We start from the raw sequence: 138,933 nt of genomic DNA, 5'->3' as shown, positions 1-138,933 counted from the left end.
AGTGCATATGTCTAACTTCCATTTATTTATTCTACAGTTTCTACAACACACCACGTTCTTATGTCTCTTGGAAAATTAAGAACCTTGTTTAAAATATGGTATGCCCTCCATGCTAAGAAGTCTTTTGCTCTGTGATTGTGGTGGCTCGAATCGCAACTTGCATATGTTTTGATACATGGAGAACTCAAGACAACATATGGTATTTAGTGCCTTTCAAATTAGTGGATTTCATATTAATTTCTCAATTAATATGCAATGTGTTTTTCATGGAACATTGCTAAAAAATTTTGTAACTTTTTTTTTGTTTATAAATCATTACTGAATTTTGATTGCAAATAATTGTCAGGAATCATTAGCAGGAACTTTGTACAACGTAATTACAATGTTACAACATAGAATATGCACCCGACTTAGAAGCTTTAGAGGGCATAATAGGTAACACTTAAAGAATGAAAGTTTTATTGCTCAAAGTAAGCTTTACAAGTGTTTTGGAACTCACTTGTTTTGGCTAGTTAAGTTCTTGGGTGGTGTCTTGGCCAAATGAGGCATTAACCTATTTATAAGCACCTTAGGAAGTCTCTAGAACCTTAAAGGGTCCCTTACAAATCAAGAATAATCTAGAAGCTCCTACACTAGTCTATGTACAAGATGACTTTGGAAGATTCTAAAACACCCCACACTATTCCAATGCTCTCTTAGCCAAGTGTAAAGATGTGTGGACATCTCTAGCCCTCTCTAGAAGATTTCATACTCTTCCACTTTGTAGTTAAGTGTAGATGTCTCCAAGGATCTCTAGAAGCTTCCCAATTCCTATATAAATCCATGAGGAGAGTCATTTGAAGCATTTTGTGACATTAAGGTATGATATATTTACTAACAATAAATTACATAGGAAAAGTAGGTTTCGATGCACTTATATAAAAACAAAATCATAAATGGTTTAATTGGGCCAATACTTTGAGACATTCACGGTTCAAATTTTTTAATCGTAATTCCGGTTCGAATTTAAACCTTAAAATACATGAACATTCCATTTAATCTTCAAGTTGTTAAAGAGGAAAAGTGTTTTTTTCTCCAATATGAGGATGATGACCAGGTGGAGGCACATCACAATTCAAAAGCCAAGAAAGCATACAAAAACATTCATCAAGCCAGATAAACAGAAAATAATGCAAAGCCTATGGAATTTGATACAAAGGAAAACGGGGATTCTAAATTCCAATAAAAAATTGAAGGATAGAGCGAAATGCTTGCACCATTGCAGGTATTCAATGCACATTTATACAAGTGCTTTAATCTAACAAGATTTTCATCTGCATGCAATTTTTTTCGCATCACATTGTCCTACAACATTGGGATGGGTAATAAGGTAGGGGGGCTGGATATTGTTCAAGTAGATTATTGCCATAAAGATAGCTGCATTTTTTTTCTAGTGAGACCAATTGGCCGAGTGATGTTTGATATCCTAGAAGCACGGGCAATGACATATAGTTCAAGAACTTCTCCTACAAGCAACAATAAAATATAAACCCTCTCAAAAATGTTGCAAAGTGGTGATGAATTAATCTCTAAACAAAGCCTCATCTCAACAATTGGGATTAAGCATGCGAATCACTTCCTGAATTTTGCTCTATATATGATTATATAATAATATTATGTCCAGAACAATGCTGTGTGAAATTTTAAGTGAAAAAAGAATGTAAAATTACAGGAGTGTCTCAACTGCAGCCTTGCAAATATACCACCATGACTAGGGGAAAACAACTTAGAAAATTATGTTTGTCTAGTCCCATATTTGGAACCACATCACCTACTCCCGCATTCCAATCATAACTCTCTCTCCTACCTCTTCTTGAAGGTTGTCACTCATTGCACAAAATGTCTACACCTAGTCTAACAGCTCTGTTGAGAGAGAGAAAGAAGAAAGACCTTAATTCTCATTAATGTAATAATCTACTTACAATTGAGAAATATATATATATACAAGGCTAGGAGTCCTAACTACCATACATGTATCCTATATTAACAAGGAAAGGTTATATACTATAAATACATTATATTCAACACTCCCCCTCAAGCTGGAGCATATACGTCATATGCACCAAGCTTGTTACAAATATATTTAATCCTAGGACCTCTGAGAGATTTAGTGAAGATGTCAGCTAGTTGATCATTTGAATTAACAAAACTTGTAGCAACACATCCTGATGCGATCTTCTCTCTAATGAAATGACAGTCAACTTCAATATGTTTGGTCCTTTCATGAAAGACTGGATTGGATGCAATATGTAATGCGGCCTGGTTATCACATATGAGTTTCATCTGTTCATCCTTTCCAAATCTCAACTCTAGAAGAAGATGTCTCAACCATATGAGTTCACATGTTGCCAAAGCCATAGCTCGATACTCGGCTTCAGCGCTAGATCTGGCCACTACATCTTGTTTCTTACTCTTCCAAGATATTAGATTACCTCCAATAAAAACACAGTACCCTGAAGTGGAACGTCTATCTGTGGGTGAACCAGCCCAATCTGCATCTGTGTAACCAACAACCTGAGTATGACCTCTGTTCTCGTACAACACACCTTGGCCTGGTGTACTTTTGATATATCGAAGAATGCGGATTACAGCATCCCAATGGCTATCACATGGTGACTGTAGGAATTGACTAACAACACTCACAGGAAAAGAAATGTCTGGACGAGTAATGGTGAGATAGTTCAATTTACCTACGAGCCGTCGATATCTCCCGGGGTCTCCTAAAGGCTCCCCCTGTCCTGGTACAAGTTTGACATTCGGATCCATAGGTGTGTCTACCGGTTTACAGTCTAACATACCAATTTCTTCCAGGATGTCTAAAGCATACTTCCTTTGGGAAAGGACCACAGCAGAACTGGATTGAGCTATCTCAATTCCCAAGAAATACTTGAGTTTCCCCAAGTCTTTGGTCTGAAAGTGGGTAAAAAGGTGTTGCTTTAGTTTCTGAATACCATCCTGATCACTGCCTGTAATGACGATGTCGTCCACATAAACAACCAGATAAATACACTGCCCCAAAGAGTTATGATGATAGAAAACTGAATGGTCTGCTGTACTGCGAAGCATGCCAAACTCTTGAACAACAGAACTAAAACGGCTAAACCATGCTCGAGGAGATTGTTTCAAGCCATATAGAGAACGGCGTAACCTGTATACTAAACCAGACTCCCCCTGAGCAACAAAACCAGGAGGTTGCTCCATATAAACTTCCTCGGCAAGATCACCATGAAGGAAGGCATTTTTAATATCCAATTGATAAAGAGGCCAAGAACACATGGCAGCCATGGAGAGAAGCAGACGGACAGAAGCAATCTTGGCAACCGGAGAGAATGTGTCACCATAATCAGAACCATAAACCTGAGTATAGCCTTTAGCAACTAAGCGGGCCTTAAGGCGATCAACCTGACCATCAGGACCAACCTTAACTGCGTAAACCCAACGACAGCCAACGGTAGATTTACCCGAGGGTAAAACAACAAGATCCCAAGTGCCATTAGAGTGCAGAGCAGCCATTTCATCCACCATTGCCTGTCGCCAGCCTGGATGGGAAAGAGCTTCATGGGTGCTCTTTGGAAGAGAAACAGAGGATATAGCAGAAACAAAAGCAGAATAGGGTGAAGATAATCGATGATAACTCAAAAAATTGTAAATAGGATGAGGATTACGAGTAGAGCGAGTACCTTTCCGAACAGCAATGGGTAAGTCATTAGGAGAAGGCAGAGCCGGGGTAGGTGAAGCCGAAGGGATAGGAAGTGAGTCAGCAAGTGCCTCAGCAAAAGGGAGAGGAGCAACGACACGAGGGCGACGATGATAAACCTGAAGTGGTCGAGGAGGCATAGCATCAGGTGGGGAGACAATGGGAATAGGCAAGACTTCAGAAACAGGAAGAGACTCAGAAGTGGTGGAAAAGAATGATGAGTCCTCAAAGAAGGTGACATCAGCGGAGATAAAGTATCGATGAGTCTCAAGGGAATAGCAACGATAACCCTTCTGAAGTCTGGAGTATCCCAAGAAGAGACACTTCATGGCTTTGGCGGAAAGCTTGTCCTGTCCAGGAGTGAGAATATGAACAAAGCAAGTACAACCAAAGACACGAGGAGGAAGGAAATAAAGTGGTTGGTCAGGGAAGAGAAGGGAGTGAGGAATCTGATCATGTAAGACAGAGGAGGGCATACGATTAATCAAATAACAAGCGGTAAGAACAGCGTCCCCCAAAAACGAAAAGGAACATTGCTATGGAGGAGGAGAGTACGAGCTGTCTCAACAAGATGTCGATTCTTGCGTTCAGCTACCCCATTTTGTTGAGGAGTATAAGCACAAGAAGACTGATGAAGAATCCCATGATGAGACATAAACGAAGTAAATGGGGCTGAAAAATATTCCATGGCATTGTCACTGCGTAACACACGAATAGAAACATTGAACTGGGTTTGGATTTCAGCATAAAATTTCTGGAAAATAGAGAATAACTCAGCTCGATTTTTCATTAAAAATAACCAAGTACATCGAGAATAATCATCAATGAAAGTGACAAAATACTGAAATCCTAAAGTAGACGCAGTCCGACAAGGACCCCAAACATCAGTGTGGACAAGCTCAAAAGGAGATTTTGCCCGATTATTCAAACGCTTTGGGAACGAGACACGAGTATGTTTCCCAAGCTGACATGACTCACACGGAAGCGACGATAAAGTGGAAAAACGAGGGACCATCTTCTGGAACTTGGAGAGACTAGGGTGGCCCAGACGATTGTGAATGAGGAGAGGAGCATCAGTGGAAATGCAAACTGCAGGAGATGAATCCGAGGTGAGGTGATAGAGGCCTTGAGACTCACGTCCTATGCCAATCGTCTTCCCCGTACTCCGGTCCTGCAAGGTCACAAATTTATCAGAAAAGGTAATAGAGCAATTAAGAGTACGAGTGATTTTGCTGATGGAAATAAGATTAAAAGGACATTCAGGAGTATAAAGGACAGAAGTGAGAGGTAGAGAAGGCAGAGGAAGGGCCAAACCAATACCTTTAGCCACAGTTTGAGAACCATTAGCTAAGGTAACATTAGGTAAAGCAGAGGTAGTAGTAATAGAGGAGAAAAGATCCTTATTACCAGATAAGTGATCAGAAGCTCCAGAGTCTAGAATCCAGGGTCCAAGAGAAGATGTGTGGGTAAGGCAGGCAGAGGCATTACCAGGCTGGGCAACAGAGGCAACAGAAGCCTGAGATGCGGAAGAGCTCGGAGCTTGAGGCAGCGGAGAATCAGAGGACTGGGCCACATGGGCAGTGCGAGGAGGTCGTCCATGTAACTGATAGCAACGATCGCGAGTGTGGCCAAGTTTATTGCAATAGGTGCAATGAGGACGTTGACCTCCACCTCGGGTACCACTACGGCCTCCTCGAGAGTTAGTTTGAGAAACTAACACAGAAGAATCTGAAGTGCTATCAAATGGCAAAGTCTGAGTGGAGGAGATACGGAGGAGGCGAGCAAACACATCATCCAAGGACGGAACTGATGAACTACCAAGAATCTGATCGCGGACAGGCTCAAGATCCGGACGGAGGCCAATAAGAGTAAGAACCATGAAGAACTTGTCAAGCTGTGTTTGTTGAGCCCCAACATCAGGAGTAAGAGGCATCACAGTCAAGAACTCCTCCTTAAGAGAGGCAATCTGGCCAATATAAGTAGATAGATCCAAGTCCTGTTGGCTGAGATGGACAATAGCAGAAGCCACCTTATAAAGACGCTGGATATCATTCGTATATAATCCTTTGGCCTGAGTCCAAAATTTAAAACAAGTTTTGTAGGCCCGAAGATGAAGAAGAATCTTGGGATCAACCGATTGCCATAATACACTACATAACTGTGCATCTATCTTCCTCCACTGTACGCGGTCAACCTCAGGGATATCTGCCTCCTGTGTAATCAAGTGATCCTCATATCCTTGACCCATAAACCAAAGTTCAACAGAGGCAGACCAGGAAAGATAATTGTCACTGCCAACCAATTTCTCCGAAGTAATCATAGGAGATCCAGATATAACAGCGGAAAAAAATGGAATTTTTAGTAGTCATATCTACTTATCTGGAGAATAAAGTATGTTTGGATCGAAGAGAGCCCTAATATGGCTTCAGATTGCGGCGTGGCACCACCGAAAAAGGGAGACGGCCTCAGATCGCGGCGTGGTACCACCAGAAAGGTAGAAGAACACTTCCCAAGGCACGTGCAGGGATTGGAGTGGAGAAAAAGTAGTCGGAGCTTCGCCGGAAAGACTGTTTGGAGGGCCGACGGAGACAAAAATCCCCAAAAGAGGTACGTGCAAGGCTCGAATGGGAGAACCAGGGAGGTAGGGAGGCTGGTCGGCGTCAGGCGAGGCTGCTGGAGGAGGCGCGTCGCCGGAAAATCCCTCACGCGCCCTCACGCGCCGGCGCGTGAGATGCAGCCGCCGGACGGAAACGTGCGCGTGGGCGGCGCGTGGATGCTTTGTTGGTGTCGGTGCCTTCACAAAAGTTGTAGATCTCCTCCAGGCGCTCCTTCTGGTATGGTCGATGTCGTAAAAATACGTCGCCGGAAAAGTTCGCCGGAAAAATTTGCCGGCGGTGAGTTGTTTCTGTCGACGATCCGAATGACCGGAAAGTATTGGGAGATGGGGAAGGTGACCGGAATGAAACACGGTCACCGGAAGGTTTCCCGGAGTTGATGACACGGGAAACAGGAAAGAATTAGGTTTTCTTCCTTGGCTCTGATACCATGTTGAGAGAGAGAAAGAAGAAAGACCTTAATTCTCATTAATGTAATAATCTACTTACAATTGAGAAATATATATATATACAAGGCTAGGAGTCCTAACTACCATACATGTATCCTATATTAACAAGGAAAGGTTATATACTATAAATACATTATATTCAACAAGCTCTAGTCTCAACAGCCTTCAATTCAAAATGGTTGTCAGACTCAGTCAAATTAGGATGTGTGGCAGATAAGGGCATGTATCACCTTCTTCCTATTGGAGATGACTTGGCCAAAGCACAAAAAATGAACATGCATACCGACAAAAAGCATCAGATCATTTTCCTAATAGAAAACTAAATCCATTTAGTCAGAAGAGTAACTATGATCACTGTTATCAAATATAAAATAGAAAATAAAATAAATCTTTATCAAGAATTAAATCTACATGCCTGCATTTCCAACTCCACACTAGAAAACAGTATCAAGATTATGTTGAACTTATAAGGGAAATATTCACTGCAAAACAAAGAATGGTGGGAAAAAGGGACAGTCGCTGAAATATTTTACAGCTTTTAGCTCATGTGTACCAAAATTCAAGTAGTTATTTGGTATACTCTCAGTAATTATAGCATCGCTATCAGAACACTAGCATCGTGTATGATCGGGATGTGAAAGGCTCAGGAAAGGAGCAGAGAAGGGGTTGTGTGCCCTCCGCCTGTTATGTTTATTTTAATCATTTTTATTTTATCAAGGTACCATATTGAAAGTTATTTTTAAATTACCAACATTGGTATCAGAGCCTACGATTTCTCCCTCTTTTTTTTCCCTTCATGCTGAGTGCTCGGGTTTTGAACCTGTATCAATCACTTCTCAAAGCAAGCATACCCGGCAATAACTCATAACAAATGAATGAAGTTTAAAAGGTGGCAACATAGAAGAGCAAAATAGGCAATAAATGTAACACAAGGTACAAGTATGTCAGACAGAATTCCAAGCAAATAACAAAAGATGGGGGAAAACTTCCCTCAACATATTCACCAAAAGGGGGAGAAGATTTCCTTGATATATTCATTAAAAGAATATCTTACCCTGACTAGAGAGGAAGTGAACTTTACCTCGGACAAAGAGAGAGTCTGTTGATGATCCATTATTTCAACCATTCATTTTGTGCTTATTTATCAAAAAAAAAAAAAAATTTCAACCATTCAGTATCAACAACACAAATCCTACTTTATTCCCTTATTTCAGCAATTCAAATCCATATTTTGCAAAAAAATAAAAATAAAATAAAAGACTGTCACATGAACTTTTCATATGGTTGAACCAGCTGTGAGAACATCAATGGCACTGGAACCTTCCAATGGATTAAAAAGAAATTCTTTTTATTTGCTCTAGTTAGTGATTTCTTAAGAGTCAGAACTAAGAAATTACAGTACATTGTAACTTAAAACTTTCTGCGACAGAAAAACTCTCAAAAACAAATAAAATTTACATTTTTTTTTCTTTTGGTATTAACTGATAAATATTATGCCTCGCATGTAGAAGCACATCCATATTGTGGTAATCATGATAAACCTTCACTTTTATTCAGTATACTCCTAAAACCACAACTCCAACTTAGCGGGTTTTGTTCACCCAAAATTGTCAATATTTAACACTAGTGATGCAGAGCATGTTTAAGAAGAACAAGGCAAATTAGGCTTCTGGAACATTTGGTAAGTTCCAGTATTTTCTTCTACATCAGATATATATGAGCAAAAGACCAGGGTTTGTTAAGCTACCAAGAAGTTGAAATTAAAATAGTTTCAGCATCAGACAATTAAGTCTTAATTAATTTTTTTTAATTTATCACTTCAAGCTCGAAACTGATGGAAAGATCACTCTAAACCAAATTCTTATTAAGGAAATGAGAAAGAAGATATTTCAACAGAAAACCTTGAAGATAAAGGAAGATAACCTTACCTGTTTCATCATTGCACTCACTAGATCTTCCAAGGAACCAACATTATTAGAAGCATAGCTGCTTTGTGGTTTTCTTTGCCCCAAGGTGCAACCTTGCTTCAACTGCAATGCCGTATCTGAAGCTGATTCCTCAACTGCATTCTGCTGCATGGGCAAGGGATTGACAAAATTTGACTCCCCCATCAAATTGAAATCCATATTTCTGTCAGATATTGTGTTTTTCAGGTCCAAACCCTGGTCAAATGTACCCATTACTCCAGGAGCAGGGATCAAAGAGTTTGCTGAGCTGCATCCGAGACTTGAATGGTGAGAGAGCTTGTGTTTATGGTCATCCCACACTTTTGGGGAATAATTCATCATTTTTACAGAATTACTACTGATAGTCATTGCTTGACATTCTAAATCTGTTCTTGAATCTGGCAGTGGAGGAGGCATTGAAGTGACACAAGAAACATCACGTAGATTAGTCCCACTTTGCAGGGTCACTGAAGAGATATTGTCTCTCAAGTTACTAGGATGCAAAGTAGCCTGTTTAAAGCAGTCACTTAATGGAAAAGAACTTGATTGGATCGCAGATGGCTGAACAGCAGTTGACCAGTTGTCATTACATCTACCATGATCTGGAAATGAAGAAGGAAGCTCTGCGTTTAACAATGTAGCAGAATTTTGATTTCTCAACCCTCCTCTTCTTTGGTTCTCTTGGGAGTGTCCTTGTAACATTAAGGGACTGTTTGCAGCAACAAGAAGAGAGCTGGATGACCTACTGGAAGTCATTTTTGTATCTGGGAAGCCACTTGAAGCAGGGAAAACAGTTGAATCCCCAATAGTAGTAGAGAGCTCTCCAACACGGATGATGCCTTTATTATGTTGCAATTGCTCAAGTTCTAAGGACATTGGCATCCCTTGAAGTATAATACCATTTTGGTTTCCAGGTAGTAACACCGGCTGGAATTTACCCCCACTGTTAATAGGATTGCTTGAGTTTTGCAAATGTCCCAGTTGAACCATCTCTGAAGAAGAAAGGCAATGCATACCCATACCAGAAGGAGTGTTCAATCTACCGAGCATTCCACTAGGTGGGAAGGATCTGAAAGTAGAGTTTGGCAACTGCCCAGATCCAGACAAATTGTAGAAATTTCCAAGGCCATTAAGTGAATGCAAATAGGTAGAATCCGTACTGCCCAAGGCTGCAACCATATTAGCTTGCTGATTTGCCACACAGCTGATCCTTTTTAGGTAAAGCCTATATTTCTGCAACCATGAGATACGACAGTAAGCTACCAGGAAACAAAAGATTTAGATTACACTGAGCTGATGCAGGAAAGAAAAGGATTTCACCTGGAGATGGCTTGCTACATTTTCTCTTGTAAGCTTCTCAACATTCATCAAATCTAATATCTTTTTAGGTACAGCCCCTGCATTCAAAACAAGGGAGAGAGTGATGAAGTGAAACATTGAGAACTGATGCATGCATGGTGAGTGGTGAAAATTCTGAAACAGGAAATTATTATTCATCACTAGATATACTTCATGGTTCAGGAATATGGTTAGGAAAAATTCAATAACACAAAAGAAAGTGGAAATTATCTTCAATGACTGGGATATTTGAACATAAACTTGCTAGATAAAAAATATACATGATAAAATAGGATGACATATGTCAAACTTTTTAAAAAAGAAAGGTTCGGGAATTGAAAAATGTGTGTTATATAGATATATTCTCCAACTGATCAGTAGCTGCAACAAATTTGGAAAGGTAAAAGAAATGGAACTAAAAGGCTCCCGGCATTATTAGTTTCACATATATGAAATAAAAAGCTGACTCATGAAGACCTGGTAACAATTCAAAGATATTTGGAATTTATTAGTAAACATTAGAATTACAGTATGATTCAGAAATTTTTCAGGAAAGTTCAATCACAAATCTGAGTGAGTGAATTGAATAATTCAAGATTTCCACAAACTGGAAATCATCCTCGATGGTCAGGAAATGTGGACGAATTTGCAGCATTAGAATAAATATGCACATTATACAATTGGATAACACCAGGAAAACTTGAAAAAAAGAAATAAGGGGTATTTAAAAAATAAAAAATAAAAACATACTGTCAATGCCCAACTGATTAACAGCTGCAACAAATTTGCGATGCAGCTCTACAGACCAAACAACACGAGGCTTCTTCTGACTTGACGGGTCCTCATTATCATGTCCATTCTCATCATTTTCCTCATCGTCATCTTCATTCTGGTCCTTCCGCTTTTTATTAAGCTTCCCATGATCAGGATTCCCTGGTTCACTGGACCCTTGTCCTCCTTCACCAGGTCCTTGACGCTTGTCTCGACTGTCAGAATTATTCTGGTCCCTAGGATCAAACCTCCTTCTCCTGATTACATGTTGCCATATGTTCTTTAGCTGCTCAATTCGAACAGGTTTCAGCAAATAATCATAAGCCCCATGGGTAATTCCCTTCATCACAAGCTTCGGGTCATCATTTGCCGATAGCACTAGAACCATTTTAACAGAAAATGATTATAATAAAAATTGGGTTAAACCGCTAAAGAACAACTTGCTGCATAGTTTAGAGATGATTCTCCTTGAGTACTGAAAATAAATATAGACTACATGTCAACCCAATTGAATATTTCCAAGGGTGTAGATTAAGTTTCTGAATACAGCTCTGCAATCATTTCCTTGAACTTGGTCCAAAACAGTCTCCAAAATTTTCAATGGAAAGGATGAAATCAATCAAAAAATCAAAATTTCTCAAATGGCTAATACAAAATTTTTTAAATTTTTGTGGAGATTTAAGACCTTGGAAAATAAAAAACATGATGCATTTCTATTTCGATGAAAAAAAAAATTGAAAAAGGAAAACAATGTTAAAATAATAACAATGAATATCATCTAAAGTGTTGCTTGCTTACTTATTACAGGTAGGTCCATCTCAAGCCCCACAAGCTCAAGCAGCTTGAAACCGTCCATGTCAGGCATATGCACATCACTGATAACCAAATCAAACTGGTTTTTGTTTTCTCTCAGCATCTTCAATGCTGTGATTGCCTGACTAGTTGTCGTAACTGCAAATCCATACCACAGTGAAAACAGATATTCACAAAAAAAAATAAATAAATAAAAAATAAAAAGTCATATGTACAATGAACAAAAGCTAATTATACCACAAACCAAACAAAAACTCAATCTGGGGAAACATCAAAAAAGATCCCAGAATATGTCGATTGAATCATGAGACAAATATTAAGATTTGAATAACACTAAAAAAACCCGTGTACAGAATACATCTATCTAATTTTCTAAATCAACCCACTAATCATAGGTCAACAAGAAAAAGTTCTAAAGTTCTAAAATTCTACAGTCCTGCAATCAAGTCAACAAATCATATATACCCCATATTTTAATCGTAGACAACTAGAGAGACGGAGAGTTTGTGGGTCACATTTGTATATTCTCTGGCAACCACAAAATGAAGAACAGAAAGCAAATCCCAGAACCCATCCGCAAAATTAAGAACAAAATGAAAAAACTGGCAAAATAAATCAAAATAAAAAGCGCTAGAGAGGAGAAGATTTCGCATATGTATGAATTCTATGCTACTTACCAAGGAAGCAAGAAAATCTAAACAAAAATACACAAATCCAAGAGCCCATATCCAAAAACCATTAACAAATTCAAAGAAATGGGAAACAAAGCCAAAGAATCAGACCATGGTACTGGCATCGACGAAGCAGAGTGTCCAAGAGCCTAAGACAGGTAGGGTCATCATCAACGGCGAGAACCCGCATACCAATCGGAAATTGATCATTTGGGTCTTCAACCCTCGGTTCAACTGTCATCGTATCAAATAAAACCGCAGAATTACAGACTTCCTTTTGGGTTTTGAAGATCACAAGTTTACAACCACCGTATCTATGGCCTTTTTGGAACAAAGACCCAACAAAACCCAGCAAGTATAAGGGGAGAAAAAATGGAGATTAATGGGTCAATGCAGAGAGAGAAAGTGATGAAGGAAGGTGATTGGCAGAGATGGAATATTGGATAAAATGTAGAGAGAGAAAATCCCGAAACAGAACAGTGAAACCAGCTCTTCTTTCTCTCCAAACAGTGAAAAAGAGACAAAAACTGGCTCTTTCTCTCTCTCCGAACTGTGGAAAGAAAGAGAGAGAAAATGGAATCTAGACTTCTATATGGATTGTCAGAGCTGTATTCTGAAAATATAAGACTTTCTTCCTCTGTAACACTTTTAATTTCTTATTTGTCTGTATTAATCATTTTTATTTTTTTTCAAAATTTTAAAATTCTAAATTATAATCATATTTAAAAAATAATAATTAATTAATTTAAAAGGCCTAATATTCAAAAAAAAATTGTTTTATTAATCTAATTTATCCAAAAAAATATGCCTTTTTTTTCTTCTTTTAGTTTTTAATTTTTACAAATTAAGGAAATAAATTTTGACTTATTATTTAAATTTGGATAAAATTATAAAAGGCAATTAGTAGTTAAAACATGATATTAAAAGCTAATTATGAGAAATTAAGGGTGAAATATTGATATTTTAATATTAATTTCCATAAAAATTCATAAATAGAAAAACATGTGCTGAAAATCCTCAAAATAATTATCATTTCTTTAATGAGTTTCTATCCAAAAATATTTTTCTTTTTTCATTGAATTATAACTTCCTATCACATGACTCTCATTCCTATTCATATGTTGTTTAAATTCAACTCTTACCATAAATAATAATAATAATAATAATAATTTTAATAATAAAGCCTTGTAAGAAAATTTTTAGAATTAAAAAATTGAATATTTATTATTAAAATGAATGCTATTTAATACAAAAAAAAATACAAGTCTAAAATTATATTAAAAATAATTGAGTTGAAATTGATTAAAATAATTATATAAAAAAATTAGACATAATATTATATCAGTAGTCAAGATGAGTTTCACCATAAATAAGACTCGATTATAATATGAATCATTGAATGTATTACAATCAAATAACTTCATTTAGAAAATGAAGAATGACTTTGACAATGTATTTTTTTTCGAGAAGTGTTATTAGAAACACGACAAGACAAATAGATTCTAAGATACTCTCATGGTATCTAAAAAAACATACTTTAATATTAAAGGTATTTTTGAAAAAAAAATTATCCCTACAATCAAAATTCAAATAAACATTAGATAAGTAATTTTTGTAAAAATATTTTCAAAAAAAATATTTTCATCGAATAAACTTCGAGTAGAAATACCGATAAACGTGTTCTTATTTTAATTAATTTATGTAAAATCAATAATTAATTCATTGTGCAAAATTGATTGTTTCACATCTATTCCAAATGTGCATGGTAAAAGCATTTGAAAGAATTCCAAAATCCTTGAATTATTTGGAGCTTACTGTGACACATGTGATTAGACTTACTGAATTTTCAAATATATATTTGAAAATTTTTATTTAAATAAAAAGTTTTGAAAAATAAAATTATTGTTATTAAATGTTTGAAAAAGACAATATCATTATTGTGTAGTATAGGCACACAGCTCTTGAGTCTTGGTCACAGAGAATCTTAAAAAATATTTATTATTTAAAAAAAAAAAAAAAGGGAGGGGTTGGTTTTGGGGGATGGTGAGAGTGAGAAAGACACGCGTGAGCCCTGACCCAAAAGGGTCAGTTTTGCTCTAGCCCTTTTCAGTTTTAGCCTTTAGGTCGGTTCTATAGTATCCTTTTTAACTTCACCCCTCACCTAGGGACACCCCCCACTACATATGTATAGTATTTATATACCATGAATATAATGATTTAATTCCCAAAAAAAAACATGGTATTTATTTTGGAATTCAACAAATTGGTTCTAGTAGGAAAAAACACAAGTAGCCTAAAAGCCCATATCAATAGTGTTTGGATAGAAAGAATATATGTGGGAAAAGAAAATGGACAAGTTGTAAACAGAGAAAGGACAAATTCCATTCTTTTCATGCCCTTTCTAATCTAAAACCCTAATGTGGTTGATAATTCTTACAACAAGGATAAAGGATAAATAGCACTTTGGTTTCTTGAAAGAACATTTTTTTTTCTTAAATATATTTATCACGGGCCAATTTCAACCCCTTGATAACACAATTTACGATTCCTATGTAAACATGTTATATTTGATACGATTTGATTCCTATGTAAACATGTTATATTCTATGAAACTTGAGATACAAGGTACTAATGTTAGTTGCTTCCGTGGCAGTTCTCTTACTGGTATTAGGGCAAGGCCTTTTGAAAACCCTCAATCTACAAATTACCAAGGACATGAGATCATGTTGTAATCTCATCTTCAATCTCTAGCTACAAACAAATTATTTCTTTCAAATAACAATCTTTAATGTATTCACTTCTACCATATGATAAGCAATTTCGAAAAACAAGTAAGCTTTATAATATTAGGAATATGCAAGAAATTGATAAAGGTCATGAATCCACTTTCAAAAAATAAACTATAAAAACAAAGATTTTTTCACCCATGAATATTGTAACCAGCTTCCAAAAAACATTAGGTATTGCAATAACCAAATGTTCCTCAGGTTACCAAGAGTGCTTTTTTTACCCATGCATAAAATAAAAAGAAAATAAGAAAGCATACCATACAACTCACAATTGTGTCAAGTATGAGTTCAATTCATGGCCATGCACAATTGCATTAAGTATTTGAAAGCCAAATAAGGCTATGTGCAATTCAAAGAATACCATACAACTCACAATAGAATCCTCATAGCTCACCATAGAATGAGAACTCAATTGTCCTTCCTCTAGTCATAAGAGTTTGTGCTCTTCGAGCCTTTGACTTGCACAACTCAAGACAGCAGGACATGCCAAAAAGTCTCCTTCACCTCAAACATTATTCAAATCCATAGTATAAATCTAGATAAGATAATTTTCCACAAATATAACATGTTGCAACAATGGTAAAATATACGATGGCTAACATGTAAGAGGTAAACTAGTGAATCTCCATGGACGGAGATCACTTGCCTTACCAAGTGTTGGCTCAAGTGAATTGAAGGTGTTTTAAGTTAACTAAAAACATAGAAATCATTAAAGGATCACATTTTCTCTTCTTTAATGGCTGAAACCACAAAGCTATAAATTCTTGCACTTGGAACCTTTCTCGGCAACCTTAGCTCCAAGGAACTAAGAGTCTAGCCACTCATTCTCTGAGGAAACTTCCTCAGAGCTTGTTTGGCTAGTAAGAAAAAGAATGAGAAAACAAAAATATATAGGAAAAACAGAGCAAGTGCTCTATAAAATATATTTCTTGCAAAATTGTACAAAGGATGTGTCCCAGAACAAGCTCCCCCCTCCTACATAATATATATCCTGTAAAGGAAATTACAAACTATATATAAGAGGTTATTCACCCTTTGTTCTTACTTAAAGACTAAGGAATCCTATGATAGGTGGGTTACAAGGAGAGTTTGGGGATTTAGACACCAAATATCTAAAATAAAATATCTCAAAAAGTCGGTCGGAAATATCGTGAAGCTTTAGGAGAACACCGCGGCACTGTGCAAAATGGTTGCGCAACTCTCCGGGTAAGCGCTATCAAAGGATCCGGACATGTCTGACCGGGGAAGTTGAAACGCCCTTCTCTCCCATCCGGGAGTGAGATATCCGCGCGCCGCAAGGGGGATTGTCTGCATGTACAAGGTGTAGGGACCCTTCCTCCTGATGACACGGAGCGCGCATTGCTATCCAAATCAACTCCATCCGGATTCCCCAAGAAGACACGCAGCGCGCTCCCCTATCTGGACTCCCTCAGGGAGAAGCACACGACACTAAAAAAGACCTATCCGGATATGTTGTCCGGATCATTGACTAAAGTGAGCAAGCCTCGCTACGTCATTCCGACAGCCTGCCACAGCCCACATTCCGCCGCCCTCCGTTGGTGTGTCCGGACGCCCTGTCCGGACATCTTTTGCATGGATTCCAAAGAACTCTCCTCAATCTCTGATTGCTTTGGTGATAAAAAAGCTATCAAACCACCAAAACTTAACACAATTTGATTAGAATTGATTGCAAGGGTCCTTAATATGTTAATTGGGTTAAAAGGTGATAACTACTACTCAAAAGTGTTTAAAAGAGTTAATTACAAGCTATCAAATAACACTTTTTGAGTAGTAATCACCATGCAAAATTGCTTCATGATGGATTTCTTTCTCTGATCCTCTTCCTTGCATCTCTTGATTGGCTTGGAAACTCATTCCCAAGGGTTGCACAAAGTTCTTTCTCATTCTTGGCTTGCTTCAATGATAAAAAAGCTACCAAAAACACCAAAACTAGCCAAAATTTGATTAAAAACATTTGCAAGGGTCCTTAACGTGCCAATTGAGTTAAGAGGTATTAATTACTACTCAAAAGTGTTTAAAAGAGTTTATAACAAGCTATAAAAGGGAACTTTTTGAGTGGTAATCAGGTAGCCTCGATCGGTCGAGTTGGGGGTTAACCAGATCACTAGCCGTTGGAGCATTTAATGCTTTGGTAGGTTATCGTTGCCTTGACCATAGTGTTTTTGGCACCCCTCGATCGGACCTCGATTGGACAAGGGAAACCGGTTGATGGGTTCCCCAACCGATTGAGCTGATTGGCCAGAGCCTTGATCGGTTTAGCCTTTTGGCCCTGAAAACCTTTCTTTTTCAATTCCTTTCTTTTCTAACACTTAGGCAAGGTCTTTAGGTGAATTAATATGCCAATTTTAAAACATTTTTCCTAAGGTATATTTGATAAAACTTGAGTTTTAATGAAATTGGAATTTTAAAGGATAAATTGAGTTTTCAAAGATGCATGAAATGGTATGAAAAACCTAAGTGCACCCATGCATTCATCTTATATTCGTTTCCTATGATCAAAATTCTTCCAAAAGTCTTGATCTTGTATCCATTTGGTCCTTTGATGAATTTCCGAATTTATACTTAAGATTCTTTACCATTCAACCCAATTAGTCACTTAACCATGGTTTGTTATTATCAAAACCCGATTAGGAGAACCCTTGGGCTAACATATAGCATGTATAGCCCTAAGATCATGACCCTGAGTCTTTCATGTGATCGACAGCCTAAAACTATGTATAGCATTTAGAGCCCTAAAGTCACAACTTGAAGTCATTCATTTCAACCACATCTCTTATCTATTCATAGAATCTAGAGGCCTAAGCTCATGACCCAAAGTTGTTAATAACATCTATAGCCCTGAGCTCACGACCCGGAGTTGTTCATGTCATCCATAACCCTGAATTTTTCATAGCATCTTGAGTCCTAAGCGCACGACCCATAGTAATTCATGTCAATCACAACCATTAGTTGTTCGTTGTATGTAGAGCATTGCACTCACATCCCAGAGTCTTTCATGTAAAAAAAAAAACCTTGAGTTGTTCATAGAATTTAGAGACCTGAGCTCATAACCTAAAGTTGTTCATGTATCTATAACATTCAGCTGTTAATAGCATTGAGAAGCCTTAGCTCATGACCCAAATTCATTCATGTCAATTATTACCATAAGTTGTTCATAGCATCTAGTGCCTTGAGCTCAAGAGTCGGAGTCTTTCATTTCATCGAAAACCTTAAGTTGTGCATCACATCTAGAGCCTTGAGCTCACAAATTGGAGTCTTTCATGTTAACCACAACCCTTAGTTGTTCATAGAATCTAAAAGCATGAGCTTATTACTCAGAGTCGTTTATGTCATCCATAAGCCTAAGTTGTTAATAACATCTAGAGCCTTAAACTCACGACCCAGATTTGTTCATGTCATCCACAATTCTAAGATGTTCATAGCAACTAAAGGCTTAAGCTCATGACATAACATCATTCATATCAGTCACAACCCTTAGTGGTTTATAGCATCTAGAGGCTTAAGCTCACGAGATCTCGAGTCATTCATATTATCTCCAACTTTGAGTTGTTCATAGCATCTAGAGCCCTGTGTTCATGACCCATAGTAGCTCATGTAATCCACAACCTAAAGCTGCTCATAGAATTTAGAGCCTTGAGCTCACGACCTTGAGTCGTTCAAGTCAACCACGGACTTAAGCTTTTCACAACATCTTGAGCCCTTAGCATAGGCCTAGAGTCGTTCATGTCATCCACAACCCTGAGTTGTTCATAGAATCTAGAGGCCTGAGCACACAAGATCACAACTCATTCATTTCATCCACAAATTGGAGTTATTCATAACATCTGGAGCCCTGAGCTCAAGACTTGGAGTCATTCATGTAAACAAAAGGCCTTAGTAGTTCATAGCTTCTAGAAGACTTTGGTCATAGGATCCCAAGTCCTTCATATCATTTATAACTTTAGATTATTTGTAGCATCTAGAGTCCTGAGCTTATGAACCTGAGTAGCTCATCTAATCCATAGCCCTAAGTTGTTCATATCATATAGAGGCCTGAGCTCATGACTCAGAGAAGCTCATCTCATCCACACCTCTGAGTTATTCATAGACTTTAGAGCCTTGATTTTATAACCCAAAGTCATCCATGTCATCTACAACCCTGTGTTGTTCATAACATCTAAAGCCTTGAGTTCACCACCTAGAGTTGTTCATGTCATCCACATCTCTGAGATGTTAATAAAATCTAAAGGCTTAAGCTCATGACTCGGAGTCATTCATGTAAACTACAACCCAAAATTGTTGATAACATCTAAAGCTCTGAGCTCACGACCCAAAGTGGCTCATGCCATTGACAACCCTAAGCTCTTCACAGCATTTAAAGCCCTAAGCTCATGACTTAGAGTCACTCATGTCAACCAAAACCCTAATATGTTCATAGTATCTATAGCCTTGAGCTCATGACCTCGAGTCATTCATGTCAACTACAACCTTGAGATGTTCATAGTATCACTAGCCCTTAACTCATAACCCCAAGTCATTCATGTCATGCATAATCTTAAAGTGTTCATAGCATTTAGAGCCTTAAGCTCACGACTTGGAGTATTTTGTGTCATCAACAACCCTAAGTTGTTCATAGCATTTAAAGCCTGAAGCTCATGACCCAGAGTCATTCAAGTCAACCACAACCTAGAGTTGTTCATAGAATCTAGAGCCTTGAGCTCACAACCCATAGTAGATCCTGTAATCCATAGTCCTGAGTTGTTCATAACATCAAGAACCCTGAGCTCATGACCTATAGTATTTCATGTCATTGATAGCCCAGAGTTGTTTATAGCATCAAAAGGCTTGAGCTCACGATCAAGAGTAGTTCATGTCAACCGAAGTTGATAGCTGTTCATAACATTTAGAGCCCTGAGCTCATGACCTATAGTATTTCATGTCATTGATAGCCCAGAGTTGTTTATAGCATCAAAAGGCTTGAGCTCACGATCAAGAGTAGTTCATGTCAACCGAAGTTGATAGCTGTTCATAACATTTAGAGCCCTGAGCTCATGACCCAAAGTAGCTCATGTCATCCACAACTATAAGCTATTAATAGCATCTAGAGCCTTGAGCTCATGAGTTGAAGTTGTTCATGTCAACCACAACCCAGAGCTATTCATAACATCAAGATCCCTTAGCTCATGACCCAGAGTAGCCCATGTTATCCACAACCCTTAGTAATTCATAGCATCTAGTGCTCTAAGCTCATGACCTAGAGTTATTCATGTGCACCATAGCTTAGATCTGGTCATAGCATCTAAAGCCCTGATATCATGACCCAGTGTAGTTGATGTCATCCACAGCCCGAAACTATTCATATTGCATCTAGAGCCTTGAGCTCACGACTTAGAGTAGCTAATGTCATCCACGGTCTTGAGCTATTCATAGCATCAAGAGCCTTGAGCTGACGACCCATAGTCTTTTATGTCATCAACAACCCTGAGTTGTTAATAACATCTAAAGCTCTAATTTTTTATTTAATGGTATTAAATAAAAATACTAAGTCTCCAATGAAACATTCCTTGGAAGCCATTTTATTTTCATACCAAGTAAGCGCCATCATACAGTGCAAGTCTCCAATGAAGTACAAAGATCCGGGTTGCCGTACCATCTCAGTGATGATTGGAGGAACTGTAGTAGAGAAAGCTTTGTTAGACTTGGGGGCAAGTGTGAATTTGCTACCATACTCTATTTACAAGCAATTGGGACTTGGTGAATTGAAGCCAACATCAATCACTCTATCTCTAGTAGATAGATCAATGAAAATTCCAAGAGGGATAATTGAAGATGTCTTAGTTCAAGTTGACAATTTCTACTATCCAGTGGATTTTGTTGTTCTTAATAAAAACCCAATTGTCAAGGAAACTAATTATGTTCCTATCATACTTGGAAGATCATTCCTAGCTACATCAAATGCAATCATAAATTGTAGGAATGGACTCATGCAACTCACGTTTGGCAACATGACATTGGAGCTCAATATATTCTATATGTCCAAAAAGCCAATCAATCCGAAAAAAGAGGAATGTCCAGAAGAGGTGTGCATTATTGACACTTTAGTGGAGGAGCATTGTAATCAGAAAATGCAATAGAAGTTGAATGAAAGTCTTGGGGATTTTGATGAAGGGTTGCCTGAACCCTCAGATTTGCTTGCTACTCTACCAGGTTGGAGGAGGATAGAAGGAATTCTACCTTTATTCAATAAAGAGAAGGCACAAGAAGCTGTTAAAGAGGAGCCCCCAAAGCTTAATCTGAAGCCCCTGCCCACAGAGTTGAAGTATACATACCTAGAAGAGAATACGAAGTGCCTTGTTGTTATATCTTCATCTCTTACTACTCTTCAGGAGGTGTGTTTACTTGAAGTTCTCAAGAGATATAAGAAAGCAATAGGATGGCAAATATCTAACTTGAAAGGCATCAGTCCTTTAGTCTGTACATATCATATATACCTAGAAGAAGAAGTTAAGCCAATTCGTTAACCTCAAAGAAGATTGAATCCCCATATGCGAGAGGTGGTGCAAGCTAAGGTTCTCAACCTACTTCAAGCCAGTATCATCTACCCCATATCAAATAGCCCATGGGTGAGTCCTACTCAAGTAGTACCAAAGAAATCAGGGATCACAGTGGTGCAATATGAAAAGAGAGAAGAAGTTGCTACACGCCTCACTTCAAGTTGGAGGGTGTGTATTGATTATAGAAAATTGAATGCTGTGACAAAGAAGGATCATTTTCCATTGCCATTTATTGATCAAGTGTTGGAGAGAGTCTCAGGCCATCCTTTCTATTGTTTATTGGATGACTACTCTGGGTATTTTCAAATAAAAATCGATGTTGAAGACCAGAAGAAGACCACTTTCACATGTCCATTTGGAACATATGCCTACAGAAGAATGTCTTTTGGTTTATGCAATACACCTGCAACATTCCAACGATGTATTTTAAGCATTTTCAGTGATATGGTGGAGCGTATTATGGAGGTTTTTATGGATGATATCACCATATATGGAAGTACATTCGAGGACTACTTAGTCAACTTGGAAGCGGTTCTGAACCGATGCATTGAAAAAGACTTAGTGCTTAACTAGGAGAAATTCCATTTTATGGTACAGCAGGGAATTGTCCTTGGCCACATCATCTCCAAGAAAGGCATTGAAGTTGATAAAGCAAAGGTGGAACTTAATATCAAATTGCCAAGTGATTACTACTCAAAAAGTGTTATTTGATAGCTTGTAATTAACTCTTTTAAACACTTTTGAGTAGTAGTTATCACCTTTTAACCCAATTAACATGTTAAGGACCCTTGCAATCAATTCTAATCAAATTGTGTTAAGTTTTGGTGTTTTGATAGCTTTTTGATCACCAAAGCAATCCGAGATTGAGGAGAGTTCTTTGGAATCCATGGCAAAGCAATGGAAAACTCAGAAACATGAAGAACCGAAGTTTTGAAGTCCTTTGCCATAATATAATATGGCTTGGGTATTATTTAAATAGGTTCGTTACACTTAGGAAGTGGTGAAATGATTTCCGGAAAAATCCAAATCCAAAAATACTAAAAAATTCACAAGAGTACGAAGAATGTGAGGAATCCTCACATTCTTCGTACCCTCCCAATTCTCCACTTCTTTGGAGTTTTTAAAATTTTTTAGGGCATCATATGGTTTGGATGTTGTTTAAATAGGTTCGTTACACTTGGGAGGTGGTCAAATGATATCCAGAAAAATCTAAATCCAAAAATACTCAAAAATTCACAAGGGTACGAAGAATGTGAGGAATCCTTACATTCTTCGTACCCTCCCAATTCTCCACTTCTTTTGACTTTCTAAAATTTTTTGGAACATCATATGACTTGGGTATTGTTTAAATAGGTTCATTACACTTAGGAAGTGGTGAAATGATTTCCGGAAAAATCCAAATCCAAAAATTCTAAAAAACTCACAAGAGTACGAAGAATGTGAGGAATCCTCACATTCTTCGTACCCTCCCAATTCTCCACTTCTTTAGAGTTTTAAAAATTTTTAGGGACATCAAATGGTTTGGATGTTATTTAAATAGGTTCATTACACTTAGAAGGTGGTCAAATGATATCCGGAAAAATCAGAATTCTTATGCGAGTACCGGGAATAGGTAGAATCCGTTATTAACAACTCCATTAAATAAAATGGATTTTAGGTAATAATATATCAAACTATTACCATAACCGTTACCGTCACTGATAAACTAGTTATTCTAGCATTTTAATGGAGGCACTTTAGATTAAGATTAATTCAGATCTCCATATGTCTTAACCATTTATCCAAGAAACGACACTCAATTTTCACCTTGTGGGTAAGTTTTTGATTGGCAAATATTTGAGTGAAATTTGAAAATACTTTTTCATATTATATTTTATTTTGTAATTAATTCTACCACAGATTTTATGAGGGGCACATGCAGAACATGGTAGGAACAGATTGCAAGTGTAACTAAGAAAAATGGGAACCATTATGACATTGAAATCAACCTGTATGTGATCAAATTTGGATTTCTGTTCTTTTTCTTTTCTTTTTTTTTCTTTTTTTTTTTTTTTCAAAATACACACACACACCACTTAACCATATATCCCCATTACAGTGTGATGGATTTGTATCCTTGAAACATAAGTAGAAACATAACATGAGCATTGAACTTCCATTTTGACACACAACCATGACCTAGTTTATAAGTTATAATACAAAGCAATTTCAACATTTTCCCAAACACAAACCCCAGAAAGTTTGAATTACCAGAACCATAGAAACAAAAACAAAACATTCACCCAAAACCCACATGTTAACAAAACTCTCAAAATGTTCCATAATTTCCCAAAATTTCCTTGACCCCGACTTTCACTTAAGCCCCCACCCCCAAAAATATAGAAGATAAGAGAAGATCGAGAACCGTTTCCAAGATTCCCACATGATCCAAATAATCATGGAATGACAGTGCACCTTTTATTTTCAGTTTTCTTAAATTTCATGACTTCCCTTCAAGCAATATCATCCTTCATTTATTTGCCCAATTATTTCAGATAATCCTCCAAATCACGAATTATTTAAACTTCAAAGTAAAAGAATGCAAATAATGTATCCGGTCTTGAGTAGATTAGGTAGAAGAAGAATCAATCTCACTTGAAGCTAAAGGAGCACCTCTCCAAGGCTGGTTCTTCAGGTACGTTTCTGGTTCCTCACATAACTCTTGCTTGCACTCGGTTCCTCTTTCTGGTCGTTTCAAAATGCTTAATGCTTTATTGACTGATGTGGATGAAAAGGGCCACAAATTGTTATGTTGAAATTGGTTCTTTGTGTGTTTGCCATGATCTTTATTCAGTTGATGCCATTGATCCCGATTGATTTTGTTTATGTTAAAAATCTATTTTGAATCATTCTCCTGTTTTATAAATACATTGCGTCGTTTCGGCCGGTTCTCCCTCATCCGAACTCGGAATTGAGCACTGCTTCTTATTTTGGATTCCTTATTCTTTGAGGAATCTGTTGTTAAAATTTCAGAATTTTTCTCAACTAGTTGGACCGATTGGGAATCGGTTCAACCAGTTCTGCATGACTAGTCCTATTTTATAAACGCGTTGCCTTGTTTTGGCCAGTTCTCCCTCATCCAGGCTCAAAATTGAGTACCGCTTCTTTTTTTGGATTCCTTATTCTTTGAGGAATCTGTTGTTAAAATTTCAGAATTTTTCTCAACTAGTTGGACCGATTGGGAACCTGTTCAACCGGTTCTGCATGACTAGTCCTATTTTATAAACACGTTGCCTTGTTTTGGCCAGTTCTCCCTCATCCAGGCTCAAAATTGAGTGCCGCTTCTTTTTTTGGATTTCTTATTGTAAACTGGAAATATGCTTTGTTATTTAGTGTGCCTTCCAACAACTGTATGAGCACCAGTTGAACCGTAATATAACATGTTTAAACTTGCTAAAATAGAATATGTCCGCAAAATATTATCAAGTTTGACAAGAACTTTTTGCTGCAAATAAAGAAAAATTAGAAATAGAATTCAAACTTCAAAATGTTCATATATGTCAAGATAATTATTGCTTTAGAACTCAATTTATATTAGTACAAAATATGAACGAACCTTTAATCTTAGGACTCCTTTTATTACATTACTTTACCATTTTCAAGTAAATGATGAAGGTCTCAAAACTACAATATTAGGAAATACCATATTTTTCCCTTTTATATATCCATTAACTAAAAAAGAAATACATCAAGTCCAAAGTGATTCAATAAATAAAAGAATAAATTTAATTTAAAGAAAACAAGCTCATATAAATTATCTATCAAAAGAAATTCAATATAAAAAGATAGAAGAACAACTTGTAGAAGAAAAGGTTCAAAAAAGAATAAAAGAGATTCAAGATCTTTTTCAAAAAGAAATCTGTTCTGATCTTCCAAATGTTTTTTGGTCTAAAAAGAAATATGAGATAAGTCTGCCTTACGTTCAAAACTTTGATGAATCTAAAATTCCTACTAAGGCTAGACCTATTCAAATGAATGAAAAACTTTTAGAATATTGTAAACAAGAAATTGATTCATTATTAAAGAAGAAATTAATTAGACCCTCAAAATCTCCTTAGAGTTGTGCAGCTTTTTATGTACAAAATGCTGTTGAGATAGAAAAAGGAGCACCAAGATTAGTCATTAATTATAAACCTTTAAATAAAGTATTACAATGGATAAGATATCCTATTCCTAATAAGCAAGATTTACTCAAAAGATTACATAGTTCTGTAATTTATTCAAAATTTGATATGAAATCTGGATTTTGGCAAGTTCAAATTAAAAATGAAGATAGGTACAAAACTGCTTTTACTGTCTCTTTTGGTTATTATGAATGGAATGTCATGCCTTTTGGTCTCAAAAATGCCCCTTCTGAATTTCAAAATATTATGAATGATATTTTCAATCCTCATTTTCAATTCATAATTGTATACATTGATGATGTCTTAGTATTTTCTGATTCATTAGAAAAACATTTTGTTCATCTAAAAAAGTTTTTCAATGTCATTAAAGCAAATGGAATGGCTTGTTCTGCTCCAAAAATGAAATTATTTCAAACAAAAATTAGATTTTTAGGACATGAAATTTTTCAAAGAAAAACAAAACCGATTCAAAGGTCAATAGAATTTGCTGACAAATTTCCTGATGAAATAAAAGATAAAAAACAATTGCAAAGATTTCTAGGATGTTTAAATTATGTTTCTGATTACTTCAAAGATTTGAGAATCATTTGTGAACCCTTATACAAAAGACTTAGAAAAAATGCACCTGCTTGGACTGAGCAACATACTAGTTTGGTCAAAGAAATTAAACAAAGATTCAAACGTTTACCATGCATCAACATCCCTCATCCAAATGCATTGCTCATTGTAGAATCAGATGCATCTAATTTAGGTTATAGAGGCATACTAAAGCAAGAATATAACAATCAAGTGCATATAGTTAGATATCATTCAGGGATCTGGTTAGGCGCTCAAATAAATTATTCAACTGTCAAAAAAGAAGTTTTATCAATAGTTTTATGTATTTCAAAATTTCAAAGTGATTTGATAAATAAAAAATTTCTTTTGAAAATTGATTGCAAAGCTGCAAAAGATATTTTACAAAAAGATGTTAAAAATTTGGTTTCAAAACAAATTTTTACAAGATGGCAAGCTTTACTTTCAAATTTTGATTTTGAAATTGAATTTATCAAAGGAGAGTTGAATTCCCTTCCTTACTCGGGAGTTTTTGCAGGGTAAGGATCCTTCTCCATCCTAATGGGTACTCCCATTAGGCCTCAACTTCCTTCATCATCCAAGAAAACCAAAGCTTCATATGCCGTGATATCAAACTTTTCAAATGTTCGTCCTACTTTTCCATTACAAACATCAAATTCCTTTCAAGTTTTGAGTCCAAATTTTCCTCCTCTTCAACTTTCAAAAAGTTTTATTCAAGCTTCTAAATCAATCCCTAAAAACACTGTTGTTCAGAGACAATCCAGCCCCAACACTATTTCAACATTACCTTCTCCTTCTCAGTCTCCTTCTCCTTCATTTTCTTATAGTCAATATGTCAAAAAACCCAAAACCTTAGAAATTGCTTTCATTGAGCCAGAGTTCAATTATAAAGAGATTCCTAAAATTCTTCCTTACATCTTTCCTCAAGGAGTCAACTTCAATTCAAATGATCCTTTAAAAACTCGTCAATTTTATGAGTTCATCTTGGTGGACACCGATTCAGTTGAAATTACTCATAACACTGACAAAAACAATCCTCAGAGGATTGCTTTTTCCAAATGTCAAATTCTCAGAGTCATGACCATTGCTGATTGGAATCAAAAGCCCTTCACTTGCAAGGCCTTTAGTCAACCTTTTCATCCCATGAGCTACAACTACATAGATTATATGGATGCTTGGTATAATATGTTTTATTTACAGAGCTACCATCATTCTTGGTTCATCCAATTTTCAAGAAATTCCAATACCCGATTTCCTGCTTGGTTTCAAACAAAAATGGTGGACTTTCTTTGGTCTACTAGACTCCTTATTTCCTCCTGAAATTCAAGAAAAATTCAACTTCTACAAGAGCAAGACTTCATCTCATCAGTTGTGGTGGTCCCTGTTCAGGAAATTATCTGAATTGATTAAGGATAAAATTATGATTATTTTCTGTGACAATGAGTAATATTATTAGGAGATTAAGTAGAAATACTTCTTTCAGATCTCTTAGGTCTAATAATAGTTCTGCATCTTCATCAGTTAATTCTGCACATACATCACCTACACAAGATATTGTCAATAGTCAAGAAATAAATGTAGCACAAATAGAAAATCAATTAAATAATTGGTCAATTCCTCACATGAAAATTAATACAATATATCAACAAGGAAATTTTGAAATTAGTCAAAATTATTCAATAAAAACTGAAGAAAAAACTATATCTCTTAATCAAAATTTAGAAAGTCTTCAATTATTGAGTCAAAACTCTATTAATCATCATAGCAAGAAATTTAATTATATTCATATAGGATTAGTTCAAGTTGCAATAAAACCTTTATTTCGTCTAGGTCTAGATATTCCTGTTTTTGTTTGTTTAAGAGACGCTAGGTCAACAAGATTTACTGATTCTGTCCTTAGCATGATTGATTCAAACCTTGCCAATGGTCCCGTTTATTTTAATTGTTTTCCAAACTTTTCCATGAATATAAATGACCCAAGTATTCTTTCAAGTCTAACCTTAAACATTAAAACAAAAAATATGAATTTTGTAGAAGAAGCTCAAACTATAGCAATAATTTATAGGATATATTATAAAGTCATGACAACCCAATTAAATCCTAGAGCCATATGTCAATCTGTCAAAGATGAAACATTATTATTACAATATAATCCTAATAATACTCAAGCCTTTGTTCCTAAAAAATTAAAATGGAATGAAATTACTCAAGGAGGTCAATGGGAATTAAAAGATTTAACTCTTCCAAAACCAATTAAACCTTTAACAACTCCTTCAAAAATTATACAACATACAGATGGTACTATTCAAGTAGAATTTAGTCTAACCTCTAGATATTCATTTAGTCAAGATTTCATATCTGCAAGACCTTCTACTTCAAATCCTAGTCTAAATGGGGTTGATTTTACTCCAAAAATTCCTATTCTTGTATATCAGCAACAAGAATCTCCTCCTGCTTCACCCACTCATTTTGATATGTATCCAAATCAAGTCAACATTATTCATAAGAAAAATTATAAAAAGACTCTTTTTACTCCTAATATAGAATGGATAAAATCATATTATTTTGCCCCTTATAATAATACTAAAATAGCTTATTTTCAATCATTTCCTCCTCAAACTAGAAATGCATTAAGGAAACAATATGAAAAATACATGAATCAAAAGAAAATTACTATTCCTTTTTTCTATTGGTTTTTCAAACTTAAAAAACAAAGAAAACAAATTATAACTTTAAGAGACAAAGAAGGACATCAATTGGCAATAAAACACTCAGAACATGCTCAAAAAAGAATTTTAACAATAACTTCAGAATTAGGTTCACAACCATCCTTAAATAATCACCAATTTAATTTTGATAATAATTCAATCTCTGCATCACCCTTCAAAATTCCAAGAACCAAAGATGAACAAAGTCCCATAATTTGCTCATAAAGCCTCCTGTTGTGATTTTTACTAAAGTTATGCTTGGAAATATGCTAGAATATGATACTACGATTACCATATGATATATTATTAGCCTCACGTTCAACTTATACAAATTTATTTAATCGTAGATATTTTGCCTAGGATCAATGTTTCACAAACCTCACTAGGTAGAAAATGGGTATCGTTTGTATGCATAAGTTCCGAATGGACAAGTGAAAGTGGTCTTCTCCTGATCTTCAACAACAATTTCAATTTGAAAATACCCGGAGTAACCATCCAAGAAACAGTAGAATGGATGACCTGAGACCCTTTCAAGCACTTGATCAATAAACTACAATGGGAAGTGGTCATTCCTTGTCACAACATTCAACTTTCTATAATCAATACACACCCTCCAACCTGAAGTGAGGCGTGTAGAAACTTCCTCTCCCTTATCATTTTGCACCACTGTGATCCCTGATTTCTTTGGCATGACTTGCGTAGGACTCACCCATGGGCTATCTGATATGTGGTAGATAATACCAGCCTGAAGTAGCTTAAGCACCTCAGCTTGCACCACCTCTTGCATGTGAGGATTCAACCTTCGTTGGGGTTGACGAACTGGGTTGGCTTCTTCTTCCATGTATACATGATGAGTACAGACTAAAGGGTCGATCCCTTTCAAATCTGAAATTTTCCACCCTATCGCCTTCTTACATCTCCTGAGGATTTCAAGTAGACAATCCTCCTGAGTAGTGGTAAGAGATGAAGAAATAACGACAGGTTCTCCTTATTCTCCTCTAAGTATGCATACTTCAACTCCGTGGGTAATGGCTTCTGAATAAGCTTTGGGGGCTCCTCCTTAATGGCTTCTTGTGTTTCCTCCTCATTGAATAAAAGGAGAATTTCTTCCCTCATCTTTAAAGGAGGCAAAGTAGCAAGCAGATCTAAGGGTGCAGGTAACCCTTCATCAAGATCCCCAAAATTCTCATTCAAGTCTTCTAGCATCTTCTGATCACAATGCTCCTCCACTAAGTTATCAATCATACATACCTCTTTTGGTCCTTCTTCTTCTCCTTGATGGAATTGTTTATTACACATATAGAAGATATTGAGTTCCAACGTCATGTTGCCAAATGTAAGCTGCATGACTTCATTCCTACAATTGATGATAGCATTTGAAGTAGCTAGGAATGGTCTTCCAAGTATGATAGGAATATAGTTAGTTCCTTTTGTGATCGGATCCGTATCAAGAACAACAAAGTCCACTGGATAGTAGAACTTGTCAACTTGAACTAGGACATCTTCAATCATACCTCTTGGAATTTTCACAAATCTATCTGCTAGAGATAGAGTGATTGATGTTGGCTTCAACTCTCCCAGTCCCAATTGCTTATAGACAGAGTAGGGTAACAAATTCACACTTGCTCCCAAGTCCAACAAAGCTTTCTCCACACACGTCTCTCCAATCATCACTGATATGATAGGACAACCCGAATCTTTGTACTTCATTGAGGACTTGCACTGTATAATGGAACTTACTTGCTCAGTTAAGAAGGATTTTTTACTCACATTCAACCCTCTTTTGATGGTGCATAAGTCCTTAAGGAATTTTGCATAAGTCGGAACTTGTTCGATCATGTCTAGCAAAGGGATATTAACTTTCACTTGCCTTAACACTTCAAAATTTTTTGATGCGTTGTTGATTCCCCTCTTGCCATGCAAAGCTTGTGGGAAAGGTGGAGGCATGTGCTTCTTTATTACTTCTTCTTTATTGATGATCCTCTCTGGTTTTTCATTCACCTTAGCTTCAAGGTCCTCCTTCTTTATACTGCTTCCTTTCTTCTTTCCTTTGTTTTCCTCCCTCTTCTCTTTCTGTGCTTCAGTCTCTAGTTCTTGTTCTGGTTCTTGCTCTGGCTTGGGTGTAGGCAGATCAACCTCTTTACCACTCCTTAGAGTGATCATTGCTTTGACTTCCCTCATCTGAGAAGATTCTCCCTCCTGAGCCTCCACTTCATGGATAGCCTTTGGATTCTGATGCGGTTGAGAAGAAAATTTTCCTTTCTCTTGCACTGTGTTGAGATTGGTAAGCCTTGAGATCTGGTACTGGAGATTATCTATCTTCTGAGATAGATCATTGTGCTTCACATCCATTCTTCTGTCTCTATTGGCCAATTCTTGCATGATATGAGAATTTTCTTGCTTGATCTGAGCATTTACTTGCATGAATTGATCATTGATGGATTTCTGGTCTGCAACAAAGTCTACCACGACCTTGTTAAGATTCAGAATGGCTTGTTCAAGATTTGAAGCTTGCAGGAGTGCTTGGCCAGGTTGCGTGTATTGAGGTGCCCTTGGCTTCCAAGAGAAATTCGGATGGTTCCTCCAATTTGAATTGTACGTGTTGCTATACGGAGCATTATTATTGGGCTTGAATTGTCCAATAAATTTTGCTTGATCTCCAAACATTTCTCTCATAGCTGGCATCATAGGACACTCATCCACCAAGTGCTCAAAAGATTGACACATTGAACATGGCTTAGCTTGCTTTGGTGTGTCTGAAATGGCCTGCACTTCAAGTTCCTCCATTCTTCTTCTTGCCATAGCTGCATACTTTGCTTTCATATCAGTTCTTTCATTCAAAGTATACATCCTAGCCTTAGCATTTGAAGCATTTGGTTGAGAATTCATTCTTCCCACTTCTCTGGCATTGGGCTCATCCCATCCTCTTGAAACTTCAGCTACATAACTCAAGAAATCCATGGCTTCCTCCGGATTCTTACTCATGAAGTCTCCTCCGCACATTGTTTCTAAGAGTTGCTTCATTGAGGAAGACATACCCTCATAAAAATAGCTCACCAATAGCCATGTATCAAAGCCATGGTGAGGACAAGCGTTGATAGCTTCCATGTATCTTTACCAACATTCATAGAATTTCTCATTCTCCTTAGCTGAGAAGTTTGAGATTTGCCTTTTCAAGCCGTTTGTCCTGTGAGTCGAGAAAATTTTCTTAAGAAATTCAGCTTGCAAATCAATCTAAGATCGGATACTCTTTGGCCTTAAAGAATTAAGCCAGACTTTAGCCTTGTCCTTTAAAGTGAAAGGAAATAGCTTAAGCCTCATCAAGTCGATTGAAGCACCTCCATCTCGAAAAGTGTTACAAACTTCTTCAAATTCCTTGATATGCTAGTAGGGATTCTCATGGTCCATCCCATGAAAAATAGGTAGAAGTGGCACAATATGTGGTCGGATCACTAGCTGCTCTGTAGGTGGCACTATACATGATGGTGCACTCATACGAGGCGAATGCATGCAGTTCCTCATGGATCGGTATGCGTTGAGATTTTCAGCTGGAGCATGTTGACTATGCTGATCTTCAGGTATAGCTTCCATGACTTCCACTTCCAATTCCAACTCTGTTTCGTGAGGATTTTTTATTTTCACAAGTTTTCCCTCACTGTCTCGTATCCAATATGGCATACATAACTAGTAATATATGAAACAAAAATAAAAACACAAGAAAAACAATTCTAGAAAGAAAGAAAATTATGGTTAAATAAAAACTAATTAAAAAAATAAACTAAAAAAGAAATAAAAAATAAAAAATTAGTAAAGGAAAAGAAAATTCACCAAACTTGTGATGAAGATCACAAGTATTCTAAAAAGATAACATCACTGTGAAGTGGCACCATCCCCGGCAACGACCCCATTTGATTCGTGTGTCCCAGCTGGTGTCTTCTAATTCAGTCCTTAGACGGGAGTAATCAACAAAATTTATAACCTATTTCACCATGTACTAGGATAGCCTCAGCTAGCATAGCATAGTGGCTCTAGGATCGTTCACTGGAATGAGTTTTCATTTCACACCTGATATTAGTTTAAAGAATTGGATTGGTGCTGTTTCTTTTCTAAGTTAGCTTTAAAAGAAAACATAAACTTTGGTTTGAAAATGTCGGTTTTAAAATAACCAAAAATAGTAACTGAGTTTAATTACAAAGAAAATTGTCTCTTGGATTTTCAAATCACTAGGTTCAGGCCCCTTATACAAAAATGGAGATTTCCGGATCTTTCCTCGCATTGGGGATTTAACCTATAGTTATCCTCCTAACCGGTGTGTTACAGTTGCTTCCCATTAATGGTTTCAACGCTAATTCCCTCTCACTGATGCATTTTGCAATGACTCGTGCCTCTCACCTAGCATTTGCCATTCAAGGTGATCCTTAACCTTGGAATACCCTTCACAAGCTCGCAAGAGATAACTAATGGATGTCTCCTTAGAGTCCAAAAGCTTACCAAGTGTTGGCTATTCTAGAAAATCCTACCTTTAAATCACCTATCAGAGGCTCGCAAGAGATAAACTAGTGTAACTCAATGGACGGAGATCAAGGTACTAATGTTAGCAATGTTGTAGACATAATAGGAATTCACTTTATCCTATTTGCAATCATTAGCAACGGGGTGGGGGGATCCCGACCAACAGAGGCATCGAAGGGTCGGGGGGACATAGCCGGCGGGTGGCGGGGGTGGTTTCAAACCTCAGGGCCGGGGCCGGGAAAAGGGGGGAGTGAGTGTGCGGGATTGGATGGGGGGTGGGGGGGAGGGACGAATCGGAGCGACATAGGGCTGAATCTCAGTGGATCGTGGCAGCAAGGCCACTCTGCCACTTACAATACCCCGTCGCGTATTTAAGTCGTCTGCAAAGGATTCTACCCGCCGCTCGGTCGGAATGATACTTCAAGGCGGGCCATGTGATTATCTTATAAAGAAAACCATTTTATCCAATGGTCACAAATATTTCAATGAATCTTAGTCATATGATAAATTGTTAATGTTCCAAATCGTTGCTTTTTGTGATATTTGAATTTCATAGATTCAGCCCTGCTATAAGACAACGACAACACTAAAATTTCGTACTTTGAATCTCTTCTCTCCTTCTCCAACCTTGTAGAGTAGCAAGCACATCTAAGGGTTCAGGCAACCCTTCTTTAAGATTCCCAAGAGTACGAAGAATGTGAGGAATCCTCACATTCTTCGTACCCTCCCAATTCTCCACTTCTTTGGAGTTTTAAAAATTTTTAGGGACATCAAATGGTTTGGATGTTATTTAAATAGGTTCATTACACTTAGAAGGTGGTCAAATGATATCCGGAAAAATCTAAATCCAAAAATACTAGAAAATTCACAAGGGTACGAAGAATGTGAGGATTCTCACATTCTTCGTACCCTCCCAATTCTCCATTTCTTTGGAGTTTTTAAATTTTTTGGGACTTCATATAGCTTGGATATTGTTTAAATAGATTCATTACACTTAGGAGGTGGTGAAATGATTTCCGGAAAAATTCAAATCCAAATCCAAAAATACTAAAAAATTCACAGGGGTACGAAGAATGTGAAGAATCCTCACATTCTTCGTACCCTCCCAATTCTCCCCTATGAACCCAATAAAATAGTTACAAAATATAAATGTACTCCCATCTGAGGACCGCAATCAAGGAACACCAGTTGGACACGAAATCAAATAGCACCATTGTTGGGGACCATTGAGAGGACATGAATCAGCTGATACACCAATTAGGAATGAATTAGTTCATGTCATCTAAATCCCTTAGCTCGCGACCCAGGGTCGTTCATGTCAACTACAACCCTGAGATGTTCATAGTATCAATAGTCCTTTGTTCCCGATCCCAAGTCATTCATGTCATCCAGAACCTTAAGCTTTTCATAACATCTAGAACCCTAAGCTCATGATCCAAAGTCTTTTATGTCATCAACAATCCTAAGTTGTTCACAACATCTAAAGCCTGGAGCTCAAAACCTAGAGTCGTTCAAGTCAACCACAACCTAGAGCTATTCATAGCATTTAGAGCTCTTAGCCCATGACCTAGAATAACTAGTTTAAATAGATGTTTCCAATTTTAGCATGAGCTGATAAATATATTTCTGATTGAACTTGCTATATACAAATTGGGGATCAACATTTTTCACTTGCTAGATGCACACCAACTTCCCTCAGCAAAGCCTTTATGGGGTTGGGGGAGGGGGGGGGGGGGGGGGGGGGGGGGGGGGTGTGTGGGGGTTGGTGTTGGGGTGGTGGGCCTTTCCAAAAGATGGTTGGAAAATTTTCCTACTTGTTTATCTCTGCTGGTTTAATTAGTATGCATACATATAAATTTATAGGTAAATGCTTCTTGTAGTCTTCATTTTGGTTAGCAGATCTGTGCGCGCCCCATATGCATGTTGATTGTCTATTGGGCTGATCTTTATTAGTCAATATTCTCATCTGGTTGTTGGTTGAAATAGCTTTGTATGTGTTATTGTTGCCTTTTTTTTTTGCTCTAAACAGGTTTAACTTTTGTTTTCTTTTTGCTAGGACTTTATTTTTCAGACAAAATATTTAGATTTGGTTTTTGTGTCAGGTTCATGCAATGGAAATATCAGAATCTGTTATTGTCAGGTCTAGTAGACTGAAATCTGTTGTGTGGAATGACTTTGATAGGGTTAAGAAATGTGATACCTGTGTGGCTATTTGCCGGCATTGTAAAAAGAAGCTCAGTGGATCAAGTACTAGTGGAACATCTCATTTGAGGAATCATTTAATTAGGTGTCGAAGAAGATCGAATCATGATGTGGCTCAACTATTTGCATCAAGAGAAAAGAAAAAGGAAGGGGCGGTTACCCTTTCTAATTATGCTTTTGATGAAGATCAGAAGAAGGATGAAGTGCTTAATGTTGTGAATATTAAATTTGAACAGGATCAGGTGAAAGATGGCATATCTAATATTGGAAACAATGTTATTGATCAAAAGCGGAGTCGATTTGATCTTGCTCGAATGATAATTTTACATGGTTATCCTTTGACCATGGTTGAGCATCTTGGTTTTAAAATATTTGTTAAGAATCTACAGCCATTGTTTGATCTTGTGTCGCTTAATGGAGTTGAGGCTAACTGTATGGAAATTTATGAGAAAGAGAAACAAAAGATGTATGAAGTGTTGGATAAATTGTCTGGAAAGATCAGCCTCGGTGCTGATATGTGGAATGCTTCAGGAGATGTTCAATACCTTTGTTTGACGTCTCAGTATATTGATGAATCTTGGGAATTGCAGAAGAAGATTCTGAATTTTGTGATTATGGATCCCTCTCATACAGAAGATATGCTTTCAGAAGTTATCATGACGTGTTTAATGGATTGGGATATTGATCGTAAGTTGTTTTCCATGTCATTGGATTGTTGTTCAACCAATGATAACATCATGTGCAGAATTAGAGATCGACTCTCACAAAATAGGTTTCTTTGATGTGATGGTCAATTATTTGATATACGCTGTGCTGCAAATCTTGTGAATATGATGGTCCAAGATGCCTTGGAAGCATTGTCTGAGGTAACCTGTAAGATTCGGGAAAGCATACGGTATGTTAAAAGTTCACAAGCAGTGCAAGAGAAGTTCAATGAAATGGCTCAACAAGCTAGAGTTGAGAGTCAAAAATTCTTATGTCTTGATAATCCATTGCGGTGGAACTTGACATATTTTATGCTTGTAGCTGCCTTGGAGTACAAAGATGCATTCTCTCTTCTGCAAGAACATGACTCTGCCTATACAATGTGCCCATCTGATACGGAATGGGAGAGAGCAGGTGCTATAGCTGGCTACTTGAAGCTCTTCATTGAAGTTACTCATGTTTTCAGTGGGAGCAAGTACCCAACTGCAAATATATATTTCCCTGAGATTTGTGATATTCACTTGCAATTGATTGATTTGTGCAATAGCTCAGATATTCTTATTAGCACTTTGGCTTTGAAGATGAAAAACAAGTTTGATGAGTATTGGAAGCAATGCAGCTTGGCTTTAGCAGTTGCAGCCATCTTAGATCCTCGATTCAAGATGAAATTGGTAGAGTACTACTATTCTAAAATTTACGGCAGTAATGCCACTGTTCACATTGATGATATTTCTGTTAGTATTAAAGCACTCTTCAATGAACATGCTATCTGCTCCCCTTTAGCTTCTTTGGATCATCATGAAGAATACTCAATTTTCACCATAGTATATATCATAACTAATGAACATTGTTGCTAAAATCAATTAAATATATACTAAAAATCATATATTATTAGTAAATGAATCATGATTGAAAAGGTTGGTTTTTTAGCTCTAAGTTGCTTCTACGCGTGCCACTGACATTTGCCCGAAAACTAATGACTTCTACAAAGATGTATTTGGCTTGCCTCAAATGGAAATGCCTTCCATGTCATTCCCCATCTCATAATTAGAGTACTTCATTTCCAGTATACAATATGTAGGTATCAAGCCCTGAGACCAGCCTGGTGGCTAGATGTCGTAGAGTTTATGCTCATGCTCATGCTCACGACTATCATATCAATTCTATTTCAAATAATAGGTGGTTCCACAACCCATCCTTTAATTCTCGCATATAATGTAGCTGTTCTGTTTACATATCTGTTCACCTTGTTCATGTATTGGGTTTATCTTATGACCTTGAAGAAGAATTAGTACTTTGTTGGCATATCTATTCTTCTCTTATGTCTCTTTTTCTCTTCGCAATGGAAATTCCATCTGCTACCTGCTAACTATTTATTTAAAAAAGTGTCATATTGATAAATTACTTAATGATTTAATAAGTTAGCATTATTTGACATCCTGCTGCTAGCATTGTCAGGAATCATTTCTGGACAAAATTATTTGACTTATGAAAAAATGTATGTATTTTGAAATATTTTAAATGAATGAAGATAAAATTGATTTATAAAATTTGGGTTTTTTTTATATATTTTATTAGTGAGACAAAACCCACTTTTCCCTTAAATTAAATATTCCTCTCGTTAGCTCTCAATTCAATTACATTTTTGGAAAACAAAACCATTGAAACACAACTTCAATTATTATTATTATTTTCCTTTCCCGTCCTTCTGTTTTCTTAGTGCATCCAAGATAAATCCCAAATTTAGACTAATCTCCATGGTTCTTTTTGTTACCATAGAAATTCGTATCATAACATGAGATAGAAAATCACCATAAATGACTCTCTTACTTTGGGAGGGGGAAAGGGCCTTGAATGAACCACAACCACCCTTCACTTCATTTGGACACTATCCCTCCGTTTGATTGCTAAGCAAATTGAAAACATAATAATAATAATAATAATAATAATAATAAGAATAAGTAAAAACAATCTTTTTGGTTTTAACAAAAAGAAAATGAAATCTTATGAGGGAAAAAAAATCAAATACTAATTTTACAAAGAAAACGGAACGATCAAGATAAGCAATAGCGGATAAAGGAAAGTTTTTGTAGCAATATAAAATAAAATTTTCATTTTTAAGCTTGAACCAATGATATTAGATCAAAATAACAATTTTACGAACGTATTCAATCCTTGTTACTTACTGCATATGTATGCACACAACAATAAAACAAGAAAATCAAATTTAAAGCCATAGGCCATAATGTGTTCAACACTATCGAACAAATGCAATAAAATAACTGAATAAGAGTGTATTTAGCAATGATTCTTGAAAGCGTTTATAGTCTTTTTAATATTTGAAAGATAAAAATTTTAAATTTTTTGAAAGGTTAGAAGTTCTTTCTAAAATCACTATCAAACGAACTTTAAATGTTCTTTAGTTTATGGAAAATAATAAATATATAATTTCCATTGATCAAAAGCTCAAGAATAATGCAAAAAATGGTAAAATTACTTTCATTAATTAATTAAAAAGATAGAAACTCAATTGAAATACATTGTTGAAACCGTATTTCAAAATTGTTACCGTTAAGGGTGTGGCTCTCTAGGCTCCATATAGTCATGCCTTTGGGCATTCTGTAATATATCTTCAGAAGCATGAATGAATAGCAGTTTTCTCTGCAAATTCTCTTCTGTTTTTTTCTTCTAAAACAACTAATATGGCATCAAAGCATTTTCTTCTGCTTGTCTTTGTTTGTTTTCATCTTTTTGTCTAATGACTCAAACTAATCAATCCAACGCACATGCTGTGGTTAGAGTATTCGAGATGTCACCAATGGAGGATTCCAATAGCCCATTTTATCTTCATAATGAGGGCTATCTTGGGCTCAAGTGATTGCATCAAGATGAATGTTAAAAAATTTGTTAATAACCTAGTTTATAAGCATGTGTCAGATGTATCTACTGTAAATTCTGGATTTTAGGTAATAACTAAATCATCACAACCTAGATTTCACAATGAAGAAGGTGTTGTGAGAGAAGGCTTATGGATCATCGAGTGAACCTGAATCCCAAGCGATCTATTGTAAGCACCATGGAGAGGAAGAGATGCCATGCTAGAATAATGCTGATGATGGAAGTAAGGATGCCCAAAAGCTGTGGCTGCAGCAACCATCGGTGCACCTAACCTTTGTCCTCTCTTGGCTAGGGTCCTCTCCCTCTTATGGGCGTTTTGGTGTCTCCCTAGTGCCTGTGAACTATAGAATTTTCTTTGACAATAGTTGCATGAGAAAACTCGTGGTTCAGCATCAGCAGACTGGGGAATTTCTGAGGATGTTTGAGATGAATCCGTGTTCAAGCAATCGATAAGATTGAGTTCTGTATTGAATCCATGATCAGCAGCATCCTTACTATGGAGCTCCAGATTAAATAAGAGATCTACCTTTGTCTTTTTTTCATGATCTTCTTCTTCTTCTTCTTCTTCTTCTTCTTCTTCTTCTAGATTGATCTCTTTTGGGCTTTGGGATGGCTTATCTGGACATGAAGCAGCCTCTGGTGTAGAGATGATGATGGTTGAGGTCTCAGAGGGACATGGCTCCTTCCTTAGTTGTTCCATCAGAGAAGATTTAAGTCTCTCCCCCTTGTTGGTGGATTATGAAATTTGTGCCAGATAGCCAAAAAAAAGGATAAAAACCTCACTGATGGGAAGTAAATGTTTGTGCTATATAAGGAAGGAAATACCTTTTTCCACAAAGCTTTAAAATACTAGAAGAGAGAGAGAGAGAGAGAGAGAGAGAGTTTTGCTGGTAGACACTTAGCATTTTGATTGGAATTCCTATACATACCTAAATCTAATTTATTTGAAGTGCTTGACATCTTGTTGTATTGTTACAAATCCATTTGTCTTAAAAAATTCTATATTTACAACTACTCTATCTGACAGTTGTGTCTGACTACATGTCCCCGAGGCACCTCTTGGCCACATGAGCCTAATTGGTACCTGGCCTTCCTGCTGAGAGACACTAAATTCGATCAACAAGTCTCTGAACACATAGCAAAACACAATTTTAGGACAAGCAAATAGCTGCAGGTCTCTTTTTTCTTGCACAAACTTTAAAATGTTGTGCTGCACTAGGCGACGAGAATTTAACAGGAAGTTTAAAAAGCAGCTTAAGAGTGGGCCAATCATAGGGGAACAGGGTAACCTTGTCATGTAGACTACACAAACCTCCTCTGTACCACAACCCCATCACCCGGGGGCTCCATGTCCCCTGTTACTTGGAGTATGTTCCTTTACTCTTTTTGTGGGGCATCGCTTTTATTCCATGTTCCCTACTATTATTTTTATTTTCTTAAACCGACAAATTAATTTTTTGCAACTTGTATTTTCGGTCACATTCTTTAATATTTATCATATAGATCATTATGTGTCCTATGGTGGCATCAGTAATTGTCTTTCCTATCATCATTCTTAGCTTTAATCATGTATATTAAGGTTTGTCACTTCTTTTCATTTTTGTCTCTCACATTCTGTAACTACTTTTCTTTTTCAAGTAACCATTTGAATCTTTTGCTGACTTTCTCTATTTAGATTGGTTTGCAAAGCTTCTTTCCCCCCTGTTTGGATGGATAGAAATAAGGAAAATGATACATTCTTGGGCATTCTTCATTGGACTGTTTCTCCATGGGCATACTGGCATATGCTATATAATTGTTTACTTACTCAAATGACCATTTATGCATTTTGTGATTGAAAAAGCTAGTTTATCAGAAGTGGGTTTGTGATTCAAAAGAGCTTTAAAACTGATAGGCTCCTTCCCTGAATATGTGGCTACATTACACTTAAAAACCTCAGAAATTCTTTTCTTTCTTTTTTTCCCCAAGAGCAAGGCATTACCCTTCAAACCTTCTGACACATTTTAGTCATCATAGATGATTATTAGTCCATTTGACACGAGTTTACCTAACTTAAACTTTCCCAAGAAAACAAAAGAAAAAGAAAGGTCTATTAGCACTTTCCTAAAGCATTTTTGTTATGACTATGTTGTAGGCTAGTGATAATTCCATAGAGAAGTTGGGAGGTTGTTGAAGAGTAGACTAGGAGCCTGTTTCCTAGATCCTTATGATGAAATGAACCCCATCAAGAAAGGTGCTTCTCTAATATTCCCCAGAACTACTCAATCATAGAATCAAAGAATTAGTAGCAGGGTGAAGTTGAGTTAAGCCTGTTGCCAACTTCCAAGATTAGTTTGGGGGGTTTTGCATGTAGAGTAGAATACGCCAAAACGATCCCACGTGAGATGTAATTTGTCGCATGTGTCGTGGATGGTCGCGAATGGGTGGAGATGGGGACAAATGGCCGACAAAGAAATGGGGAAGCTGATGTGGAGTCCCTCCGTATGCTAGGGATAGTGCTACTCTATGTTGCATTATTAGTACTACCAATGATCAAATCCTCAAAGGTTAAACCCTTGAGATGAGTATAGTCTTTGTAGCTTTTTTAAGAATAATAAGTATATGGAAATCGAGGTGATCTAGAGCCTAACTTTGATTCACCCAAATCCAGAACCCACATAGGAAAAAGGTAGGAAAGAGAAAAGGGAGGAAATGGGGGGATGAGTGCAGTTTGGCATTATATTTTCATTGGCACATGTAAACACAAACACCCCATATGATTCCATTGTTTCATTGCTTGTCTAATCAAATTGGATCAAATCTCTTTATCAGATCTCTATGTCTGTCTAACAAAGCCCACATTTGAAAACACCTTAATAAAGAAAACAAATTCAAAACACTTTTACTACTTCCATCCCCATCACTAGCACATAACAATATCAACAGGACATCTCAATAGGACAACCCATTCCTCCCGCAGGACACTCAAGTCTCCAACTCACTATACCCCATCAAACTTTTACAAACACACCCCATGACCCACCTCTCTATCATCTTCATCATGCCATCTCATAGAAATGGCCAAAATTGGGTAGGTGTTGGAGTTTGGCAACAAATTTGTCCTTTATCATCAATACCTTCTTTCCTCTCTCTCTCTCTCTCTTTTAAATTATCATCATTGTTACCATCGCTTTTTCTTGCGGAATATGTTGTTAAAAAGAGAGTATTGGCAATTGCTACATTTTTCACCACTGCTTTCTGTAAAGAGAGACTTGGTTGGCTACTATTCTTGACTTTTTACGAAAATAAGCTTGTATCCGTTAAGTAGGCAGTCCAAAAGAAAAACTCAATCAGGTTGAGATTGTGGAGGAATAAGAGACATGAAAACTTGGTCTTCCGGAAAGCTATTTAAATGCCCCATTTCCAAGAAACAAAGTCCATGGAAATGATGATCTGGGTTCATGATAATCACGTGCCCTTGCCAATAATATGGTCAAGGAAATGTTGACGTTTCATCTTTCACAGCTTTACTCAAGGTTTTTTTTAAAAGATAATTTGGTTTTGGTTTTGGTTTTGTTTTTGTTTTTTGTATGAGCAGGTGGATCATCTGCCTCAGAAATTCAATTCAACTGCATCTACAGAACTTGACTGTACTTTGAAGTTGAGTCGAGGAGACGCATCTTTAGTTAAAAAGGACAAATAGGACCTCTGCCACTACATTGAAAACAACCCGACTCATTAGCCAGCCCTACTCAGACCTCATCCTAGTGAAAATCATCCATGCGTATTCCACTCTTGGGATTTGTTAAAAAATATAAAATAAAAAAAAGGCACTAGCGTTGGACTTGGAGGCTTGTGTGACTCACTCTCCTCCTCTGCCAAACTCCAAAGTCCAAACATCCTTTTACTAAAGCTACTTTATCACCACCACCCCCCACCATGGATTGCTTCACAAGCACTCTGCATGACCCTTTCTGTTTGTCAAATCCTGGGGTTCCAACCATCCCCATTTTGGATTTTCATGAACAGTTTATCCAGTTTTACCTCGTCTGCCCCAAATCTGCCAATCTTATTTACACGCTTATTTTGTTTATTTATTTTCTTGTAACATCGTTTTTGGCATGCCCACATCTTTTCCTAACCAAAATCCGAACTTAAACTCAAGAAAAGAATACATGGAATCCAAAGATGTCGGGCTTAGTGACCCAACGGAATTAGGGTTTTATATTTACCTAAAGAGACTGAGACAGATGCAAGAAAGGGAAGAGGATACATAACCAATTACATTCACACTGTAGAAAACATCTCTCATCCTCATAAACAATTATCCAAGGTGCTTATCTAAGCCAATGAAGTCAAAAATTGGAATGCCATCAATGCAAATTAAGATTTGGGAATCGCTTGGCACTGGGAATGGTTCAATCCTTGCCTCCCACGTCCCATGAGAGCTCAAAATTATCAGTGACAAGACCTGTTTGTGAAGACAGCCTTCATTAGTGACATGACCCGTTTGCAAAGATACCGTTCATTAACAGACAAGATCCGATAATTTTGATTGATATCAAAGTCATAACAAAATGATCTCTCAATCATACATTGGCAAAAGTTCTAAATGATGCAGACATCACATCTTTTTGAAGAGCTTATGGCTATCGGGATGCTTCCAAGAACCACCATGGCTGAATATCATATGTTGTGTACATCACAAAACAAGGTTGCCATACTTGCTTCAAATAAAATTAGTTAATTCATCTGCTATACTTGCATCCAAAGCCACTTTGCCCCCCAATTTGAGACATTTTTTTGGTTTTATCACTCCAACCAAGTAATTGAGTAATTCCCAATGAGAACAAGCATTACCGTCAAGGTTGAAACAGAAATATTCCTGTTGAAGTCTTTCTTCTCACTTTTTTAGAGGACAAGCTGTGGGCAAGAGTTTTCATTTACTTCTCTAAGTTTTATTTTCTTGTCCTCAGGCATTGAAACAGGCTGCAAAAATATCATTCCAATCAGCAAATGCTTGTCTATGCCAGTTGAAGTTTTGATAACCTTTCTAATGTCTACTATGCTCCAATTAACTGAGTATCATCACCCAACAGGGTGGATAGCGTGTCATCTCAGGAATAACCAAGGTATAAATCAAAAATACCCAAATTTATTGAGGGAAAAAAGGCACTCGAGAAAAAATCATAGAATTTACATACAATACAATGGAGAGAAGATGAGATGATGCACGGGGCTTGGCCAAAAAACCAACAATACCTTCTTATTTGGTCAACCAATAGATCAGAATGAGAAATGTGCAGACAGAAGCAACAAGGGAAAGGATGATGGTATCCAGAGACTTTTTCCTCTTTATAGCCGAGAGGATGTTATTCACCTGCATCATTAATTCAAACAAGTATCAGTAAATGATGAAATAAAGTAAGACCTTATTATTATGTTGTCCAGCACAGGGAAATATTCTCACTCCCACTTCAGAAATGACTTCGACATGAATCATTCCATTTTTCCTTTTTTCTTTTTTTCTTTTTGTTTTTTTTGTTTATTATAACAGCCCTCCTGTACTCTAATTTTCAAGCATCCCTGTTTGCCTTTTTGATTAAAATAGTCATATATCAAAACTTGGTGGGATGGCTGCTTCTTTTATTACAAATATCTGTACATCCTGTGACAACTTCAAGACAAGATAGCATGTGGTTTCACGTGCTACATAAATCCAAATGAAAACAATTCACTTTCCATGTGGTTGTGAACCACTCCATCAATTAGTGCTAGGATAAAAGCAACCTATAGATAGATACATTGACATGATGTGGGCTTGTTTTCATACCGTTGGGAGGCGGCTGCTGACATTGCTAAGCTTTGAATTAATGCCCCCAAAGGTTGAGCGTTGAAAGACAAGCGCCCCAAGTGTTGCTTGTGCTTGAGAAATTACAGTATCCATCTGCAGCAGTAACAAATGTTTGAGCAATGACACCAAGGTTTGCATGCACAAGAAAATATCAACAAGGTATTGGACAGGTCAAGGATTTGAAAGCATATCGACAATAAAGATAACCAAATTAACCCATAGGATTCTGCAAACATCACACCCCTCTTCTGAGGTTTCTAAACTGTGTCCTCCCTTGAGGTGATGTCAGCATATTCCAAATATCCAATCTTTTTGGGACATGAATTTTGGAATTTCAAGAAATTTGTATGATTTTTCCTTATGCAGAAGGCAGTCTAAAATTATCCATAATCACGAGCTGAATTTCAGGGAAGGAACAAGACACACTCATATCTCAACCAAGTGAAACAAATGATCATGAATTATGGCAAATATTTCATGTATGAGACAAACCTGAGTCAAGAGAACAAAGAAACAAAACGTTTTGCTTGGCAGGAGAAGCAGAAATGAACTCATGGTAACAAGGTTAAAATACTTATGTTACCCTAGAATGGGGCATATAGCAACTCAACTGAGAAGTTTTTCCCCCTAGCTTGAAGGCCTCAGCCACATAACTCAAAACTGAGTATAAAGAATCACTCATGGGAACTTCCTGAACTAATAAGAACATTCTACAATTGATTAGCAAATAATGTCACCAAATGAGAGCTAAAACTTACCGACAATCAAGTAAAAGATTTAAGCAAAGTTTTCTCACTCCCCCACAAGGGATAGACTTCCATCCAAGGTGGAGCCTGTAACATCACATGCCTTCAGAAAGGTAGACTATGAAAACACTGAAAGCAAAGGTGCAGCAATCTATCATTTACAAATACTTGTCATAAAACGTTGTTGCAACCTGGTGGCTAGAGAACAAAAGGCTTGTTGAGACAGCAGTGCACTCCCAACCCATTGAGAGCAGAACTGGTCACATCAGCTGAGGGAGCAACAACTTTATTTTGTTGTTCCTAGAAAAATATCACAAAAGATGCAATTCATTCATGCAACCATTGATGCCTATACAACTAGCTAAGATCCTGTAGAGAGTCTGCAGCAGTTCCCAGTTGCCAAGTTGCAGTACAATGCCCACATGGAGTCCTGCTATTCAGAGTTGCTGGGCTTGACTAGGTTCCACCCAGAAGGGTGACCAAGATGATTATATCCTTAAAGGTTTTGGGGGATTTCCTCAAGGTCTTTAGCATATTGCTAACCCCACTTTGATTTGGACTTGTTTCTAGGAAAGAAATGCTAGAATCTTTGAGGATAGTTGGAGGACTTTGAGTGCAGTTGGGGACTTATTTTTAATTCTCCTCTTCTTTGGGCTTTTGTAATTGAAGTCTTTGCAGGCCACCTTTTGAGCATCATTCTGCTAGATTGAAATTAATAGGCAAGACCACTAGGTTAACTAAGGAGACCTTTCCTAAATGGCTATCAAGGTTTTATTAAGTTAAATTTTGAAGGGTGTTATTTGGGTAACCTAGGGCAGCTAGGGATTGGAGGGTTGTTCAGGGAGCATTTTGGTACATAAGAGCCCTCTCCAAACCTGCATGATAAGGTTAAGCCATTCAAGGTCAGTTATAAGTGAAAGTTTAATGGCTAGTTGAGCCAAATTATTGATATTCCTTTAGAACTAGGGATACTCCTTTTGTTGTGCTCCTTGCTTAGCCAATCATGTGGTGGATCCATTAGCAAAGTGTGGAGAAAGACCTTGGTTTTTTTATAACATATTTTTTACCTCCTTGACTTTGCAGTGAGCATTGCTTTAACCATTTCGAGTCATGCAGATATATTAGACTGTTTGGATTAGTAAACATTTACGTTTCCTTTTTTTTATATCTACAACTGTTCCAACATTTCTTGATTACCAACTGTTCCACAATTTAAGAACTACCTTAAAACCTTATTGTGATTTTCATTACATAATTTAAGTCAGCAATTATTCCTCCTCCTCTTGATGTCTTCATCTTTTATATCTAATGCACTTAACACTATCAAAGTCTCTAGTCTTTATCTCCCTTAATGGCTTACACATCAAGTTTTCTACATTTATCGCTATACTTTAGCACCAAACTAACAGTACAGATTGTTATGACCATTGGACTTAACCTCACCATTTTCTAGACTTCATATATCTACTTGATTTTAGAACCCTTCTTGTTCCTACTATTCCACATCTTGCTAAGCTATGTATATCCACACACACACACACTCACTTGTTTTGCACTAACTACAACTTAAAAATAATTCATTTAACTATTAAATTTCTTTAGGTCATAAGTCATTTGCTTTAGAATCTCACAGGAGCTCCATTGCTGCTTTTCGGATTCAAGTCAGCATCCCATTCCACCTAATATTGGTTTCTCCATCCCTGTTCAGAACTGGTGAATTTTAGAAAGAAGCAATTGAGCTGCCTTGGCTCTTTGAATATACTCAAGCAATCAATCAGGATACTGGGTCCTTTGGATAACCGCAGAGTCCTTCAGATTATTATGGAGCCCACACAAGGTCAGAGCCAGAAGTAGACCCATAGCTCATGAACAACTTGCACCCAGAGGAAAAAAGAAAATGGAGTACATGTCATGAAAATTCCACACACGTCCACCATTCTCAAAGAACTTGGAATTTTAGGATTCCTCGTATAGTATTAACTCTATGGAAAGTTAGAACTTGGAATTTTTGGTATACTAGGTATATGGACGAATGATATCAATACTTTAATAGTTTGATAATAGTATATTGGTGAAGGAGGAGAGAGATCATTGGAACCCTTGCTTTTTGAGGTTGTTCCATGATTGGGGAGTTGAATCAGGTGGCTAGCTTGCACATTCATTCAGAGCCTCTGCAAAGAGGACAACTTGGTGTGGAAAGGGGGGAAAGAAACAGATGTTTTTCTTTTAAATCTTTCTACTCCTCATGTTCAGTGAGTTCTATGCAATTTCCCACCCAGGATGTCTGGGTTCTGGGTGTTCAGAGCTTGACTTTTTGCTTGGGAGGCTGTGTGGGAAAAGATCCTCACAATTGAGCAGCTTATGAGAAAGGGCTGGCAGTGGTAAATAGATACTACTCGTGCAAGGAGAGAGGAGTCAGAGAACCACATTCTTATCCATTGCAAAAAAGCTTACTTGCTTTGGGACCTTTTGTTGTCTGAAATTCACTTTCTTTATATATGTCATTTTTTTTATTAGAAACAAATTAATTCAATTATATGAATTTTCAAATACAAAAAATAAAATAAAAGAGTCGAGAAATCCTTTCAAAATATACAAAAACTAATAAAAATAACAAAGAAAATGAAATTGTCAAGTCGAAACAACAGGACAGCTATACATCTCAATGAATATAACATGAACTTGCACAAGTTAGAGCAACTCTACAATCCTTAAGGGAGTGAAAATCCCCCAACAAAAAGATCGACGTTTGGCTCCTCGATTTGCTACAAGATCAGCAACATGACTGGCTACACAAGAAGACCAAGGAAAAGAACAACCCAAGTTACTATCAATATCTAGAGTTTGGCAAAGCCACCAATCATACCAATGAGGTCCTCTCTCTGATCTAGACATCCAAGATTTCGGGATAGCAGAATTAACTTCCACCCATGAGTTAGAAACACAAAGAGCCTTGACCCATAGCAAACCCACTAAAAGAGCTAAAAAAATCTCAGCCTCAACAGCAAAACCCTTTTCAAATAGTTTTAAAAAAGGCCTCAACATTGTATACCATATGGTCTTTGCTCATACCTACAATCCCCATCTAGCCTGAATTATCCAAAGCACATCCATCAAAATTTAAACTAAATGAACACACTAAAGACAGAATCCACATAGGGAGCAAGCTGTGGGAAGTACATTTGAAAGTTGTAGTAGTAGAGGTCCAAAAAGAGGAATAAAAATAAATTAAGTCCTAAATAGCCTCTAAACTCCTTCACTTGTCCTAAAAAATCCTTGAATTTTTCTCCCACCAAACTATTCAGATCAATGTGAAATAAACAACACACTAAAGTACTTTGCCTTTGAAAGCACTCCCAAAAGCCCTAAAAGTAATAGTTATCATGTCACTCACACTTCCAAGGAAAACTCGATCCATTACAATTAGTTTGAATAACCTATGCCATAAGCCCAAGCTTCCAAAAACTATAACAAAAGATCAATCGACTCACCACTCCCCAAAGACAGTGTAACAGTTAGTACAAAAGGTTTATTAAGGAATATACGTAACATATTTTCTTTATATCTATTTTCTAATATGAGTGAAAAAAAAAGACAGAAGGGAAAATGACACATGCTATTTTTACAAGTTGACAATTATGCCAGTATTTCATGGGTTTCTTCAAGAGGCCTGTATGTGAAAACTTTCTCTTATTGGATGAGGAGGATCCATGCTTTTTCCAGAGACATGTTATCTTCTTTCATGTAGAGACATAGACCAGTCAATCAAACGGATGATAGTTTGGATAAGAAGGGAGCTGGGTTTCCATAGATCTTTATTAGGGACAATCAACTTCCTTGAGTGTAAGGATTTTATAGTTGGTATTTTGAAGTTCTTTTTTTCCTAGCTGTGCATGTCTTCACTTTAGAAGGATATCTTATCCTTGTTTCCATCTTTGATTCTAATAAAGTTTACTTCCTACCTTTAGAAAAAAAAAAAAAAAAGATGAGCTAGATTTGATGATAGTTAAAATAAATATGAAAATACAATGCTTAAATCATGTCCTCTTACAGAAAAAATAGAAGTCATTTTCTACCAACTAAACAAGTCATGGATATTGATGTAAACTTAAGAAATAAAACTAGAGTCACAAATACTAATGGGTAATGCATCAATAACCACAGGCTCAAAAGTAGCATCATCCATCATTCATACAAACTGGAGTTATAGGCCCATTGTTCATGGACAAAGTAAAATGCAACAAATTAAATGCAATTATTAAGTAAGAAAGAAAGGAACATTTATTTCCCTGTACCTGTCCTGTACTTCTGCTGATAGATGCATGCTCCTTAAGTAAAACCTGCTCAGAGCCACCACCTTCTTCCAAGTCTAGCCTACTCCTGTCAAACTCTCTGAAATCCTCAAGCAATGACGCATGCTCCTTCTTAGCTCTAAAGCTAGAGCGAAGCCTATAAAACTCCTGCAATTCAATCATGTTAAACACCGTGAGCACTCGGAAATCAAGTCTTCTTAGTCAATCTACCTTAGTTATTCAGAGTTACAGGATAGCCAATCTCTATATACTGAAAGCATGAGGTCAAGAAGTTTAGCAGTAAGTATTGTCTGTGAAGCTCATGGCTATGCTATTTCTGAATAAATATTTTCAGCTACAACAGAACTTTAGAAGGTTTAGCAGTAAAATCATATGAAAACTTGGAAGAACTAATATAAAGACAGAAGAAGTCAATGTTTCAAATTCTAAATCATCAACTAGATAAGGGTCAATATTCATATAAATACACTATATTTTCAAGTTTTTTGACACAATGAAATATGTAACAAAGAAAAGTGAGTCTCTTCCAAAATATAAACATAGACATATATATAAATCAAAAAGAGAGCGAGAGAGAAGAAAAAGAAGAAGAAGAAGGAGATGAAGAACCTGAATGATTGATTTTAGCCACTCAGCTGAGTAAAACTTCTTAGGAAAGAAAAGAATATTTACAGAAGTGTTGAAAGAAGAAACAAATTTCAAATTCCATGGGTACCTATTTTATTATGTTGATCATTCTTTTTTTTTTTTTGGTGCATAGATAGCAATATATTAAAAAGGGAAAGGGCGCATCAAAGAAGCGCCCCAAAGTATACAAGTGGTATACAAAAGAGATTAAAAAACCCCTTAAACATAGCCTAACCAATCTACAAAATCCACAAAGGAAGGGGGGCCAGAGTCAAAAAATCCCTTAGCCCATGCCCAAAGATTACAAAGGAAAAAAGATTTACACCCTTGAACCGAATGCCCCTCATTTTCAAAAACCCTACCATTTCTTTCCTTCCAAACTATCCAAAAAAGACAAAAGGGAGCTGAAAGCCACACTTTCTTCCTCTTCTTTCCCACACAAGACCTAAGCCACCCCAATAACGCCTCTCTAATTGAATATGGGAGCACCCACAACACCCCCAAAAGGGAAAATAATAAGTTCCATAAACTTTCTTGCCAACTCACAATGCAGGAGAATGTGATCAATAGACTTTTCCTTTGAAAGACACAAATAACATCTATTAGCCAAAGAGAACCCTCTCCTCTGAATATGATCTAAGGTTATGACCTTTTTCCACGTAGCCTCCCAAGCAAAAAAACTCACCCAAAGAGTTCCAAATTAGTCGTGCAGGAAAATCCCCTAGTCTTTCCAATTCTAAAGCCTTATAGAGAGACTTGATAGAGAATCTTCCATCCTTTGCCTTTGTTCAAACTACTTGATCTTCCACATCACTATGAACCCTCCTCCCTTGCAGCCTTAAGAGAAAACGCTCCACATCGAACACTTCCCAATCGTTAAGTCGCCTAGAGAACCTTGGAGCCCACACTCCCCCCCTAGAATGGCTCCACACATCCTCCACCCAAGCCTCCTTAGCCAAGGAGATAGCAAATAAGGAGGGAAAAGAAATACACAAAGGATCGTCTCCACACCACTTGTCCTTCCAAAATCTAACCCTCCTACCATTCCCCACAGAATAAACCATATTATTACCTATCACATCCCAAACTCTCCTAATAGTTTTCCACATACCAACCCCAAAACTACCTCTCACAACACAAGACCTCCAACCGCTTGCTTCTTTCCCATACTTCCCACAAACAACTTGCCTCCACAAAGCCTCCCTCTCCACCGCAAAACGCCAACTCCATTTGCATAAAAGAGCCTTATTCAACAACGCCAAATTCCTCACACCCAAACCACCCTTTATTATGTTGATCTTTCACCATTGAGCTCTTAATTTGAGTCCATCAAATCATGAACTCCAATAATTAAAATGAGTAATCTATGTGGAAAACTAGATATGTTATTATACTGATTGCATGCTACCTCTGTCATGGGAAAAACAAATCCCATGGATATGAATCTAGGGAGATGGGTCCTTTTGAAGAAAATTTCATTTGAGGATTTTTTACATGGTATTCTTCTCTTCCCAACCCTTACTGCACTCGCTTCCCCTCTGCTCACCATAAAAGGGGGAGACAAAAGAAGGAAATAAAGAAAGGCCAAAATAATAAGGGTAAGAGTTAAATGCATCAAGCCGACCTACTGGTTTCCCAGGAATTCTGATTTAAGAAGAAACTTGATCTGGACTTAAGTTCTGAGAAGCCATGAACTCGATAATAGAATGCTAATGGCAAGGATTTCTCTGCTAGAGAACTATTTCATGGTTCATTGTGTATACAGAGAAATGATTAATGACAGCAAACAGTGTACTATAACAATTTTGTGGTCCATTAGGCTTGACAGTAACGAAGTTTCTTTTAACAATCAATATTAGAAACTAGAAGGACCATTTGTCAACCTTTTTTTTTATAAATAGATAAAAAGGACCAACTAAAAGATGCCAAAAGAGGCATCATAATTTGAGTGCAAAGGGAGTAAACCAAGAAAAAAATCATGGAAACAAAAGGTCACAAAAACCACAGCCAACATTAGCATGTAGACCGTCTAAAACGATTTAAAACATGAGAAATAAGAATGATGTCTTTTGCATTCAATGCCAGGACCTCAACTCCTTCAAAGGTTCTCATTGCATTCTTCCCAATGGCAACATATCACAGAAAAGGTGGCAGTCTGCCAGATATATTTTATGCTTTTTCAGATGAACCTAAACCAACCCAATATCAACTCCTTCACTGACTTAGAAGAACAGAATATATTGTAAAAGTAGGAAACATCAATGATCTCATTCCCAGGCCACGGTGCAATGCAGAAGGAGATGATTGACATATTCCTAATTCCCTTTGCACAAAATATAACATTTGAGGGGGCAAGAGTGTCCATATCTGCTTTTATAAGAACCCTCCCTGCTATTTGTTAAGCTTATGAGCATAACCTTCATTCTCTAAGGCCCATCAAAGATCAATTTTAGTCCTTTTTTTGTTCCTTAAAATTTTCAGGGGAGTCCTTAAGGAAATCCATTATTATGCTTAAGTTTCTTGTTTAAGTACTCTATAGGTGGTCAATGAGATGGTTACTTTTTCTGTTTTGCAGTCTTTTACTTTGGGTCATAATCTTGTAGATGAAGCTAGGTTCTTCCAACTGATTTTAATATTATTTAAAAAAAAAAAAAAAATTAAAGAAGAAAAACATAACATCCAATATTATTGTTTAAGTCAACATTTTCCTTCAACTAGTACCTGAGTAAGATCTTGAAGGATTTCTTGATGGCGAGTTAATGTATGAGAAAATATTTCTGACCCACCAGATGATACCCAAGCTTGCATATGTGAATTTACTTGCTGAAGCTGTTTGAGTAGTTGATCTATTCCAGAATCAATCTCTTTCTCTTTATCACCGTCAACTTTCATAGAAACCAGTTTGCGATATAAATGCATTTGTTCATCCAACTGTGCTTCAAGTTTCCTAGCCTGCATGTGCAAAATCAATAGCAAAGGTTATACTTCCTAACTTCGTATGAAAAATGATGTTATATCAAAAGAAGTCTTTTCCCAGCATTACAACTGAAATTGCTCAAGTTAAAAGTCCAATCAGTGTTAAAAGGCGATTTAATAAAGGAAAATCATGATATTGTGTTATGACAAGCCACTTTCTAGCATCACCATTGAATTTAATCTTACATTATCAAAAAATAAAGTACAATTAATGTAAAAGAGTGATTTAAAACAGTATTAACTTGGTTAAGAACGCCACCCTCACTCTCTGCCACGGTGATTTCTGTAAATGGCATTAATGTCCAAGGGACAGTTGTACAAAAGGCAGGATTATTAAAGAACAATGTGAGTCCTTGTACAGCTCACCAGACAACACTACTTTAAGCTTTTTCTACCACAGATTTTATGAGGGGCACATGCAGAACATGGTAGGAACAGATCGCAAGTGTAACTAAGAAAAATGGGAACCATTATGACATTGAAATCAACCTGTATGTGATCAAATTTGGATTTCTGTTCTTTTTCTTTTCTTTTCTTTTTTTTTTTTTTCAAAATACACACACACACCACATAACCATATATCCCCATTACAGTGTGATGGATTTGTATCCTTGAAACATAAGTAGAAACATAACATGAGCATTGAACTTCCATTTTGACACACAACCATGACCTAGTTTATAAGTTATAATACAAAGCAATTTCCACATTTTCCCAAACACAAACCCCAGAAAGTTTGAATTACCAGAACCATAGAAACAAAAACAAAACATTCACCCAAAACCCACATGATAACAAAACTCTCAAAATGTTCCATAATTTCCCGAAATTTCCTTGACCCCGACTTTCACTTAAGCCCCCACCCCCAAAAATATAGAAGATAAGAGAAGATCGAGAACCATTTCCAAGATTCCCACATGATCCAAATAATCAAGGAATGACAGTGCACCTTTTATTTTCAGTTTTCTTAAATTTCATGACTTCCCTTCAAGCAATATCATCCTTCATTTATTTGCCCAATTATTTCAGATAATCCTCCAAATCACGAATTATTTAAACTTCAAAGTAAAAGAATGCAAATAATGTATCCAACCAACAGACTACCACAAATGCATCAACACATTCAAAGCTTCATAAAACCCTAACTGCTAAGATAAGAAATGCGGTAAATCATATACTCCTCACACCGAGAGGGATCGGGATATATATGCATTTCCTAACATCTAAAATTCAACCAGAAGACAGCGTCTATAGACAGATCATCCAATGAGCAAATCGAATTTCATAATATCTGTTCGGATCAAAACCTTGAATTCCCATTTGGTTGTCTCCTGATCATTTTCATTACGCGAGAGCCGACAAAGCAAATTTTCGCTCAATTCGGCTCCTAACAGCACAAAATTTCTCAACCATGAAAAGAAAAAATGGAAAACCGAAAAAGCATATTTTCATTTCATTTTCTTGCGTTTTCTGGGGCACCAGACAAAGGGAAATGAATCGAACCTGCTTCCGGAGGGCGTCCCATGAGCTAGGCGGATCCATGAGGGCGGCCTGTTTTTCTCCGAATCCCAGATTCAGAGGGTCCAAATCGGAGAGCTGTTTAGCAAGGAGATATAATTAATTTCGCAACGCGGTGCATTTGCTTCTTCCACGGCTGTTGCCAGAGCGTGATTGTGCAATCACTGGCGGGAGGGTGTGGAAGCAGCCAAGATATGCCTGGCGATGGCAGTTTGGGAAATTCCGGGGTTGGTGCGGGAGGGGCTGGGCTTGCAAACGAAGCAAGGTCGGTCTAAATTCATTATTCATGTTAGTTGTGGGCGGACACGTGGGGACCTTTTATTGGATTTCCGTGTCCAATGAAGATGCTTTGATATTGGCCGTTGGATTCTACAGAGACGTTTGGTACGTAGACATCCGCCTGGACTGTTTGTCAGGAGAGAAATACAGTTGGGAAAATTATTTCCTCCGTCTCAATGCCCTCTCCTAATTACTTTTCTACAAATATGCTAGTTTTTTTTTTTTTTTCTTTTTTAAAGCCTATTATTAAATTTCTCATCTTTATTATTATTTTGTGCATCTTTATGAAATTAATATTCTAATAAATATTTTAATAAAAAAATATATTTAAAATCAATAAATTATTTTTATATTCTACTTCAAATTCATTTCAATTATTTAATTCTTTCATATAAGGATTAAATAATTTAAAATTTTAATAATATTTTATTTTATTTTATCTTTTTGTATTTTCTATGATAAAACTAATCATGAGGAAATTATATTTTTATGTCATGTTTGATTTTGGAAAGAGAAAAAAAAAAGAATTTTTTTTTTATATTTGGTTTTATTATGAAAAATGTGAAAGAAAGTCGATTGTAATTAAAATTATTAAGAAATTTATATATTTTTAAATTATTTAATCTTTATACAGAAGAATTAAATAAATGAAAAAAATTGACATAATATATAAAATAATTTATTGATTTTAAATCTTTTTTTTAATTTCCTTTTACTTTTCCTCTTTTAGTTTTTTTTCTTTTGTATTTTTCTTCAAATTTTTAGAGAACCAAACATAACCTTAATTTTTGTTTCCTTGACTTTTGGAGAAACAAACAAATATAATATAAGTAAAATGGTTTTCTTATATTTGATTTCATTACGAAAAAGATAAAAGAAAATTTTTATTAGAAATCAAGTAAATAAGATCTCTCAATTCTAGTTTAATGAACCAAAAATGGATCTATAAAACTCACCTTGTGATATTGCAATAAAGAGCACCTAATGTAGATTGTTTACAATATTGAGTCACCCTTGGGAGCACCTTGTATCTCTTGAATCGGTATTAACAACTTGTATTTTTTCTATCCTTCCTCTCTCACACTTTTATGTTTGTACAAAATGATGGAAAACTTCACAAACTTAGGATGAGTGGAGAAATAGCCAAGAGCCATTTTTATATCATTTCAAGTGACCTTCAATCAAGAGTCACAAATGAACACTTCCTTTTAAATACACGAATCCTCACTTCTTGATTTCATGTAGTATTCATGGTATATGAAAACGTTAATTTAAATGCATGACTTTGGTCATTGCACTTTGTACACAACTTGATAGGTTTGTAACTTTGGTCATGATACCTTGTATTTTCCAAATACCACATACTATATATATATATATATATATTTAATTTTTCTCATATGTTAATAATATATTTGATAGTGATTTTAAGAAGTGTTTTAATCTTTTTAATACTTTAAAATTTTTATCTTTCAAGTATTAAAGATACTAAAAACACTATCAAATACATTCTAAAAGTTTATTTTGACAGTCATTTTAGAAAATACTTCTAATATTTTTAACACTTGAAAAATTTTATTATTCAAGTATTTAAGAAATTAAAAATATTTTTTACCATCATTACCAAACATACTCTAAAAGGTGTAAAATATGGAAATGTAAACACATGAGGTTTATGAATTTGGCCATGAACCTTTAAAATTGTGGAGATTAACTTCATACTATCATCAAGGCCACAATAATTCCAATAAATTAAATTAGTTAAAAATTTATATATTTTAAAATTATTTAATATTTAGATAATAGAGGAAAATAAGTGAAATAAGTACAAACAAACATATAAAAATAATTTATTTTTTATTTTATTTTATTTTTTCTCTTAATTTTATTTCTCTTGTATTTTCTTTCAATTTTTTGGAGAATCAAACATAGCTTAAATAAATAATATAAGTAATAGATGTATGACTTTTAATTCTATTTACGGTGTTTGAAATGGAAGAGCACTGAATTGAATTGATTTGATTTAATATAATTTTATATTTAAAAAACAGAAATTATTTGAAAATATTTAAAAATGAGGAATAACCAATTAAAAGAGACAAAATAACATGAAATTAAAAATTTAACCTCTCATTTTTTTTTTTTACTAAAAAAATACTTACTTTGGATAAGAATGCCTCATTTTTTTCTTATAAAAATAACATTTTATTTTAAAACATACATGTAAATAATGAAAATGATGAAGGGTATTTATGTCAAAAATGGATTACTTTTAAGTTAAAAACTGGATGAGGTTAATTTTACAAATTTTGAATTTTTTCCTCCTTTTAGTCAATTAATCCAGACTGATTCGATTTGATCCATTTTGTCAGTTCAATTGATTTTTTGCATACCCCTAAGTTAGGGCTTGAAATGTTTGGGCTGGGCCTGGCTTGGAAGGGCGGGGGAATATGAAAAATGGGCTACAGGTGCCCTTTTCCCAAGCCCGGAGGCCTAAGTTCCATGTCCAGACCAAGTTTTCTAGTCTTGGATCAAGTTTCCGGCTTACTTGGGCCGCACCGATACAACACTATTATAATATTTGAAAACATATTGAAGAGCAAGCGTACAAAGATAGGATAAGAATAAGGCGGTGTTTGTTTTTTGGCTTAATAAAAAAAGCCAAAGTATTTAACTTAATAGAAAAGTCAAAATATTTGACTTTTTCCATTCAACTAAAAGCAACTCATTGACATCAACCAACATAACTAAACTAAATTTATGGATAACAAATTCACTTCAATTAATTATGTTGATTAATATCAATAAGGTACTTTTAATTAAATATTTTATTTTTTTCTATTCAGTTAAAAAACAAATATCACCTAAGAGTATAACGATTTTAGAAAGTCTTTTTAATTTAAAAAGTGTTCTTGAAAAAAAAAATGTTTTGTAAAATTTACAAAACACAATTAAAATTTTGAAAATAAAAACATTTGATAAATGATTTTCCTAAAAATTATTTCTCATAAAATACTTTTAATAGAAATATTCTAAATTGCGCTCTAAAGATGGTATACAAGAGAGAAGTTATTATCTTATTTAATTTTTAAACTAATAAATTTTTTATTCTCATTTTTATTTATTGGTTTAATTTTTTATTATCATTTTTTATTTCAATGTTCCAAAGCAACTCTTAAATGGTTAAAATTATATCAAATTTAACATACTATTTTAATTAGAAAAACGAGTAGCCATATCCAACTACGAGTTAGGAAGTTCTAATTTTCTTAAATATAAGTTCGACTTAAAATTAAGCAAGTATGTTATTATCTCTTTATAAACACCTCTTTCAAACATGTAAATATTGTCCACTTTACACACAAATGACTCTCATAACTTTAAAAGTCATTTACTAGGTTAAGAGTATGAGTCATATATAAAGATCTGCTTATAACTGTGCAGATATTATTTGTTTTAAGTTCAAAAGACCCTTACAATTTTCAAACACATCTACTTAATTAAAAAGGTCTATACATATAAAACGTTTATATAATATCATTAACTTTTCTAGTGGGTTGTCGTACTTTTACCATCATTGTATCATGTTTTCATAAATATCATTTAAGGGAACTAAATAGGAAAAAAAAATGATGACAATAATACATGCATAAAATATAGCCGACCACGTTTGTTAAGGAGTGATTTCAACAAAATTTTGTATGTCAAGGAAGATTATGGGAAAGCACTCAAAGTGTTATTATATTCCCTCATGGGAGACAACATTAGGCATGATTTTAGTATTACATGGGCATTTCATTGAGAAATGTTCATTATTCTTCTCCCCTATCCCTTATTACTTTATATCACGCCAATGGAAAGACATGTGACATTGAAATGGAGGGAATCTCAAAGATTTTGCACCAAGATGAATCTTCTAGATATCTATAATTTAATATAAATTATATTGTATGAAAAAAGTGAGATGGTTGTGATAACATCCATAATTGGAATGGAACCCCTCTTGAATTATTATATCGGTAGCAAATGATTATGGTTTGGACCGTGCACAATGACAAAAATATTGGGATCATCGTGAACACGTAACTCTAACATGAAATGACTTTTATAATTACCAGAGTGTAATGGTAAAAGTTAGAAAATTACTAAACGGCTCTTTGATAACTGTTTTAAAATATAATTTTATATTTTTTAAAAAAAGAAAAAAAAAACACATTTGACAACTAAAAGTTATTTATGTTTTCAGTTTTTTGTTCTTTATTATATGTTTTTAAGAACAGAAAACAAAGTATTTTTGGAAAACATCTTTTATTTGTTTTATCTTATTTTTACTTATTTTTTAAGAGTTGTTTTAAAAAATAATTATACAAATATATAGAATGATTACAAATAAAATACTACACATAAAAATTATTTTTGAAAAATATTAAAAAATGTTAAAAACATTTTAGATTTCCAAACAAATTTTTGTTCTATAAAAAATCAAGAATTTTTTTTGAAAAACCATTTTTTAGAACTGTTTTTAAAAACAATTAAAAAAACATACTTTAAATTACCAAATTGTTATCCATTGGATACTCCTTCTTGACTGATAGAATTTAAATTATTAGATAACTGTATAAATAAATGAGATTAAAACACAATAATACAAATAAATGAAATTTGAATATAAAAGTATAAGACGTATTTGGTGATGTTTTTTGATATCCATAAAAAAAAAAAGTATTGAAAAAAAGACAAATATAATGATATAAACAAATAAAACCGATACAAAGGTATGAGATATATTTTTTTAAATATGAAAAGGAAATATTTTTACCTTTATGTTCAATTTGAAGTCCGTTAATGTTCATTTTAGATAAATTTAAACCTATTCAACCTTTAAATTTAAAAAAAGAAAAGCCACCCAAATCCTCAAATGATTTATCAACTTGAAATTTTCTATTTGATCTCAAGATGAATAACCACTAAAGAATTGACTTGAAAATAAAATTGAAGTGCAGTCCACCTTGTGGGTCTCTATCTTGATGTCATTGTACAAAAAAACTTTTTTGTGAGGATTAAAAAAAAACAAAAAAAAAACAAAAAAACAAAAGAGAAAGTGGGCAAATTGATTGAGATATGATTGGGAGTTAATGCATATGAAGAGTGAGATCAAAGCCTCTCTAAATGGATGATAGAAACCCCAAAGGAATCATCACATAATATAATGACCCACTTACCATTCCAAGCCCCACATGGGCATAGCCCATAGTGTTCTCTCCACTACAAACCACCATATAAAATAGTGGGCATTCAAATTTAAGGTCATTTGCTCCTCTCCCTTTGGTGGGGTTGTCTGCAATCATGCTTTCTCAGTATGAATCTCTCAATACTTATCACATTTTTCATCCTCTTCTGCCTCCTCCCTTCCCACTTTCCAAGAAAAAAAAAATGTTCTTTTAAGAAACCAGAGTGCTATTTATCCTTTATCCTTGTTGTAAGAATTATCAACCACATTAGGGTTTTAGATTAGAAAGGGCATGAAAAGAGTGGAATTTGTCCTTTCTCTGTTTACAACTTGTCCATTTTCTTTTCCCACATATATTCTTTCTATCCAAACACTATTGATATGGACTTTTAAAAATAAATACCATGTTTTTTTTGGGGATTAAATCATTATACTCATGGTATATAAATACTATACTTATGTAGGGGGGGGTGTCCCTAGGTGAGGGTAAAGTTAAAAAGGATACTATAGAACCGACCTAAAGGCTAAAACTGAAAAGGGCCAGAGCAAAACTGACCCTTTGGGGTCAGGGCTCACGCGTGTCTTTCTCACTCTCACCATCCCCCAAAACCACCCCTCCCCCTTTTTTTTTTTAAATAATAAATATTTTTTAAGATTCTCTGTGACCAAGACTCAAGAGCTGTGTGCCTAGACTACACAATAATGATATTGTCTTTTTCAAACATTTAATAACAATAATTTTATTTTTCAATTTTTTTTATTTAAATAAAAATTTTCAAATATATATTTGAAAATTCAGTAAGCCTAATCACATGTGTCACAGTAAGGTCCAAATAATTCAAGGATTTTGGAACCCTTTCAAATGCTTTTACCATACACATTTGGAATAGAAGTGAATCAATCAATTTTGCACAATGAATTAATTATTGATTTTAAATAAATTAATTAAAATAAAAGTATGTTTATCGGTATTTCTACTTGAAATGTATTCAAATATTTTTTTTTGAAAATGTTTTTATAAAAATTACTTATCCGGTGTTTATTTGAATTTTGATTGTAGGTATATATTTTTTTTTTTCAAAAATGCCTTTAATATTGAAGTATGTTTTTTAGATACTATGAGATGACTATCTTGGAATCTATTTGTCTTGCCGTGTTTTTTGGAATGCTTCTAAAAACACCGGAAATAGGTAAATATCCGATAATTCATATCATAATCGAATCTTATTTACAATGAAACTCGTCTTGACTACTAATATAATATTATGTCGTAATTTCTTTTATATAATTATTTTAATCAGTTTCAACACAATTCTTTTTAATATAATTTTAAACTTGTGTTTTTTTGTATGAAATAGAATTCATACTCATGGTATATAAATATTCAATTTTTAAATTCTAAAAATTTTCTTACAAGGCTTTATTATTATTATTATTATTATTTATGGTAAGAGTTGAATTTAAACAACATATGAATAGGAATGAGAGTCATATGATAGGAAGTTATAATTCAATGAAAAAGAAAAATATTTTTGGATAGAAACTCATTAAAGAAATGATAATTAATTTGAGGATTTTCAGCGCATGTTTTTATATTTATGAATTTTTATGGAAATTAATATTAAAATATCAATATTTTACCCTTAATTTATCATAATTAGCTTTTAATATCATGTTTTAACTACTAATTGCCTTTTATAATTTTATCCAAATTTAAATAATAATTCAAAATTTATTTCCTTAATTTGTAAAAATTAAAAACTAAAAGAAGAAAGGTATATTTTTTTGGACAAATTAGATTAATAAAACAATTTTTTTTTTAATATTAGGCCTTTTAAATTAATTAATCATTATTTTTTAAATATGATTATAATTTAGAATTTTAAAATTTTGAAAAAAAATAAAAATGATTAATACAGACAAATAAGAAATTAAGTGTGTTACAGAGGAAGAAAGTCTTATATTTTCAGAATACAGCTCTGACAATCCATATAGAAGTCTAGATTCCATTTTCTCTCTCTTTTTTTCCACAGTTCGGAGAGAGAGAAAGAGCCAGTTTTTGTCTCTTTTTCACTGTTTGGAGAGAAAGAAGAGCTGGTTTCACTGTTCTGTTTCGGGATTTTATCTCTCTACATTTTATCCAATATTCCATCTCTGCCAATCACCTTCCTTAATCACTTTCTCTCTCTGCATTGACCCATTAATCTCCATTTTTTCTCCCCTTATACTTGCTGGGTTTTGTTGGGTCTTTGTTCCAAAAAGGCCATAGATACGGTGGTTGTAAACTTGTGATCTTCGAAACCCAAAAGGAAGTCTGTAATTCTGCGGTTTTATTTGATACGATGACAGTTGAACCGAGGGTTGAAGACCCAAATGATCAATTTCCGATTGGTATGGGGGTTCTCGCCGTTGATGATGACCCTACCTGTCTTAGGCTCTTGGACACTCTGCTTCGTCGATGCCAGTACCATGGTCTGATTCTTTGGCTTTGTTTCCCATTTCTTTGATTTTTTTAATGGTTTTTGGATATGGGCTCTTGGATTTGTGTATTTTTGTTTAGATTTTCTTGCTTCCTTGGTAAGTAGCATAGAATTCATACATATGCGAAATCTTCTCCTCTCTAGCGCTTTTTATTTTGATTTATTTTGTCAGTTTTTTCATTTTGTTCTTAATTTTGCGGATGGGTTCTGGGATTTGCTTTCTGTTCTTCATTTCGTGGTTGCCAGAGAATATACAAATGTGACCCACAAACTCTCCGTCTCTCTAGTTGTCTACGATTAAAATATGGGGTATATATGATTTGTTGACTTGATTGCAGGACTGTAGAATTTTAGAACTTTAGAACTTTTTCTTGTTGACCTATGATTAGTGGGTTGATTTAGAAAATTAGATAGATGTATTCTGTACACGGGTTTTTTTAGTGTTATTCAAATCTTAATATTTGTCTCATGATTCAATCGACATATTCTGGGATCTTTTTTGATGTTTCCCCAGATCGAGTTTTTGTTTGGTTTGTGGTATAATTAGCTTTTGTTCATTGTACATATGACTTTTTATTTTTATTTTTTTTATTTTTTTTGTGAATATCTGTTTTCACTGTGGTATGGATTTGCAGTTACGACAACTAGTCAGGCAATCACAGCATTGAAGATGCTGAGAGAAAACAAAAACCAGTTTGATTTGGTTATCAGTGATGTGCATATGCCTGACATGGACGGTTTCAAGCTGCTTGAGCTTGTGGGGCTTGAGATGGACCTACCTGTAATAAGTAAGCAAGCAACACTTTAGATGATATTCATTGTTATTATTTTAATATTTTTTTCCTTTTTCAATTTTTTTTTTCATCTAAATTGAAATGCATCATGTTTTTATTTTCCAAGGTCTTAAATCTCCACAAAAATTTAAAAAATTTTGTATTAGCCATTTGAGAAATTTTGATTTTTTGATTGATTTCATCCTTTCCATTGAAAATTTTGAATAAGAAAGAAAGAGAAAATTTTGGAGACTGTTTTGGACCAAGTTCAAGGAAATGATTGCAGAGCTGTATTCAGAAACTTAATCTACACCCTTGGAAATATTCAATTGGGTTGACATGTAGTCTATATTTATTTTCAGTACTCAAGGAGAATCATCTCTAAACTATGCAGCAAGTTGTTCTTTACCGGTTTAACCCAATTTTTATTATAATCATTTTCTGTTAAAATGGTTCTAGTGCTATCGGCAAATGATGACCCGAAGCTTGTGATGAAGGGAATTACCCATGGGGCTTGTGATTATTTGCTGAAACCTGTTCGAATTGAGCAGCTAAAGAACATATGGCAACATGTAATCAGGAGAAGGAGGTTTGATCCTAGGGACCAGAATAATTCTGACAGTCGAGACAAGCGTCAAGGACCTGGTGAAGGAGGACAAGGGTCCAGTGAACCAGGGAATCCTGATCATGGGAAGCTTAATAAAAAGCGGAAGGACCAGAATGAAGATGACGATGAGGAAAATGATGAGAATGGACATGATAATGAGGACCCATCAAGTCAGAAGAAGCCTCGTGTTGTTTGGTCTGTAGAGCTGCATCGCAAATTTGTTGCAGCTGTTAATCAGTTGGGCATTGACAGTATGTTTTTATTTTTTATTTTTTAAATACCCCTTATTTCTTTTTTTCAAGTTTTCCTGGTGTTATCCAATTGTATAATGTGCATATTTATTCTAATGCTGCAAATTCGTCCACATTTCCTGACCATCGAGGATGATTTCCAGTTTGTGGAAATCTTGAATTATTCAATTCACTCACTCAGATTTGTGATTGAACTTTCCTGAAAAATTTCTGAATCATACTGTAATTCTAATGTTTACTAATAAATTCCAAATATCTTTGAATTGTTACCAGGTCTTCATGAGTCAGCTTTTTATTTCATATATGTGAAACTAATAATGCTGGGAGCCTTTTAGTTCCATTTCTTTTGCCTTTCCAAATTTGTTGCAGCTACTGATCAGTTGAAGAATATATCTATATAACACACATTTTTCAATTCCCGAACCTTTCTTTTTTAAAAAGTTTGACATATGTCATCCTATTTTATCATGTATATTTTTTATCTAGCAAGTTTATGTTCAAATATCCCAGTCATTGAAGATAATTTCCACTTTCTTTTGTGTTATTGAATTTTTCCTAACCATATTCCTGAACCATGAAGTATATCTAATGATGAATAATAATTTCCTGTTTCAGAATTTTCACCACTTACCATGCATGCATCAGCTCTCAATGTTTCACTTCATCACTCTCTCCCTTGTTTTGAATGCAGGGGCTGTACCTAAAAAGATATTAGATTTGATGAATGTTGAGAAGCTTACAAGAGAAAATGTAGCAAGCCATCTCCAGGTGAAATCCTTTTCTTTCCTGCATCAGCTCAATGTAATCTAAATCTTTTGTTTCCTGGTAGCTTACTGTCGTATCTCATGGTTGCAGAAATATAGGCTTTACCTAAAAAGGATCAGCTGTGTGGCAAATCAGCAAGCTAATATGGTTGCAGCCTTGGGCAGTACCGATTCTACCTATTTGCATTCACTTAATGGCCTTGGAAATTTCTACAATTTGTCTGGATCTGGGCAGTTGCCAAACTCTACTTTCAGATCCTTCCCACCTAGTGGAATGCTCGGTAGATTGAACACTCCTTCTGGTATGGGTATGCATTGCCTTTCTTCTTCAGAGATGGTTCAACTGGGACATTTGCAAAACTCAAGCAATCCTATTAACAGTGGGGGTAAATTCCAGCCGGTGTTACTACCTGGAAACCAAAATGGTATTATACTTCAAGGGATGCCAATGTCCTTAGAACTTGAGCAATTGCAACATAATAAAGGCATCATCCGTGTTGGAGAGCTCTCTACTACTATTGGGGATTCAACTGTTTTCCCTGCTTCAAGTGGCTTCCCAGATACAAAAATGACTTCCAGTAGGTCATCCAGCTCTCTTCTTGTTGCTGCAAACAGTCCCTTAATGTTACAAGGACACTCCCAAGAGAACCAAAGAAGAGGAGGGTTGAGAAATCAAAATTCTGCTACATTGTTAAACGCAGAGCTTCCTTCTTCATTTCCAGATCATGGTAGATGTAATGACAACTGGTCAACTGCTGTTCAGCCATCTGGGATCCAATCAAGTTCTTTTCCATTAAGTGACTGCTTTAAACAGGCTACTTTGCATCCTAGTAACTTGAGAGACAATATCCCTTCAGTGACCCTGCAAAGTGGGACTAATCTACGTGATGTTTCTTGTGTCACTTCAATGCCTCCTCCATTGCCAGATTCAAGAACAGATTTAGAATGTCAAGCAATGACAATCAGTAGTAATTCTGTAAAAATTATGAATTATTCCCCAAAAGTGTGGGATGACCATAAACACAAGCTCTCTCACCATTCAAGTCTCGGATGCAGCTCAGCAAACTCTTTGATCCCTGCTCCTGGAGTAATGGGTACATTTGACCAGGGTTTGGACCTGAAAAACACAATATCTGACAGAAATATGGATTTCAATTTGATGGGGGAGTCAAATTTTGTCAATCCCTTGCCCATGCAGCAGAATGCAGTCGAGGAATCAGCTTCAGATACAGCATTGCAGTTGAAGCAAGGTTGCACCTTGGGGCAAAGAAAACCACAAAGCAGCTATGCTTCTAATAATGTTGGTTCCTTGGAAGATCTAGTGAGTGCAATGATGAAACAGGTAAGGTTATCTTCCTTTATCTTCAAGGTTTTCTGTTGAAATATCTTCTTTCTCATTTCCTTTATAAGAATTTGGTTTAGAGTGATCTTTCCATCAGTTTTGAGCTTGAAGTGATAAATTAAAAAAAATTAATTAAGACTTAATTGTCTGATGCTGAAACTATTTTAATTTCAACTTCTTGGTAGCTTAACAAACTCTGGTCTTTTGCTCATATATATCTGATGTAGAAGAAAATACTGGAACTTACCAAATGTTCCAGAAGCCTAATTTGCCTTGTTCTTCTTAAACATGCTCTGCATCACTAGTGTTAAATATTGACAATTTTGGGTGAACAAATCCCGCTAAGTTGGAGTTGTGGTTTTAGGAGTATACTGAATAAAAGTGAAGGTTTATCATGATTACCACAATATGGATGTGCTTCTACATGCGAGGCCTAATATTTATCAGTTAATACCAAAAGAAAAAAAAAATGTAAATTTTATTTGTTTTTGAGAGTTTTTCTGTCGCAGAAAGTTTTAAGTTACAATGTACTGTAATTTCTTAGTTCTGACTCTTAAGAAATCACTAACTAGAGCAAATAAAAAGAATTTCTTTTTAATCCATTGGAAGGTTCCAGTGCCATTGATGTTCTCACAGCTGGTTCAACCATATGAAAAGTTCATGTGACAGTCTTTTATTTTATTTTTATTTTTTTGAAAAATATGGATTTGAATTGCTGAAATAAGGGAATAGAGTAGGATTTGTGTTGTTGATACTGAATGGTTGAAATAATTTTTTTTTTTGATAAATAAGCACAAAATGAATGGTTGAAATAGTGGATCATCAACAGACTCTCTCTTTGTCCGAGGTAAAGTTCACTTCCTCTCTAGTCAGGGTAAGATATTCTTTTAATGAATATATCAAGGAAAGTTTCTCCCCCTTTTGGTGAAAATGTTGAGGGAAGTTTTCCCCCATCTTTTGTTATTGCTTGGAATTCTGTCTGACATACTTGTACCTTGTGTTACATTTATTGCCTATTTTGCTCTTCTATGTTGCCACCTTTTAAACTTCATTCATTTGTTATGAGTTATTGCTGGGTATGCTTGCTTTGAGAAGTGATTGATACAGGTTCAAAACCCGAGCACTCAGCATGAAGGGAAAAAAAAAGGGAGAAATCGTAGGCTCTGATACCAATGTTGGTAATTTAAAAATAACTTTCAATATGGCACCTTGATAAAATAAAAATGATTAAAATAAACATAACGGGCGGAGGGCACACAGCCCCTTCTCTGCTCCTTTCCTGAGCCTTTCACATCCCAATCATACATGATGCTAGTGTTCATATAGCGATGCTATAATTACTGAGAGTATACCAATAACTACTTGAATTTTGGTACACATGAGCTAAAAGCTGTACAATATTTCAGCGACTGTCCCTTTTTCCCACCATTCTTTGTTTTGCAGTGAATATTTCCCTTATAAGTTCAACATAATCTGGATACTGTTTTCTAGTGTGGAGTTGGAAATGCAGGCATGTAGATTTAAATCTTGATAAAGATTTATTTTATTTTCTATTTTATATTTGATAACAGTGATCATAGTTACTCTACTGACGAAATGGATTTAGTTCTCTATTAGGAAAATGATCTGATGCTTTTTGTCGGTATGCATGTTCATTTTTTGTGCTTTGGCCAAGTCATCTCCAATAGGAAGAAGGTGATACATGCCCTTATCTGCCACACATCCTAATTTGACTCAGTCTGACAACCATTTTGAATTGAAGGCTGTTGAGACTAGAGCCGTTAGACTAGGTGTAGACATTTTGTGCAATGAGTGACAACCTTCAAGAAGAGGTAGGAGAGAGAGTTATGATTGGAATGCGGGAGTAGGTGATGTGGTTCCAAATATGAGACTAGACAAACATAATTTTCTAAGTTGTTTTCCCCTCATCATGGTGTTATATTTGCAAGGCTGCAGTTGAGACACTCCTGTAATTTTACATTCTTTTTTCACTTAAATTTCACGCAGCATTGTTCTGGACATAATATTATTATATAATCATATATAGAGCAAAATTCAGGAAGTGATTTGCATGCTTAATCCCAATTGTTGAGATGAGGCTTTGTTTAGAGATTAATTCATCACCACTTTGCAACATTTTTGAGAGGGTTTATATTTTATTGTTGCTTGTAGGAGAAGTTCTTGAACTATATGTCATTGCCTGTGCTTCTAGGATATCAGAACATCACTCGGCCAATTGGTCTCACTAGAAAAAAAATGCAGCTATCTTTATGGCGATAATCTACTTGAACAATATCCAGCCCCCCCTACCTTATTACCCATCCCAATGTTGTGGGACAATGTGAAGCGAAAAAAATTGCATGCAGATGAACATCTTGTTAGATTAAAGCACTTGTATAAATGTGCATTGAATACCTGCAATGGTGCAAGCATTTCGCTCTATCCTTCGATTTTTTATTGGAATTTAGAATCCCCGTTTTCCTTTGTATCAAATTCCAAAGGCTTTGCATTATTTTCTGTTTATCTGGCTTGATGAATGTTTTTGTATGCTTTCTTGGCTTTTGAATTGTGATGTGCCTCCACCTGGTCATCATCCTCATATTGGAGAAAAAAACACTTTTCCTCTTTACTTTGATATTTCCAAACTAGGGCTGGAGTTTTTTTTTCAGTTTTGATCTTTTGTCAGAACTATTACTAACCCTTTGTCTTCTAGGCCAGGCCTTCAAGTAACATGATTTTCACATGTGATGCAGGAACAGGACAAGACGACATTGATGGAAGGAGACTTAGGATATGATGCTTATTCCCTTGGGACGTGTCTATGAAGTAGATGTTTTTGCAACAAAAGTGGTGCCATCTTTGATGAATTAGCCTCATCGCTCATGTAATTTTATACTGAATTTGTCTAATGTAATAACTTCTGAATTTATGAAAATCATTATATAGTACTTGCAATTGCTACTTGCATGCAGTTCTTCCCTATAATTTTCATGCTTGAAAATCCCTCAAATCTATAAGGTGCATTTGGATGTTTTAGCATGGGGAAATTGGCAGTGTAGAAAATATCAATTTCATGGTAAGAAAATTTCTCTGGGGAAGGAATTTTCTAAAATCCCAGGTGGATTTGATCGTAGAGGTCATAAACTTTGGTTTTGGCTTTTGTTTTTGTTGATGAAAATGCACTAAATCATTGTTTCGATTTCAGAAACATGGAGTGGAAAAAAAAGTAAAAGGGAATATCAATTTTCCTTCTTAAGTTTTGATGGAAACCAGAAAGAAACAATCATAGAAAAATTTATATGCTGTTCTTGATCTCAGCTACCAACTATATTTGAAATTAATCATGGATGAAAACACAAAATTCTGAGACCAAAAGCATCTAGATGGTCTGTTTTATAGTGTTATAAAATTAATGCAGGTCCTTGTCCATGGGCCCGACACACATTATGGAGTTAATGATGTTTCTTGGTTCCACATGCTGTGTTTTTCCAGTTTGTTAGAATGAAACCATAAAGATCAAGTCATGGAGATGGTGACAAAGCCACCACGTTCCAAACAGAAAAAGCAAAAAAGGCTCCTTTGTTAACCAAGAAAAGCTCTCTGATTATGGTTGACAGAAAATCTGTTTTGGATTATATGTCTTACCTAATGACATTCTTCATACATCATTGTCGGATAATCTGTTCGCAAACGACGACAAATCCCCGTTTATCATATCAGATAATCATTTTCTAAGCATCTTGTTTCACAACATCACCTAAGATAAACTGAAAAAAGGGGGTCGGCCTTTGAAATTATTGCATATTGGTGAGGAAGTGGTGTGAGAAGGCAGTCAAGGTTTGTGGGAGCAGACCAATTCTCACATCAATGCTTCTACTTTCAGTGGGGCTGTGCATGAAGTATGCCACTTGGGTGATAGGAGGAACCAGTGGTGATACAAAGGCAGCTTCTCCATGGAGGAAATTGACCTTGTGGAATGGCATCCTTGTCCAGTCTGAAACCAGGGTTAGCTCCTTAAGGGGAGGGAGACTGGTCTGAGGTGCTTCCAGTGCTTCCATGTATGCACAGATGTAGTCGGTGGTGACTGAGTTCTTGGCTTCCTTTATCCTCTCGATTAAGCTCCCATGGCTTTCTTCCTCCAATTCTCCTGCTGTTAGAGCTATGGATGCAAGTACATAAGCATTCCCGCTGAAGCCTTCCGGCAGTGGTGGCACCATCTTGGTCCTTGTGTCCACAGCAAATTGCAGGCACACCATTCTTTCCTTCCTTAGTCCTAAAGCTTTGGTCCTTGCCTGAAAATAGTAAATACAATTGTAGCAATTGGGCTAAGGAACAAGATAAATTATGGGAGAGTGATCATATTGGGCAGGAACACAAGAAGTTCCATTATTTGGTGGGCACAGAGCTTCCACCATGAAGCTTACAGTGTAAAACATGAGGGAGTGGAACCCAAAGATCTTCAATACTTGTGGGCTTCCACCATGAAGCTTGGAGTGTAGGACGCATTACAAATGATGTTACACAGTTATAGGATACAGTTTAACTATACGGGTTATGACTGATCATGGCCATATATCCCCAACCCTTGAGCCACCACCATCATCTTGTCTGAATGGGAAGGCGAATAATAATTGGATTTTATTGCCAAGAGATATTCAAACAACAAACAACAGCTAGCTACCCTCACCTCGTTGATATCTGCCTCCATTGTCCTTGCTGCTGCTCTCTTTTTCCCTTTTTTTTTCTTTTTTAATTTGGTTTCATGCAGGTTTCAGGGTTGTAATCTAGTTTTATGTGTTAAATATAGAGTATAAATTTTGCATAAATGGAGCAGATAGTGTGCTTTTTTCCTCAACTTCTGCTTTGGTTTTCTCTTTTTCTTTTGGTATCATGCAGGTGTCAGGATTGTAATCTACTTTTATGTGCTAAAGACATCTGAGTGTAAATCTTCACAAAAGATCAAACAGTAAGCTTTTCTTTCCATCCCCAAATCCTGCTAGGGTTTGGAGCACTGAGCCAAGATTTTAAATTTTGTTTTCTGACCAAACAGTTACTAACTGTCTATCTACATGGATTTGGTGATTGTTTTTGTATTAGTCTTTGGCCTATCCAATTCTTCTTGAACTTGTAATAATAATATATTGCAAATAGAGAAATTCAAGCCAGTTGGAAGTGTTGAGAAATATATATACCTTCCACAGGTGAGCTGCAACCACCTCAAAGGATGAACATGGAAGGCTTCCTCTCTTCTCACCAAAGATCTTCCTCTTCAAGCTTTCTATCATTGAAACATTCAGATGAAAGGTCTTGAGCACATAATTGTCTTGATTTGAGCTACCCATGTGGGAAAGCTTCTGCCCACCAAGCTTCCCATCTGAGACATGATTCCAATCGCTAGCAGCTTGTTTTATCAGTAGATATAAATGATCTATTGCTGCAACTCTTGACACTGAATTCGGGTTTTTACCCAATTTAGCACTTGCTGGTTGCGATCGCATACAAGCCAACAGTGTCCCTCGATCGTGCACGGGCTTATGCTGCTGATGATCAAGACCTGTACTCCCTATCATAGTTGTATTAGAAGCCCATGCACGAAGAAAATCAAACACAGCTGGTCCATCAAATAAGGAGTGGCTCGTGCCCACACCCACCGAGTAGCCTCCACATCCAAACCTTGTCACCTACCATATTACCATCTCATGAAAAAGTAAAAATAACCTTCATAGTACAAGGATTAGACCAACTTCATTTGTTTTTATGCATCATTTCCATGAAAAAAAATCCCACTTTGTGAGTGTTTGTAGGTAGTAAAACAATCATTTCAGCTAACATGGGTGATTTTTCAGTCTTGTTCAACAATTTGGAGATGACTGAAAACCCTAATGAAATCACAATAGTTTTCAGAAGTGGTGAAACGAGCAAGCAAGCTTCAAGAAATCAATTAATACCCTCACCTGGGCAACAAGGAGAGGCATATCGGAGAAATTCCCATTAAAAGATGGCTTGAAGACGAGCTTCTCGTGGAATTCGTTGTACTCTGAGAGATCTCCAAGCTCAGAGATTTGAACTTGGGTCACTGCCTCAACTAGAATTGCACCACCGTTGTTGCACCAGAGTTCAAGCTTCCCATCACTAGGGTTCAAAGTCAGCCTACCGGCAGCTGGGTACCAGGCAGACAAGGTTTCTTCCAGGCTAGACTTCAAGCTACTGAAAACCGTCTTGATGGATAAATTTTTCAAAGCATGAGATGGGTTGTAAAAGAAAACCAAGTACATGAGTGTTGGACACTGCCTATCCAAATTGGACAGGCTGAGGAGCTGTTGGGGACGCAGTGATTTGGGGTACACGGAAACTCTCTTTGTTATAGAGACTAGTGAATAATTCTCATGTTGGGTGGCCATGAATGCTGTTCTTGATTTCAGCCCTAGCTAGCTTCTGTCTATGGTGGTGTGTGAACAAGAAGGGAAGGATTTGTGAATATAAAGAGAAGAAATAGATTCCTAGGAACCAAGCCCAGTCTCTTTATGGATTTATTTTAAGATGTTGATGGCATGGGAATGATTTGTAATCCCTCTTTCCAATTACTAAATAGAAATTATGCTTTGCATGGTACTGTTGGTTTGTATGAATAAAAAGAATTCCGGTGAGTCGCCGACTGTATTATCTGGCTCGCACTCGCTGGCCTGACAGTGACCGACCACCTGTCTACAAGGGTCTAACCTGGCTATCATCCATAGGCCCACACGTCAACCTTGTAGGGCCACCATGGACATCCAATCTGCAAGCTCCGGTTTCCGGTGAGCCTATCAAATTTCATCTGCTTTGATAGTTAGCTAGTTCCTGTTGGTCGTAATATTGATTTGGAAAATGCTAAGTACCTTAGTAGAACCTACCGAATAAAAGATCTGATCCAAATGAAGGAGACAAACGCACAAGGATACAAATAATAGGATGTTAAAATGGATACATGACACTATTTGATTGGGGGTGTTTAGTACCAAAAAAATACATTTGTGTACGGTGGCTAGACCCCATTGATCTATGATCCTTGTAGTCAGCTGAGTGTCATCCAAATTATAGCTAGAAGTCATATCAGCTTATTGAAAGAACATGAACATCAGGACGCATGAGTAGTGTGATGGTAGCATGACAGCTCACTGAATGTTACGGGGATTTTGGAGTTCTCAATTCAATTGTTGCTTTTCTGTACCATGTAAAACGGATCATGTCTCTAGTATTGGTAACTGATTGAGCAAAAATCCAAACTCATTGAGCGATTATTTGACCTGAAATGGAGAAGCATGTATGTGCTATTTTCCTGTGGTGAGAAGTATATATATATATATATGTACGTATGTATCTGTCTGTACATGATGATGATGATTGTTGGTGAAAATGAAGATTGGTTTATTACCATTGCCTCAGGTGAAATGGGCTAGTATTCAAAGAGGAAGGAATTAGCTAGATGTGTTGGGAAGTAGTTGAGATAGATATGAGTTCAATGCCATAATATTATTAGATTGTGTTATTTAGTGTATGGAGTATGGTATACTTTGATTAGTATCAAAGCAGCTAAGGGTTGAAGGAACTTTGGGAGAGAGCAACCCCATTAGAGGTAGTGAAAGAAACTTTGTTTTTTGTTTCTTTTGAAGAGATATAGAAAAGTAGAGAGGTTGATTGGTGGAACAAGGAGATGTGGGGTGAAGCTTGTTGGAAAAACAGGTTGGCATGTTTCCTCTCCTCACAATATGAGAATATGAGGAAGAGAGAGAAGGAGAGATGGGGGGATGATGATGATGATGATGATTTGGTGTTTATAGGGGGGGAGGAAGGAGGGATATATGTGTGGAAAGCATGCGTGCAATTGAAGCCCAGACTTTGTCTCTGGCTGTCTCCACTTTCCCAGCATTAGCCTTATTTCCAGGGGTATTCCTTTCACTCTTTTCCTCTCCTTTTTCTTTGCTCCTTCCCTCCCATCCACCACATTCTTTACTACACAAATCAATCCTCCTTTTGGCCATTTCTCCATATTATTTTAGTCCCTCAGGAATGTATTCTCCTGACCACATCCCATTCTTTACTACCCGGCTCCTCATCTTTTATGTTTGATCACATCCACCTCCACATGCACATCCATACATGCATGTGTTATATATGCTAACCCACTTCAGCTTTTACATGTCATTGTCTTGTCTCTCATCTTTTTAGCTTCCCCATTTCTTTCCCAATGACTACTTTCCATCCAATGCATTTCCCCTTTCCTACCATATCAAAACATCCTTCCCTAACTTTGTTGGTTTTCAAGACAAATAACATTAATAGCTCCTTCAATAATATGCTTCCCTTAAAGTCTACATATACATATATATAAATTCTAAGCCTGAAAACCTCTGTATAACCTAGTCTTTGAAATCATATACCAATAGTGGAATATTGGAGATGGGATTGTAGTTGAATGAGACGTGTGTGGGCATGCATCTATAATTCTAATATTAAAAGACAGGAGGAGTGAGGAGATTGTGATGTGTGGTTGATGAGTTGAATAAGAGAGAGGAGGGTGTTGTTCCTTACTTCACTCGAAAGATCAAATGGTGGGTACTGGGTGGTGGCTTTACGCAAAGGCCCGGGTTAAATAAACCCAATAGGTGCCTTGAGCCCCTAGCTGCTTAGGTGCAATAATGCTTCTTTTGACCCTCACAGTCACAGCTAATGGTAATGGAAAAGAAAAGAAAGATGAAGCAAATTTTTGAAAATAATTTTCTTTAAAGTTTATATTTTTATTTTTTTATTTGGGCTTGAAAAAGGAAGAAGCGATAAAAGTATTCAAAATTATAGAGTTTGGCGGTTTTAAAGTGTCCAATATAGCATCTCTGGAGGTTTTCTTGATATCCGACACTATACCTCCGGGCACTCCTTTTATGTCCAACCCTTCAAGTTAGATTAAAAGGTCAGACGCCTATACCTTTTTTCTTTCTTTCACTTTTTCCAAATGTTTTTACTTCTAAATTATTCATACATAATAAAAAAATTACATAAATAATAAATCCTAAATTATCTTCCTATATAACAAACATAATGTTTATATACACTAAATATATATATATATATATATATAAAAGAAATTGAAATTAGCTTCGAATCTAACTCAATACTTTATCATTAACAAACAAGTTTAAAAGAAGTATATTTAAAATTGCATTTGAAAGTTATTTTAATATAATTCTTCTCGTAAAAATTTAAGTATTTGACACAATTTAAGAAAGATTTTTTTTTAAAAAAATTCTAGATGTTCTGAACTACCCTTTTTTCCAAACTAATTCTTCATAGAAAAAATTCATTTTTACAAGAATCATTACATGAGTCTAACTAATTCTTTATAAAAATATTTTTTGATAAAATCAGGATAGACAAAAATGCTGTACGTTAATCATTAGTTAGTAAAAAAAAAAAAAGATGTTTTATCCCTTATCATATTTGAATGTCAGGCCTAATCCATAGGATGCATGTTTGGTCAAATAAAATAGCGAGGAAAAATGAAAGAAAAAAAAAAGAAAAATAAAATAATAAATTTAAAATTAATAAATTATTTTATATACTACTTTAAGCTTATTTAATTTATTTTTTATCTTTTATATAAGGATTAAATAATTTTAAAATATATAAATTTTTAACTAATTTAATTGTATTTAATTTTTTTTTGTACTTTCATGTTGAAACCGAACACGAGAAAATTATTTTCTTTTAACATTTTTTTTTCTTTTCTCGATATTACCAAATATAACCTAAGCATATATAACTCATGGAAAAGATTTTAAACCCAAAGTACAAATGTTAAGAAAAATAATTGTTTTATATTTTATTTCACTATAAAAAATACAAATAAAAATAATTTATTAATTTTAAATTAACTATTTTTTATTTTCATCCCACTTTTTTTTTTTTCCTTTTATTTTCTTTCCCACATTTGCCCTCAAATTTTATGGAACCAAACATAACCTAAGGTGTGTTTGTTTTTTTAGCTTTTTGTTGAAAGCAATTTGTTTTCAAAATTTAGGTTGTTTGTTTTTCTATTTTTTCAAAACTTATTATAAACTTTTTACTAAATAGAAAAAACCAAAATATGTTATTTTTTCTAAATAGAAAAAATAACATATTGATTTTTCTTTACCTTTTAATACTTAATAAAAATAAAATACTATAAAAACAAACAACTAAATATTTAATACTATTAAGTATTAAAGTTTTATTTAGAATTAAGTAAAAAAACAAACACCACCTAAGTCTCACTTAAGTCCATTTAAGTGGTTTATCATTAATCTCATTTTTCTTGTTTGCCTATCAATTCCCGACCATTTTTTCCGGGGGAAAAAAGAGGAAGAAGAAGAAACAGATTGGAATTCAAAAATGAAGCATAATCTGGGAATCTACCTTGGCTTGCATGTGCCGTGATTGAGGTAGAGGGAACAATACCTACAAACATAGGCTTTGGCATTTGTTGGGGGCCAAATTTCAGTACGCTCAGGTCCGCCCGTCTCCCATCATGTTCAATCGGGACAGAAGACTGCTCCAAACACCATCCATTGCCATCGTTATTTTGGCTCACTTCTCATCCTCCTGTATCAATACAATCAAAGGATGTGAGTGTCAGTAGAAGGAGAAGTAGAAGACCTCAACTGAATAATCATTCATGCCTTTAAAACTGATCCATTCACCCGCAAATCTGTGATTTCATTCCCATTTAAGAATCCCATCTACCATAAAAAAAGACAATTAAAAAAAAAAGAAAAAAGAACAAGGAAATACTTCAAGAGGAAACAAAAGCTGGAAACCGGTTAAATTTCAGCAAAAGTTCAATTCTACCAAATTGAGGAAAGATTACATTCATATTTTCCATTGTATCATAAACACTCTTCTTTGAGTAGTTTTGAAGTCTACCCCTTCCATAAACTTGAGAATGTATTAGACTTCCTATGAACTACTTGTGTGTAAGCAAAGTTGATCAGATTGTTACATTACACAAGCAATTAGCCTTGAAGCTTTAACCATGAGGAAAAAAGAAAACTAAAGGTATGGGTCTAATAATCATTTTTTTTTTTTTTTTGTAACTTAATCATCCAAAATTATGATCCCAGGCTCAGACTTGTGTTTGCTTCCATCTGGTGCAGCATCAGCCTCATTCTTCTTTTCCTCCATTTCCACATCTTCTCCAGTTCCTGCAGGAACACAAGTAGGTTCTACTTGAGGTGAATGTGAATCTGCAGACGTGGGAACATCACATGGGGATTTACTAGATTCTTTTTCTGAGTCAGACTTTGTTGATTGACTACTATCCTTTCTTGGATCAGATTTTGTTAATGCATCCCTCATTTCGGTATCCTGCTCAGCACTAGGCCTCTGATCATCTTGCTGCTGGATGGATGGTGAACTACTTCCAGCAACACTGGTTGGCGCTTCAGCCAGTGATTGTTGATTTGAACCTAGCACAGTCTGTTCTGAAGTGGCAGGATTCTGCAGTTGGGGTGAGAGTATTCTGTTTATGTCTTCACAAATTGCTTCGAGAGGAAGAAGTTTCTTTCTCAACTGTAAACTTGCTGATTGGTTAGCTAAGTATGACTGAACTGACTCATGGACATTTTCTGCAAGTACCTTGCACATCTGCAAATAAAATGGAAGAATAAGAAAAACCAATGTGTCGATCAGTGTGGAAATGCTTCCCATTTCAGAGTGACTAAAGCATGCACAACACTAGGATATACCTCGTTATAAAGCCGGGCCATTTCTGCACGTTCTGGTTTATCATCACAAGTGGTCGCTGAAATTTCTTCTGAAGCTACAAGAAGGAATGTACACCACCTTTTAAGCCAAGCCAGAAAACTTACATAGACCCAAAAAAATTTGCATCCATTGAGAAAGCTCTTAATGAATGCAATTTTTTTTTTTTTTGGAAGTACACAAGACTTGGATGTTAGCAAATTTTCAAAATTATTTTAGATGATTCCAAAAAGCCAATACTTCTCATCCTTGATTTTTTTTTTTTTTTTTTTCAATTTCATTCTCAATATTCTAGCATATTAATACAATTTGTTTTAGGACCAAATTAGCAACAATACTAAGAGATCATCTGGAAATATTGAACTGTTACTAAGGGTAATATGAGGCTTTTCTCACAGATTCCTTAGAATAAAAGAAGCAAAAAGGACACAACAATAAAGCACGATTCCAAACATTTATATTCCAAACCTTTCCAATCTTTCTTTTTCTTTCTTTCTTTCCTCCAGTTTTTTTTTTTTTTCCTTTTTCTTTTGTATGTGTGTGTGTGGTTGTGGAGTGAGGGTGGGGGGCTGTTGGGGAGGGAGAGGGGATGAGAATAATTTCATCTTCACTATTTTACCACTATTTATTCTAGATTTCATGGAAAAAGAAGGTAAATGAAACGAAGAAAGAAATTGAGTTTGACATAAAACAAATCCCATTGGGAATATAGATTGACCCCTAGTTTGGAAGTCCATTTGGGACCAGATCTATCTCATCAACATCTCCACAGTACATGCAAGTCCTTCTGTGTCATCCTAATCCATTCAAAAACATACTAGCTTGTTGATGGATGACCCTTCCAATCTTCAGAAAATAAAATAAGTGATACATATGATAGCAAAATAGCCCTACCTTCTCAAACTTCTGCTATCACCCCATCCCACAAAGCTACCTGTGGAAAAAAATTAATAATCCCCAACTTGATTCTGCAAATTCTTATTCTAGATTAACAATGCTATCTTCACCAATCCACTTCCACATCATCATTATCCATGCAAGTATTCATCCGGAATCATCTTGACCTTCCTTTTCTCCTTGTAAAGTTCTCAACTATCACTCCACCTCCCCAGATCAATTACTGATCACACACTTGACTAACCAGTGACAGCAGGCCAAATCATCTCATTCATAGTTGCTACTACGCTTGATTTTTAAAAGATGTATGTCTGGTTTTCATCTATGGGCAATGTAGTCATCAATCTTGCTTTCACCACCCATTTCTACTGTAAGTTAATTTCATCTGACTTATCCTAAAACCTTTCAACTCTAAAGCTTGCATCTTTGGAAAGTTATATTAAAGGCCACACCTGAAACACCAATTAAAAATGTGATAAACCAACAGTATATTCTCTAGGACATTGTTGTGCTCACATTTGCTCGGCTGGTACCCAAGGAGTCCCTTCATAAAACATCAGTGCATCATTACCATGGTTTTCCAAAGAGCAATCATCAAAGTCAAACTTGACATACTCATGGATCAATAGCTACCTAGTGATAATGGTTGATATATATATATATATTTGATAAGTAAAATAAAAGAGTATATATAAAAAGGAGGGCCAAAAAGAGCATCCCAAAGTATATGGGAAGTATACACCACTCGCCAAATTGTAGAACCAAGAGAAAAAAGCCAACCAATCAATAAAGTTAATTAAAGACAAAGGACCATCATCTATAAACACCTTAGTCCATCATCACAAAATTACAAACAAAAGAGTTTTTCAGCCTTTGATTTGAAAGTTCCTCATTTTCAAAAGCAATTTTGTTCCTTTCCTTTCAAACTGTCCAAAAGACACATAAGGGGGCCGTCTTCCAATCCTTTTTGCGCTTTTTGCCCATGAAAGAACCATACCAACCAAGAAGGGAACAGTAAAGGAGAGAATCCAAGACATGCAAAAGAGTGCAAAAAGCAACTGTCAAAGAACCTTTGTCTTTACACGATGAACAAGGATGTGGTCAATGGATTCTTCTTCATAATGGCAAAAGAAATATCTACTTGCTAAAGACTACCCTCTCCTCAAACCTTGATCCGAAGTTAAGACCTTTCCCCATGTTGCCTCCCAAGTAAAGAAGCCGGTGATGGCACCCAGGAGTTTTGCTCATCGGAAAGGAGATTGAACCTCCCAGCTCCAAAGCAACATGTCTACCTCATCCCTATACATCCTCTTCTCTTGAAGTCTCAAAAGGACCACTCCATACTTTCCATCTCTCAATCGCCGAAAGGCCTAGAGAAGCAAAAAGTCCAACCATCCCCTTCAACTGATGAATTCCAAACAACCGCCACTAACACCTCTTTTGAAATGACTAACGCAAATAAATAAGGAAAGGTTACACACAACAATTCATTTCTGCACCACTTGTCCTTCTAAAACCACACTCTCCGACCATTAACAACTAAGAAAGAAATCATACTACTCAAAAGATCTCAATCCTTCCTTATGGCTTTTTGTAACCGAACACCATACCCATCCATCACTTAATGAGAGTGACACCCTCGTTTTCCATTCTTTCCATTGATAACTTGCTTCCAATTTCATTAACAAAAAGCTAACTCCATTTGTAGAGGGGAGCCTTATTGAGCGCTGATAGACATTTAACGCCCAAGCCCCCTTCCTTTTATCTAAACAAACAACCATCCACCTTCCTAAGTGTGGCTTTCGAAAGAGAGCCCCACTACCCCAAAGAAAATCCTTTTGAATCTGTTTTAACCTCAATATGATTGACCTAGGCATGGAAAACAAAGACATATAGAATATAGGCATACTAGAAAGAGTGCTTCAAATCAGAGTATTCCCCTATTTTTGAGATATGTTGTATCTTCTTCATGGCCAACCTTTTACAAAACCTCTCTTCCACCCAATTTGAAGCCGCCACAGATTTAAACAAGGCACTCAAAGAAAGACTCAAGTAAGAGGAAGGGAGTACACCCACCTTACAAACCAAACTCCAAGGCCAAATCTTCTAAGTTTCCCATCCTCCCCATTGAAATCAACTCACTTTTATTCAAATTGATTCTCAACCCTGATATGACCTTGAACCAAGTAAGCAACCAGCTTAAATAAGTCATCTGATACTGTGAAGCCTCGTAGAACACAAGTGTCATCAGTAAACAACAGATGAAGGATTTGAACCCTTGCACCGCCCTTGCCCCTCACCCGACAAATAACCTTTAATCACAACTCTCTTAAGGCAACTAAGAGCCTACATAACAATCACAAATAAATAGGGCGAGAGGGGATCCCCTGCCTTAAAGCTTTGGAAAAAACTAAACTGAGTGCCATTGACAAGGGCAAAGAACCTTGCTATAGAAATGTACCGCTTCATGCAACCAATTCATGTCTTCCCAAAACCCATCTTTTGTGAAGGCAGAAGAAACAAGTTGACTTCAATCCCTAAGCCCCTAGAGCTTTGGAAGAAACTAGACCGGGTGCCATTGACAAGGGCAAAGAACCTTGTTGTAGAAATGTACCACTTCATCCAACCAATTCATGTTTCCCCAAAACCCATCTTTTGTGAAGGGCGGAAGAAACAAGTTGACTTCAATCCCTAATATGACATGACAAAGGGATTTATCTAAAATGAAGGGACATTGATGCTCTAATAATGTTTATCTTTTCCAAAAGTTTTCGAATCTCAAATGCCCCAACCCTTCCAAGACACCAGTTTAAGCATCATGAATTCTTATCATTCCTTTAGTTGAGAAAATAGTGAGCAATACAACATTCATGTCAAACTATTGCAACCCCTTCCTAGTTAATTTCCTAATAAAAAGAAAAGGGCAAACTATTGTATCCCACCAAACCGGTGAAGCATCTGTCTTGCCAAGTATAAGGGTCTCTTCCCATGAGAGCACCAGCAAAGGTTTGGAGATGCATAACAATGAATAGAAGTATAAATGATTAAGATAATAGTAGCAAGTATGAGCTTACTACATCAGTGCCCTTAAAAATGAATAGATGATTCAGTCATGATCCAACAGAGCAAAGCTAGAAGAAATGAATGAATAGACTTACCAATTACTTCTATACGAGGCAACTGGTCCATGATTTGAGCATCAACCTCTACATTGCTTGGACTAGATATGTCTATAACCTTGGGTTCATTTTCAGGATCTTCACTTGCAATCTCATTTGATTTTATGTCACCCTGTGATTAAAAGCAGGAAGATGAATTATAAGAAGTCAAACAGTACAGAAGAATATCAGGCATCAGCTCATTATGTGTAATACGTCATTTAGAAAATATTTTGCAATAATCAAAATAGACAGCTAGACAGTCTCCAAATGTTCACAGAAATTAAATGCACAAGGAAAACAAAGGCAGTAAATACGAAAACAAGTCCAGTAGACAGGAAATGTCTTAAATTTCCTTGTAGAACCAGTGAAATGAAAGGGATAAATATTTACAGCATATCATATTATTATAGAACATTTGCATCCTACACAGGAACACAGAAGTTGATCAATAGCTCTGAAGATGGGAATAGAAATGGAAGCAATAGGTTTTCAGTAACTTCCTGGTCAAAGGAGTTCTATAAAATAAACGTACCCCGACAAATATAATGATAAATTTCATGATTAATAGATTTTCTTGCCAATTATTGCAAATCCATATATCTAGAAGTTATGCACCATTTCCAAATTCACTTCATATGCTACCTGGATGGTATCTTCTGAACCACAAAGCTAAGAAGTGTAACAACGATTTATTTTAAACTATCCTGTCTGCAGTACAAATGATCTTTAGTTTACCATGTTCAACAAGTATCAATATGACTGTATGGCCATTTTGAAAGATTAAATAATCAATATGACTGACAACAGAAATGAAGGTAAAAAGAAACCAACGTAACATGTGGAATAAAAACTAAGGATAGGCGCGTCAGAAATTTCAACAAAAAATGACTGCAAGTAAACTTCCATAGTGAAGTTGTGTAGTGATCTACAAGGTAAGTGCAAGGATTTCTTCACATATGTGAGAAGAAATGATCATTTGGGGACTAAAAGGTAATACCATAAGGAGATACATGTTCAAACTCTGGTGACTGCTATGGAACCAGCAGGTGTGGATCACGTGGTCTTTTAATGGACTGCTGGTTAAAAATGAGCTCCAACTAAAATGAGACACCAATTGATTTTTCCTTGGTGTCTGATGATAACTACGTCATTCTAGGTCCTTTCTGAAGAAGGTGGGGTTTTGGGCTCCTCATAATTAGGAGACAAAGAAGAATGGGGAACAAGCATCTCTCGAACATTTCTTTTCCTGTCCTGAAACCATTTTCCAAACTCAAATACTTTTTATTTATTTATTTTATTGTTATTATTGTTATTGTTATTGTTATTGTTATAATTATTATCATTATTATTTATCTTTATTCTTTTGCAGAAAGGACATTCTAACTACGTTATTAGAACACACTCTACAGGACATTACTAGTGAGCCTCCTTGAAATTGCTTTCCAGTAACACACTTGATGTAGCCATGTTTAAAATTTATTTCTATAGAACATACAACACCATTCAAAATATAAAGGCACTTGAGCATGGAAATGGACTTACGAAGTATTCTTTCTGGTACTCGGTGTTGAGAGCTTTTTCCAATAGAAGCACCCTTTTCTTAATAAATTCAACCTGTCTTCTCTGCATTTCTCTAAAATGATATAAGACAGAAGAATCTTGATACAGCTGTGCTCTGTTTGAAGCATCAGTTCCTCCCTGTGTAACATCAGGGGCTAAATCAGTCCCACTGCCTGTTCCTTTTGTCTGGTTTCCAGGTGCTTCAGAATTAGCTGTATGGGTCCCATCTGGTGCTTGAGAACCTCCTGGGACAGGAAAATTTATGAAGGGGAGATTCTGCTCTTGACAAATCACTTCTTGAACTTTCAAGTCTTTGTCATCAACGATAGCTTGCCATCTTCCATATCCATGCCTTCGGGTTCAAAAGATAAATTCAGAAAATAAACAATAATGAAAAGACAATTAAACCATCAAATTTCATAATTTCTTGGTCCAGCAGTATTTTCAAGCTTGTCTAGTGATCCTACTCGAGCCCAAAACTTCCCTGCTGAAACTTCTGACAAAGCACACATACAATCGAAGTATTTGTGTTTATAAAACTTCCATTTCAGAGCCAATACACTTCTAAAATTTATTCAAGTTCTTAAGGCTTGAGTCATTCAAGAACCAATCTTTTCTCAATAGCAAAAAGATGTGTAAAATGCATATGAAGAGAATATAAAACAGCAGTCTGGAACAAAGTGCATGGCACTATTTCAAAGACATAAATAAATAAGAATAAAGAAAAAGAAACCCAGTGTACTTTACAAATTGATGAAAATAAATTTGGAATCCAATGGATAAGGAGAAATTGGCTGCAAATAATGACATGAGACCTTCAGGTTATGAGAATCATATATGCATTTCATACCGTATTAAGAAGTATAGTCTGCAAATTAACACAAGTGCATCTGGGTTTATAACCAACAGGTCTAGTTCTGCTACAGTTAGTTTCCTCGTGAATAACTTAATAATTTGGATGCATAAATGCTTAGAAATGTAAGCTACAGCCATTAAAATATAATCTGAAACCATGGATACAAGTCAACTAGAGAACAAGAAAAAAATGATTGCAGTTACTGTGCATAGCATTGAAAAACTTTAGTAGTTAAACATACTTTATTACTGCACGCAGTAGTAATAAATCATGCTCCTCCTTCCAATGTCTTCCACCTTTCAATCCAGGGAAGCGTGATACAATATCATCCTCGAAAAGAGGAGTCCCTGGCTTTTCTAAAGCAAGTTTTACCTATAATTCCACAAGAAGAAAAAAATGAAATTACCCTGAATAATGCAAAATAAAGAAAAGTTAACAGGGTAGTAATGTACATGTCACACATGAAAAAAACAAATAGTATTAGTAAGTTGCTGAAACAATCATAAATTTGACATTTGAGTTTGTTGTGTACAAATGAACTTAGAATTAGATAACTGTGGCACATCATGTCAACATGGATCCTACTTAACTGATTCCCCTATGATGGTGTTATCTCATTTTATTTTGTACAAACACTTCATTCAATTTTTTTTTTTTTTTTGGATAGGTAAGAAAAGAACTAAAATAAAAAGAGGCACCAAAAAAGTGACTCAAGGTATACAATACCTATACACCCACCGCCAAAACGACCAAAAAAGAAGAAAAACACCCAGCTGGCCCAACAAACAACCTTAGTTAGAACCCAACCAATCAATAAAACTAACTATAGTTAGAGGGCAATCAGCTATAAACAACTTAGCCTCTGACCAAAGAGAAAGAACAAAAGAGTATTTGAGTCTCTGGATAGACAACACATCATCCTTGAAGGTCAATCTATTTCTCACCTTCCAAACCGTCCAAAAAATGAAAAGAGGAGCTGCTGTCCACACCTTCTTGCGCTTTTTGCCCACAAAAGAACCATGCCAACTAAGGAGAGTCTCTCTAACTGATGAAGGTAGCACCCATGACACCCCAAACAAATTGAAGAGAAAATCCCATAAGACCCTTGTTTTTGTACAATGTAGAAGAAGATGGATGGTCTATGGTCTCCTCTTTCTCAAGGCACATAAAACATCTATTTGCCAAGGCCCATCCTTTTTTCTAAATAAGATCCAGGGTTAAGGCTTTGCCCCACGTAGCCTCCCATGCAAAAAAGCTAATCTTGGGCTGCACCCACACATTCCAAATGCAGCTAGAAGGAAACAAAGAAGAGCAGCCCACTTCTAGAGCAAGATAGAAGCTTCATTCAAAATTTTTGTCATAAATACCCTAAATCTCATTCAAAGCACTATTCACAATAAACATTTTCTTTCATTTAATCAAGATGTTTAGCATGTTGCATAAGCTTTATCTTATTATTAATTAATCTGTCTTAAGTAATGAAGAATATGGCTTGTGGCTTACACCTATAAATAAGAAGCTCCAAAAAACTTGCCAATGTTTTAACCATTTTAAAACATGAAGAAAAGATAAGTAAAAGGGAAAATCATATAGTGCACATGGTGGGAGTTGTCTGTCAAGAAATGTATGTCTTAAGGTGACAATTTAATCAATGTGCCTTTTAGTCTCCTAGTCAGTCTCTTAGATATAGAATTAAAACTTTGCTTGAGCTGCATGTTGTGTTAACATTAACCACTCTTTTACGATGCCAAATATTGGATTTGAATTAATTTGGTTTTACTTGTAACCATCCTAAACCTTAGATTTGTACCACTTTAGTCACTGTTTTTTTCCATTCCAAAGTTAAGTAGCATCTCCTTTTCTCTACCAGGTTTCTATTACGTGCACCTAAGGCATTGGAACTCACCCATCCAGTTTCGCATGAAGAGTGATGCAGGCTAGGAATAGTCTCAACAGAAAAATCATCCACAATGGTTTAAAATAAATAATATGAGGCTAAATAAAAATTCTCAACAAAAATGGAACTAGCTACAAAAATCAAAACTCTTGTCACTCTGACAGTTTCAACATAAAACTGCCGGTAAATAAGAAAATAAAACTATAAAAGAGATGACAGGACAGAAAATTATGGTAGTTTTCAAGTTATGAGCCACTGGCAGTAGAGGGCTAATATCAACACTAAAATTAGTGATAACCAAAAAACATGCAAATTAGTATTTTAAAAAAAGGATTGATGGAAGGCAAACATGTTAGAAGGAAAGTTTGAAAGAAGGTGCACAAATGCAAGAACAAAAAGAAAAAGGAAATTTACCATGAAGAAGTGTACAAAGCTAACATGTGAGCACCCTCAATCATAAGAAGGCACAACTATGAGAAAGTATGACACAAAAAATGTGCTTGCAAGGGGATGATATGGAGAAAAAGAAGAGAACGTAAAAGAAGGTAATATTGAAACTAGGATTTAATTCCTTCAAGCGGTCTCTAAAAATTCCTTTAATTAAATCTTTGTGTTTTTGGAGGAAAGGGAATGACCTTATCAGCCATGGATGCGAAGGAAAAAATTCCAAATCATAGTCCCAGACGTACTAGCTCTTGATTTACTTGTGCTATTTAAGCAGTTATTCATATGTTATTTGACAACTTAAGTAAAATAGAGCACCTTACTCTACAAATTAATTTAGCGTCACAATCTAAGGTGGGATGTAGACATTTTTTACATCATAAAGCAATGCTAACCAGTGACACAATATGATGTGGATGAATCTCTAAGATATACATCAAGAAATGTAATTTGTCTTAGTTGCAATTAAAGTAGGATCGGTATTACTTGGAATTAAATTAGGATTAATATTAGTTGGAATTAAATTATAATTAGTATTAGTTGGAATTAAAGTAGGATTAGCATTTGTTAGAGTCAAATTAAGATTAGTTAATTAGGTTATAAGATAATTAGAATTAGAGTCATAATAGGTTATTAAAATCCTAGTAGACTTTGGATGTTATAATAAGAATTAGAGTCATAACAGGTTATTAGAATCCTAGTAGATTTTGGATTTCTTAGAGAAATCTATAAATAAGGTTAATCAATGTAAATCAAAGAATGAATTGATTGATGTTAATGATTTATTGCAAGTGTTACAATCCTCAATGGTAAGACTCCATTGATTTTCATATAGATGAGACTCTTAGAAGGCCTTAGTGAGTCTCTACGTTTTCCATCTCTTTTCGTTGTATCTTTTTTTTTTTATTATTATTATTTTATTTTTCTCTACCATAAACTTTATTCCTTGTTAGCCTCCTTACACCCTAAAAATAAAAACCCTAGCCCACCTATTCGAGTGTAAGTAACCATACTAAGGTTGTCCCACATTAGTTTTAGTATTAGAGTGAAAGTTCTTGGCATGAGGGCATATGCAATTGAGAAGTGGAGCAACGTATGCGAACATGGTCGAAGGCTACAACTTTTTTATGCAACCATTGGTGAACATACCAAGGCTAAATGAAAAGGAGTATTAGCGACATACTAGCATCTTCCAAACCTGTGTTGCTTGCCAAGGGAGGCTATGTACTTTGATTATTGATGCAGGAAGTTGTTCCAATCTAGTTTCAGAGGACCTTGTTGAGAACTTAAGATTAAGACAGAAGATCATCCAAATCCCTATCAAATAGCATGGGTAAATGACACATCTATTTTGGTGAGTTCTCGTTGTCTAGTGACATTTAATTTCGATAATAATTTTGAGTTATCAGCATGGTGTGACGTCTTGCCAATGAAAGATGCTCATATTATGCTTGGAAGACCGTAACTTTTTTAATAAAAGGGTCCAACATGATGGATATGAGAATATTTACACACTTGTGCGCAATAGGCGTAAGAAGATCCTACGTCCAATGAAGGAAATTCCACCACTTAAGCAACCAAAGGAAAAATTGGCACCCTTAAAATCAAATACTCCTATTAAAAGGCAAGTCAAAGTTACTAGTAAGGAGGAAGAAATCATCAATGATGAATCTAAAATACAAGAGGTGATGGAACTGATCCTAGATCAACCAGTAGAAGAGCTCAAAGAGGTTATAGAAGCTTCAGAAGAACCCGATGCTTGAATTCCTAAAGCAAAACATTATCATGAGTAGTGGTAAACATGAAGAATTTGCTGAAATTTCTTTTGAATATAGGGAATTCAAGAATCTTATTCTTCCAAAAGACAATTTGCAAGAAGAGTTTGGGAGGCAACTTTCCACAGGCTTGTTGATGAGATATAATTATTTCAAGAACTATCAAATTGTTTTACAACATTGGAAAGTTTTTTTTTTTTTTGATGGGTAAACACAAAAGAGAATATATTAAATAGAAAAGGAAGCCTGGAGGGCAACCCAAGGCATACGGGAAGTATACAACAAGTGCCAAAAGGCTAAAAAGAGCAAAACAAGAAGGAAAACAAAAACCTCACCCGTCCTCACCTAGAGCCCAACCAATAAAAAAAGTCGATTAAAATAAAGGGCTAGCATCTATATACAATTTTGGTCAAGACCATAAATAACATTGGAAAGTTTTTTAAAGCTTAGTAATTGCCTTGCATGAAATTAAATAAGTTCAAGAGATCTTGATGTCTTGTCTTACCATGGTAAAGAATCGATGAAGAAAGAAAGGGTGAAACACATTGCTTGGGATTTCACACATTGCTCGGGATTTCAATTGATCGTGGAAAATCACTAAAACTCGAGGTTGAGTTTTTTTTCAAGTTAAGGGGAATTGATGAGGATGAATCTCTAAGATATATATCAAGAAAGGGAATTTTTATTAGTTGCAATTAAAGTAGGATTAGTATTACTTTGAATTAAATTAAAATTAGTATTAGTTGAAACTAAAGTAGGATTAGTATTTGTTAGAGTCAAATTAGGATTAACTAATTAGGCTAAAAGATAATTAAAACTAGAATCATAATAGGTTATTAGAATCCAAGTAACTTTGGATGTTATAATAAGAATTAGAGTCATAATAGGCTATTAGAATCTTAGTAGACTTTGAATTTCTTAGAGAAACCTATAAATAAGGCTAATTGATTAAATCAAAGAATGAATTGATTGATGTTCATAATATCATGTTTTTTTTTTTTTTTTTTTTTTTTTTTTTTTTTATTGCAAGTGTTGCAATCCTCAATGGTGAGACTCCATTGATTTTCGTTTAGGTGAGACTCCTAGAAGGCTTTAGTGAGACTCTAAAGTTTCCATCTCTTTGTCATATCTTATTTCTCTCTATTATTATTTTTTTATTATTTTATTTTTCTCTACCACAAACTTTATTTCTTGTTCTTCTCCTTACACCCTAAAAATAAAAACCCTAGCCCACCTATTTGAGTGTAGGCAACCATCCTAGGGTTGTCCTACATCATAATATCTACAACAAACTTGTCATGAGTATAACATGGTAACTAGGATATAAGGGTAAAATACTCCTAGAAAGGGGGTGCCAAAGATGAATTGCTTAAAATGAAAAATATAATCACAATGAAAAGAGCTTCAAAATTTGTATGCAGAATAGATGGTACAGAACTCTTATAAGAACAAAGACTTATTATCCATGTAAGAATCTCCATTATAAAAAAATTTAAAATTTTTTTAAAAAAAATACCTTGTCCCTTACTAAAAGCAGGACTGCAATCCTAACAAGTACATCAGGTATTCGAAGTCCTTCTTTCGGAACTCCATCTATGACCATGTAGGAACACAAAGTTAGTGGCAGGCCAAACAAAGAAATGTAATTTCTTAAAGGAATAGCATTAACTCAAAGAATCCATAGCGAATCTAAAAGTACAGAAGACAAGAATCACCTGAAAAGGTTGGTGAGTCAGTTATATCTTCAGAAATGTGAGCCAAGAAGAGAGTCCCATAACTGAATAAGAAAATATATTCACCATATTAATACCCCAGATAGCTACAACTTTACAACTAAAAACAAAAAATGAAACTTCATGTGAATCTAATTTTAGTGCGGCCCCACCCCACCAAAAAAGATAAATAAATAAACAAATAATAATAATAATAACAATAATAATAATAATAATAATAACTTCATGTGAATCTAATTCAATGTAATAATAATCTAATTTAATAATAATAATAATAAATCCTGAACCGTCTTTGGATTACAGTTTATTTTATTTCCTTTTTCAATTAAACTTCAATTTAATCCATCATTTTCTGTTTCCAGTTCTTAATTTTATATATTTGGACAGTGGTTAGCTTCTTTCCTTTCTTTTCCTTTTTTCCACACAATCAGCAAAGATATAAAGAAGAAAGTACCCAGACTTGAACTTGCTTACTGAATTCCCAATAATGGATTCAAATTTTTAATAGTTAAATAAAAATTTGATCTTTAAGTTAAGCTTATGTTTTTAATTGCTTAATTATTAACAAATTTTCTCTTCAAACAAGTTACAATTTCCATGCTAGTGTTTCACTTAGATGAACTTATAACATGCCATGCAGATGCAACAGGCACATATAAACATGTACCCCTCTATGAAATATATGTATGTGCAAATACATTACATAAATATGTAATGAACACACAGATACACAAGGCTGCAAATCAAGCAGTTCAAAAGCCAATCCAAGCTCAATCTGACCTCATTTTTCCTCATCTCAGGTTGAGCTTGGGTTCGTCGATTGTCTCAAATTCAGAAAAGCTTCTAGAGTGGTTAAAACCTATGTATAGAGAACTATGAGGGAAGAGAGAGAAGTTGCAACCCCATAACAAGATGCAAGCAGTGTCAATGGCAAGGGTGATGACAAGATGCAAAAGTATGGCACTAAGATGCAATGGTGGCACAAAATGCACACACACACAAGGCAACAAAATCAGGTGGGTTGAAAGTCAACCAAGGCTCAACCTCGAATCATTTTTCTCATCTCAGGTTGGAATTGTGTTCATCAGGTTGTCTTAAATTTAAAAAAGCTTCTAGGATGGTTAAAACCTAGAGAAAGAAGTTGCAAGACCGCACAAAAAGCAGTGGCAATGGCAAGGCTGATGGCAAGATGCAAAAGTGATAGCATTGAGACACAATGGTGGTGCAGCGAGATGAGACAGCAGAGCAACTAGATATTATGCAAATGATTATGTTTTCAGGGTGAAAACAGTGAGATGCAACAACACAGTGAAAGCCTAGAAGAGTACCAAGTTGCATAGAAAGTTTCACATGGAAGCAGAAATTTCAAACAATTCCAATACACACAATTTTGGGATAAGGCCTTGTTAAATTGAGTTGACTTAGAGTTAGAACCCTAGATGGTACCAAGTTTCATAGCAGTATAGGATTAAACCATGCATATGCAGAAATATCAAAGAACTCCAATTGCACGGGAAATTCAATTGCAGTTTAGCCATGGTACAATCAGTTTAGGCCATAAATCATGAAACAACATTATTGCATAAAAATATGACTACTGCAATTATTTAATACATAATGATAAGCTTTCAAACACGAATCCAAAGTTAAACCACATACTCTTTAATTTCTTCAAAAGTTTTCTGCTTCAAGCGGGGTGTAAACTCTGCCCAGTCAAACTCCCCAACCCCAAACCTGTAAAACCCAGCCACAACAATTACAGGAAAACAAAAAAGTATGTGCATATCCATACATTTAAAAAAATAAAAAACAATTAAGCTATCAGGAAAATTTGTGCCCGTGAACCCACACAAACATACACACAGAAAGAGTGACTAAAATATAGTAAGATATTACATATGTAAGAGTAAACCTCATCAAAACTTGGACAAATGCAGCCCTTTGATTTTGATTGAATCCCAGTACTCTAAATGATCTGCCTTCACCTTCCATCAGAGGGAGTGGTTCCATATTGTCCACTGGAAATGAATTCATTGAAACACGGCTATCATCAATACATAATCATGAAATTATTGTCAATAGCTCATCAAGATAATACTGTCAGGAAAAAGATACCCCGAGCTTTCTTTCTGTAAGGCTTTCTCCCAGATGGAACTCCAGCTGATGTTGTTTCACCATCAGTCAGATCAGCTTCATAGTTATCATCCTCACCTTCAGAGCTTATATCTTCCAAACCAGCAAGGTCATCTTCTTCAACAGATACCATCTAGATGAGTTACAAGGGCACAGCAGACAAGAAGAAAACGGAAATCAGGAATCAGAACAGTGCCACCATTAATTAAGTGAGATATTGGTCAGAAGAACTTGCCAAGAAAACTTGAAAAGCAAAAGTAAGACAGAAATTTGTATCTTCCTATTAAATAATTTTCAAGTGTAGCAGCAGAACTATGCAAATAAAGATTTAATTCTATGAAAGTTCAAAAGTTAATTCCTTTTCCAAAATGAGTAAAGTTAATAAAACTCTTATTTTTTTTAAAATTAGAATTTAAAACACACAAGCACAAGGATGAAAAAACTTCTTCAGCAAAGAAACAGTACAGATAATTTAAACTTTTTAAAGAACAATTTTCAATGGATAAATTTTCCTTTTTGCATGGAATTGAACCTGGGATCTCTCCATCCCCACCCCGACTCCTTCGCACTTTAGTCAGAAAAACATATGCCCTTAGAAAAACTGAAGCTTTGTGAACCAATTTAAATAATTTATGATAATGAAATTCATGCTTTTCTATCAAAATGGCTTATAGAACATAATGGTACCTGTTTACGGCTTCTCTTTCCCTTGCCCAAAGCATTAAACTCTTCAATTTTATGAACTTCATATCTGTCTCTTAATAACTCTTCCCAATAACTTGTTCTTTCAGAATTGTTGACAGCAGCTTTGTTCTCCACAGGAGCCTTTTGTACTTCCTCTTCTACTACAGCTTCTACTTCATCAATATATTCAAAATTTGCTACCTATACAGCATACAGTGTAAGGTTAATTTATTAAAACTAAAAAACTGAAAAGAGAAAAGTACAGAATACAACAATCTAGAAAGCATAAATGTCCAAAAAAGCCACAATAGAAATAAATCTGAGGTTTAAAAATATGAAAAATTTCCATCAATGAACAATTTGAATGAGGTCCTATGACATCAATTGAAAGCAGCATTCCCTAGGTCTGCATCTAGTGCAGAAGCCACTAAAAGACCAGACAGAGAATCCCTTGATGACAGGTCAAAAGTTCAAGCTGCACATGATCGTAATCCAAATTAAACGATTCCATGCTTGCTCACTTTTACTTGTTCAGATATGGTGTGAATAAGGGTACACTTGTGTCCACTAGCTTCAACACCAAATACAATGACCCACTCCAAATACAAGAAAAGCCAAGTGGATGGAAACCATGTCTCGTGTTGGGATAGAGCCCTATAAAGCATGACATAATGTAATAGTTCTAGATTCATTAATAAATTCATTTATTTATGTTTCTTGGTTTCCCTTTATTATCCCATATGCATTACTTGTTTATCTAAGCATACACAATGAATCTCTTACATTGCACATGACTTGAGTGTATTAGGAGTTACATAGAAGATACAAATTATGGGTTCCTTGTAAGATGATTATTGGTTCATAGTCGGTTTATGGATTTGGACAATCTAGTAAAGACTATAGTGCACTATCACCTAATTGGAAGGATGGATTGTTTTGATTGTCAGAATGGGTTTCTCATGGTAAGTGCACTAGTGTATATAATAACACATTGGACAAAACCTACGTTGAATCATGACGCAAGGTTATCAATTGTCATGATTCACCAACCTAATATGTTGCATGGACTTTGAATCTTGATAGGATATTGATTTTATGTCAAAGTCAATGGGAAGCTTTGACCTATGGGTGAAATCCGAAGGTGGTCATAAATTCTTATGGATTAGGTCGTTGTTGATGGAGGCTGATGGCAACAGGTATTTTCAATAGTGGCTCCATCATATCTCATGGGAGTGAGATAGTGTGTCCCATTGGGTAATCTAAAGAACATGTGATCTAGAAGACTATGGTCATAATATTTCCTTGTTGGAAATTTGACATATGCTCCTTAGAGCTAAAGTACGTCAATTGATCACATATTAAGTGAGATCTGCAACTCAATAATTGGAGAGGTAATCTTGATAAGTGATAGCACTACCTTGTTAGATTGTAGACACTAGTTCATGGGAAGTCTACAGGCAATGGATATTAGGTCACGGACCTGAGCATTCACTTTGTTGTAATTAAGGAGATACCTTTGTTTTAAGCATTTTGAGTTTCAGGTTCATAAATGTGCATAATAGCGTTTTGGTAAAAATGCAAGGTTGCATTAGATCTTATGAATTGACTTTCTAGTATGGGCTAATTAATTAATTAAAGCCTAATAGGTCTAATAAATTAATTAGGATCCAGGTGGGCAAGATTAGGAGACCCAAGCCTAATTTGAACTCAAGTTACTTAAGCCCACTAGGAGCCCTATATACACCCCTTGGGGATAGGGTTTCCTAAACTTTTACAATCTTCTTCCAAAAAGCCTCCAAAGAGTGAAACTCTAGTCTTCTTCTAGGGAGAAAAGCCCAACCTTTTCTCATATCAAGAGTCTTGCGAGGAGTGATTGGGTGGAAGAGTATCGGGTATATGAGTTCTAGAGAGATTTCTACAGTTTCAAAATCTTCTACAACATCACCATCGAATTGGAATTGATATGAAAACATCCAAATCAAAGGTATGGTCTCTTCTTGTCTAGATCTATACTATGCTATGGTTTTTGTTGCCATTATTTCCACAGCAATAGATTTAGAGAAACCTAAAATAAAATGAATGTACCTTATACGATCCAAGGCTAAGGAACAGAGTAATTCAGAGTTCCCAACATCTTGTTCCATTTAGTGGTGGATCATGGGCGGCCATTGGTCAACACTATGGAATAGGAGTTTCTCTAACTATAAAGTACATTTTTTCCATTACCAAAATCGGATTTAAGGCAAAATGTGTAACATTTTGATTTGAAATGTTACTTGAATAGAATAGGGAAGTTTGGGATGTATCCTTTTGCCCCCTGGAAATACAAAAGCAGAACAATTGCGTTGCTAATCAAGGATTCCACCATTCCCTATTTCATAAAGTAAAAGAAGAGCTACCTCATTTGCTGGTAGTCTATGTAAAACTGCTTAATTAATTTTATTCAACATTAAGAATGCTCAAAAAATGGAATCTATTTAGAAGATTTAATACCATAATGCTATATTATAGCCTATATAATGGAGGAAATAAGAATCACACATTTTATATTAGTGCTCTGACTATAGCAAGAATAGATGATGGAGAAATAAATATGCCCCCAGTTGAGCAATTATGGCACTTTAATCTTTGAACACAGATTTTATGTGATGATTATGGATGATAGTGCTCTCATGCAACAGCAGATACAATGATTTCTTTTGCCAGGCCTTCTGCCCAGACCAGAATGTTCTGTGCCTAGATTGCAGTGGTGGATCATCTCTTTATTCATCACCTAGTCCTTTTTGCATTGTCACAGATAATTTAGGTTTGCAGAGATGGATCGAGTTCCTTTCAAGAGTGTGATAGATATGATCTCCCTCCAGTATGAAAATTCATCCAGGAAGAATGTATTGGAGGTGCCAGCTGAATGGAAATCTCCCTCCAGTCTGAACATTCAAGCTTAACTTTGATGATTGTTCTTCAGGTAACCTGGGTCAGCTAGGGATTGGTAGGGTTATTAGGGGGCATGATGGTAGTGCATTAAAAGCCTTCTCTAAACTTGCCATTCTGGATTGACTATTAATGCAGAAATTCAGGCCTTCAGGGAAGATTGCTTTTGGCTAGATCTCTGGACCTGTCCAGCCTCATAGTGCAGAGAAATTCAACTATTGTCATTTCTTGGGTGTCAAATGAAAAGACCCTTAGAAGTATGAAGAAGATTGCTTCAAGTTGTTGACAATGCCAGAATTTTGAGGTGTTCTTTCAATTGAATTCCTCACACAGCCAATTGGTTAGCAGACCTTTTAGTTAGGTGTGGAGCCTCCCAATTAGACACTACTACTAGTCCTTGAGTAATAGGACTAGTTAACCTCACAGTTCTTTAGTATTAGGTTTTCTGGTAGTGTTGCTGCTACTAGTCCTTCCTCACATACTCCCCTCTCCACACTTCTCTCCTTTTTGTGTGTCAGGTTTTGGTTTTTGAGAAGCACAACTCCATTTCTTTTTTGCATATATTTGTGCAATTCTATGAAATGAATTGCTTGTAAAATAAATTTAAAAAAAAACAAAAAACAATAGTATGAAATCAAGCATGCAACTCACTTGAACAAGGAATCATGCTTGGTGCAAATAACTAGAGGCATTTGCTTACTACTGTGGATACAGATGATGGTTAAAGAGATAAACTACCTTAAATGCTTTTAAAAACCCATCATCCTCATCATCGTCCAATGTAGCCTCTTCATCCCCAACTTGTTCTCGATCAAGTAATCTATAAAAGGAGAAACCCAAGGGTCAAATCTTGAGGCCAACTTAATAAATGTCAAAGCAATGAAGATTATGGCAGAAAAACATAGTTTACCTATCTATTGCAGCATCGTCATAATGAATTTGGCGGGATTTTCCTGCTTCATCATTCTCATCAGCAAATAGCTCCTTTGACCCGTACCTTATGATGTCGTCTAACTCTTCCTAAAATCGAATAAAAATCATTTTACAATATTAATCAATTCTTTAATGTAATTATTCAAGATTAGGAATGGTCTTTAACTTACATAAAACTTTTATCACTATAAGTTCAGGAAAGAAAAATGCCCCAGGAAATGCTTACTAATCTATAACCAAAATTGATGAGCATCTCTCAAAGAGCCAATCAATGCATCCAAGCAAAATGAATATGCACAACTTAAAATGATTATTGTGTACCATAAAACATTTTTTTAAAAGCAGTTCAGCTTTTTTTATATCTTTATGCAGCAATAAAATTCCCCCAATTTCCCTAGTTATATGCAATAGCATGTACTAAGGCACACTGGAAACAGATCCAAAAACATGATTCTATAGAACACAAGCAGCAGTCTTAAATGTACCAATCTGCACATAAAGGAAAAATGGCATGATTGCTCATAGAAAGAGAAATGAATATTCAATGATCATAGATCCCCTGCTTCCTGATAACAATTTGGAGACAGGAATTATAAGGTTGTCTTCAGTCACACATTTCCTTTTCATTTCTTATTTCTGGAAAGAAGAAACATGTTGGTACTCTGTTTCCTAATAAAAAAGGTAGTAAAAGAACTTCAGGAGAAGTATATGAATTCTAATGGATTAGTGAAAGTGCCAAAAGGTAATGATGATGATGGAGAAAGAGAATTATTTACCTGGTTAATGTTTTGAGCCTTGAGCCTCCCAACAACAAGATGCTCTAAAACCATTTTCTTCTTAGTCATTTGCATCATCCTTTCTTCAATGGTCCCCCTTGTTATGAGTCTATAAATCAGTACCTGCAACATGAGAAGAAATTAGCAAACCGATCTTCTCATATTAAAGCAATCAACAAGAATAACAGCTTGCTAACTAGAGGACAAACTTTTACCTTGTTGGTTTGCCCAAGTCGATGAGCCCTAGCCATTGCTTGCAAATCAGCATGAGGGTTCCAATCACTAGAAAAGGAAAGTATATGTCCAGTGAATAAATAGATCATAATTAATGAAACACAAAATTTGAACACATTATACTGATAAGTAACACAAGAGAAAGTTGGTGTCTTCACATAGTTGTAATCACAAGTCAGTTAACCAGGTGCCCAATGGTTTTGCTAAGAGGGGAGCTACATCCTTATGGGACTTCATTAGGATCTAGATCCTTAGTGGACTTTATTCCAGATCCAGATCCTTAAAGGGCTCAGGGATCTCTGTTCCCATAATGATGTTGGTTTTTTGTAATTTGTAGCATTTTGATATCTAGAAATTCTGTTGGTTGTCCTTTGCTAATCTGTTGTTTCTTGCTATGTTGTGTTCATCAAATTATGTCTTGCTCTTCTGTCTAAAAATTGTTTAATTTTGTCTTTCAATTGTTTTCTCAGCCTGATCAATTCTTCAATTTGCAGAAACTTTTCATCAGTTGGAGGAGTAGGAATCCCTTTTCCTTATTTAGCATGTCCATGTATCTTAACTATTTCTTAGCATGTTGTCTTTTCACATTTCTAACTTCTTAGGAGAGTTCAGGACTACTTTTTGAGCCTTTCCAACAGTTCAGTTTTTTTTTTTTTTCAAGTATCGCCTCAGTTTTCATTGGGTAGAGATATAGTGTGGTATCAACTTTCACGCTTTTCAAGATACCGAGCTTCCTATTTTTTTAAAGCATGGGGTTGGGAGCCCTTTGCTTCGATTTGCAGGGTTGCTTACCCCCATTATATTTGAATGTTCTACATGAACATCCACTCTGTCGTGAAAGGGGTCATGTTTCAAGTCTTGATGTATGGCTAAACTTCTATGGTTTCTACTAAGTCCATTCATCATGTCCTCATATGCCTACCCTATCTGATCACCTTCCTAGCTTCTCAGCTAAGGTCCAAACCCTCACCCATTTCAAGCTTGCTGCCATCCTGTCTTCTCTATATGGTGAGCCTCGTCTTCTACCTGTACACATATCTATTGCTAACTTCACCTAGTCAGAATGGGTCCTTGCTATGTTTTTCTTGTATACCTTTTATCCTTCCACCCATTAGACCTAGATTTGACACCTTGTGGTCCGTTTCATACATGCTATATTGACTGGGTAGCAATTGGACATTGCCCAAATCATTCTAAACCTCTTGGCTTCCTTACGTGATCCTGCTCGTCCCGATAGCCTCCCATTTGCGTTGATTATCTCCCATTTATTGGTGGACATTGGGTTTGAGATTGATCAGACCTTAGGTACACCTAGGTCATGTGCTCTCATTGATGAGAGTTTGCGGTCCAAGCATGTGAGCCTCGTCACTGGTCAAGGCTGCTCAGGAGGAGACCGAGATACATGCCATGGCACAAGATCCTCCTGTGCATGAGCCTAATTTTCCTTAGCCCACTCTAAGAAGGCATTATAATTGAGTGTGCAAGCTCAACCCGACCCCGAGAGCTTCTACACTATATGCTTTTAGTTTCCTAATTTTTGTATCAAGAACCACTATTTCTATTTATGAATATCAATTTTTGTGTTCTCTATATCTTCCTTCGTGTTTATTGCATTCTTTATTCTCTTTGTCATATTTTGCAACAAGAAGGGGGATTCTCTTTGTCACGATGTTCTTAATTTGATTGGTTTTGACATTGGTTTTGATATGATTTTTTATCCATTAATATCCATTTGCATGCATGACTCACACCCTTGATTTGTTTGTATTCTTTATCCTGATTTGATAGCATTACTTATATATTTTCCCACACACTACTTTATCCTGAGTATTTATGTTTGGTGTGTGTAGGTTACAAGTATTGGGATATTTCACGCCATTGGATGTGATGTGTTGTCCTCTAACGTCGCAGAATGAATAGGTTTAAACAAGTGTTATTGAGAGATTTGTAAACTTCATTTGAAAGTATTGAGGGGTTTATATAATCTTTGTTTTGTCATAAAATTGTCAAAGGGGGAAATTGTTAGTGCATTGAGTCTTGTAGTTTATGATTGACAATTTTGTTTATTTCATTTTGGCATAGGACCTTTCTAGACTATGACTTACTCTCCATCAAAGACTTGAGGTTGTTGATTGATCAATCAGAATGTCACAAGTAAGTTTGGATAGGTTCGGGAAAAGACAAATTATGATTGAAAAGGTATGGGTTGGATTGTGTGTCCGGACTTTCTATTGGATCTCGCCTCAGGCCCTGAGGTGAGATTCATTGGGAGCACACGAGGTGTTGTGTTGCAAATATGGATTATAATAAAGGTTTTGAAGAGTGAGTCTAAGGGTAAGCATCTACTAGGTAATTTTGTTGTGGAGAATCTAGGAATATTGTTTATCCTTAATTTAAATATTAGTATTTATCAATTTATTATTAGTTTGAATTAGAGTAGAATATAGAGTTTTAATTAGAGTAAAAGTCTACTATTAATTTGAATTAAAGTAGGAGATGAGTTTGAAGTAGAGTAGGAGATAAAATCTGGATTAAAGTAGAATTCAAATGTATTTGTATATAAAGATCCTTCATTAGAAGAAATAATAATATTTTTTCTATCTTCTTCTTTCTCAATATGGTATCAGAGATAGAAGAGAAGAGGCTAGAAGATCCATTATAATGAACCTTGAGTCACTAAGGGCTAGAACAAAATTTGATAGTTCTGCCCTTGTTACTAAGGGGTTTGATCAAGAAGGAGAAAAAAAGAATTCTAAAAGGGTGGTAGACCATAGTGTGATCATTGTAAGAAACCTTGGCATACCCATGATACTTGCTGGAAGATTCACGGCAAGCCATCAAATTGGAAGAAGAAACCTAGGGAGGAGAGTCGTGCATACCAAGCCAGAAGTGATAAACAGGGGCAACAACCTTCCTTAGAAACATCTCCTTCTACTGAAAATCAAATAGAGCATATGTACAAACTTCTTCGGTCTCAGGTCTCTTTAAATTAATTCCCCTCTTGTTCCTTAGCCCAGGAAGGTAATCATCTTCCTACAGCCCTTGTTAGCCTTGATTCACACAGCCCATGGATCATAGATTTTGGTGCCACCAACCATATTACCGGTTCTTGAAGTCTGTTTTCTTCTTATAGTCCATGTGTAGGAAACACAAAAATAAAAAATAGTAGATAAATCCCTTTCAGCTATTGCTGGAAAAGGATCAATCAAAATTTCCTCACTTCTTACACTCCATAATGTTCTTCATGTTCCTAATTTATCTTGCAATTTATTGTTTGTTAGAAAATTAATCTCTAATTTAAAGTGTCAAAACTAATTTTTTTCTCATCTCGATGTGAATTCCAAGGTTTGAACTCGGGGAAGATAATTGGTAGTGCTAGACAAATTGGAGTACTTTATTTCTTTGAAGATGGAATCAAACTAGGTAAACAAAATCAACATACTTGTTTTGAATCTATTTTAGTAACTAATGAAAATGAAATAATGTTATGGCATTTTAGGTTAGGACATTCCTATTTTCATTATCTGAAACATCTATTTCCAAAGTTGTTTATTAATAAAGATCCATCTTCATTCCATTGTGAAATTTGTGAACTTGCAAAGCATCATTGTGCATTTTTTCCTTCACAACCCTATAAAGTCTCTAAACCCTTTTCTGTAATACATAGTGATGGTTGGGAACCTTCTAGGATTGACACTTCTTTAGGAAAAAAATGGTATATCACCTTTATAGATGATCATCCAAGGGTTTCTTGGGTGTATTTGCTAAAAGAAAAATCAAAAGTAGTACAAGTGTTTAAAATTTTTCACAAAATAGTTAAAACACAATTTCAAACAAATATTCAAATCTTCAAAATTGATAATAGAAAAGAATACTTTAATCAATTGTTGGGAAACTATTTTCTGGAAAATGGCATAATACATCAAAGTTCTTGGGTTGATACACCTCAACAAAATGGAGTGGCAAAAAGAAAGAGTAGACATCTTTTAGAAGTTGCTAGATCACTCATCTTTTCAACAAAAGTTCCTAAATATCTTTGAGGTGAAGCTATTTTAACCGCCGCCTATTCAATAGGATGCCTACTAGGGTTTTAAAATATCAAACTCTACTTGATTTTTTCAACATGTGTTTTTCTACTTCATGGATTTCAACGAATTTACCTTTGAAAATTTTTTATGTTGCACCACATTCATTCATGTCCATAATCATAACTGTGAAAAATTTGATACTAGAGCATTCAAATGCATATTTGATATTCTTCAACACAAAAAGGGTATAAATGCTTTGATCCACTTACTAAAAGAATGTTTGTAACAATGGATGTCAAAAAAGCCCTATTTTAGTCCTGATCATCCTTAGGGGGAGAATAAGTAAAGGTTCAAGAAGGGGAGGATTCCTTAGTTTGGAAGATCAATGGGAGGGGAAAGTTTAATGTCAAATCATATTATAGGTCTTTAAGGGTTGAGAATAGCTTTTTATTTCCAGCCAAAGAGATTTGGGGTTTGTATGCCCCTCTTAGAACTCATTTTTTTGCTCGGGAAGCAGTTTGAGGAAAATTTTTAATAGTAGACATGTTAATGAAGAGGAGTTAGCCCAGGTTCAATAGGTGCAACCTTTGTAAAGACACTAAGGCATCGGTGGACCACATTTTGATTCATTGTGGTAAGACAAGGGAGCTATGGACTTTGTTTCTATCATCTTTTGGACTAGTGTGGGTGTTCCCAGCTTCAGTGAGAAATCTACTTTTGGAATGGAAAGTTAAGGGGCTAGGGAAGAAGAAGAGACTAGTTTGGAGATTGGTGCCTATTTGTCTTTCTTGGTGTATTTGGAGAGAGCGTAACCAAAGAACGTTCCAAAAAGAAGAGTTGTCAGACCAATGTTTGAGAAACCTCTTTTTCCGTTCTCTTCTAGAGTGGTCTCAACAGTTTTTGGATTTAGACTTTCCCTCTTTTCTAAAATTTATGGGTGATAGGCATGATGGCTAGTTTTTTTATCTCTCTAGGTTTTTTCTTTCTTTTTGTAGCCTTGTTTTGGCTCTTTTTGTATACTACATGTATACATAGGGTGCGCCCCCTGTTTTGACATTTCCTCAATTCAAATTGTCTTTACCTATCAATAAAAGTGTAGATTTGATTCCTAGTAAGGTGTTTGAGTTAGACCAGCCACCATTCCAACCATTGTTACTTCGTTAGTTCAATAGCAATTATAAACTCTAAGAAAATTCCTAGAAAAATCTCCAAAAAAAACAGAAAACAACCACCCGTGCTGATGAATCAATTGGTAGTAGACAAATTTTGGGAACAAATGATCTAGCTATAGAAAATGTTGGACAACTCGCCTTAATGCCAACACATGATCAAGATCATGAAAATACTAAATTCGGTGAATGTACAAATAAAAACAATCAAGAGCTTTGTGTCTACACAAGGAAAAACTGTATTTAAAGGATGGAAGAACCTACTTTACAACAAGGCCATGAATATGTCCCAAGAACAGATCTAATCTCACCACTTAAGAAAGGTAAGCCTCCATCTAAACCATGTTCTTCTTCCAATATTAATCATGAAGAGTCTTGTAGTGATCTTGATGTCCCTATTGCATTTTGAAAAGGTGTTAGGTCTTGTACTAAACACCTTATGTCCAATTTCGTGTCTTATAAGAATTTGTCATTTTCCGTGATCGCATTTACCTCTCAACTTTCTAGTGTAGAAATTCCAAAGAATGTACAAGATGCTTTAAAAATTCCAGAGTGGAAGGAGGTTGTTCTTGAGAAAATGAGAACCCTTGAGAAGAATAAGACTTGGGAAGTGGTAACTTTACCTAAAGGGAAGACTACTATTGGTTGCAAGTGGGTGTTCACTATCAAATATAACTCTGATGGTTCTTTACAAAGGTATAAGGCATGTTTTGTTGCTAAGGGATTTGCACAAACATGTGAGATTGACTACTCAAAAACTTTTTCTCCCATTGAAAAATTAAATACAGTCAGATTTCTTTTATCAATTGTTGTAAATTTGAATTGGTCATTACAACAACTAGATGTTAAAAATGCTTTTCTCAATGAAGACCTAAAGGAGGAATTGTACATGGATATACCTCTAGACTTTGATAAAAGGGTTGACTCAAAGGTTTGTAAATTACAAAAGTCATTACATAGCCTTAAGCAATCTCCTCAGGTTTGGTTTGAAAGGCTCACCCGCTCTATGAAGAAAATAGGCTTTTGTCAAGGACAAACGGATCACACCCTATTTCTGAAATACTCTCTAGAAGTTAAAGTTACAATCTTAATAGTTTATGTGGATGACATTATTCTAACTAAAGATAATATGGTTGAGATATGAATCATTTGAAGAAGTGTCTAGCTGCTAAATTTGAAATTAAAGATCTAGGACGAAAATATATCCTTAACCTCCTAAAGGAAACAAGAATGAGTGGTTATAGACCTTTGGATACTCCTATAGATTCCAATGTAAAGCTCGAAAAAGTAGAGATTGGGGTTCCAATGGATACTACAAGGTACCCAAAATTTATCGATAAGTTGATTTACCTATCTCACACTTGATTGGTTTGCAGTTAGTGTGGTAAGTCAATATCTGCATTCACCTTTTAAAGTACATCTTGAAGTAGTTGATAGAATTTTAAGATACTTGAAGAATACACCCGGAAAAGGACTATCTTTTAAGAAGAATGAGCAGCAGGGAGTTGAAGTACACATAGATGCAGACTGGGTTGGTTTAGTAACTGATAGAAGATCGACCTCAAGGTATTGCATGTTTATCTAGCAAAATTTGATTACTTGGAGGAGTAAAAAACAGTGTGGTAGCCAGGAATAGTGCGCAGGCAGAATTTAGAGTGATGGCACACGACGTTTGTAAAGTGTTGTGGTTTAAGCATGTCCTAAAAGAGTTGAGACAACCAATTATTTACCCTTTGAGGCTTTATTGCGATAATAAAGTTGCAATTAGTATTGCACATAATCCAATTTAGTATGATAGGACTAAATATGTGGAGATTGATGGACATTTCATAAAGGAAAAACTTAAAGCTGGTATTATAGGCATATCATTTGTTCCAACAACCCAACAACTAGCTAACATCCTAGCTAAGGGACTTCATAGACCAGTTTTTTAATATCTAACAAACAAGTTAGGCATGATAGATATCTATGCATCGACTTGAGGGAGAGTGCCAAGAATCTAGGAATATTGTTTATCCTTAATTTAAATATTAGTATTTATCTATTTATTATTAATTTGAATTAGAGTAGAATATAGAGTTTGAATTGAAGTAGAAGCCTACTATTACGTTGAATTAGAGTAAGAAATAGAGTTTGAATTAAAGTAGAATTTAAGTATATTTGTATATAAATATTCTTCATCATCAATGAGAATAAATAATAATATTTTTTTATTTTTTATTTTGATAGGAAACGACAAAGGAATATATTGATAAAAAGGAAGTACAAGAGAAGGATGAGGAATCCTCCCACCAGAGAAAAACAAGACTACAAGTAATAAATAATAATATTTTCTCTATCTTCTTCTTTCTCAATATTTGTGTACTACTTTCTCAAATAGTGGATCATTGATTTGAGATCTCGGGCCCCATGGTTTATTATCTCCGCACTTTGTGTGGAGGTTTTCCACATAAAAAATATTGTGTCTTGTGTGTTAATTTACTTTTATTCTTTCCAATACTCTCTAAGGTATTAATTGGATTAAAAACTTAAAACTTTGGGGCTATTAAGAGTCAAAAACACCTATTCACCCCCCTGTAGGTGTTACCCTACTGGAGATTTGGTTTTTCAACTTTTATTACCACCATGTACCTACTATGCTGCTTTGTCCACAAAAAGGCAATGCAAGAAGTAAGAACATAGAAAAAATTCTAGAACACAAACATATCACCTGTCATATATGATAACTGTGTCAGCAGTTGCAAGGTTTATTCCCAAACCACCTGCTCTAGTAGAAAGTAAGAAACAAAATCTTGAAGAATTCTTTGCATTAAACCGATCTATTCGAACTTGTCTTTCCGCCCCGCCAACCTTTCCATCAATCCGTTCATACTGCCATTTCTGATCAAAAAACAAAAAGATTATGAAAATACGTCAAACCAAATTTCCACATACGAAAAAAGCTTCAACTAATTCAGTCACAGACAATATACGAACATTGAATAATATAGAATAATCTAGCTTCACATCCATACCTTATATGTACAGTAATCTTCGAGTAAGTCCAGCATGTGTTGAAACTGTGAATATATAAGAACCCTATGTCCTTGCTCTTTAAGCTTCACCATCATTTTGTCCAACAGTTGCAATTTCCCAGAAGATTCCAGCAGTAGTCTGTAAAATAGTAAAGAAACATACAAAAGCAGGGAAAAGATGTCAATCGCTAGAACATAGAAACATAATTTCATCCAAGTCAAAAAGCTAATCCTTTAATACATCTGAATTATCAGAATACTCCTTTCAACAAAAACGCACAACAATAACTACTAATTTCAGCTCAAATGAGTAGATCAGTTTCTGGACGCCAAAGATAACATGAAAGAACAGAACAAATTCACTGCTCCCTGTAAGCAAAACAGGTATTTTCAAACAGAAAAAAGGAAAATTTAATATAAAAAATGTACAAAATTACTTGAAAGCTTCAGTTGCATCCTCGATATCCGGTTCAACTCCTTCTAACATATAAGGGTGACAACAGAGCTTGCGCAATTCCATAACCACATTTATAAGAGAGATCTGATTTACGGGACAATAAATGACAGTTAACATCATAGGTCATTATAAGATAATAAGAATCCAATAATAAGAATCCACTGAGTCATGTATCTTACCTGTGCACCACCCCGACGAGTTAGGATCTGATAGTTACGAGTCAGAATGGCCTTGTAATATTCTTTCTGCTTGCTACTTAATTCAACACGTAAAATGAGCTCCTTTTTAGGAGGCAGTTCTTTCATGACATCTTTCTTCACTCCTGCAGTTGCATAAAAAATGTTTATACCTTTTCAGCATTATGATTCTGCAACCATCATATATCTGTTGTTTATGGTAAATATATGTTGGACAATCTAGAAAAAAAACCATTTATAGAATAAGCCACAAAGAGGATGATGAAATGGATAAGTAACAAGAAAGGAGGAAAAAATTAGAAATCAGTGAACAGCACAAGCATATCTAGTTAATGTTGCCCAAAGATCAAACAAGTTATGTTGACAAGCTGAACTACCAGTGAATGAAATGAAATAAGATTACTCGAAAGTTTAAGATTTATACTTCTAAGAAGATGGGGAGCCAACATTTTATGAAGCCTTGAAATTTGCTCCTCTTGATTGATATCTTTGAACTCTTCCTGGAACTCCTCTAAACTTCCAAACTGCAAGTATTAAAAAATTATATACTTAGTGAATGGCTTTTAATTCATTACCAATATTGTAAAAAAAAAAAAAAACCTAATTTGTTTAATACTAGCTTCACAATACTGACCTTTCCAGCATCAAGGAAGTGCATGAGCATGAAAAGTTCATCCAGATTGTTCTGAAAATATAACAACCAGCTTTAGTGACTTTGTAACAGGCAATTCACATGTATGATAGCTAGTGCATTTAAGTCGGCACTACAAGTTCCGAGGTAAACAGAAAAATAATTCAATGAGAATGAAAATAAAAGTTGCCTCAAATGATTTGAAAAATAAAATAAAATAACAATCAGAATTTGTTTCCTAATAAGTGCCTCTGCAAAAAAAGGGGGAAAATAATGATGAAGAAGAAGAAAACGGGCTGTTGCATCTGGATTTCAGACACTGAAACATTTTTCTTTATCTTTGTTCTAGTAAATAGGAAGAAAACTAGGGAACACCCATCTTACCCTATTTTAGTACTCAAGTCATTTTAAAATGATGCATAACTCAATTTATTTTTAAATGATGCTCATAGAAGGCTTAAACCTGGCGATTTACAAAATTGAAGCATCAACCTGCAAATCAATAACTTTGCTGGTGTATTTAAATTAGGAAAAATAAAAAACAACAACAAAGAAGGCCCTACTGCAACCTAACCTCCGCCTGAGCTGGCAATGAAATTTAAGGAAGAGACATCATCACTCCCCATAGGATCCAGAATTTGGCAAACAAAAGTCTAAGAGCTTTAATCCCAGATCCGAATGAACCAAACCCTAAAAATTCCCAAGATTCCTCTCTTTCCAAATACATACAAGCAAGCACAAAAAGAAGCAAACCTCAATACAACATGCACAGACAAATCCAGTTTCTTTCTTGCTTTCTTTCTTCTCTTTCTTTCTTTTGATTTCCTTGATAGACTACACATATTTATCTGATAGGCAAATTCCTAAACACAATTTTCTACATGTTTTTTTTATAGGAAAATTAGAAGTATATATTTTTGTATATGTTTCTTCATACACGAATTAAATATTTGAATTCTTGTATATGTTCCTTTTTTTTTCCTTTTTTTTAAAAGAAGAAGCACACTAGATATTTTCTATTAATAAAAAGATCAAGAAGAACAAGACATCCTTCCAGAACATACAAATTTGATCAAATAATAATAGAAACCCCTTGACAAGGAGTCATACAAGCTGAGCAACCAAAACAGATTATGTAAATCTAAGAGCAAAACATAACAAACACTCATTAAAGCCCAAGGAGGCAAAAAATCTCCAACAAGAGACATCAAATGTTTCACTCCTTTTCTTTCATATGTATACTACACACACACACACACACCTATATATATACATATCCATTGATTTTTAAAATAAAATAAAAATAATCAGAAACAAAATCATACAAAATAAGAAATTACAAGAGAAGGATGAGAAATCCATCCCTAAATTACAAAACCTAATAAAAAGGAAAAAAAGAAAAGAAGTACACTCCAATAAACATCAAAACAACTCAACATTGTTATTTTAACCCTTTTGATCTACATATCAAGTTGAATAATGTTGAGAGGTATTGATGTAGAACAACCCTATGATGGTTGTCTACAATCAAATAGGTAGGCTAGGATGTCTATCTTTTAGGGTTTAAGGAGAATAACACAGGATAAAGTGTATCGTAGCAAAATAGAATAAAATAAAGAGAGACAAGATAAAAAGAAAAAGATACAGGAACCTTATAGTCTCACTAAGGCCTTCTAGGAGTCTCAACTAGAAGAAAAACAACGAAGTCTCACAATGAAAATTACAAAGTATCCAAGAAAACGTAAAATTATTAATCATCAATCAATTACTTTGAACTATATCAATTAGCCTTATTTATAGGTTTCTCTAAGAAATATAAAGTCTATTTGGTAACCTATTATGACTTTAATTATAATTCTCCTATAACTTAATTAACTACTCCTAATTTTACTTCAATAAATACTAATCCTAATTTAATTCCAACTAAAATTAATGTCCATTCTAATCAATTTCCCTCGACTTGAAAAAAAAAAAAAAAAACTCGACCTCGAATTTGAGTGATTTTCCATGATCAATTGAACTCTTAAGCAATGCCTACCACCATTTTTTTCTTTGTTAACTTTGCACCACAGTAAGATAGGATCTCAAGATCTCTGGAACTTCTTCAATTTCATGCAAGACAAGTACCAAATTTTGAAAGACTTTACGATGTTGTAAAACAAATTGATAGTTCTCAAAATAATTGTGCGTCATCAACAAGCTTGTGGTAAGTTGTATGTCAAGTATAGAAGGAAGTTAATTATATAATTCTATAGTCCACACAAGTCAAAAAAGTCACCGAGGATATCACGTACTTCTGCTGAATATTCCTTATCTTGCTTTTTAAATTCATCCACTTCTCGGGCCATTAGAGCAAAAACAATTTTAGTTTCCATGATAGTAAACACCTTTTTTGGTTATGCCTCCTCTGGCTTCTTAATTGGCGGGATTTTTTTCAATGGCAAAGGATCTTCTTATGCCCATTGTGTATGAGAGTATATGTATAGAACTAATGTGAAAAAAAATATTTTGGTTTATATAGAACTAATTATTTATAAAAATCCCAGAGATTAAAAGCGTTTTTACAAGAATCGCCTCCAAAAAACCTTTTAAGTTTTTTAAAATTTCACTACATTTCTTCTTCTTTTTTTGTGTTTTTCATAACAAATTAAATAAGAAATTAAGTCTACTTGGCAACATTTTTTAAAATAGTTCTTAAAAAAATTTCAATTCATTTTAAGAATAAAATTTTTTTTGAGAACTCAAATACAAAAAACAGTTTTCTTAACTTATTCTTCATGAAGTTTTTGTATACGTTTTTATATTATAAAAAATTTCAAAGTATTCTCCATTGTTTTAGTTATTTCTCAAAACATTTTACAAAAAACACTTGAAAAAATATTAGAATTATTCTAAAAACAAAAAGGGCCTCTATTGAAAACAATTTCATGTTTTCAAGCAAGCCCCTACTCCTTAGCATTCTTTTTTCTATTTTTTTCCCATTGCCTCTACTTTTCAAGTCCAAAGGCTGCTTAAGAATTTTGACTTGTAGCAGCTCAATTAGCGAAATGAAATTTGACATTATTTGTTTCAATAGACATATGATTAAGTATTCATAAAGATAGCTCCATCTTTCCTTTTACATAAAAATAGTTTTATTTTATCCGTTATGGCCGTCATGTTGAACCCTTCTATCAAAAAGCCAAGGTCTTCTAAGCAAAATATGACTTACTTTTATTGATTAGACTCCACACCATATAGACTCTTCGAGGTCCTTACCAAAAAGGAATGTGACAAACCAGCGACAACTTACTATAATAGAGGTGTCATTAACCCATGCTACTCAAAATGGATTTGGATCTCTCTGTTTTAAGGTTCAGCTTCTCAACAAGCTCTTTCGAAGCTATATTCAAACCGTTACCTTTATCGATGATCATGGTACATAACCTCTCTTGGCAAGAAATAAGCATATGGAAAATGCTAGTATGTCGTTAATCTTCTTCTCTTTTTACCTTTGGGATGTTGCTAATAAAGGTTTGTCATACCATCATAGTAATCGCATTCTTCGCTAAGTTCATCTTCATTGTGGGTATCTTCTTCCTTTGGGTAACTCTCTAATTCAGATTCTAATTCTTCAACACAAAAGTGTAAACCTTAGCTTAGGCATACAATTGCATAATGACCATGCCCATCAAACTTAAAGCAGAAAGGAGCCATGCTTAACTTTTTATCTCCAATACTCATTGAAGTTTTACAGTCATTAGCATCTCGATTAGGCACATTCAAAGCTTGTAGATTGCTACCCTCACCATTCACATAGTTAAAAGTTTGTTGTGCTTAATGGTTTGCTTGTTGTTTGGTTGTAGAAAGTGCTCCCAATTTGTGAACTTCAACATTTGGAAGCCAAAAACTTGAGCCCTTCTTCTATTTTAAGGGTTACTTGATAAACATCATCTGCAGTGTAAGTGTGTGCAGTTATCATCTCAAGCCGAATCTCCATTCAAAGTCCAACTTTATAATGGGTTGCAAGTTGAGCATCACTTTCCCACACTTGATTCCGAATGCTCAACTCATGGAATTCTTTCATATATTCTTGAACTGACTTGGTACCTCGTCGAAGGGAAAACAATCTTGTGTTACTTTAGGCCCTTTAATAGAATTGCTTTACTTATCAAAAAAAATAGCTTCTGTCACAACGGTAAAGTCATCTAACAGTGTAAAGAAATGTGACCTATCGATTCTTAACTGCTCATACACAAAGTGCAACAATCCAAACTAAGGGCTTTGAAATGTCTTCTCACCTAAAAGTAAGTCATTGGTATTAACCCATTTCTCAGCCATTGACAAAGCAAATGACATTACCTTTGATGGGCTTTTGATTTCCATATGAATTTTTACGGGGAGAGAAATCTAGAGTTGATTGCCTAGGTAAGGCTAAGAAAGATCTAACCCAAAATAAGTTGGAAAACGATAATGACCAAACTCTCACATTTGGGGAAGGCAAAGAAAGGTTTGCATGATCAAAAATAAATATTAGACTTTCAAGATCCTTTATCTACAAATTGGTGAGGGAAATCTAGAGTTGATTGCCTAGGTAAGGCTAAGAAAGATCTAACCCAAAATAAGTTGGAAAACGATAATGACCAAACTCTCACATTTGGGGAAGGCAATGAAAGGTTTGCATGATCAAAAATAAATATTAGACTTTCAAGATCCTTTATCTACAAATTGGTGAGGTTTTTCCAAAAGTTAAAGTTCCAAATTAAAGGGGAGTTCAAGGATAGATGAAACAAGAGAATTTTTAATTGATGTGACTCTATAAAGACAAGGAAATTGAGAATCCAAAGGTTGAATCCCCCACGCGCCCCCCACCAAACCCACTACCAACACAAATATTCTTAGAAACAAATCTTTATCCCATCATCCACCATAAAACAAGTATGGCTAGAGAAATTCTGGAAAACATAAGCAATAACCTCCCAAGGCTAACAATGTGTCCACCTAACTAAAATGTTTGTGTCTCAATCATTTTGATGTGTCCCCATAGATGCTTAAAATAACCTTGTGCCAAAAAGTTGTACTCTCCTTAAGAAACCTCCAAAATCACTTACCTAGGAGGGTCCTATTCCTCAAAAGATACTCTCCCAAACCCCAACCCTTCTCCCTCCTTTGGCTTGTATACTTGGATACAGCTAATAAAATGATCTCTCTTTTCGTTCATATGTATGTGATCTTTCCATAAATAATTATATCATCTATAGATGATATGGGAAGGAGTGGAAGAAAGATTCCGAAAAAGGCTAGCTTTGTGGAAGAAACAATACCTTTCAAAAGGTAGAAGGTTGACTCTAGTGAAGAATACTTCATACAGTTTGCTGACTTACTTCATGTATCTATTTGTCATCCCAAAGAAGGTAGTTGTTAGATTGAAAAAGATCTTTTTGTGGGGAGGGGCTTTGGAACAAAAATCATATTTGGTGTGTGTGTGTGTGTACAACTGTGTGAATATTCAGCTGTGTAGATTTATGTATATTTGTATATATTTATGTATATAATCCCTGATTAGTAGGGATCTTTAATAGGGTAGTTTCCAATTCTTTCTTTATTCTTTCTTTTCTATTGTTATATATATTTCTAGGGTTGTATGCTTTTAAAATACGAATGAGAAATAGAATTTTGCTCCACAATAACAAATGCAATTGAGAGTGATTCCAAAAGAATATGTATATGTAATAAACATTGATATGTCTCATTCTCATGTTAAACCATAGTTTGTGTGGGAGGGGTTTGGTGTGGGGTTTTGAAAGGAAATTAGAAAGGAATGGTCTTTAAGGCAAAATAAAACCGTATTCTCTGTGGGGGATGGTAAAACAATGAGATTTTCAAAAGACAAATGGTGCGGGAACAATGTTCTTTGTGATTCTTTCCCCTCCTTGTATGCTTTAGCGATTTCAAAAGAGGCATGGGTAGTGGAGTTATGAAACTCAATGGGTGTGGAAGGGGATTGGAGCCCTAGGTTCTCTAGGCCTTTTAATGATTGGGAGGTAGAGGAGGTGGTGAGGTTTCCTTTTGACAATTCAAGGGAAGAAGATAGCCGCAAATGTGGAGGATAGGGAGCTTTGGAAAGGGACTAAGGACAAGAATTTTTCTGTTAAGTCCCTTTATAGTGCCCTTAAACATAGAAGTGCAGTATCTTTCCCGAAGAGCATTATTTGGAGCCCTTGTGTTCCCACAAAAGTGGGTTTTTTTGGTTGGGAAGCTTCGTGGGGCAAGGTGCTTACCTTGGATCGACTAAAAAGGAGGGGGTGGCACTTAGCCAATAGATGTTTCCTTAGTGGTGTTGAAGAGGAGTCTATTGACCATATTCTAATCAATTGCACCAAGGCAAGGGTTTTGTGGGAGTTATTATTTGCTCTTTTAGGAGTGTTGTGGGTCCTCCCGTTCTCAGTTAAAGATACACTTCTTGGTTAGCATAGTTCTTTCATGGGCAAGAAGCATAGAAAGGCTTGGATGGCAGCTCCCTTATGTCTCTTTTGGTCGGTATGGAAGGAAAGGAACAGAATTGCTTTTCAAAATGAGGAGTTTTCAGTTCAAAGGATGAAAAATTCTTTTGTATGTAATTTTTGGTCTTGGACTAAGTCGATTATAGATGAAGGACCTTTACCTTTAATCAATTTTTTTGATGAAGGACCTTTACCTTTAATCAATTTTTTTGATGAAGGACCTTTACCTTTAATCAATTTTTTTGATTGGTAGGGGATGAGGATTGGTGTGTATTTTTTGTCCCCCCTCTTCTTTTTTGTTCATGCTTTTTGGTGCCATCGTGCATACTCCCTGTATGCTTTGGGTTGGCCTTCAAGCACCCTTTTCTTCTTTTCATTTTTGTCCAAAATTAGGAAAAGACGGGAGAGGATACATAGCAAAGGGTTACTGGAGAAATCAAAATTTGAGAGGGAGCTCAAAAGGTTGGAATGTTCAGTCAAATATAAGGGGAAGGACAAGAAGAACAGTCATCTAAAAAGTAGAGGGGGCCAATTATTGTTGGGTTAATGAACCTCAAGCTGATGAGTTGGAATGTGAGGGGTGCAAATGACGTTAATAAAAGAAGGATTATGAAGTCTGTGGTCAGAAAACAAAAGGTGGACTTGGTGTGCATCCAGGAGACAAAAATTCAGTTAATGACTGATGCGGTGGTGAAAAGCTTAGGGGTGGGAAGATTCTTAGACTGGAGAACCCTTGAAGCTGCTGGAGCAGCTAGAGGTGTGTTGATTTGTTGGGACAAAAGGTCCTTGGAAATGCTGGAGTGGGAGGAGGGCCAATTTTCTATTTCTTGTAAATTCAGAACTGTGGAAAATGGGGCCGTATGGGTGTTCACGGGTGTTTATGGCCCCTTCACCAAAGAGGATAGGGAGTGTCTTTGGGATGAACTGGGAGCAGTTAGAGGTCTGTGGGGTGAGCCATGGTGTGTAGGGGGAGATTTTAATGTTATTCTCGCTCAAGGGGAAAGAAACAGACAAGGGAGGGTGACCTCAGCTATGAGGAGGTTTGCTCAGGTTATGGATGAGCTTGAGCTAATTGATCTTCCCCTTCAAGGGGGCTCTTTCACGTGGAGTGGGGGACTTCATAATCAAGCCTGGGCCAGGCTGGATAGGTTTTTGGTTTCTCCCGGATGGCTTGATCAATTCAGCAATGTGACTCAGAAGAGATTATCTCGGCCCATATCAGATCATTTTCCAATCATAATCGAGGGGGGTGGCAAAAGAAGAGGTCTGTCGCCTTTCAGGTTCGAGAACATGTGGCTGAAAGTGGAAGGGTTTAAAGACCTGTTGAGGAGTTGGTGGCAGGGGATGTCGGTCAGTGGTAGGGCTAGCTATAAGTTGGCAACAAAACTGAAGGGGATTAAACAAAATCTAAAAGTCTAGAACAAGCAGGTGTTTGGGAACTTGGAGAGGAATAAATTGGGTGCCTTACAACAAGTGGACTGTTGGGACCAAGTGGAAAGTGAGAGGAGTCTGTCAGAGGAGGAATTTGCCAGAAAGAAAGAAGCAAAAGAAGGGTATGCTAAGTGGGTTAAGCTGGAAGAGATTCACTGGCGACAGCTTTCAAGGGAGTTGTGGTTAAGAGAAGGGGATAAAAATACGGGGTATTTTCATCGAATGGCAAATGCGCACCGAAGAAGGCATACCATGAAAAGAATTAAAATCAGTGGGGTCTGGCTGTCAGAGGAGCATGAAGTTAGAACCGGAATAGTAGACGCTTTTCATCAGTTGTTAACGGAAGACTCAGAGTGGAAGGCAGATATAGGGGGGTTAAATCTGAATCAGATTAGCCAACAAGAGGCGGATATCTTGGAGCTGCCATTCACGGAAGAGGGGGTCCATTCGGCCCTAATGGACATGAATGGGGACAAGGCTCCAGGTCCGGATGGTTTTACGGGGGCCTTTTGGCAATTCTGCTGGGAGTTTGTGAAGGAAGAGGTTTTGGAGATGTTCAAGGAATTCCATGAGCACAATGCTTTCCTCAAGAGTCTCAATACCACGTTTTTGGTTCTGATCCCCAAAAAAGGAGGAGCGGAGGAGCTGGGGGACTTCAAGCCGATCAGTCTATTGGGCGGGTTATATAAACTCTTGGCAAAGGTGCTGGCTAATAGGATCAAAAAGGTGATTGGTAGAGTGGTCTCTTCGGACCAGAACGCTTTTGTCATGGGTAGGCAGATCTTAGATGCGTCTCTAATCGCAAATGAGGTGATTGACTCATGGAAAAAAGCAGGAAAGAAGGGCCTGATCTGCAAACTTGACATTGAAAAGGCGTACTACAGCGTCAACTGGCAGTTCTTGATGAGAGTTATGGAAAAAATGGGTTTTGGGATTAAGTGGAGGGAGTGGATATGGAGCTGCATCTCGACTGCTAAGTTCTCTGTGCTAGTAAATGGGGAGTCAGCTGGGTTCTTCTCTAGTTCCAAGGGGCTTCAGCAAGGCGACCCTCTATCCCCATATTTATTTATCATGGGAATGGAGGTGCTGAGTGCCCTTATTCGGAGGGCTGTGGAAGGGGGCTGCATCTCTGGATGTAGAATCCAGAGGGGTAGGGGGCAGGCTGTTAGTATCTCTCACCTCCTCTTTGCGGACGATGCCATAGTTTTCTGTGAGGCTAAGAAAGATGATATAACTTTTTTGAGCTGGACCTTGTGTTGGTTTGAAGCAGCTTCAGGGCTGAGGATTAATTTGGCTAAAAGCGAAATTATTCCAGTGGGGGAGGTGGATGAGATCCTTGAGATGGCTGTGGAGTTGGGCTGCAAGGTTGGTCAGCTGCCTTCAACCTACCTGGGGCTGCCTCTGGGTGCGCCTAATAAAGCGGGTTACGTGTGGGATGGGGTGGAAGAACGGATGAGGTGGAAATTAGCTCTTTGGAAGCGGCAATACATCTCTAAGGGTGGTAGAATCACCCTCATAAAGAGTACGCTAGCTAGCATGCCGTTATATCAATTGTCCCTCTTCCGTATGCCTAAGGTTGTGGCAAGAAGACTAGAAAAATTGCAAAGAGATTTCTTGTGGGGAGGGGGAAGTTTGGAAAGAAAAGCACACCTAGTCAGTTGGGAGAGGGTGTGTGTGAGCAAGGAGAAGGGGGGGCTTGGATTGAGGAAATTAGTTCATTTGAACAAAGCCCTTCTTGGAAAATGGGTGTGGAGATTTGCTCGTGCCAAGGAGGAGATGTGGAAACGTGTTCTTGTGGCAAAATATGGGCAAGAGGAATTTGGGTGGAGAACTAAAAAAGCAAATGGGGCGCTTGGTGTTGGGCTATGGAAGGAGATTCTGAAAGAAGCTGATTGGTGCTGGGACAAAATGACTTTCAAGGTAGGAAAAGGCACTAAAATCAGGTTTTGGAAGGACCCTTGGTGTGGGGATGTGGAGCTGGCCTGGAGGTTCCCTCAACTATTCAATGTGGCTGCCCAAAAGAGTGCCACTGTGGGGGAATTATGGGACCAGAATTCTGGTCATGGAGGTTGGAACCTAAGGTTTATTAGAGGCTTCAATGATTGGGAACTGCCCTTGGTTGACGAATTGCTTCAAATTCTAAGGAGTCAAAGAATTAACTTGGAGGAGGACTTGGTCTTATGGAAGGGGGGAAAACATGGGAAGTTTGACGTCAAGGATGCGTATGGGCTGCTGACCAGCCATGGTACCTCTTTGTTTCCCAAAAAGAGCATATGGGTGGAGAATGTCCCTTCCAAGCTAGCGTTTTTTGCGTGGGAAGCTGCTTGGGGGAGGGTTCTTACTATTGATAGGCTTCAAAAGAGAGGATGGCAGATTCCTAATCGGTGTTATTTATGTGGTAGTGATGAGGAAAATGTTAACCATCTTCTTATTCATTGTACAGTGGATAGGGTGTTGTGGGGGATGGTTCTTAGTCTGTTTGGAGCCCAATGGGTCTTTCCAGAAACTGTAAAGGAGGTGGTTATCAGCTGGAAGGGTTCATTTGTGGGTAAAAAGAGGAAGAAAATTTGGAGATCCATACCGTTTGTTGAATATAATGTATTTATAGTATATAACCTTTCCTTGTTAATATAGGATACATGTATGGTAGTTAGGACTCCTAGCCTTGTATATATATATATTTCTCAATTGTAAGTAGATATTACATTAATGAGAATTAAGGTTTTTCTTCTTTCTCTCTCTCTCAACATGGTATCAGAGCCAAGGAAGAAAACCTAATTCTTTCTTGTTTCCCGTGTCATCAACTCCGGGAAACCTTCCGGTACCGTGTTTCATTCCGGTCACCTTCCCCATCTTCCAATACTTTCCGGTCATTCGGATCGTCGACAGAAACTACTCACCGCCGGCGAACTTTTCCGGCGAATTTTCCGGCGACGTATTTTTCCGACACCGACTATACCAGAAGGAGCGCCTGGAGGAGATCTACAACTTTTGTGAAGGCACCGGCACCAAAATCCCATCCACGCGCCGTCCACGCGCAAATTTCCGGCCGGCGACTGAATCTCACGCGCCGGCGCGTGAGGGCGCGTGAGGCCTTTTCCGGCGACGCACCTCCTCCTCCAGCTTCGCCTGACGCCGACCAGCCTCCCTACCTCCCTGGTTCTCCCATCCGAGCCCTGCACATACCTCTTTTGGGGATTTTTGTCTCCGTCGGCCCTCCAAACAGCCTTTCCGGCGAAGCTCCGACTACTTTTTCTCCACTCCAATCCCTGCACGTGCCTTGGGAAGTGTTCTTCTACCTTTCTGGTGGTACCACGCCGCGATCTGAGGCCGTCTCCCTTTTTCGGTGGTGCCACGCCGCAATCTGAAGCCGTATTAGGGCTCTCTTCGATCCAAACATACTTCATTCTTCAGATAAGTAGATATGACTACTAAAAATTCCATTTTTTCCGCTGTTATATCTGGATCTCCTATGATTACTTCGGAGAAATTGGTTGGCAGTGACAATTATCTTTCCTGGTCTGCGTCTGTTGAACTTTGGTTTATGGGTCAAGGATATGAGGATCACTTGATTACACAGGAGGCAGATATCCCTGAGGTTGACCGCGTACAGTGGAGGAAGATAGATGCACAGTTATGTAGTGTATTATGGCAATCGGTTGATCCCAAGATTCTTCTTCATCTTCGGGCCTACAAAACTTGTTTTAAATTTTGGACTCAGGCCAAAGGATTATATACGAATGATATCCAGCGTCTTTATAAGGTGGCTTCTGCAATTGTCCATCTCAGCCAACAGGACTTGGATCTATCTACTTATATTGGCCAGATTGCCTCTCTTAAGGAGGAGTTCTTGACTGTGATGCCTCTTACTCCTGATGTTGGGGCTCAACAAACACAGCTTGACAAGTTCTTCATGGTTCTTACTCTTATTGGCCTCCGTCCGGATCTTGAGCCTGTCCGCGATCAGATTCTTGGTAGTTCATCAGTTCCGTCCTTGGATGATGTGTTTGCTCGCCTCCTCCGTATCTCCTCCACTCAGACTTTGCCATTTGATAGCACTTCAGATTCTTCTGTGTTAGTTTCTCAAACTAACTCTCGAGGAGGCCGTAGTGGTACCCGAGGTAGAGGTCAACGTCCTCATTGCACCTATTGCAATAAACTTGGCCACACTCGCGATCGTTGCTATCAGTTACATGGACGACCTCCTCGCACTGCCCATGTGGCCCAGTCCTCTGATTCTCCGCTGCCTCAAGCTCCGAGCTCTTCCGCATCTCAGGCTTCTGTTGCCTCTGTTGCCCAGCCTGGTAATGCCTCTGCCTGCCTTACCCACACATCTTCTCTTGGACCCTGGATTCTAGATTCTGGAGCTTCTGATCACTTATCTGGTAATAAGGATCTTTTCTCCTCTATTACTACTACCTCTGCTTTACCTAATGTTACCTTAGCTAATGGTTCTCAAACTGTGGCTAAAGGTATTGGTTTGGCCCTTCCTCTGCCTTCTCTACCTCTCACTTCTGTCCTTTATACTCCTGAATGTCCTTTTAATCTTATTTCCATCAGCAAAATCACTCGTACTCTTAATTGCTCTATTACCTTTTCTGATAAATTTGTGACCTTGCAGGACCGGAGTACGGGGAAGACGATTGGCATAGGACGTGAGTCTCAAGGCCTCTATCACCTCACCTCGGATTCATCTCCTGCAGTTTGCATTTCCACTGATGCTCCTCTCCTCATTCACAATCGTCTGGGCCACCCTAGTCTCTCCAAGTTCCAGAAGATGGTCCCTCGTTTTTCCACTTTATCGTCGCTTCCGTGTGAGTCATGTCAGCTTGGGAAACATACTCGTGTCTCGTTCCCAAAGCGTTTGAATAATCGGGCAAAGTCTCCTTTTGAGCTTGTCCACACTGATGTTTGGGGTCCTTGTCGGACTGCGTCTACTTTAGGATTTCAGTATTTTGTCACTTTCATTGATGATTATTCTCGATGTACTTGGTTATTTTTAATGAAAAATCGAGCTGAGTTATTCTCTATTTTCCAGAAATTTTATGCTGAAATCCAAACCCAGTTCAATGTTTCTATTCGTGTGTTACGCAGTGACAATGCCAGGGAATATTTTTCAGCCCCATTTACTTCGTTTATGTCTCATCATGGGATTCTTCATCAGTCTTCTTGTGCTCATACTCCTCAACAAAATGGGGTAGCTGAACGCAAGAATCGACATCTTGTTGAGACAGCTCGTACTCTCCTCCTCCATAGCAATGTTCCTTTTCGTTTTTGGGGGGACGCTGTTCTTACCGCTTGTTATTTGATTAATCGTATGCCCTCCTCTGTCTTACATGATCAGATTCCTCACTCCCTTCTCTTCCCTGACCAACCACTTTATTTCCTTCCTCCTCGTGTCTTTGGTTGTACTTGCTTTGTTCATATTCTCACTCCTGGACAGGACAAGCTTTCCGCCAAAGCCATGAAGTGTCTCTTCTTGGGATACTCTAGACTTCAGAAGGGTTATCGTTGTTATTCCCTTGAGACTCATCGATACTTTATCTCCGCTGATGTCACCTTCTTTGAGGACTCACCATTCTTTTCCACCACTTCTGAGTCTCTTCCTGTTTCTGAAGTCTTGCCTATTCCCATTGTCTCCCCACCTGATGCTATGCCTCCTCGGCCACTTCAGGTTTATCATCGTCGCCCTCGTGTCGTTGCTCCTCTCCCTTTTGCTGAGGCACCTGCTGACTCACTTCCTATCCCTTCGGCTTCACCTACCCCGGCTCTGCCTTCTCCTAATGACTTACCCATTGCTGTTCGGAAAGGTACTCGCTCTACTCGTAATCCTCATCCTATTTACAATTTTTTGAGTTATCATCGATTATCTTCACCCTATTCTGCTTTTGTTTCTGCTATATCCTCTGTTTCTCTTCCAAAGAGCACCCATGAAGCTCTTTCCCATCCAGGCTGGCGACAGGCAATGGTGGATGAAATGGCTGCTCTGCACTCTAATGGCACTTGGGATCTTGTTGTTTTACCCTCGGGTAAATCTACCGTTGGTTGTCGTTGGGTTTACGCAGTTAAGGTTGGTCCTGATGGTCAGGTTGATCGCCTTAAGGCCCGCTTAGTTGCTAAAGGCTATACTCAGGTTTATGGTTCTGATTATGGTGACACATTCTCTCCGGTTGCCAAGATTGCTTCTGTTCGTCTGCTTCTCTCCATGGCTGCCATGTGTTCTTGGCCTCTTTATCAATTGGATATTAAAAATGCCTTCCTTCATGGTGATCTTGCCGAGGAAGTTTATATGGAGCAACCTCCTGGTTTTGTTGCTCAGGGGGAGTCTGGTTTAGTATGCAGGTTACGCCGTTCTCTATATGGCTTGAAACAATCTCCTCGAGCATGGTTTAGCCGTTTTAGTTCTGTTGTTCAAGAGTTTGGCATGCTTCGCAGTACAGCAGACCATTCAGTTTTCTATCATCATAACTCTTTGGGGCAGTGTATTTATCTGGTTGTTTATGTGGACGACATCGTCATTACAGGCAGTGATCAGGATGGTATTCAGAAACTAAAGCAACACCTTTTTACCCACTTTCAGACCAAAGACTTGGGGAAACTCAAGTATTTCTTGGGAATTGAGATAGCTCAATCCAGTTCTGCTGTGGTCCTTTCCCAAAGGAAGTATGCTTTAGACATCCTGGAAGAAACTGGTATGTTAGACTGTAAACCGGTAGACACACCTATGGATCCGAATGTCAAACTTGTACCAGGACAGGGGGAGCCTTTAGGAGACCCCGGGAGATATCGACGGCTCGTAGGTAAATTGAACTATCTCACCATTACTCGTCCAGACATTTCTTTTCCTGTGAGTGTTGTTAGTCAATTCCTACAGTCACCATGTGATAGCCATTGGGATGCTGTAATCCGCATTCTTCGATATATCAAAAGTACACCAGGCCAAGGTGTGTTGTACGAGAACAGAGGTCATACTCAGGTTGTTGGTTACACAGATGCAGATTGGGCTGGCTCACCCACAGATAGACGTTCCACTTCAGGGTACTGTGTTTTTATTGGAGGTAATCTAATATCTTGGAAGAGTAAGAAACAAGATGTAGTGGCCAGATCTAGCGCTGAAGCCGAGTATCGAGCTATGGCTTTGGCAACATGTGAACTCATATGGTTGAGACATCTTCTTCTAGAGTTGAGATTTGGAAAGGATGAACAGATGAAACTCATATGTGATAACCAGGCCGCATTACATATTGCATCCAATCCAGTCTTTCATGAAAGGACCAAACATATTGAAGTTGACTGTCATTTCATTAGAGAGAAGATCGCATCAGGATGTGTTGCTACAAGTTTTGTTAATTCAAATGATCAACTAGCTGACATCTTCACTAAATCTCTCAGAGGTCCTAGGATTAAATATATTTGTAACAAGCTTGGTGCATATGACGTATATGCTCCAGCTTGAGGGGGAGTGTTGAATATAATGTATTTATAGTATATAACCTTTCCTTGTTAATATAGGATACATGTATGGTAGTTAGGACTCCTAGCCTTGTATATATATATATTTCTCAATTGTAAGTAGATTATTACATTAATGAGAATTAAGGTTTTCTTCTTTCTCTCTCTCTCAACACCGTTATTTATTTTTTGGACGGTGTGGAAGGAAAGGAATAGATTAGCATTTAAAGGGGGGGGGGGGGAGTTAACTATACAGAAAGTTAAGTATTCTTTTGTTTGTATTATGTGGGGGTGGGCAAAATTGTATAATGGTGCGGAGTCTCGTTCCCTTATAGGTTTCCTGGAGTGGATAGCCTCCAGTTAAGGGCTGGTGGGTTTTTGTTGTTTTTTGGTCCTTTTATTGTGAGGCCTTCGTTGCCTCGTATACTCCCTGTATGCTTTGCGGCGATTTGCCTTTTGCTAATATATGTGTGTTTACTTATCGAAAAAAAAAAAAATATATATATATATATATATATATATATATATATATATATATATATATATATATATATATTTCTGTGTGTTTTCCTATCAAAAAAAATATATCAGCAGGCAAACAACTTCCAATGTGGGACAAAAATAGTTCACATGGCAAACTGCCATCCAATATATGGGTACCTTAAAAAACCTACAGAATACCAAGAAAGCAAATGAATGAGAAATAATCTGAAATACCTGCATAACACAAAAGGATAATCTGACAACATACCTGAAGAGGAGTTCCTGTCAAAAGCACACGATGTTTACTCAAATATTGCTTCAGTGATAGAAACAACTTCGAATCCTTATTCTTGAGACGATGACCTTCATCAACAATCTACATAAAGAGATCAACAATAAAGTAGCAATACACATTTGAGGACAAGCAATGAAATCAATTTGCCATAGAATTTACCATACACTCCCACTTAATTGGTTTCAATGATGCAGAATCCAAGTTTATCATTTCATAAGATGTCAGGAGAACATCAAATTTTATCCTGTCTTGCTTGCTTTCAGTGACAATTTGACCAGATTTTTTTTTCTTGATCTTCTTATGACTTTTGGGAAAGTAAAATTCATAATCCCGTATAACAGAACGAGCATGGGAAGAACCAACATACATAACCTGCAGCAAGTTAACTTTTATTAGGAATAATGTATATTAACTATTTAATAAATTGAAAATTCACATGTCCTGATGCACATACAACATTCATCTGAGGTGCCCATGTTGCAAATTCACGTTCCCAGTTTCGCAAAGTTGAAAGTGGCGCTACAACTAAATGTGGAGAGACGTTCTCTTCAAAAAGAGATGCTAAAAAGGCAATACTTTGTATAGTTTTGCCTGCACCCAAACAAAAACCAAACTATAACCAACAAGATGCAGAAAGCCACCAGGAAAAGAAATGAAACAAACAAACAAAAAACAAAACTTACCCAGGCCCATCTCATCTGCAAGTATTACATGAGTTTGTTTGCCCCAAGAGAACCTTAGGAAGTTCAATCCTTCAAGCTGATATGGATGTAGTGAGCCTTCGTTTACACCAAAAATGCGCTTAATGTTCATGGTCATCATAACAAAAGCAAAACAAAAAGTTGTAGGAAGCACATTTCTGAAAATAATATACCTCCAGAAAGAAATTCAGGACTATGTTCAAACTGTTGAAATTCTCTCTGTTTCCTTTTTGAGTCACTAATATCACGAATGGTAACCTTCTGCTTACTGGACGAAAGTTTGCGAGACCTAGACTGAATTTTATTAAATCTTTCAATTTCAGGTTGAAATGCAGAAATGTCTGATTCAAATTCCCAATAACATTCATCATAGGAAAGTTCTTTCCATTTTACAAGATACTCCCTCTCATCATCATTTCCCCTGAAAAGTTTCACAAACAGTGTTTCAGTTAACAGCCAGTTCTCAGTGATAACATTTTATATTTATCAGAAAGAAGAAAACAATATATGAAAATAACAATATAAAATATACGAATCAAAAACCCATATAGATACTACAGATGAATGTCTGTTTACAATTTCTGGGATTTGTATATGAAGAATTTCTGAATTCCTTTATTGATCCTTTAGGTACACACCATACACATATATATACACAACTGACTGAATAAGAAAAAATCAATCTAGCTTGATTCTCTCCTAAAATTAGGAAACTGAATCATCCTAAATGATCTCTCCTTCTTTATTCCTAAAATACTTTCCTAGATTAAAAAACCCTAACTTTGAATGCCAAATTTCAACACTCCCCCTCAAGCTGGAGAATATATATCATATAATCCCAGCTTGCAAATTAAGTCTTCAAAGTTAGGCCTAGGTAAAGCTTTGGTGAGGATGTCTGCGGTTTGGTGCTTGGTAGGAACATAGTTCAATCTAACCGTCTCACTAGTCACCTTCTCTGTGATGAAGTGTCTGTCAATCTCAACGTGCTTGGTCCTGTCATGATGCACGGGGTTCTTTGCTATGCTTATAGCTGCCTGATTATCACACATCATCAGAATTGGAGATGAACTCGTTTGCCCCAGTTCACTAAGAACCCTTTTTATCCAAATCCCTTCACAGATTCCCTGTGCAAGAGCTCTGTACTCAGCTTCTGCACTACTTCTGGCTACAACTGATTGCTTCTTACTCCTCCAGGTAACAAGATTTCCCCAAACAAAAGAACAATATCCAGAAGTGGACCGCCTGTCAATGATGTTTCCTGCCCAATCAGCATCTGAGTATACTTCAGTGTCACGGTTCTCTGTCTTTCTGAAGAATAGACCTTTCCCTGGTGTCATTTTTAAATATCTAAGAATCCTGTAGACTGCTTCCATGTGTTCCTCAATGGGGTTGTGCATGAATTGACTTACAGCACTCACTGCAAAGCCAATATCTGGCCGAGTGTGTGAAAGATAAATCAAGCGCCCGACGAGCCGCTGATATCTCCCCCTATCTACCGGTGTACTTTCTTTCTCGATACCAAGTTTCTTCTGACTATCCATAGGAGTATCAATTGGTTTGCATCCAAGCATACCGGTCTCCTTAAGAAGATCGAGTATGTATTTTCTTTGAGAGACTACAATTCCCTTCCTTGATCTAGCCACTTCCATACCAAGGAAATATTTCAAATTTCCAAGGTCTTTAACTTCAAACTCCTCTGACAAATACTTCTTCAAATTCTGTAATTCCTTCATATCATTCCCAGATAGAATAATATCATCAACATAGACTATCAATATGGCCATTTTCCCGGCATGAGACTTCTTGACAAATAGAGTATGATCAGCCTGACCTTGTTTGTAGCCCAGCTTCAGGACTGCTTTTGTGAATCTATCAAACCAGGCTCGGGGAGATTGTTTAAGGCCGTACAAGGATTTTTTGGAGTTTGCAAACCTGATTCTTTGCCATACTTCCTTCGAAACCAGGTGGTATTTCCATGTAGACTTCCTCTTCTAGGTCACCATTTAGAAACGCATTTTTTATGTCCAGTTGTTGCAAGCACCAATCTTGATTGACAGCCAATGAGAGAAGAATCCTGATAGTGTTCAGTTTTGCAACAGGAGCAAAAGTCTCCTGATAGTCTATCCCATAGGATTGCGTAAACCCTCTAGCTACCAAACGAGCCTTGAATCTCTCGACTGATCCATCTGCTTTGTATTTTATGGTGAAAATCCACTTGCACCCCACGGGCCTCTTCCCAACCGGCAAATCTGTGATAGTCCACGTCCCATTCTTCTCAAGTGCATCAATCTCATCTTGTACTGCCATCTTCCATTCTGAAATTTTTAATGCCTCTTGTATTGTGTTGGGAACCTGAGTATCATCAAGAGAAGTAGCAAATGCTCTGTAAGATGGTGATAGCCCTTCATATGTAACATAATTCCCAATTGGGTGATCTGTACATCTCCTAACACCCTTCCTCAATGCAATCGGCAGAGTAGAATCATCAATGCTGGGAATTAACACCTCTCCAGCCCTATCCTCACCTATGTTCTCTTCAGGAAGACTTGAATTGGAGTCAATATATTGGCCACATGTTGACTGTGATCCGTGCTCTAATTCCTGTCTTTTCCTCCTCCTGATGTAAACTTGTAAGTTCTCATTAGCAAGTTGTGGGGCTATAGGTTGAATAGGCATGGGAGACTGGATGGTCATAGGAGATGGCTGGACTGATGACGGTATGGGTGTGGACAACTCAGTGGGCGCGAATTGAAAAGGATTTGGTGACTCTGAGTGAAAAGAAGGTACACCCTCAAGAAGAGACTCATTTGGTGACTCTGAGTGAAAAGAAGGTACACCCTCAAGAAGAGACTCCCAAACTTGATGTTCATTCATGCTCTCCCCCTGAACATGAGATTTGGGATAGAAGAATACATGTTCAAAGAAAGAGACGTCCATGGTGGTGTAAAATCTTTTGTTGGTTGGAGAATAGCATTTGTACCCTTTTTGGGTTGGAGAATACCCTAGGAAAATGCACTTATTCGCTCGAGGAGCAAATTTGCTACGATTTTGAGGATACACATGAATGAATGCCGTGCAACCAAATACTTTGAGTGGTAAATCAGAAGAGGCTACACGGGTGTGAGGAAATTGTTTTAAGAAAAGTTGACGTGGGGATTGAAAGGTAAGCACTCTGGATGGCATACGGTTAATCAAATAAGTAGCTGTGAGAATAGCTTCCCCCCAGAAATAGTTTGGAACATTAGAGGAAAACATAAGGCACCGGGCAACCTCCAAGAGATGTCTATTCTTGCGTTCAGCCACCCCATTTTGTTGTGGGGTGTCAACGCAAGAACTTATGTGGATAATGCCGTGATTTTGAAGATAAGTACTGAGACTACTAGTAAAGTATTCCTTTGCATTATCTGACTTGAGGACTTGAATTTTGGAATTGAATTGATTTTGAACCATAAGATGGAAGGTTTGAAAAATGTGCCCGACCTCTGACTTTTCTTTCATAAGGAAAACCCATGTTACCCGTGTATGATCATCAACGAATGTCACAAACCATCGAGTGCCAGAAATATTTTTATCCGGGAGGGACCCCACACATCACTATGTACTAGAGAGAAAACAGTCGAAGGTTTGTATGGGATTTGAGGATAGACTGTTCGAGTATGCTTTGCAAACTGACAAATTTCACAGTGATAAGATGCTGGATTTTTATTGATAAATAATTTGGGAAACAATTTTGCAAGGTAAACAAAGCTAGGATGACCAAGGCGATAGTGTAACATTATAATCTCACTATCTTTATTGACCTTAGAATTTGACACAGAATTGAAAGACTCTAACATACTCTGAGACTGTACGCAACTTGCTTGAGAAACTTGGTTTGAGAATTGACCACATGAGAGGAGGTAGAGCCCGGAACACAGTTCAGCACTGCCAATCATCTTCCCCGATTTCAAGTCCTGAAAAACACACAAGTTTGGATAAAATTTAGTAACACATTGGAGATCACGGGCCAATTTGCTAATGGACAAAAGATTACAATCCAAGTTTGGAACATGGAGAACAGAGTCAAGATACAAGTCTTTAGTAAGTTTTATAGAACCTGTCCCGGCAATTTTGACTTTGAACCATCAGCAATATGGACGGATGAATGACCATTACTTGGCTTGTAATTTTGAAGAATGGTAGCATCTCCTGTCATGTGATCAGAAGCACCTGCAATTTGCATGTCCACTATCCACGACTTCATTCCTCCTCGATTAGCAGTGAAGGCTACACCGGTAGTACTGCCACTGCCAACCTGGCTTAATAGTTTCTGTAGCATCTCCATCTGCTCTTTGTTGAATGGACTCGGCTCGGGAACAGAGGTGCTCTCAGAGTTGGCAGCCACGTGTGCTCTGCCATCTCTGTCAGACCGTGGCTTTGGTTTCCAATCAGCTGGTTTGCCATGAAGCTTCCAGCAAGTCTCCTTATAATGGCCTGGTTTCTTACAATAATCACACCAAGGCCTATCCCGTTTCTGACGATCTCCACCACTACTATTAAATGACCGAGTCGCAAGGGCAGAGGCATCCAATGTTGGGGCAGGTTGCTCTTTGGATCCCATCATCACTTTCTTTCTACTTTCTTCACGCCTAACCTCTGAAAAAGCCTCCCTGAGACTTGGCAGGGGTTTAATGCCCATGATTCGGCCTCTAACATCATCCAATTCCCTGTTTAGTCCTAGGAAAAACTTGAACAGTCTCTTTTGTTCCACAATTTTCCTGTATGTTGCTGCATCATCAGGACATTTCCATGAGTGAGTCTCGAATAAGTCAAGGTGCTGCCAATACCTTGTGAGTGTGTTGTAATACTGAGTAACTGTCTGCTCTCCTTGGCGGAAGTCATGTAGGGCTGATTCAACCTGAAAAAGTTCTGAAATATTTTCAGAACTTGAGTAAGTTTCTTTGGCTGCATCCCATATGTCCTTTGCAGTCCTAAACAGCAAGAAATTTTCACCTATGTCATTATTCATGGAATTGATAAGCCATGACATGATCATGCTGTTTTCAATCTTCCACTTCCTGAAACCCGGTTCTGTAGTTTCTGGCATGACTGCTTCTCCAGTGAGGTACTCATCCTTTCCTTTACCGCAAATGAACAGCAACACAGATTGTGACCACTGTAAGTAGTTATGGCCATTTAATTTGTGTCCTGTGATGAGAATAGGAGAGGAATCACTACCACCAAGGTTTGGAATTTCAGATCTGCCTCCTAATTCTGGTGACGTGACGCTGGATACTTGTGATGATGCCATTCCGTATTTCGTCATGGACCGGAAAGGTAGAAGAACACTTCCCAAGGCACGTGCAGGGATTGGAGTTGAGGAAAAATAGCCGGAGGACGTCGGAAAAGCTGATCGGAGGGCTCGCGGAGGCAAAAAGACCCCAAAAGAGGCACGTGCAGGGCTTGGATGGCAGAAACAGGTACGTGGGGTGGCTGGTCGGCGTCAGGCGAGCTTGGAGTAGGAAGCGCGTCGCCGGAAAGTGGCTCACGCGCCCTCACGCGCCGGCGCGTGAGATGCAGTCGCCGGCCGGAAAAACGCGCGTGGGCGGCGCGTGGATGGTTTTCTGGCTCCGGTGTTTTTGGAAAAGTTGTAGATCTCCTCCAGACGCTCCTTGCGGTGTGAAAAAAACCGTCGCCGGAAAGTTCGCCGGAAAAGTTCGCCGGCGGTGAATGTTTTTCTGACGACGATTACCGACCGGAAAGCGTTTTCTCCCTTGGCTCTGAGAACAGGGACTGATGACCGGAATGAGAGATGGTCGGATTGAGAGATGGCCAGAGAGATTTGGCCGGAATGAATGATGGCCTGAATACGAGGTGGCCAGAAGGGATTAGGGTTTCAGAAAACTGGCTCTGATACCATGAAGAATTTCTGAATTCCTTTATTGATCCTTTAGGTACACACCATACACATATATATACACAACTGACTGAATAAGAAAAAATCAATCTAGCTTGATTCTCTCCTAAAATTAGGAAACTGAATCATCCTAAATGATCTCTCCTTCTTTATTCCTAAAATACTTTCCTAGATTAAAAAACCCTAACTTTGAATGCCAAATTTCAACAGTATACAAACACTTTCTTTTTGCACAATGCAAAGTGATTTCATGTTCCCACTCTTACTGCAATAGAAAATCAATTTTCTTTATATGGATAAGAGATAACCATATTAGTGTTTTGATATAGAACACAGAATATTATGAAGGTAGACAGAAGGGAATAAAATAAAGGATGAGATAGCCTTCAAACAGAAAAGGAAACTAAGCCCCTGCTCCAAAAATACCCCATCTAAAACCAAACACTAGAGACCAGCAATGCCCCTAGTCCCTGAACAAGAAAATAGGCTGCCTCCATTTCCAAAGAGACCAGGCCAGAAGTAATGCCTGCAAATTCCATCTTCACAGACATCCAAAGAGAAATCAAGAAGGATATTCTATCTTGCAAGCAATAAGTCTCCATCTATCCTTAAAAATCCTGGTGTTGCTTAGCGGAAATACAAGAAGTGTACAACATGCATGACCAAAGATAGATAAAGAGAAAATTATCAGCCAGCAAGAGATCTGGTGTTGAATATGCACTAAAGCATAAGATAGAAATGCCATTACATCCTGTAGATCTATAATTATTATTGTATAACTTTCTCAATTAAAGCAGAAATTCCAGACATACTATTTCATAGAAAAAGGGTATTATGATACAGTACCATGTCCCCAGTTTTATTGGATCTAAAAATGTGTGCATCTGGTTTGTGATCAACAGAATGAAATTCACAATTTTTAAACTTTCAACGAGAAACAATATCATCTTATATCATAAGAAAGGAAAATTGTAGCACCAAGGAGGATGAGATATCACGCACATGAAACAAAAAGTAATAATTAAAGCCTATCAAATACCCCTTCAAATATGAGGGTATCAAATGAGGATGGAATCCCCGACACCACCTCCAACATAGTGACACTTTGAAAAATGAACTGCTATCAAGTTGGACTACTTAGGCTTCCAAACAAAGGAACAACCAAGACCTCTGCAGAGGTCCAGTATCCTGCATATTATAGAATAATAATAACTCCAAGGTCCTCTTCCACCTCAAAAGACCCGGAAGAGGATAATAATTGAATCCCCCTCCACCAAAAGGTAACAAACACCCAACAAAGTTGCTTCAGTCAATCCCTCCACTAAAGCAAGGAGCTCCACTTCAAAGCCAAACCCATGCCAGTAGGCTTAGAAAAGTCTCTAACCAGACTGCCTTGGTGGTCCCTTAATACTCCACCATGCCCCATTTGCCCCAAGTTACCTAATGAACATCCACCAAAATAAAGCATAAAGTTCTCCTACAAGGGCATGCACTTGCTCAGCCCTAATCACCTCATGTCTACAATAACCACAAGCCTCCCTTCAATACAGCAAGATTATACTAAAAAGGGACACCTAAGAATCTTTTGGCAGCCAATGCCAAATATGATGTCAGAGAGCATACAAATTCCAAATAAATAATCAATTAACTTCCTCCTCCTTGAAGATATCATTGTTCGTCCACAGCCAAATAACCCATAAAATGGCTAATGTAGCCCCTCGGCACAATATTCCCTGCCAGGATTCCTCCAAAATCTTTGAAATATGATAACCATCATGTCCGCAATGTTTTCAGGTGGAACTTCCAACGTCCACTAAAGAGAATAACCTTCATCATAAGCCCATAGTAATAGAAAAGTGAAGGAAAAGATGGTCAACAGTCAGCTCACCCCTCAGGACAAGACACAATGCTTAAGACTAACGGCTTTATAGAGTATTATATCCTATAACAAGTCGTTAATATTAACCTTCTTATTAGCTGCTAACCATGCAAAGGCTCTGACCTCTATCAAGCTTTAGATAAACCTCGCACAAGGAAAAAGGGTTGGATACTCACTTTTGGAAAAGGGTATAAAAGAAAGATTTGGAAGTAAGGGCATAAAAGAAATATTTAGAAGAGACAAAAATAACACACACAGAGGAGAAGGTCCTCCCAAACATGAACTTGCCATCATGGGAGGGGCCAAAACATCAGAAGGTTGACTAAAGGGAATGAAAACAAATTATCAAACTTGCCACAGTTTTTCATATTGATACATACTGTTCTATTGTAGATGAATTGGCAGGCCAGCCATGCAAAAACACATCAATTGACAGTGAAAGATTCAACTTTGACAAAACAAGTTATTGGGCAATATATGAACCTTGCATACATCAAATCAATCAGTAATTTAGTTGCTGACATATTAGTAGTTTCAACCCATGTCCAAGACAGAGGTTTCCCACAAATGCTATGGATGGAATTCTTTCTTTGCCGGAAAAAAAATAACATGCTAAGAGAACTAGTGGCATCTGGCATATGCTATGCTCATGTTCCACACCTTACAATGTTCCAAGAGAATTTAAGGGGTAGTGATATCTAAGTACCGGCAGAGATAGATGCAAAAAAAATAATAATAATAGCACACATGTACTTCCAATAGTTACAACATACATCCACAGGTTCTTCTAATGTAAGAGTGTATATATATATTCATACATATTTTAGACTATGGCCATAATAAAGATCCAAGTATTGTCCTGAATTATTTTAACTTGTAAGAATAAACTCTGTTTCCTGATGTACTGAAGTTCAAACAAAATTTGAACTTTACTTAGCAGACTTGGAACCCACAAACTTGATTCAAATTCTTAAGTGAGCAAAGTTAAACTCAAGTTCAAAGTTTAAAACCTCTGGTTTAAAGCACATTACTGAAAGAGAACTTATACGAGGAAACAACACAACAGTTTTCAGAGGGTTTAACCTGCAAGCAATAATCCGATCAACAGTAGTCCATTCAGGCCGAACTGCAACAAAGTCTTCTTCAGAGTTATTGTTTGATGCCATTTGACGATTAAAGTTGTTTACTTTAGTCTTTAACCGAGGATGCGTCTTGAAAGCTTTAAGGAACTCTTTCTCAGGCACCCTAGAAGAAAGTGTGGATGGTAGGTGAAACAAGACCATCAGAACTAATTAGAACGCCTTTGAAGATAATGTACCACAGCAACACAACAGAAAAAATTAGAAAGCATTATTAAGGGCTTAGCAGAGTTTAAAAAAACTTTATAGCTAGAAATTATTTCTCATGTGAAAACCATCAACTACAGAACGTTTCCTCAAAAAATAAACATAATTAATGGAGATAATTAACAATGGAATTACCATGTGCAATGCAGATAAGATAATCCCTTCCACTTTACAAGATACTGTTTTACAAATATTTGCTTAGATCCCAGCTTAGAGGCATCACTATCGCCAGCAACAGTAGGGCGCATTTCACAGTCCAGTATCTTGTCAATATCATTTAGAGGACTAACCTGAATAAAGAAAACATTTTCATTATCAGTTATAACCAAAGCATAATCGTAATTAGGTATAATAAATTAACAATGGTTCCGAACATATTAAGGAATCATACACATTGAGGACACCTCCAGTTGCTAGGAAGAGGAGCTTTCAGTGGTGGAAGTAAACACTTGGGATGGTAAGCATAAGTACAAGTTTCACAGCTCAAAAGATTCCCACTTTCTCCACAGGCTTGACATGAGTCATCTTTCTGTTAGGAATAAACAAGATGAAATTAAAAAGAGAGAGGAAAAAAAAGTCAAGTAAAACTTTGCATTCTCAAAATCTGCAAAAATAAGAACAACAAACATGACAAATAAACCCCAGGACAAGTGCAACTGCAATAGACGGAGAAACATTTCAAATCAGTAATCCCTTCTATTGAATGTTCAAAATATGCTTGAACACCATTGTCAATCCATCTGAAACTTAAAAGGCCTCAAATCACAGCTATGTATTTCAAATTAATATACAACAAATGTAACAAATCTGAAATTTTCCAAGAAAAGTTTAATTAAGACAGATACTCAAACATATCTTCAAACAGATTGCATAACTATTAATGAGGCAAACAAATTTTTTTAAATTCAATGGTTAGACCAAACAGCAATGTTAGTCTTTGCAATTGAGCAATAGGCAGTTGTGCATAGTGCGTAAGGCCAAACTTACAATTTTATAACAAGTAAACACAGTACAGAAAGGAGAAACAGACTGATCAAATGAAAATTGGTGAAAATGAAATTAAAATTTAAAAATAAACAAATAGAAAACAAACCGCATCACTCCTAACAATCTTTTCAAACTTCTCCTGAGACATGCCAGATTTCCCATGCACAAGATCAGCGTCATCATCTGATTCATCTAAATTGTAAATTGGCCTTCGATCTGACCTTACACGTAGTCTCTCAACCAAACTACTCATATTCTGCAACAAAGACAAAAGAAGAAGAAAAAAATAAGAAATTCTACTATCTATGACTACAAAAATACTAAAAGCAGCAGTAATCAACAAAAATGAACATCCAAACGCTTTTTATTAACCTTTTTCATAAGAAAGCAATTGTTAAAATCTTTAACTGGCAAAAATGGGAGGCAATCAACCAGAGAAACATAAGGTTCATTCGCACACAACTGAACAAAAGAAAAAACAAGTTTTAGTTACATAAAATTTGAATAAATTCAGAGATTATTTCGTAGGATGTTCAGCTTATGACCAGAAAAAACACCAAGACATGCCCCAACACAATCCTAACTGTTTTCTATAATTGAAAAATAAAATAAAATAAAATAACAGATACAGCTACTAATTTCCACCTTTGACATAGTCAAACACTTCCACTTTCCTGGGGCAAGAGCTGATATAAAATTTAAAGAACAAAATAAATATTATGGCTAAGTGGAGCCCTCCACCAATCAATTGCCTTAAGCTCAAATTTGTAGGTGCTCCCTAGGTAACCTGGGACTGAATTGAAGAATGAAAAAATTCCACCACTTCTTCAAATAAAACCAATTCTCTCTTCAATTCCTTCATGTTACTGATCTCTCCTTTGAAGATATCCCTCCACAAGCTTTATAATGTTGATCATGGAAAAGGTTTTTTAGATCATGGATATTTAAAATCAAGAACATAGAATAAAAAACATTCATAGAATCATGGTATTCAAGGCAGCCAAGATGTCTGATAACAGGGGAGGCTACAATGACAAATATAATTGCTCATCCATGCCCCTTCAGCTTTAATTTGCAATTGCATCTCAGGTGACATATCCTAGGCCATCTATCGCTCATGTGCCAAGCACTAAGGTTCAACCATCACACTTGTTCCAAAATTGGAATCAACGATACAAAAAACTTCTCTGCAAGTGTGGTGATGGTTTGCATCTCATGTGCAAAAAGTTTTCCTCTTCAGAGCTGAGACAAAGATTCTAACCTAGTTTCTAGTTTAGAGAATGTCCTCTCTTTCTCAAAAACAAAGAATTCATTAATAAGAATTAATAAGGACGCAATAAAAATTTATCTTTGTTTCTGATAAAAAAAAAAAAAAGAATAAATAAGGATAGAAGGATGAGACATCATTCTAAAGCATATAAAATCTGATAAAAAAGAAGATGTTCAAACCACTTAAGAGAAAAGCTAATTACTTTGCAGTGTGATTAGCTAAGCATCCCAACTACCTAGCAACAACAATAAATTGGTAAGGGCTATAGAGCTCTGTTTGGATGTTTGTAGTTTAGCCAACTTTACCCATCATTTCTGTAATGGGTGTGTGCCTCATGACAAATAATGCATTTTAGAAACAAATCATGGAACACTTTAATATTAACAGTCAAGGGCATCCAAACTCATATTGAACACTTTTTAGTATTGTATATGGAACCATGCATCTAAAAATGATACATACTTCCTCTGGTAAATGAATGTATTCTTCTTTAGATGGGGCATTGGCGGGCTCAGGATTCAACACTATCGCCATATATATATGTATATGTATATATATACCCACATACATCATTGCAGAATGCTGAAGACGCCGACTTAGGTTTATAAGTGCAAATTTGTAAAGGTAAGTAGAGTTCAGATAAAAATCTTAAATTTGCCAAAAAGTTTAAATAATAGTGTTTAAATTTTAAGTGATTCTAATAGCCTTTACTCTTGCAAAATTTCAATAATTACAGCCTCTACCATTACTCCAAGCAGCATCTTAAAGACCAGATTTCTAACCCAAAGAAGCAACAACTTTGTACAGAGATTACCAAATCAAACACAAGATCCACCATTTAGAATTTTTTTTGATAGGCAAAAGCACAAAGATATATTAGAGAAGATCCACCATTTAGAATTAAAACCAAAAAAGGCCACAATTGAAGCATATACACCCACACACATAAGTGTCTTAACAATCTAGAATATAAAATCAATCTACTGTTTTCAAATTCAATCTGCATATGTTCTAGCATCGTAATTTTACAAAATTCTCAGCTAAAAAGCAAGAAACCGCATCAGAAACAAGCATGGGAGCTAAAACTCAGCAAAACAAACACATAACCAAGTACAAAAGCAAACCCACCAGAGTGTTCCCAGTAAATATGCATTTAATTGCGAAATAAAGCATCGCCCACATGTCAAAACGACAAAATTAACCAAAAAAACAAAAATTAACCCCAAATCATCAGGACTTCTAAGCAAGAGTTCACATATAGATGTTCAGAATTTAGTAACCCATTTTCGAAATACTACTTATTGAACTTCCGTTTTGCATGCCCTTGAAGCTTATTTGAGCTAGGGTTTCGATTTATAGACAGAAAGCATGAAAGTAAAAAGACGGAGATGGAGTTACTGTAGACTGCCGGATCTGCGCGCCGGAGCTAGTGAAACACTGCCAATTGTGGCCGAGATATCACCGTAGTCGGGGGGCTTCGCCGGAAAATATCGCCGGAATTGGGAGTTGAGAGAGTGAAAAAATGGGAATGCCGAATAGTTTACAGGGGGGCTTTACTGTTGAATTCTCTATACAGGTGTAAACTTGGTGTATTACCACACTAAATAAGATAGAAAGACAAAAGTGCCCTTGCATAAATTGGAATTTTATTATTCTTGCAGGGTTAATATGGTCTTTTATGAATACCATTGAAAACTTATTAGAAAGAAAAAAGAGAAATAATAAATATAAAAAAAAAAATCAAAAAAGCCCATTTAAAGAATAGTTACAAACTTTTAGTATAGTTTTGGCATATTAATAAATATTAAAGATCCCATGAAAATTTCAACCAAATTTTGTAGGGTAAGAATAAGTAATTAAATGTAAATTAAACTAAAATGAGAAAATAATAAGTATAAGATTTTATTTTTTATTTTTTATAGCCATTAGTACTAAACTTAAAGGATTATAATACCATTCGAGACAATATAATGATATCCTCTTATGAAAAAAAAACATTTATTTGAAAAATAAATGAGGGATAATTTTTTCATCAAAGAGGACTATTGAATTTATTATATAAGAAATTTTAAATCAACCAATGTATTATATAAGAAAAATGTGTATGTGAGATATAAAAAGTGTGCAATGAGGGTGCTCATAGATATTAGTGGTTTATGATCAATAGGTAACCAGTCTTTACTTAACTTAGTCCAAGCGCCCAAGCAATGCCCTAATTGATTGAGTCGAAACTTATCTTTGTAT

General features: G+C 36.3%; 7 protein-coding genes and 1 long non-coding RNA gene across 13 annotated transcripts in view; 2 read left to right on the top strand and 6 right to left on the bottom strand.

The window, feature by feature from the left end:
* Nucleotides 1–1,935, bottom strand: part of LOC117912968 — a 4,232-nt gene extending 2,297 nt beyond the window's left edge. Inside the window, exon 1 of the long non-coding RNA XR_004651068.1 lies at nt 1–1,935. This exon is cut by the window's left edge and continues 1,450 nt beyond it. This is a non-coding gene — a long non-coding RNA (uncharacterized LOC117912968).
* Nucleotides 1–12,911, bottom strand: part of LOC117912967 (two-component response regulator ARR12-like) — a 24,736-nt gene extending 11,825 nt beyond the window's left edge. The window contains 5 exon segments of the mRNA XM_034827794.1: nt 8,729–9,979; nt 10,067–10,143; nt 10,835–11,233; nt 11,654–11,806; nt 12,451–12,911. Coding sequence (XP_034683685.1) covers nt 8,729–9,979; nt 10,067–10,143; nt 10,835–11,233; nt 11,654–11,806; nt 12,451–12,580 — 2,010 coding nt within the window. The 5' untranslated portion in view covers nt 12,581–12,911.
* Nucleotides 12,912–35,752: 22,841 nt separating this feature from the next.
* Nucleotides 35,753–37,405, top strand: LOC117912736 (zinc finger BED domain-containing protein RICESLEEPER 1-like). The gene is made up of 2 exons (XM_034827425.1): nt 35,753–36,530; nt 36,687–37,405. The coding sequence occupies exons 1-2, from the start codon at nt 35,753–35,755 to the stop codon at nt 37,403–37,405; spliced, it is 1,497 nt and encodes a 498-aa protein (XP_034683316.1).
* Nucleotides 37,406–39,441: 2,036 nt separating this feature from the next.
* On the bottom strand, nt 39,442–40,401 carry LOC117913129 (zinc finger protein 1-like). The gene has a single exon (XM_034828062.1). It carries the CDS (start codon nt 40,144–40,146, stop codon nt 39,544–39,546), a length of 603 nt encoding a protein of 200 aa, XP_034683953.1. The 5' UTR covers nt 40,147–40,401; the 3' UTR covers nt 39,442–39,543.
* A 3,202-nt stretch (nt 40,402–43,603) lies between these two features.
* On the bottom strand, nt 43,604–55,690 carry LOC117913013 (Golgi SNAP receptor complex member 1-1). 3 transcript variants are annotated; one of them, XM_034827857.1, is made up of 6 exons: nt 55,445–55,689; nt 53,687–53,917; nt 50,321–50,485; nt 45,259–45,372; nt 44,688–44,805; nt 43,604–43,896 (listed from the first exon to the last, which is right to left on the bottom strand). In XM_034827857.1, the coding sequence occupies exons 1-5, from the start codon at nt 55,481–55,483 to the stop codon at nt 44,692–44,694; spliced, it is 663 nt and encodes a 220-aa protein (XP_034683748.1). In that variant the 5' UTR covers nt 55,484–55,689; the 3' UTR covers nt 43,604–43,896; nt 44,688–44,691. The 3 variants fall into 3 exon arrangements, with proteins under 3 accessions (XP_034683748.1, XP_034683749.1, XP_034683747.1); XM_034827858.1 differs by lacking the exon at nt 43,604–43,896 and adding an exon at nt 43,950–44,414 and having other exon boundaries at nt 55,445–55,690; XM_034827856.1 differs by lacking the exon at nt 43,604–43,896 and having other exon boundaries at nt 43,954–44,805.
* A 7,300-nt stretch (nt 55,691–62,990) lies between these two features.
* LOC117912781 (two-component response regulator ARR12-like) lies at nt 62,991–70,169 on the top strand. Of its 3 annotated transcripts, none has more exons than XR_004651040.1 (7): nt 62,991–63,440; nt 64,084–64,236; nt 64,681–65,079; nt 65,771–65,847; nt 65,935–67,185; nt 67,978–68,059; nt 69,939–70,169. XR_004651040.1 is itself a non-coding variant. In XM_034827488.1 (7 exons), the coding sequence occupies exons 1-6, from the start codon at nt 63,311–63,313 to the stop codon at nt 67,993–67,995; spliced, it is 2,028 nt and encodes a 675-aa protein (XP_034683379.1). In that variant the 5' UTR covers nt 62,991–63,310; the 3' UTR covers nt 67,996–68,032; nt 69,939–70,169. The 3 variants fall into 3 exon arrangements, 2 of the variants coding, with proteins under 2 accessions (XP_034683379.1, XP_034683378.1); XM_034827488.1 differs by having other exon boundaries at nt 67,978–68,032; XM_034827487.1 differs by lacking the exon at nt 67,978–68,059 and having other exon boundaries at nt 62,993–63,440.
* A 623-nt stretch (nt 70,170–70,792) lies between these two features.
* Nucleotides 70,793–75,463, bottom strand: LOC117912167 (brassinosteroid-related acyltransferase 1). Its single transcript, XM_034826658.1, has 3 exons — nt 73,140–75,463; nt 72,378–72,866; nt 70,793–71,477 (listed from the first exon to the last, which is right to left on the bottom strand). The coding sequence occupies exons 1-3, from the start codon at nt 73,584–73,586 to the stop codon at nt 70,980–70,982; spliced, it is 1,434 nt and encodes a 477-aa protein (XP_034682549.1). The 5' UTR covers nt 73,587–75,463; the 3' UTR covers nt 70,793–70,979.
* A 2,532-nt stretch (nt 75,464–77,995) lies between these two features.
* LOC117912051 (CHD3-type chromatin-remodeling factor PICKLE) lies at nt 77,996–138,241 on the bottom strand. 2 transcript variants are annotated; one of them, XM_034826486.1, is made up of 31 exons: nt 138,088–138,241; nt 135,526–135,675; nt 134,824–134,961; nt 134,568–134,722; nt 134,170–134,331; nt 125,485–125,732; nt 125,294–125,389; nt 125,065–125,201; nt 124,770–124,982; nt 124,584–124,691; nt 108,471–108,521; nt 108,261–108,360; nt 107,819–107,961; nt 107,620–107,723; nt 107,183–107,321; nt 106,879–107,048; nt 98,953–99,019; nt 98,738–98,860; nt 97,939–98,048; nt 97,767–97,848; nt 94,101–94,298; nt 93,396–93,546; nt 93,193–93,298; nt 92,940–93,014; nt 91,263–91,324; nt 91,064–91,140; nt 85,673–85,803; nt 84,558–84,927; nt 83,013–83,145; nt 78,942–79,015; nt 77,996–78,840 (listed from the first exon to the last, which is right to left on the bottom strand). In XM_034826486.1, the coding sequence occupies exons 2-31, from the start codon at nt 135,670–135,672 to the stop codon at nt 78,292–78,294; spliced, it is 4,419 nt and encodes a 1,472-aa protein (XP_034682377.1). In that variant the 5' UTR covers nt 135,673–135,675; nt 138,088–138,241; the 3' UTR covers nt 77,996–78,291. The 2 variants fall into 2 exon arrangements, with proteins under 2 accessions (XP_034682377.1, XP_034682376.1); XM_034826485.1 differs by lacking the exon at nt 138,088–138,241 and adding an exon at nt 135,792–135,809.
* Nucleotides 138,242–138,933: the final 692 nt, after the last annotated feature.

Source organism: Vitis riparia, chromosome 4 (assembly GCF_004353265.1).
Source record: "Vitis riparia cultivar Riparia Gloire de Montpellier isolate 1030 chromosome 4, EGFV_Vit.rip_1.0, whole genome shotgun sequence".
Lineage (NCBI taxonomy): Eukaryota > Viridiplantae > Streptophyta > Magnoliopsida > Vitales > Vitaceae > Vitis > Vitis riparia.
This window is presented reverse-complemented; position numbering and strand designations above follow the sequence as displayed.

What these genes read in the sequence shown, in the direction of transcription:
- LOC117912736 (XM_034827425.1), top strand. Translation starts at nt 35,753, where the DNA reads ATGGAAATATCAGAATCTGTTATTGTCAGGTCTAGTAGACTGAAATCT. An exon ending in AATGGATTGGGATATTGATC is followed by an intron (nt 36,531 to 36,686) that starts GTAAGTTGTTTT and finishes TGATGGTCCAAG; the next exon opens with ATGCCTTGGAAGCATTGTCT.
- LOC117913129 (XM_034828062.1), bottom strand. Translation starts at nt 40,146, where the DNA reads ATGGAACAACTAAGGAAGGAGCCATGTCCCTCTGAGACCTCAACCATC.
- LOC117913013 (XM_034827858.1), bottom strand. Translation starts at nt 55,483, where the DNA reads ATGGATCCGCCTAGCTCATGGGACGCCCTCCGGAAGCAG. An exon ending in TCCTTCAAGATCTTACTCAG is followed by an intron (nt 50,486 to 53,686) that starts GTACTAGTTGAA and finishes ATTGAATTGCAG; the next exon opens with GAGTTTTATAGGCTTCGCTC. An exon ending in TCAGCAGCCGCCTCCCAACG is followed by an intron (nt 44,806 to 45,258) that starts GTATGAAAACAA and finishes TTAATGATGCAG; the next exon opens with GTGAATAACATCCTCTCGGC.
- LOC117912781 (XM_034827487.1), top strand. Translation starts at nt 63,311, where the DNA reads ATGACAGTTGAACCGAGGGTTGAAGACCCAAATGATCAATTTCCGATT. An exon ending in TAATCAGTTGGGCATTGACA is followed by an intron (nt 65,080 to 65,770) that starts GTATGTTTTTAT and finishes TTTTGAATGCAG; the next exon opens with GGGCTGTACCTAAAAAGATA. An exon ending in TGAGTGCAATGATGAAACAG is followed by an intron (nt 67,186 to 69,938) that starts GTAAGGTTATCT and finishes CATGTGATGCAG; the next exon opens with GAACAGGACAAGACGACATT.
- LOC117912167 (XM_034826658.1), bottom strand. Translation starts at nt 73,586, where the DNA reads ATGGCCACCCAACATGAGAATTATTCACTAGTCTCTATAACAAAGAGA. An exon ending in TGCCTCTCCTTGTTGCCCAG is followed by an intron (nt 72,867 to 73,139) that starts GTGAGGGTATTA and finishes GTAATATGGTAG; the next exon opens with GTGACAAGGTTTGGATGTGG. An exon ending in TTGCAGCTCACCTGTGGAAG is followed by an intron (nt 71,478 to 72,377) that starts GTATATATATTT and finishes TACTATTTTCAG; the next exon opens with GCAAGGACCAAAGCTTTAGG.
- LOC117912051 (XM_034826485.1), bottom strand. An exon ending in AGGCTCAAAACATTAACCAG is followed by an intron (nt 98,049 to 98,737) that starts GTAAATAATTCT and finishes ATTCGATTTTAG; the next exon opens with GAAGAGTTAGACGACATCAT. An exon ending in TGGCCCGGCTTTATAACGAG is followed by an intron (nt 78,841 to 78,941) that starts GTATATCCTAGT and finishes TTTTATTTGCAG; the next exon opens with ATGTGCAAGGTACTTGCAGA.